At 40.1% G+C, this 144,179-nt stretch overlaps 2 protein-coding genes and 1 pseudogene across 8 annotated transcripts; 2 read left to right on the top strand and 1 right to left on the bottom strand.

Annotated features, from left to right (window-relative positions):
* The first annotated feature begins 67,887 nt into the window (after positions 1-67,887).
* LOC128627514 (40S ribosomal protein S24-like) lies at positions 67,888-68,268 on the top strand (annotated as a pseudogene).
* A 5,575-nt stretch (positions 68,269-73,843) lies between these two features.
* On the top strand, positions 73,844-134,189 carry PTER (phosphotriesterase related). 7 transcript variants are annotated; one of them, XM_053665774.1, is made up of 7 exons: positions 73,844-73,946; positions 96,553-96,684; positions 98,269-98,422; positions 112,802-113,272; positions 114,574-114,839; positions 128,604-128,744; positions 133,190-134,189. In XM_053665774.1, the coding sequence occupies exons 4-7, from the start codon at positions 112,841-112,843 to the stop codon at positions 133,398-133,400; spliced, it is 1,050 nt and encodes a 349-aa protein (XP_053521749.1). In that variant the 5' UTR covers positions 73,844-73,946; positions 96,553-96,684; positions 98,269-98,422; positions 112,802-112,840; the 3' UTR covers positions 133,401-134,189. The 7 variants fall into 7 exon arrangements, with proteins under 7 accessions (XP_053521749.1, XP_053521747.1, XP_037017598.2 ...); XM_053665772.1 differs by having other exon boundaries at positions 96,553-96,735; XM_037161703.2 differs by having other exon boundaries at positions 96,553-96,881.
* A 27-nt stretch (positions 134,190-134,216) lies between these two features.
* On the bottom strand, positions 134,217-143,938 carry C1QL3 (complement C1q like 3). Its single transcript, XM_037161708.2, has 2 exons — positions 142,440-143,938; positions 134,217-136,831 (listed from the first exon to the last, which is right to left on the bottom strand). The coding sequence occupies exons 1-2, from the start codon at positions 143,025-143,027 to the stop codon at positions 136,652-136,654; spliced, it is 768 nt and encodes a 255-aa protein (XP_037017603.1). The 5' UTR covers positions 143,028-143,938; the 3' UTR covers positions 134,217-136,651.
* Between the last annotated feature and the right edge of the window lie 241 nt (positions 143,939-144,179).

Raw genomic sequence — 144,179 nt, 5'->3', positions numbered from 1 at the left:
TTTCACTCTTTTCTGCTGATATCACATTTAAATAACAGTGATTCTTGCCCTCTTCTAAAGTACTATAATTTAAAATATTTTTCTTACATATTAAGCAATCACTGTTAGAGTTAAAAGAAGCTTTATAGTTTCCCTGCTACAACCCTTGTTTTCAGCGTGTCTCATGACTAGTTGGTGGCAGAGTAGCTCTCAGAATCCATGTGCTCTCTCTAATTTAAAGCCCCTGGACTCCTAGAAATACTCTCCATCCCTCCTCTGTGTTTGTGTGTGATAGAAGCATAATTGCTGGTTTTATAGAGTTGCATTCCTTTCTAGAGTCAAGTTCTATCTGGTAGGCAGAATAATGCCCTCTCCTCCAAAGATATGAGAATCTTAGTCCTCAGAACCTGTAAATCTGTTATGTTACATGTCAAAGGAAAATGAAGGTTGTAGATGGAATTAAGGTTGCTCATCAACTGACTTTGAGATGGGGAGATTACCCTGGATTATCTAGGTGAGCCCAATGTCATCATAAGCATCTTTGTAAGTGAAAGAAGGAAGCAGAGGGGCTAGAGTGAGGGTGATGCAGTGTGAGAAAAATTCAACCTGCTGTTACTGATTTTGAAGATGTAAGGGGGCCATTAATCAAGGAGTACATCCCCCTCTAAGGATAGAACAGCCTGGGAAATGTTTTTTTTCTACAAACCCCAAAGGATTTCAGACATGCTGTCATGATAATTTTAGTTCAGTGGGACACATTTTGAATTTTTGACTTCTAGAACTACAAAATAATAAATTTATGTTGTTTTTAGTCACTGAGCTATGTTCATTTCAATTTCTTCTTTGGCATGTAGGAAGGTAACAAATATGCTTTCTTCTATTAGGCACAGAAGAGAAAACCCCCCCATCAATTATTCCCACCAGAAAATTCTCTGTACAGCTCAACAAAATCAGTCCTTAGGATATGAGTCCCATCTAGCTCCATCACAGTCGCCCAGTCTCTCTGCACCCACCCTTTGCATCATAGAACCCAGACAAGAGTTACAAACCTATCCTGCATCAGTCAGTGGCTGAGCAGGGGACAAGCGACTCATTCAAACATGGCAGCTCAAGAGAGGATTCCAAAGTGGTTGGGTGCAAAAAGGTAGGCAGGATTAACAAGAGCAACAAGAAAGGCTGATAATGCACCAGGGACAAGCGACAGAGAAATTGATCCTAGGACTAAAGGGCAAAATGGGAGAGCTGTTCCTGGAACTTAGCGATGCTGATGCTGTAGAGAGAGCCGTCTATCAGGAGCTGCCCACTTTGATAGAGAAATGAAGCCTCTGCGGACATCAATCAGTGAAGAGAGGAAAGCAGGGGAATAAACACCCTGACCTTTCTCCCTTCTTACACTGTAATTTCCTGCCAGTCCCTCTCAGTTGGCTGAGACCTAATGGAAGCCAGAGGGCAAGCAAACGTGGCTAATGTAGTCTACAAAGGTAAGCTTCCCTGAGCAAAAAAACAAGGAGAGAAGAGGGAGGTGTGAAACTGGAGAACAAAACTGAGAAAATATAATACCTACTTTCCAACTCACTAGACCCTCCTCTAATTTTCTAAGTGTGTTACATATCAAATTGCCTTGCTGGTTACCTTATATAGTGGAAAGATAATGTGATGGTAAATGAAGAAAATATTTCAGGAGAATTTGAAGATAAAGCTCTTTCTACTTTTATAAATTTATAAAATGATTTCAGAAAAATAGATAGTAATTAAACCCTCCTAAGTTAAGATTTGTTGGCACATTTGAGATTGGTCTAAAGAAGGGGCACTACCCTGCGCTACTCACAAAAATAATGGTTAGAATCACAGCCAAAATAAGATGCTGGCTGGATGCTCCATTGGTCTGACCTAGAATGGCATTTCTAATGGTGATATGATTTATGGGATTATGGTTTGGGGACCAAGAAATAACTGAAAATCTACTAAAATTTGTTCATTTTGCCTCTAATGGTGAGATAGATTTCAATGGACTTATTCCTTTTACATTTACAGAAAATAAAAGATAATGAAATTACCTAAGAACCAAAAATAAATCCAAGCAGTAAGCTTAACTCACTTACTAGAAGTCTTGAGCTGATCAGAAGACATTTATCCTTCCTAAAAGAAATTTAGACAACTTCTTAGTCAAAAGTAGCATTGATCTAAAGAGACTTCACAACTTCTGACCAGCACTTCTGGGTCCACATCCATCTTAGGCTACATACTGTGCCACAGTATAGGGATCCAGACAAAATAACATTGGAATCACCTTAACTTGCCCTCCTTGAATACTGGATCCTGTTAGCATTACTAATCTGTACAAGAGAAGCTCAAGGCATGGGAATGTAAAATCAGTGTGCACAACACCATCATGCTAAAACATGAAGAACACTGAAATGTACTCTTTTGTTTTTCAGATCCTGGATGATGGCAGGAAGCTCTGCTGCCTTCAAGCCCCCCGCTCATCCCCTCATAGCTTTTGTTTTATCAGACACCAGTGAGGAGCAGCATCAAGCTTAGCATGATCCCTGAACTCTTGGAAGCCTTTAATCAACCAATGGCCATGGTGATGACTGAAGCCATGTCTCATAGCATACACCCAGACCCTGCGTGTTGCAGCCAGTTTTCTATCAATCACTAATGTCCTTGGGTTGAAAGGATACATCATTGGGTGCATTTACACATAGGACCCAAAGGACCCAGTTCTAGTGGTGAAAATTATGTAAGGGTCATTGAGGACAGGATTTGTCTTTGTATGAAATGCATGCAAAGAGCCAACTTTAACAATATTCAATCTCCTAATTACCATTAGTTTCCAAATTGGCTATGTTACTTGCATGCTCTCTTCCAAAGTAGAAAAACTAGCAATATTTATTGTCATATAAATACTACTTCTAACCATACTAAATTTTGTTTAAATCATGATTTGACAATTTTACCAGATATTAAGTGATATACAATATTTTGTAGAATGCCTCTATTTGCCATTGCCAAAATGTTTGGAGAAGGTACTCCCTAACTAAATATACAATAGAGTGAATGCCAGAAAACAATGTTCTGGTAATAAGTACATAAATTGATATTAACATTAGTATGTTCTGAAGGCGTCATGGACCTCCGCTTTCTCCCACACACATATTGGCATAATTTCAGATATGAAAACTCTGACATTTAATCTGCTTAGCAAAAATTTTAATTTTTCTATTAAAATCTTGGTATTTGTTAGTGCTATTCACTTATATTTATAGCTCTCTTCATTCTGGGTACATAGCAGGCTACATGTCTCCTTGAAGTCCCATAAAACCATCTAATTTATTTTTGCCAATGAAGGGTGAGTAGAATAATGCATATCAATTCTGCGTAGAGGCCTATAAAATATATTCATGACCTGCTTTATTCCCCTCTTCTGCCACAGGTATCAGTGACATTCCAGTGGTTGAGGTCTTTCTCAGTCTGAGCCTCAGAGTGAGAACAGTATGAAACAGGGTCCCTCTGGGTTGAGGTGAACACAAAGCATGAGTGAAAGCCACCCTGCCTGCATTCAGCCTACTCTCTCTGCTTTCTCTGGAGAATGATTAAACCCTTCTCAGAATTATAATATGTAGATATATCAACATGGCCTAAGATCTAAATGTCCTTCCACAGAAGTGCTCTATTTCATAAGCCTACACTGGCACTTAATATACTTGGGATAAGTGGGGTTATTACCACAGCAGAGCCATTTCTCTTGTGATGGATAAAAAGACAACTTTAAACTTGCCAGAACGTACATCTCTCACAACAAAGGATCAATTTAGAGTGAACTGGAGACAGTGCATTTTAGTGAAGGAAGCAAGAGTTTTGTTGTCACCTTGATCTGGTTGAAGTCAAGGGTTCATCACTTATTACTTAACATGATCTTAAAAAGCCACTCGAATAGTTTAAACAATTTACTTTCTCATCCATAAAATGGGATAATACTATATATTTTGCAGACTGCCCAGAGGAGTAAATTAGATAACTATTCTCAAGTAAGCTCAGGGGATGTGACAACCACCAGTGTCTGTTTTCTTGTTCCCATCTGATGCCTTCTGAAAACAAAGTAGTAAAAGCTCTGACTAGATAAGCAATGGACAAGTTACCATCTATAGGTCCACTGCCTGTTTTTGTAAATAAAGTTTTATTGGAATACTACCATATTCATTCACTTATGAATTGTCTCTGGTTTCTTTTGCACTACAAATGCTGAGTGGCTGCACCAGAGACTACATGGCCCCCAAACTCTAAAATATTTACTATCTGGACTACCTCAGAAAAAGTTTGCTGACCTCTGGACTAGATTGATTTCATAATCTGGACAGTTCAATTTTCTTATATGAATCTAGCCTTGGACTTATTTTCCCAGAACAGGTCAATATGGTGTTATGTATAGTCATAGATTACATTTCCCCTGCAAAGTGCTAATTGGAAACTTGAGGTCAACAGATCATTGCCTTGGTGTGACATTGCCCAAGATTTTCCAATGAATTATGCAGCAAATGAAAGGACAATGAAAAAGGATTCTATAAATCTACTCTGGTATGTCCTAAATAAGCAGTTGTGCATTTAGTTAATTCATTTCACAAACATTTGCTCAAATGCTAGCTGTATGCCAATGAATTTTGCTAGGCACTGAGGATATAAAGATAATAAGATATAGTCTTGTACCAGAAGCTCACAGTCTAGCAGAGTGGGGAAATATGGCAAAAAGTAAGTAATTACAATACAATGAGTTAACAGCTAATAAATATGTAAGCATACACACTGAGGAAACTGTAGGAAGAAGATAAGAGAAGGCAATATATGAACAGAACATATGTGAGTCTTTGACATTAAGCATTTCAGACTGAGAAGCTCAGTATATGAACATATGGAAGCAAAAACCAACTGGAGCACCAATAAAGCATCTAACAGACCTCAGTATAAGGGAAGTGTACAGTTTCCCAGCTATCGTTTGAGATGCCAGGTAGTATCTTGGTCTGGATCCTATTTGGTTTCCCAGCCCTTATTACTGGGAGACAGCCTATGGCATCTCCCTTGACTTTGAAGGTTGATTCTCAAAAATACCACAACTTGTTTTTCAGTAGACAGGACTTGCTTCTTGTTTCTCAGATCCAGAGCCATGCCTGCTTGTGCCTCATCCCAAGCTTTTAAACTTTCTCTTATCCTGTGTAGATGTGCTTATCATCATACTCACTTCTGACTCAGATGTGACAATAAGCTTTGCCCTGCCTCTCTTACCCAATCCCAACTTGATTGTGTTGAGTAGAGTATTATAGAAAAGAGGGATTTTTCCAAGGAGCAAATGATGACAGTTACAGTTACATAAAATAGAATGTTTGAAGCTGCAGAGGTCTCAAAAAGTAAGGTGTGTTTAGTAACCCAAATAAAACTGATGTGGACTGTATATAGAATATAGAGTAGAGAGTGACAGATTAAACTGAGAAGATTAAATAGAGAAGGGTCAGATTGTGTAGAACCTAAAAAAACACGCAAAGGAAGATATACTTCATTCTGTGGCTAGAGGAGAGCAATGTCAGACTTTAACCACATGATGTACTACATTACTTATGTTTGCTGTGATGTGATTAACTGGGTCAAATTTACTGAAGAATCACAGGGGTTGGGCAAGTTGTTTTGACTTCTATATATTGTATTACTTTTTATTTGTAGCCCATATTCTTCTAGGAGAAGAAAAATGAATCTGCCTTTTTACCCAAAGTTGCACCTCAATAGCTAAGGTCTTACAGTGTTGCTGGCATGGTGTGGGCTTGTCTGATTGTTGGTCCTCCCAGCTCTACACTCGGCTCTACACTCAGTTATCCTAGTGACCCTCATTCCTCAGGTCTCAGTCACTCACACACAGTGTTTGTGCTGTAGTACCCCTTGTTCTGGTCTTGTGATCTCTCTGATTGAACCTTTTTCCAGACAGTTCTGAGCCTGCCTGCACGCCTACCCTGGTCAGGGAACCCCATGGACGAAGACCTTCCACTACATTTTGTTACTTATAAGTACTCGAGAAATCATTGTACTGCTTCCTGCACTATACTGTAGTGAAGTCATTTGTTCAACAATCCCAACCAGCAAATATCTTCTTTGTACCTATTATATTCCAGGCCCTCTTCTAGACTCTTGGAAAACCTCAGTGCACAAAACTGACAAAAATCCTGGCTTCATAAAGCATGCATTGTGGAATGAGGAAATAAATGATAAAAAGTAAACATAAAAATAAGCTTGCCATATTTTCCCATGTACACTGTGCACTTTTTACCCAAAATTTTTAGGGAAAATAAGGAGGTGCATTATACATGGGTATAATGATTACATACAATGGGTATAATAATCTTATGTATAATGTGCACAAAACATCAGTAAGCATTATACAGGACAAAATATGGTAATTACATAGTATGCTAAAAATTTATAAGCGCTATGGACTAAAGTAAAGCAGGGTAAAGAGGATTAGGAGTGCAGGCTAGAGGTGGTGGTTTGAAATTTTGAATAGGCTTTTCAGAATACAGTTCACTGAGAAGATAATATTTGAGCAAAGAGTTGAGAAAGGTGAAGAAGTTTGTCAAGTAGGTAGTTGGAAGAAGGATATTCCAGGCACAGGAAACAACATACATATGCAAAGGACTGAGGGCAGGAGTGACACTGCTTAAGGAGCAGCAGAAATCACTGAGGCAGAGAGTAGAGTGAACAAGGGTGAAAAAAGCAAGAGATGCCTTTAAATCTTGGCTATTGTAAATAACACTGCGATGAACATGGGGGTGCTTATGCAACCGTTATGTAACCCTTTGCAACAACATATGGGCCTAGAGAGTATTATGCTAAGTGAAATAAGCCAATCAAAAAAAGAGAAGAACCATATGATTTCACTCATGTATGGGGTCTAGTGAACAAAATAAACAAACAAAATAGAGATAGACTCATAGATAGAGAATGGACTGACAGCTGTTGAAGAAGAGAGGGCTTGTGGGCTACCTGAAAAAGATGAAGGGATTAAGAAAACAAACCCTCATAAACACAGACAACGGCATGATGATTACCAGAGGGGGAGGGGTAGGGAGAAGTAGAAGAGGGTAAAGGGAGATAAAAGGCAACAGAAGGAGACTGGACTTGGAGTGGTGAACACAGAATACAATATACAATTGATGTTATAGAACTGTACAGCTGAAACCTATACAATTTTATTAACCAAGTTCAGCGCAATAAATTCCATTAAAAAATAAATCTTTAAAAACAAGAGAAGTTTTCAGAAAGGGAATGGAAAGGGTCAGGTTGGTTTGGGCTTTTACTCAGTGAAATGGGGAATTCATGGCAAGTTTGAGCAGAGTGGTGATATAATCTGACTCGGATGGTAAAGAGACTGCTCTGCTTGTTGAGAACACACTCTAGGAGGAAGACTGGGGCAGGGAGCTCCCGTTGGGAGCTATTTTGGTAACAGTGGAAGTGGGGAGAAGTATTTGAATCTGGATATATTTTGAAGGTAGAGCTAACAAACTCTCTTGTCAGATCGGATGCAAGGTGTGAAAAAAATATGAGTTGAAGATGATCACAAGGTTTTGTCCTGAACACTAGCGGGATGGAGCATCATCAGTTAGACTGTGGACTAAGAGGTTTATTGAACTACCACTTTTGCTCCTAGGCCAATGTTTCCACACATTGGTATTCCCAATTCCTGACACTAGGTAGGCAGAAAACATATGCTGAGTGGACAATTGAGTATATGGATGACTAAATACAACCCCCACAGGGCAGGCAACCTGAGGTCTTGATACTTTCTTGGGTTCTAACCAAGAAGCAGAGAGCAACATTCCTCTTTCTTCACAAATTCCTTAAAATATTCTAATGATTTTTCATCCCATTTCATCCCCATCCAGGGAAGTTCAGTCTGGCCTAGGTTAGAGTAATGGCCCCACCTCAGAGACACATACCTGCTCTTTCGCTTCCATTCCAACTATCCTTTTCTATCCCTCAGCCCAGACAACACTGACTATTTCTAGGAATAAGAAAAACTGACTAAATGTGTCTTCTTCCAAATCCAAAGATTTTATGCTTTTAAAATCCCCAAGGTAAGAAATATACTCTTAATCTATGAGTTTAGATCAACTGACGCAAATGTGACAGGGTAATATTTTAACTTGTTAACCAGACACATAGCACTTACTGAACCAGGGAAAGGTGAGAGATACAAGGGAATGCCAGGGATGAAATGCACAAGTTAATATGTCAAATATTATGCTACTACTTTTTAATTGCTTAGATGAAACCCCTATAATAGGCTTTGTCTACACGATCATCTTCTAATTGTTATCAGCTTGCCCATTGATCCAGAGTAAATTAATCTGATAGAATTTAATTAAAACACATTCTGTCCATAAAATTATGCAAACTGGAACAATGTTGACACTGGTCATACTGTGCAAGCTAATAATTAGACATTGTGTCATTTTCTGAACTTTCAGAGAGAACATTAAATACTAAGACATTTATTAATGGAAACATTTCCAGGGGAAAATGGCTGGCAGAAGAATTGAGAGGAAAGGACCAAGGGTACACGGTGGTGAGAATGAAATGCGAAGGAGATTTTTGGGGGAAGGGTGGAGAAATGGGTGCTTCAAAAGTAGAACAGGGTGTCCTCTCCATTACAATTCTGCCAGTGTTAATATACTACCTAATTAATTCTTTTTTACAGGTTGATATCCATCTCTTGTTTGTGAAGATGCTAAATCTTTGTGAGTTCAATAAATAACAATAGATTCTTTAATTCATGAAAGAGAATTACTGAAACCCTTGAAAATCCTATAAAGGCCATTATAATATATCATTTTCCCTTACAATGTAGCTACACATCACTGCAAAATTACATGTAGGGGCTCTAACTCTCACTTGATGAGTAGCTCTGTCCTGGCTGAGACACTTATTCAGTCCATTTCACAAATTTTGCTTTTACTCATTTTTATAAAGAACACATAGCTGGCTTGCTTATGTCATAGATTCTAATCACCATTTAATTTAAATTTCACTTTTTATCCAAAAGGCCTATTTTCTGGCTAAGAACTAATACTTTTTAGTTTCCTCCACTTACCTCATCATTCTACAGTAGAAGTTGTCTTCATTTCATGCATCATTTATCTATTTTCTGGCAAAAGAAAACATTCTTCACACACATACAAGATCATAGGTTGAGCCCCATCCCATCCCCAAATGCTCAAATCCAGGGCTGCGCACTGGCTCTTGGCTGCAGCAGTCTCTTAGAGTCGGCATCCTGCTCGCCAGCCTCTAGGATTCAAATTAATCTCTGAGCAAAACTACAAATAACCTCATATCATGAATGCTTGCATCATCAGCAAAGAGACAACCACAAAAGTTATATTCATGAGGACAAACATTCTATTCTTCTTTCCTTTGAAAATACAGCAATTTATTTGAAGTGAGTATACACAAAATCATATCAACACAGGCTAAATTTGAAGAACTCTTTCATTCATTGAACGAAAATTCAAGATAATCTTCTAGGTACTAGGAATCATGCAGAGATGATTCTCTAATAGCTCCTGTCCTCAAGAAGCATATAGTCTGTCTTGATTTAACCATTCATTCAACAAATATTTATTGAGCAACTGTGGCGTGCCAACCACACCCACAGGTACCAGGAATGTAGCAGTGCACAAGATAGGCAATGCTCCTGCTTAACTTCAGGCAAACAATAAACAAACAAATGAATAAAAATAGTTGGTAGTGACAAGTATTATGGAAAAAAATGTAGCAGTGGATTGTAATAAAGAATGACCATTGTGTGTAAAGAATACATAATACAAAATGCAGATGTGTTATAGAATTGTGTGCCTGAAACCTATATAATTTTATTAATAAATGTCACCCCAATAAATTCCACTTAAATAAAATTTTAAAATGATATATAATCCCTCTTGTTAACTTTCTAGTAATAATTGAAATTTTAAAAATGAACGTCCAAAATTTTCTTTTTAAAGTCCAAAAGGGCTAAAGTGTAAAAAAAAATCCTGCTGTCCTTGGGCATTAATAATCCAAAAAGATTAAAGTCCAAAATTAAAAAAAAAGAATGACCAGAGAATCTTTCCTGAATTAAATCAGAAATTGGGCAAACTATGGTCTATGCCAAATCCCGCCAGCCATCATGTTTTTATATGGCCCATGAGCTAAAAATGATTTCTACATTTTTAAATGTAAAAAGGATCATGAGCTTTCCATGAGAACAGTTGCTCAAAGCATTAAAGCCATTGCCTCTTGGACTACAAAGTCTAAATTCTTTGCTGTCTGGCCCTTTACCAGAAAAGCTTGCAGCCCCCTGGCTCAGGTGGCTGGCTGGGACAGGACTTTCTGTGGAGGAGACGCTCAAACAGCACTGAATGTCAAGAAAGATTCAGCCATGGAGAGATCTGGGGAGAAACCTTGCCAGTACAAAACCCCATCATGGAAATAGGATTGACATATTCAAAGAAGGAAGAAGAAGTCTGATGTAATTGGAGGGTAGACAGAGGAAGAATTCAGAGATGCAGTAGGGCTAGAGAGAGGAACGAAACAGTGCAAACCAGATCTCAGTGAGATAAAACAATTCAATTCAAAATAGGCAAAGGGAGAAAATGGAAATCCGTGATGGCTACACGGTATTGCATCATGTTGATGTTCCCTAGTTTATTTTAAAAGTCTTCGATGAATGGTACTTCAGTTGTTTTCATATTTTTAAACTTTACAAACAATGCTTCTATAATACCCCCATGTAAGTATCTTGACAAAATTCTAGAAGTAAATCTGTAAGGTAAATTATTGGTAGTGGGTCAAATACTGTTGATATTTTTAAGTTTGATAATAAAGTGGGTATTATGGAACAGATTGGGAGAAGGGAAAGAGGAGGGCATCTCTGGCAAAAATGATGAGAGCAAAGGGAGTAGGAACTTCATTGACATGCACAGGACAGTGTCGACACTGAGTGGGCTGGAGCAAAGAAGGGGTAACCTAGGTAACACTGGTTTATAGAACATAGAGACAGTCCTGATACCTATGGAGCCAATTCAGAGAGAGTGAAGTATATAGTCATAGTGTTTACATGTTCCCTGCTTCTGTGCCTGACCTGAAATTAGAAGGGGAGAAGTAATTATTCTTTTGAATTTGATGATGATTTAATTTTCTTATGATTTGATGATGATTTTATTTTTTATTTAATTATTGTTCAAGTAGTTTTCTGTCTTTTACTCCCATCCCAGCCACCCCCCCACTGTGCTCCTCACCTCCCTCCCATCACCCCCCTCCTGCCTTAGTTTTTTGTCCATGTGTCCTTTATACTTGTTCCTATGAATCCTTCCCCTTTTCCCCTGAAATTCTCTCCCCTCTCCCCTCTGGTCCCTGTCAGCCTGTCTTTTTTTAAGGTGGTTTTTTTTTTCAATTTTTTATTTTAGAGAGAGGAAGAAAGAAAGGAAAACATCAATTCGTTGTTCCACTCATTTACATATTCATTAGTTGCTTCTTGTAGGTGCCCTGACTGGGGATCAAACCCGAAACCTTGTCACACTGGAACAGCGCTCTAACCAACTAGGGAACCAGGCCAAGGGCCCCTGATGCTTTTCTGCATTATGCTGAGTGAAATAGGCCAGGCATTGAAGGACAAATACCATATGATCTCACCTTTAACAGGAAGCTAAATAACAAAATAAACAAGCAAATAGAATAAAAACAAAGACACTAAAATAGAGAACAAGTGGGCAGCGACCAGAGGGGAGAGGGAAGGGAATTTAAGGGGAAAAACGGGGAGGGATTTTGAAGAACAAGTATGAAAGACACAGGGATGAGGACTGTGGTGGGGGGGGGAATGGGAGGGAGGTGGGGAGACGGGGCGGAGGGGGGGCTGGGATGGGAGAAATTGACAAAAGAAAACTGTACTTGAAAAATAACTAAATAAATTTTTAAAAAAAGAGTGATCTTATCTTCAGAAGCTATGGTAGTGGAGAAAACTGAGAACCGTTCTGAGTAGAAGACAAGGTAAAAATACTTAGATTAATTATGTAAATGTAAATGATGACCTTTCCTTCTCCTGAATTCCTCCACTTCAGTAGTTTAACACAAGTAAACCAATTTTCTGCTGTGATATGAAACCGTAGTTCCGAAAGTAGGGGAAAAAAATAAATAAACTGAGCTGCTGTCCTGGATTAGTTTACAGTCTGTCAGTTTTCCCAGGAAGTGTCAGTGGCTTCCTTCTTGGTAGAGTCTCAGCCCATTTGCACCCTTCTGTTACAGCACTTCTCACACACATTTTCTAACCAATTGTTCAAAGATCCCTCCCACCATCAGCACCTAGAGGGTATTAATTCCACTTTACATATATCCTCTCCCCAGTGCCAAACCTAATTGTTGCTACCTACAAGGTGGAAAGTACATACATACTCAATGCATAAATAGGCAAGCAAGTGATTAAATATGATCCACAGTCAATCTATGGGCACCATGGAGGAAATATACACACTCACTTGTTTCCTATCTACCTCTGGCTTTGAGGTGATAATATAATAACCTGTCAACTCAGTTCATTCTGTGGGGTCCAGTTTGGTAGGGGGAAATCAGTTTATCACACTTGTCAAAGTTGATCAATCTCTACATTTAAACTGCTAGTCTACTTTCACCAGAAGATAAATCTCTCTGGGCTTCAGTTTCTCATCCTGAGAAGCCACAGGAGCAGTTTGAATAGCAGGCGCTTCGGAGCCAGGGACCAGTACTGGGAATGCTGCCCACCTTTATACCCCAGGCTTCCTCTCTGCACCCCATTCTTAGGTAACCTGAGAGTAATAACATCAACCTCACAAAATGGGGTCCTGATTTTAAAAGAGTATGGTTAACATAAAACTTAGAACATAGGAGCCATTGAATATACACTTAGAACCTATCATTTACATGCTCAATATGTATGCCCTTCTCCATTTCTTAACAAGATGGGCAGCCCCTTGAAGGCCGAGCCCGCGCACCACAACTTGTATCTTGTTTCCATTCTGAACACATGACAGATGATGGGTATTCAGTAAATGTTTGCTGAGGGTTAGAAGAAAGGGCTTCAATAGGCTAAAGAGTTTCATTTATACATTTTTTTTCAGAAAATAAAATTTACCATCTTCTAGTTTAAAACATGTGATCATTGTAGACAATGGAAAAACAGATAAGTTTACAGAAGAGAATTGAAATCACTGATTATCCCAAATTATAAAATAGAAATAATATCTGAAAACATCTTGGTCTATTTCCAGTCTTGTTTTTTTCTTTATACATTTTTGGGTGTATATATTTTTCTCTTTATAAATATAGTCCTATTTTTTCTATTGCCTTGTAATGGGATTTTACTTCTCTACTTGGCATTACATTCTAAGTACACTTGAATGGCTCTGGTTTTTGAAAACATGATTTTTAATGGTGGAATAATATATTGTACTATAAATTATTTACCATTTTTCAGATGTTGGACATTTACTCTGTTGCACTAACTTTCACTACATATTTGAAATAATGCTAAGCTGGCTAACCTCATATATAAATATTTAACCACATCTTTGATTATTCTGTGATATTTGTACATTCCTGAGGGCCCTCTCATAGAGTGGTAAAATAAACATTCCAGATTCTGAAGATACCTCATCCTAAGTTAAAAGCCAGGCTTTACTAGGAGCTACATCCGTGTCCTTAGATAGTTACTTAACCTTTGTGAGCCTCAGACAGTGTGAAAGGAGAGGACATTTCTGTGGGTGCCTATTTATGAGTATAAGCTTACCATTGGATGATATAATTAAATAAAACAAAAACAAATGAATGGATCGGATTTATATATGCGCACAAGGCCAGTCCTTGTTTTAAATACCAGAACACCTATTCTTAATGTAGTTGAAACATAAATAAGCATGCATTTCAGAAGTTTTAAACATTTTCTTCAAGGTGACAATTGCTTATGTGTTCAAATTAATGAAGACAGGTGAGACACAAGTAGTATATTTCAGTGCTGTGAATGGAATGATTTTGCTAATTAACATACTACATCTTCACTGTGGATAGAGATGTTGATTGTCTTTGGTACAAGATGGGGTTAATGCCAACAATTTGAGACAAATAGCACTTAACCCCCTGAACTCTGGGTAAGGAGGGAGATGGATGTTTGCTTTTGATCACTCCAGCCTTTTCCTGATCTGAATCAGTAAGTACTCCTTATAGCTTTGAGTCATGGTTCTAATTAGTACTTCTCCTGGCCCTGGCTTACAAAGCAAAATATAATTCAAATTATATTTGTAAATTCCAACAAGCTTTCTGGGCTCATGCCATCTCGATAAAATAGTTTAAATGTCACTGCTTGTTAAAAATGCTTTCCATATGCCAAAATATTTATACTAGCAAATTTAAATTACATTTGAAAGAAAAGAGTAATTTTAATCTATGAATATATTATATAATGCTATTATAAATTATGAGGGTATATGATAAGTAGGTTCATAACTAAATAGACAAAACACACCCATATATGTTAGGAGTTTCAAAATAAAAACTAATGGCAGAGTGTGGTGATTAGGAAAGGACAGTGAGGTAACATGTTGAATCCAAAAATAACATATTCAGAAGAAAAATGACCCACAAATTCCCCTGCTTTGCCAAAGTACTGAAATCAAAATACAGCAAAGTGAACACTGGCTCTGACTTTCACCCAGACATCCAAGAGAACTGCACAGTATTAGAGAGGACTTTTACCCCTAAAATGGTGAACTCTGGTATGTGAAATAGAAGAGTCTCTGTAAGGGGACGGTTAGTGAGGAATCCTCTCTTTTGCTTGTGAAAGGCCGGAGGGATACTCAAATTGGTAACGCTTTAGTTTAGGAGTAGCCAATCCTTGGCTCTGGGGATAACCACAGCACCTCCTTTACTTGTCGCTTGAATGAGGCATGCGCAACTCTTGATCGGTTATTTGCTGTGCTGCAGTGACTGCCCCACTGGACTGTGACTGCCGAGGAAGCAAGGACAGGTCATCCACCTCACCTCTGTAATGCCACCATCTAGAGCAGAGTAGGTGTACCGTGTACACGTGCTGCCAAATGAATGAATGAATGAATGAATGAATTAGTGTGTGTTCCCCTTCACCCTCCCCCCTGTGTATGCTAGTGAGAAGATAACTTTTATTTGTCTCTTGAAGGTTCCTATCAAATTTAGATTCCTGTTTTCTGAAACTGTCTCCTGAGTTGGCCTGTATCACCCCGTCCAGTAATGGGCCTGCAGTCTGCTTCTGAATGGAAGTCACCACTGGGATCAAAACGACTGGTCAGCGTTTGGTAAAGTTTTTTTGGTTTTTAAAATAATATTGGGTATTATAGTACAATGAACTGTGTGTAGCCCTTTATATAGAATTGCAATATTGTATTATATGTAAATACACACATATCAAACTGAACACATATAAGCTAACAACTCATTAACACAAACAATGAGTATCTTACGTGTGTTTGCTATCCACGATGAGGCCTCTAGGCTCCTGTGGGGTCCTAAGACCCACGGATTACTAAGCGCCGCCTCCTCCCCAGGTGAGGGAGCGCATGGAAGCAGGCAGTACCATGCAGGCTCCTGCGTGATGTGTGACTCTGGAAGCACAGAGGCATCGGCTGCATGGATGTGCAGGTCCGCAGGACTGGCACTGTGGCATCCCCAGAGCTGCACAAGCAGAGGAAAACCCCAGACTCCTCTTTTAAAAAAATCGTCTCCACCATTCCAGTAGCAATGTGTTTGCTTTCAGTTCTTCACAGTCTTTACCCTCTTGTACTGAATAAGCAGAATAATTAATGTGAATCCCAGCACAACAAAAATCATTAACTAATCCCAGACATTGTGTTTCTCCTTTTCTCTTGTGCCACAGAGACCCACTTGCTAGAGGTGGTTTCTTTCTTTTTGATGTAACTTCATTGGCCAAAACTTCACTGTTACTTCATAAATATGCACTGTGTTAGAGATAGAGTTTTAACTTTATCTGTAAATAAAAACCCATAATCTCCTGTTTGTTTGTGGTAAAACCCCGTTAGGAGTTGGGGGGGGGGCGTTGGAAGAAGAGTGTCCTGGACTGGGGATGGTAAAGAGCCATCTCTGGTTTCGTTCTGATTTCCTCAGTTCCCTGTCACCATGAAATATCCCAAAATCACTGGACTCCTTTGTATCTCAGTCTCCCTACTTCTCAAATGAAAATAATGTTATTTCTATTTCACAAACATAGGAGGGAGCCGAAGAAGACCCACCACAGAGCCTGAAGGAAAAGCTTCCCAAAGGGGCTACTTTGTGCCTCCCTTTGGGACACGCAAAGGGAAGAGGGGCGCACCACGACTGTACGGACAGCCCGGCTAACCCACGGGATGAGTGCGAAACCATCCCACCTCCACCACCACAGGCTTTCAAGTTTCTGAACACTCTGGCTGTTTGTCTCTGCCTCATTCTGACATTTAAGCTCTCGGTTCCAGTTTATTTCTATAGGGGGCTGTATAGCCTAGGTTTTAGAGTTAACCAACCCATATGCAAATTCTTATTTCTCATCACATATTTGTTAAGTGATGTTAGACACATAACTAATCAAAACTTAAGTTTCCTCATCTGTTAAATGAAGCTACTAATACCCCATAGGAGCGTAGAAATTACATAATAAGTGATGATTCCATACTATTGTCTCTTAGCTAAGTGACACAGGTATAAATGATCTAAATACTATTGGGATAATGAAGGTAAGTTGAAGATATTTTTTTACTACCTGGGCACATGTACCTATAGGTGTTTCTGGGTGAGTGAAACAATTATATGCTCCATGATTACAGGTAAAAGTCAGCAACAATGGAAAAATTAAAATTGCAACTTATAATTGGAAGTAGTTTTCCTTTTTTCTCTCTACTTTTCAAATAGTTTAGTCCACTACCAGTTACATAATTAAAGTCTATGCTATATTCTGATATCATGCCAGCTGTAATTGGGAAATCCCAAATGGCATAAGATAGAGTTTTCCAAAAAGAGAAGGCGGATACACAAACTATTAGAAAAAATAGTAGCCACGATAAGATGCTAAGAGTTTAGAACGAATTATAGTAGTTGGAAAGGCAAGTTGGCCCCAAATGGGACCAGAGCCTTTTAACAAGAGAGACAGAGTATCTTTAGCAAAAGGAACATTACGACCATAAACTTAGACAGAAACACCAACATGGGGTATTTTGGGACTGAGAGGCAGGGGAGTCTGACTACACAGGTTGAAAGCTGTTGTGAGTTTGGGGACGGCACTGAGACACGTGGGCTAAGCCAGTGTCAGAGGACTGAATGCCTACCTTTGGTGCACCATATATTAAGAAAAGGGAGTCACCCAAGTTGCCTGGGTGGAACAAGAGTATTATCAAAATATTTTAAGAATCATTTAATATACAGAATGGGGTAGTAGCAGAAGAGGCAGAAAGTGGGAAGATTCAGTAGTGGAGCTATAATCTTTTAGCTTACATCATAACTCATTAATGCAGAGAATATGTACTTCTAAATTTGGTCTTACTTAATTTGGCCTTTCTCCTGCACCCACAAGTTAGTGAAGAAAAGAAAAATTAAAAGCCTAATCTGGTTTAAACATAGTGCCATCCAATCATCTGAACAGTTCTTACTAAACAGTTCTTACAGCTACTGCTCAGTATTTCCAGCACAGTGGCACTGTCTTTGAGACAGTCTCCCTCTCCCCTGCTTTTCTAAGATGATGTTGAGATGCATGAAGAGAGGAGGGTGATTTATGTGTCCTCATGGCATTAGAAAAGAGGGGAAGGGCTTTGTGTTGGTTCTTGCGTGGGCACTGGCCCACCTACTGATCTCAGCCCCAAAGTCTTTTGTCTACCATCTGTATGTCATTTGCTAGCTAAATTTGCAGCTGATGTTTGCCTCTAGTGTGTCTTGTGATCTGATCTCTCTCAGCTTGCTCAAAAACTAGGAGGACATTCCAGCTGACTTAGCATCATCTCTGACTAGCTGCAGACTTCTGAATGTCAGGTACACCATCTATCAATCGACTTGCCTGGTGATCTGCCTGAAACCTCTGCTGCCCGGTTCCTTCTCCCTGTCCTGGTCAGCCCAGGAGTGGCTTGTGGTTTAACAAAGCAGACACTGAAAATGCTCTGGAAGAACTATGAGAAGGCAGGAAAGCACTAACAGATCTGCCTTCTGTCCAATGCATCATGCCACCTTGTTTAATTTCTGTGGCTGCCCTCCAGGCTTACACAGAGCTGCTCAGTCCAGACTTAAGTGTCATAGCCTAAACTAGACAATAAAGTATATGGACCTCAATTATGTTTTTAATGGGGAAACTTATAAACTTTATTGACTGACATTAGAGAAGACTAAATAAATGGCATAAGTACCAGTCCATATTCATGGATATTAGAAAGCAACAGCATAAAGATATTACTTGTTGCCAAACTGGTTTATAAACCAGTTTGTAAAATGTAAATAAAAATAAAACAAAAACCCAAATACAGCAGTTATTTGGAAAACTTGAAAGCTCATTCTAAAATTAAACCATCAATGAAATAATACCTCAATCACTGGATTAAAAGTCCTGATCAGTACTAAGTGTTGAAGAGGGCACGGAGAAATGAGGTCTCTCAAACCACCGGTGCAGTGTTAACTGGCACACCATTTGGGAAAATGTTTTGGCACTTTCTAATAATGCTAGATGAATGAGTATTGTGGGCTGAACCATGTTCTGGGGAAAAATATATGTTCAAGTCTTAACCTAGGTATCTGTGAGTATGCTCTGACTTGGAAATAGGGTCTTTGCAGAGATAACCAAGTTAAAATGAGGCCATACAGGATTAAAGTAGGCCCTAACCAGTGACTGGTATCCTTATGAGAGAAAGGAGAAGGAGAGATGTGGAGACAGGGAGTCAGAGACACCAACATGCAGGGAAGAAGGCCCTGAGAAGACAGAAGCAGAGGCTAGGGTTAAGCCGCTGTACGCCAAGGAATGCGAGGATTTCCAGTAAATGCTGGAAGTTAGGAATAGGCAAGGAGGGATGCTTCCCTGGTGTTCTCAGAGGGATCATGGTCCTGATAACATTTTATTTCAGTCTTTAAGCCTTCAGACCATGAGATAAATTTCTGTTAAGTCATCCAGTTTGTGGAAGTTGGTTACAAAAGCCCTGGAACACTAATACAATTCATGTACCCTATGGCCCAGCAATTCTACTTCTTGGGAAAACTGTATGGAATAAACTGATGCACATGTATGCCAGGATATATCTAAAATAATATTCATGACACATTCTTTATAATACCATCAAACTAGAAATAACCCATATGTTTATTAACAGGAAATGGCTAAATTAATTTCACTAATTCGTTCAACACAATGTATGGAATGCTTACCAGGTATTATACTAAGCACTGCACTTGACCCTAATAGAACATTCCTCCCATATATTCCAGTGGAGGGAGACAGACCACAATTATATACATATAATTTTATACTATGATAGTTGATCAGAACTATAGAAATAAAATGTAGCACAAGAAGATAGGGATTGGAAATGCCATGTTGGTGTGAATTTTGGCATTATATTAAGTGGTCAGATGCTATAAACTTAACAGTGTCCCCTCGAAGTTCATATGTTGAAGTCTTAACCCTCAGTTATCTCAGAGTGTGACTGTATTTACAGATAGAACCACCAAAGAGGTGAATTAGACAAAACTCTTCTGACTGGTGTCTTTTAAGGAAAGAAGATCGGGTCACACATAGGACACACCCAGAGAGACATCAAGGATACAAGACCTCTGGGATGTGCCCACATGGAGAAGAGGCTATGTGAGGGTCCAACGAGAAGGTGGCCATTCACAAGAAAAAACGAAACCTGCTGACTCCTCGATCCTGATGCCTGGCCCCTAGAACTGTGAGAAGATAAATTTCTGTTGTTAAAAATACCCAGGCTGTTTCATTTTTGCTATGGCAGCCTGAGCAAACTAATGCATTAGGTTAGGCCTCACTAGGAAGATGAGATTTGCACAGATATTTGAAGGAGAATCTGAAGAAGGAATGTTTGAAGCAGAGAACAGAACTATAACAAAAAAAACCCTGAGTCAGGAGCTTGCATTACATAATTCTATTGTTTTTTAGGCTTTATTTCTATTGTTAACACTATTACAGATGTCCCCATTTCTCCCTTTTCCTTTGCACACCTTCACCCAGCCCTCAACACCCCTGCCACTTCTGTCACCACACTGTTGTCTGTGTCTGTGGGCTATGCATACATGTTCTCTGGCTAATCCTTTCAGCTTTTCATCCAGTCCCCCCATCTCCTCCCCTCTGACAACTGTCAGTCTATTCCATGTATCCATGCCTATGTTTCTATTTTGTTCATCAGTTTACTTTGCTTACATTGCATTTTGAGGGGCAGCAAGAACGTCAGGCATCTGAAGGAGAGTCAGAGTATGAGCTGAGGGGGAAGATCATAAGAGTTGAGGAAACAGGATAACAGGCAACCTTCAAGTAAGTCCTAGACTATTGTTGTGAAGACCTAGGCTTTTGCTCTGGTTGAGGTACAGACCCATTTCAGGAGGCTATGAAGGAATGAGATGCCTTATCAACTGATAATGGCAGTGCAAATTGTATAACCATTTTGATATAATTTAGGATTCAAAAAAATGATTCTGTGTCTTCCCCTTCTTTCCTTTTCTACCTGAACAATTTGGTCCAAAAGCCATCAGGTCGCACAAGGCAAGGTGGCATTCATGACAGCAGAATAAAGAGGTGGAGCCATGGTGACCCAGAATGAGTATCAGAGCCCAAGTGAGGTAAAGAGGGCATCGGGGTAGAAGCCCACCCAGCACAGGGTATCAGAGACCAAGCAGAGTGAGGAGGGCATTTATGAGCAGCATTGCCTTGATAGGAGTTATCAGAGCCTGGGCAGGATGAGGAGGAACATCTAGTGTGTGGCCCAGTATGAGGAATCAGAGTCTAAGGGTCTATAGAAAGCACCTCCACAGAGGGGTGGTCTGCGGGGGGGAATCAGAGCCCGAGCTGGGTGAGGAGAGCATCTGTGTGTGGGAGGCGTGGGGTGCAGCTCAGAGACAAGTTGGGTGAGCAGGGTGTCTCTGCAAGGGAGAGAGTGGTGGTGCAGATGGAAAAGTGGTTACAAATACTGAAATATATTAGAGATAATGGGAGCCAAGTTTCTCATGGTTACAGAACAAAGTTATAAATATAAAAGAGAAAATTAGAATAAACCCTGTCGTATTGGAAGATAATTGGTTAAAAATGCTTTGTTTTCAATATATATAGTTATGAAAATAATCTATATATGGATATGTATCTATGGATATACACATACACACACATATATGCACACACTAATATATTCCCTAATGCTGTCCACTGAGAGAGCTGGGAACAGTGACACCCCCAAAGCAGTGAACACTCCTAGCACCCACCCATCGTGGCTTCAGATATTATTCACTATCAGGAACTAGGCCTCCTTGAAGAAATGGCTGATTCCAAAGCTAGTGTAAGGAATGTATGAGATGAGCCCAGAATATCTTATACTAGGAACCACAGAAATGTTAAAAGAATGACCTGTTAAAAGGACACACAAGGCAGCTTGAAGGAGTTCACATTGGCCAAACACGGGGGCGATTTGAGGATCACAGTAAGTAATAGGAACCAATTATGACTCATTGAATAAAGTAGAAATTTGCAAATTAATAGAGATATACATAATGGGAATTTTCATGGTAAACAGGACATTTACACTTTCAAAGTACCTCCTCCCTGCAGAGACCTTGTTGATTACACGTGCAAGTGGAGTGCACAGGGCCAGCTATTGAAACCGTGTGTCATCTGAAATGACCCAACACTGTGGTATCCTTGACCATCACGAAGAAACACCAGATGCTCCAAACTGAGGAACATTCTAGAAAATCTCCTGCCTATAATCTTTCAGAGTGTTAATGATATATGAGTCAAAAACCAAAGAAATTGTTTTAGACTGAAGGAACCTGAAAAAGATGTAACAAGAACTTGCAACACATGATTCTGTGCTGAATCTGTTAGCTATAAGAGATGTTATTGGAAAAATTGGCAAAATTTGAATATGGCCTGAGGGCTCAATAATAGTAATAGATGGAGTCTAATGATTTTGTTATGGTTACTTAGGAGAACATCCTTCTTTGTCAGAAATACACGCTAAAGTACTAGACAAAGTTGGATCACAACAATAGCATACTCTCAAATGATTCAGAAAAATAAATGCCCTTTGTACTTTTCTGCAAGTTCATAATTTTTATCAAAATTTAAAAATCATTTTTAGAACAATTTTTATTTATATTATTATTATTATTATTATTTAGAAAGTGGGGAAGGGATGGAGAGAAACGCCAATGTGGGTTGCCTCTTGAATGTCCCCACTACTGGGGAACTGGCCTGAAATCCAGGTAAGTGCCCTGACTAGGAATTAAACTGATGATCCTTTCATTTGCAGGCTGGCACCTAATCCACTGAGCCACACCAGCCAGGGCAAAATTTAAAAATTATTAAACATAAGCATCAAAAACAGGGACTCAGAGACTTCTGGACAAGATAGAAGTATAGGTAAATATGGCTTGCCTTTTCACACAACCACAGACAAAATTACAACTAAACCACAAAACTACTATCACCTAGACCATCAGAAAATTGAGCTCTGAGAACCAAGAAATTAAAGAAGTCATGTTCATGAAGATGGGTAGGAGAGGTGGAGATGTGAAAATATGGTCAGGCTCGTCCCATACCTATGTGTGATAGATAAATATTGGGAAGGATATCTCAGGAGTGAGGGATCCCAGCACCACACCAGACCACTCAATCCAGGGTTCTAGTGCCAGAAAGATAAGACCCCATAACTTCTGTCTGTAAAAACCAGTGGGGGTTGGGGCGGTGGAAGAAACTGCTGGATACTCAGGTGTCTCCTCTTTAAGGATGCTCAACAGACTTAGGACTTACTCGGACTCACTCCCTCTGGGCTCCAGCACTGGGACAATAGTTTGAAGGGCACCAGTGGCATATAGGGAGAAACTGAACTGTCTGGCATCAGAGAGAATGCTGAGGGACAGCTTACTCCCAAACAAAACTCCAGAGGACAGGCAGCAGCCATTGTTCCTTTTTTGATCTCTGCCCCCCACACAGACACAGAATAGGGGGATCATATCTGAGACTCCATCAACCTGGTTCACATGGGTTGCCCTGCCCAAGGGATTACCTAAGGCTCTGTCCCATTCAATTTACTGATGTGCTTTTCCACATTCAGCCACACTACTAAGACAAAGCAGCTCTACCTAAAACAGAGAAACAAACAGAGGGAGGTTGCCAAAGTGAGGAGACAAAGAAACATGGCCTAAATGAATGAAGAGAACAAAACTCCAAAGGAAGGACTAAACAAAATGGACATAAGCAATCTATCAGATGCCCAGTTCAAAATATTGGTTATCAGGATGCTCAGGGAACTCATTGTGTACTTCAACAGCATAAAAAAGACCCAGACAGAAATGAAGGTAACACTAAGTGAAAGAAAGAAAAATGTACAGAAAATCAACAGTGGAGTAGATGAAGCTGAGAATCAATGATTTGGAACATAAGAAAGAAAAAAACATTTAATCAGAAGAGCAAGGAGAAAAAATAATTAAAAAATATGAGGATAGGGTAAATAGCCCCTGGGACAACTTCAAACATACCAACGTTTGAATCATAGGGGTGCCAGAAGGAGAAAAGAGCAAGAAATTGAAAAACTTATTTGAAAAAAATAATGAAAGAAAACTTCCCTAATTTGGTGAAGGGAATAGACTTAAAACTTCAGGAAGCACAGAGTCCCAAACAAGATGGATACATGAGGATCACACCAAGATACATCATAATTAAAATGCCAACAATTAAAGATAAAGAGAGAGTCTTAAAAGCAGCAAGAGAAAAGGAGACAGTTACCTATAAAGGAGTTCCCGTCAGCTGATTTTACAAAAGAAACTTTGCAGGCTACAGGGGACTGGCAAGAAGTATTCCAAGTGATGGAAAGCAAGGACGTATAACCTAGATTACTCTATCCAGCAAAGCTATCATTTAGAATCCAAGGACAGATAAAGTGCTTCCCAGGCAAGGTAAAGCTAAGGGAATTCATCATCGCCAAGCCATTATTATATGAAATATTAAAGGGACTTATTTAAGAAAAAGATCAAAACCAGGAACACTGAAATGGCAATAAATTCACAACTATCAGTAATTGAATCTAAAAAATAAACTAAGCAAACGAGCAGAACAGAACAGAACAGAATCATAGATATGGAGAACATTTGGAGAGTTACCAGTTAGGAGGGGGAGAATCATGGAAAAGGTACAGGGATTAAGAAGTAAAATCTGGTAGTTACAGAATAGGCAGGGGGTGTTAAGAACAGTATAGGAAATGCAGTTGCCAAAGAACTTATATGCATGCCCCATGGATGTGAATTAAGCGGGGGCATTGCTGGAGGGAATGGAAATACTGAGTGGAGGGAGACAAAGGAGGAAAATGGGACAACTCTAATAACCTAATGAATATTTTTTAAAAAATTTAAAACATGGACTCAAATAAAAACTTGTACACAAATGTTAACATCAGCACTTTTCACAATAGGCAAAAGCTGGAAACAAACCAAATGTCCATCACTGGATAAACAGATAAATACAATGTAATAAATACAAATAATGGGATGTTCAGCCACAAACAGAAAGGAAGTACTGATACATGCTGCAAAATAGATGGACCTTTTAATGTTGTGGTATGTAGAAGAAACATCCAAAAAGGGTGACTTATTGCATGATTCCACTTCTATGAAATATCCAGAATAAATAGATAAGTCCAGAGACAAAAGAAATTGGGGGTTGCCGGGGGTGGAGCAGGGAATAGTGATTGCTTAATGGGTATTGGGGTTTCTTTGGGGATGGAACTTATTTCTTTGTTTTGGAACTTATAGAAGTGGTAGTTCAAGAACATTATGAATGCACTAAATGGCACTGAATCATGAAGTTTAAAATGGTTAGTTTTAGGTTATGTTAATTTCATCCCAATTTTTTAAAATATTAAAAATAAACAAATATATAAGTATTCAGTCTTGGCGGGGAAGATCATTCCAGCTGCTAGAGTGGAAAGAATTCTGTGCGTGGATGTAAGTGTTGACCTCAACCAGAACCCCACTGTGGATAGCCAGTTCAAGCTCATGGTATATTGGACCAGAGTGCTAGCAAAAGATGTGATAAGAAGTAGTTGGATTCTGAATATATTTTGGTGACAGTGCCAACAAATTCCTTAAGGCCTCGATGTGAGGTATGAAAGAGACAAATGCATTACTAATAATTCTGAGGATTTTGGAAATAGCAACTGAAAGAATATAGTTGCCTTTAATTAATATGGAAAGATTTCAGCAGAAGCTGAATAATCCAAGTTTGATTTTGGCCAAGTGGATTTTAAGACGATTAGAAGATAACTAAGTGGAGATATGAATAGGCGTTTGGATATACAAGTCTAGAATCAGAGAAGAAATCTGGGCTGCAGATACAAGATTCAGAAGTTGTTACTAGATACATCACATTTAAGGGTGTTGTTGGATTTTTTAAGTAAAATTGCCATTTTATTTTGAAATGTTCTTTATTTCTGATGTTTTCTTGAAGTATATCATCTGATATTAATATGGTCACATCAGCTTTATATAGTAAGTATTTGCATAGCACAATCTTTTTAATCCTTTTACTTTTAACCTACTGCTGCCCTTATATTTAGAGTGTCTCTTATAAACAGCTCATAGGTTCTGTTTCGTTATTCTAATAACATCTGGCAATGGAGTACCTTTTGCACATACTGTAATTACTATTAGGATTTAAGTCCATCACTTTACTCTTTATCTAATGTCCCTTCTGTTCTCTGTGTCATTGTTCAAACTTCTTTGTCTTATTTTAAACAAATGTTTTATTTCTTTCATTTTACATTTTCTTTTTAGCTCTGCATTTCCATATTTTGTTCAATGGTAATTCTTGACATCACTATATAACCACTTAACAGTGCAAGATTCTCGCCCAGGGCCTCCAGAAAAAAAAAAAAAAACCCTGCCAAGTCCTTGATTTTGCACTTCCAGGCTCTAGAACTGTTAATAGAATAAATTTCTGTTGTTTTAATCCCCCATGTTATGGTAAATTGTTAAGGTAGTCTTAGGAATCTTTTTTTTTTCTTTCTTTCTTTCTCTGATACTAACAATAGTTTGCAGCATGGGCAAATGATTTTCTGCTTGTTTGTTTGTATTGGGTTGGCCAAAATGTCTGTTTAGTTTTCCATAAAATAACAGACACAGTTTTCATTGTCACCAATGACTTTCTTGAATTGGATATTTTGAGGATGTTGGCTATCTTCTGCAATTGGCTACCAGTAGGTTGAGGCCAGGGGTGCTGCTAAACATCTTTCAATGCATAAGACAGACCCAGAGCAAAGAATTATTCGCCCAAAATGTAATAGTATCAAGAAACTTCACAAACCACTTTTGACACATTTAATCAGTCATAGCACCTTCTCCTTATACTGCACAAATCTTTTTTTTTTTTTGCATTTTGGTTCCATTTTTAGCTTTCTTGAAACAATAAAGAATAATACACCAAAATGTTATATATGTGTTTCCATGTTCAATATTAAAATGGCTGCCCCCAAATTCACCAATTTTGATAAGGTTTTTTAAATGCATGCTGACATGACAGCTGTCACAATACAATCTAACAAATTGTATCAAATTATGTTAAAGGCAACTAACCTCTACTAGAGCCATCCCATAGAAAAAACTAAACATTTTGGCCAACCCAATATATTTAGTTATCATATGTATCTATAAAGGATAATAAAATGTCTAACTATGTTAACAAAATTAAACAAGCAATAAAGGGTTAAAGGTGACCAAAATGCTTTGGTAGAAAGTTGTGACACTAAGAAAAAGTTCCAAAATATTAGGTCAAGGAGACTGACCAAGAGATTGGCTGGTTAATGAATGTGTCAAGCTAGAAAGGGCAACAAGATGTCAAGAAATTGTACATGTAGTTAGAATAATACAAATCCAAATTGCTACCAATTATGCAGATACCATTTATTAAAAACTATCCAGCACTTTGTTAATTGCTTTACATCATCAAATTTGAAACTTTATGCAGTAGGTATTATCCCGATATTGAAAAGAGAAACACTGAAGCCCTGAAAATTGAATTTCATGCATATCACACAGGCAAAGGGCACAACAAGGATTTAAATTCCATGTCTGTACATTGTCAGATCTGTGATCTCAGTCTGAGTTTCAATGCCCCACTGTCTCATTTCAGTGGACGGGGGAGAACTGGATTATTGGTTTAGATGGAAATGTAGGATTTTTCTAACTTTCTTTGGAGAATGTTAAGATTATTTATATGATTTTCCCTAAATCTTTCTTGAAGTGATATTTGACCTGATGTTTACTTTTTAACTTCTAATTCTCTTATAGAAATGGGAATCTTTGGTTATTATGGGATATACCCAAAGTGCTTGATGGATCCATCCTTCAGGATGAGTGAGGCAGAGTGTAACTTCTTTGGAAAAGTTAAGTGAGTAATGACAAATTGATAAAATTAACCATTGACAACCATATTTTTGCATCAGAGAAAAGAAAGTCTTTGCAAGAAAAAACTACAATACTTGAAGTCAAGAAAAGGCATTAATTAAAACTTTGAAAGCAGCAAGAAGCTATAAAGCAGCAAGTTTAAAAACATTATTTTGAAAATCAGATATTCTTGCTAGTAGACTTTTTTCCCTTGGTCTGAAAAAGCAAAATATGGAGCTTAGTTTGGAATTTTTTAAAAATCTTTACCTTTTTCAAGGGAGGGGGATTATCTGTTAAAGTTGTACAAATTACTAAATACAATTGTATATCCTTCCACTGAGTGTGAGATTTCCTAAAGTCTGCTGAGGATCTCCCCCAGATGGCTATCTTCACTGCTTGTGGGTCACACATCTTGGTGTTTCACTGATTCAGCACCTTGATTGACCAGACGTTGACATCTGCCACCATCCAGCTCTGACAAAGACAGAGAAATAGCTGAGTGTCATCAGTGAGCTGATGAGTCCATTGCCAACAATGTCACATTTCTTGAGTGGTGTCATAGCACCTCTAACAGGAGAGACAGCTGGAAATAGATCCCCAAAGCACTCACTGAGACAGAGGCCACTAGACCGGAATTTTCATCGCTAAATGTTATCATGTCCAATTATCTCTGGCAATTTCTCCATGGCTGCTATTGCCATGATACCTAAGCGATTAAGCAATTCTATTGGCATGAAGTTCTATCATTCCCCTTGCACTCAAAGAGATGACAGAATTGATTGTCTGAGGTCACATGTAAGGTCAACACTCAACAATCACTCCACAAATATTCACTCATATTTGGGGTGAAGTCAGATGAGGAGTAAATTGAAAAGTACTCATCTCTGTTAGTCAAAGGTGATACTCAGGCTTTGAAACACACTGCTAATGTTACCCTTCTCCCAGGAAGCACAGAATGAGAAATATACCTCCAGACAATTAAACGATAATAGCCAGTGAATCTACAGTCATTCAAAATTAAAAATTAATTTAAACAGATCATTTTGAGGCCCCATTTGTACCAGTGCTTGTTATATTGTAGTTTTGGTCATTTGAAGTAGCTAATCAAGACTTTATTTTTCTTTCTGAATTCTTTCTGCTCATTTGATACTTACTGTTGTTGATACAAATAATGTTTGAACCATAGTACATGCCTGGTCTGGTTTATGGTTATTTATATTTCTAAGAATTTATTGTATGATAAGAGCAGAGAGTAGCCCTATAAAATGATAATTAAAATATATCATTTATATTATCAAAATGATAATATAAAATATGACTGGTTATGAATTATTTATTCTCATTAAATGAATTTTAGTTAAGTACCCGCGAATTAGTCAATGACTGTCTGAAAGGTTTAGAATTAAGAAGAGCACATTTAAAAGTCCCTATCTGCCCTGGCCAGTGTGGCTCAGTGCATGGAGTGCCTGCCTGCAAATTGAGAGGTTGCTGGTTTGATTCCCAGTTAGGACACATGCTTGTGTTGTGGGCCAGGTCCTCAGCTGGGGGCACGTGAGAGGCAACTGATCAAGATATCTCTCGCGTGTTTCTCTCCCTCTCTTTTTCACTCCCTTCCCCTCTCTCTAAAAGTAAATAAATAAAATCTTTATTTTAAAAAGGCCCAATCTTCCTATTACTGTAGCACTAGTCATTTCTGTTGGGTCTTATTTAGAATAAAATCCCTTGCTTATTGGTCATTTAGAGGACTTTAAGGTTCCTGAAACACAACACACCTCAGAATGGCATAAACAATAATGACATTTATTACAATGATTCAGGTACAGATGTAAGCCTTTTGCAGAGCTGGTTAACTGAACAGCTTAATGATTTTGCCCAAGACACAGCTTTTCTTTCCTGAGGTGACCAACTCATCCTGGTTTGCCCAGGACTTTCCGGATTTTAGTGCTTAAAGTTCAAAGACCTGGAAACACCCTTGGTCCCAGACAAACTGGGATGGTAAGTCACCCTATTGCTACTTCCATCCTCAGAGTGTTAGCTTTAATCCTCAGGATGTGCTAAACATGATTATGTTACCTCTAATTCTCATTCTAATACATTCAGAGACAGAAAATGTTTTTGTATTTTGTGCCTTTATACAAGAGCCAATAAACTACTCTAGAACGTGTCCAACAGATTTCTCCAGTGTCCCATTGGTCAGAACAGGAGTACATCCCCTTTCCGTAACCCATCATTGGCAAAGGAAATGGGACTGACATGACAGGCTTAACCCCATCAAAATCCAGCCCCGGGGGCTGGTCAGTCATCTCCCCTCAGCACAGTAGTGAGGACAGGTAAGATACAGGGTGCTGATGAATTTGGATGGTGTCTGTGTTGTAGATATAGTTGGATTCCTCTGGGTTTTATTTTATAGCTATGCTTATGTCTTCTCCCCTGTTGATTCCTTGAGGTGAAGGGATCTCTTCCCAATCTGCATTTGAGGATGTCTGGTGTGGGGAGGATTCAGACCATCCCAGGTGATTCTGAGACTCCTTCTCTCCTCTCTGCCTTTTGATCAGAAGCAACAGCAACACAAGCCAGACTTCCATGACTCGAACAAGAGGTGCACGTATTCCTAAAGCTTCTGCTTTCTGGGAAATTCAGACTCCAGCTTTGCAGACCTGAGATTCTTTATAAATCAAGTCTTGTTTGCTTCCTTCCATTGCATCCCTCATATTTCCTTAGTCAGCAACATCGTTACCTCTGTCTATATCAAGGAGTTAAAATGTCACCATTTAACACGGTCTCAGACGCGGAGAAACCAAGTGAAGTGGGAGAAACAAGTGAAGTGGGTGTGTGTGGAGCAGGGGTCTCCCACGTGGTCTGGTGCTTATTGATAAGTGACCTCAACCTCTGTATTAGAGAGAGGTAGCAATAAAAAGCTCACAAGAAGAACCACCAATTTATGTATAAAATATCCCTCAGGTGGAAGAAAAGTTCTGCCTTGTCTTCCAGAGCCAGCAAGACTCAAAAATATGGAATTTATTTTCCATTTTTTCCCAGATTTGCAATAGCCAAAATGTTGCATTTAAGCTTCTATGCCCTTGAGCTGTAGTGTTGAAAAGACAGACTGAAGTAGCATCTCAGTTAAAGGTTAAAAAAATTTTATACCAAAGGTGTTAAACATTAAACTGAGCCATTTTTCTACCTGAACTGGTAGATAACTGTGTGAAACTTAAAAATGAGTGAAGTAACACCTTTGATATTTTCAATGAACTACAATACAGTGACCCTATTAGTTGCTTTCTTCAGAATGTCTGTGTTGAAGATTTTTACAAGCATTTACCCTGCCATTCATAGAGGACCTATACCACATCTGCCAAATCACACCAATAGCAGTGAATGTCCTTTGCAATTGCAAATATTTGCAAAATAGTCTTAAAGTAGGTGGGGACAGAGTTTGCAGACAGTTTAGAATAATGAAAGAAGCTCCATGTGCAAATGTCAAAATAGAAAAATATTTAGCAGGAAATGGGGCAGAGTGACAATGCAAGTGGCCAGATCTTCCTATTATCACTTGCTGTACATCTCACAAGACAGCTGACTCCCCACTCTGTATGGGTTCCAGCATCCAGTGATTTATTGGGTAATTCAGCATTTGCCAGTATGTCTTGTGCTAATTAAATGCATCGCACTCTATTCAGAAATGTCACAATTGATTTGTCTTCTGCAAGCACTGACTTTATTTCAATCTTCTGAAAAAGATTTTATGAGCCTCAGATAACTTATCCTGGCACATTCATCTCCCGGGGTAGCGGCTGTGTGTGAGGGCAGTAAGAGAGGAAGCCCTCAGTGAACATTTGCTATAACTACCTTTATGAACATCTTATTTATCCGTCATGTGCCATATATCTGAGAACTAGCATAGGTGTAACAAAATTACGAACTGCCCCATTAACCTATAAAAGCATTTAAACGTGATAGAAGTTAATGTGAAATGATATTGACAGATCTTATTGGATGATGTTAGAGCAATTGGAAATACATGTAATTTGAGAGTGTTATTTATTATAAGGTATTTACTTATTTGCAAATTGATTTTGACTGAATCTTAGCTATTAACTAACTTGCATACAAGAAGACATTGTACAATGTCATTTCAGACACAGAGAAGAATAGAAAATGCAGCCACGTGGAGTTTTTAGGAAATGTTAGCACATCTCAAACTTGTGTGGAATAACAAAGGTGACAAATGGATTACTAGCCATTATTTAATTCCCAGTAGGTTTTCCCACCACACTTCACCCTCTGAACCCAGTTACAGCTTCCATGTTCAATGTCTTCATTAAGGATGAGCCACAAGAAAGTACCTAGCTTAGTCTAAGGAAAATCAAAATTCAGCCCCAAACAGCCACCGCTTATGAATTGGTAATCAGAGCCAGCAAGAGAAGGCAGACCATATAAGTCCCATTGAAAAGAACGATCACTGCTCCTACGTGACTAGGAAAAGATTACTTAAACAGGAGCCATTATGCAGCTTCAGCAGGGAAATTTGAGAGGGCATTTTTCTGGAAATTAGTAACTTGCTAGCCTGTATTATTTCACTTTTCTCCTTGTTTATATTAATATTTGTGTTTGGGAGCAAAAACACATGACTGAATAGTAATAATAACTTGCAGAACCCATTCGTTCTTTTGGTAAAGACACACATTTCTGTTGGAACTAAATGTAAGGCTAATCATAAGGGCAGAGCTCTTTATAAAGTTCAAGTAGGTGTTCTACCGAAATGGCTATTGCCCATTAGCCTCTATTTCGGGGAAAGTCAAGTCTATGTAAGACTAATTAATTTATTCAGAGGTCCTCAGAATCAGCCACTTTACCCTGCTTCTAAAACAGTGCAATCAAATATTTTTTAAAGTCATTCCATAGGATTTGGTTTGTGGATAGCTAAAGTAAATCTGAAAATGATTATAGAAATTCTTTAGCACATAGTATATAAAGACTATGTAAGGTAACAACTTACAATTTAACTTCTTATGCCTTTAAACTTTAAGACACATGATTTTTTTTTCATTGAATAGAAGAGGAAACTGAGATGCAGATTCATTAAGTGACCTCACTGACAAGTGCACCAATTACTGGAAATGGCAGAACTGAAACTCAAAAACAGACTCCCGTCTCCAAATCCCTTCTCTTTCTGTCAGAGCACAGTTGACACCTTGGTAGGGCACTAGATAAACAAAAACAAAACATTATCAGGAAAGATGGATGAACCCAGTTTTAAATCATTTGGTTTAATAACATACCTTCTTTTTTCATTTAACACACTTTCTATATTAGAACAGTCTTAGATTTACAGAATTATTATGAAGATAGTACAAGAGTTCTCATACACCTGGCACTCAGGTTTACCTGCCTGTTATCAACATCTTCCATTAGTATGGTACGTTTGTCACAACTAGTGAACCAATACCAATACATTATTATTAACTAAACTGAATACTTTATGCAGATTTCCTCATTTTTTCCCACAATGTCCTTGTTCTGTTCTAGGACCCCACTCAGGACACATTTAGTTGTTAGGTCTCCGTAGACCCCATTTGGTTGTGACCGCTTGTCAGACCCTGCTTGCTTCTGATGACTTTGCAAGTTCTGGTGAGGACTATTCAGGTATTTTACAGAATTTTCCTCAACTGGGATTTCTGTGATATTTGTCTCAAGATTAGACATATTCAAATTAGATAATTTGAGGAGAGTTTCTTAAGGATTTTTTAAATAAAAGAATTTATTGAAAAGACATGGGCAGATTATTTTTTAAAAAAGAAAAAGAAAAAGAAGAAAACTTAAGAGAAAGTGCTGTATTCTGAGAGCACAGGGACAAGAAAGGAGTGGTTACCTGGTTGTAGAAGAAAATCCCATGGACAGATTTGCATTAATAAGATTTTAAGAGGAAAGTCTCCAGCTAGAGACAGCCTGCAGAAAGTGGTGAGGGTGAGGGGAATAAAGACCCAGACTCACCCTCTTCCTTCCCTCCCGTCTTCCGCTCAGGTTCCCCTTTGCTGATGCAACTGGAAGCCAGGAGGCAAGGATGTTCAGTAGTATTGTTTGTATAGATCAGTCTCCTAGGTACAAAGCAGATTGGAGAAGACTGAAGCATGGATGAGGACAGGCAAGGGGAATGTCTTATAGCATGACTTCCAACTCTACCAAATACTTCCACTGCCCTCCAATTTTTATTTGGTAGGTCAACAGTGGACCAAGAAATTTAAATTTTTAAAAGCTATACAGGTGATTTTGATGACCAGTAAGTCCTTGGATCATTGCACAAAACTACCTCTCTGCACTGATCATCACCATGTAGAATGTATGCTATGGACACACAGACACAAATTTCATTAGGTTCCATCCCTAATTATACTTACTTCTTAATACTTATTTGCAGGTTCCATTTACCTAAGGATGTGAAAAGTCAAGAATATTTACAATGCATGTTTTGTAAGAGTCTGAGGGAGCTAATACACAGGGAAAAGGTGCTTCAGGGACTATTAGAAAATTAAAGGCTTGCAACTGGGATACCTGGAAAGGTGGAATTAGGCTCCTTCCTCTCTGGGAGCTAAAAAGCTTAGCTCTTTATCCTTGAAACTTCCCGAAGAACAGCCCTAAAGTTCACAAGAAACATGAGAAATCAGCAATGTCAAGCTCCTCAATTGTTCAAGAGATAAAAGGATAGAGTCATCAGAGTCAGGGGCAGGGACATCTTCCCAATAAAGGCAGTGACCATTGGGTTTAAAGGATTAGTTTTGCTCAGGATCATCCTTTATCTTTTTTTTTTTTTTTTTTTTTTTTGCTGGGGAATGAGGGAGGATCTAGGAATAACTAGGAGGCATCCGCTTGCTTCCAAGAGTTGTTCCAAGGCTCCCTTCCCTCCTAGCACTTTCAAGGAATGAGGAAAGCAGAAGAGGAGAGAAGGGCAACTTGCTTTCAGGTGCTAGGCAGAAAAGTTGAAGACATTTCCCTAAGGGCAAGTCACATGACCTGCTTTAGGACTCTCCAGATTAATGTCACTGACAACAGAGGAGTAAAATGAGAATTCAGCAAACCTCACAATCAGCACAGATGCAGCCACATTTTCACAGACGTGTTTTTTCTGTAGTACCAAAAGCCCTGTTTTTACTTTTAAAGTACTTAAAAGGGAAAAAATAGAACTGAAATTATAATATGAATTTTGCAAAGAATGCACTCTGAATGTATTTTTATCTTGAATTTCTGTAGTAACATTATGATGCATATCTCACAGGAGAAGACAGTTACTAACGCATCTGTACCCTCAATGATTCCTTTTTTTCATTTGAATACCACTGTAGGTAAGTGCCTCATGTCTTTGTGGAGAAATAGTACATAAATACGTCCATTCCCAAAATGACACAAAATGTAAGCACAGTTTTAGGTAAAATGACATGTTTTAAATGTCTCCTACAATATGACATCAATTCTACTTTTTCCTGTTTAGAATAGTGGGTATTATTAATTCTACCCTCTGATTCCTTTTTGTTCTCTAGATCAGTATTTGACAGTCTGCTAGCAAGGGTTCTGTTTCTATGGACAAGTGTTTCCAGATAAAAGGGCAGCTACAAAAATTTCTAAGGTCAAGGAATCTGGAAGTGAGATCACAATTAACTGACAGAGGTGAATGGGTAAACTTCTATGAGGTCAGTATAGAGAAAATGTCTGTCGTGTGGCCATGAAGGACTTTTCTATAGTCCTCTCTCGAACTCAGGAGGGACATGAAAGTAATTGTTTCCTGTGGATGCACAACTCCGCCCTTAACCATTGAGGTGTTAGTGCTTAAGATGACAAATGAGACATGAAATGTTATATTTGTCTAATTATTTACACATTAACAGGCTAAAACTCTGGAATGGGTTCTTCCACCTTAACAAATATACCTTCACAATAACAAAATGGAAAGATGTATGTAAAGTTATAGCTTCTGTAACCCTAAAAATCAGTAAAACAGAAAATGACTAAATTTATTTTTGTATATGTCGATATTTTGATGATAAAGACACACATAACTTGAAATAGAAGTAACTCTAAAAAGTTAGTTTCCTTATTTTACTTTCTACAAAGTCCATAATTATGTTGTTATAATGAAGATATGTATGTAATTTTTGTTCAAATATCAGTAATCACCTAAAGTTTTATTTACTGTAGAGATTTTAATTGACAACATTTAAATATATTTTATCCAAAATATATGTAAATGTAAATAATTTAAAACCATTATCATGTGATTATTTAAAGATAGTTTCTTTTATAGGATTAACTAACATAAAGAGAAAATACTAATTACATTTAATGTATAGCCAAAGTTTTAATTTGATCAATTTAACTAAAGTTATTAAGCAAAATTATTTAAACATTGACAACTGAATTAAATCTCATTAAATATTTTTTAAAATAAAACTATTCATAATCCAGGGTTCAAAGATCATCTAACTGCCATTGTGAAGAATTGATATTATGTTTCACATACCTAGACCTGCATGTCTGTAAATTTAAGGGTGGGAGGAAATATTTAGTATTTTTCTCCTGCCAACACCTGTAAGTGCTGCACATATTACAAAACTTTGTGAGTAATTCCAAATTGCAAAAGGACAGAAAGTTGAAAACTGGACTGTAGTTACTACTGGAAATTACACTTGTTATTCAAGAATGTATTGTATTCATGGCACCTTACAGGAGAGATTTGGTAAGTTAATTAGCCTTTCCCTCAAGAGCTTCCACTATTCAAAGCTCACCTCATGCCCCAACTTTTTCTCCAACCCAGCACTCCAAAGCCCACTTCACAGTCCACTCCAAAGTGGAAAACCCACAAACCTCCAGGGCATGCAGTGCAACGGCTTTTGTTTCAAGGTGAGAAATCAGGGAGTGTAGATAAATTTCCCCTGAGGTGTTAGCTGTTGTAGACTGCTGTGCCTGATTTTAGGAATTGTATCTCTACCCCTTGTGGCTGAGGGCGAGGGATGACCTTTGGAATGCCAGCCACAGGAGACAAAGCCTGTCTCTGGTAGCAAACGCTGCCTCAATTCCTCTCCCTGCCCCCAAAGTTTGGTCAGAAGTCAATGACAGGTAAGACTCCTCACAGCAGGGGGCAACCTAAGCCAGATTCCTGGGAGGCCTTCACGGGAGGACTCGGTGGCTGCAACGGAGAACAATGGACTCTTGCCGCTGCCCCCCTCTGGCTTTGACAAAGCCTGAGTCCCCATGTTCTCTGGGAGAAGCTCTTCCTGGCTCTAATCCCCTTAAGCCTGAATACCTGTTGGGGAGAAGTGCAGCTCCTTGCCTTGCTAGGGCGTGTCCTGGGGGAAAATCTGGCATCACTAAGACTTGCTGATAAACCTATGAAACCTGCTCTGCTAAGAGTGCTTTCATTAATATGATAAGGGTCCTAGAGGAAATGAGTATGTCTCCCAAAGGTTCTGCAACTCTCTTCCTGACAGACACTGACTCAGACCCTGAAGCCCTCAGATCTCTTTGTTATGTTATCTACTGTTTGATCCTTGCCGCCCTGTATTCCTGTGTATTACAACCCAATAAAAGGCTATGGAAGAGGGTGCTCGGGGCCTTTTTCTCCTCAGAGAAACTGGCTGCTGCTGGCCTTTGTATCCCCTGAGAAACTGGCCACAGCCCACTCTTCCTCCCCTAAACGGATCCAGCATCTCTCAGCCATATTTACTCATTCACGCGTGTCCATGGCACCGGGTGGGGGGGGCTTGAGAGAGAAGTCGCCCCCACAGTTAGCCACCACTGCAAATATTTAGGATTTTATGGATTTAGCCTTGTAGAGATTGAGCACCAGCCTTTACCTGTGGTGGGTATCTGTAATTATATGGGGCACCCTAAAGTCCAGGGATGCAATTTAGACCAAAGAACCCCACCCCTCTACCTACCTGCCACCACCACCACCACCACCACAAAAGGTGAAAGTGATGTGTTTCACGAAATTCACAACTTCTTTTTGTATGAGTAGATCAGAGATTGGAGAAACAGGGAAAATGGCTGAAGGGTAACACGATGGGAATGGTGGGACCTGTGACAAGCTAAAAGGATCATGCCTTCCTAAAGGTTTTAAAACTGAAAAATGACTTGTCATCACTTTAGAATTAATCTTGAGCATTCTTACCACACACACAAATAACTATTCTCAGTGACGGATGCGTAATGAACTTGGTTGTGGTGTCCATTTAGTAAATCAACATATTGTACACCTTGTTAAAAAATCACATTGCACAACCTAGTTTATACATAATTTTATTTGTTAATCATGTCTTAGTATGGCCAGAAAAATAAATTTCTTGGCCAAATTGTACTGTTGGCAGCGGGTTTGAGACCACTGCAGGATCCATCCAATGAGACTATTACAAAATTATACAACCTAATTTGTTCCACAATAACAGATATAAATGCTACAGATGTAATGCTCACAGGTGCTACTCAACTCCCAGTCTCAACTGAAAAACACAATTCAATGAAATTGCAAAGCTTGCATTATGAGTATAGTGTTTTCTTGTTGAATTCAACAGGTCTCTTGTAAAAAAGAAAATAAATGCTAAAAAATACACATGCACACTTCTATATCAATTTCTGCTTATTTTGAACTGCTTATATTTTCAGACATGGGAGAGGGGGCAATGCCTACACTGATTTACTCTAAAATTTCTTCATTTGAGGCTAATCCAGGTTGAGCTTAGGTTAAATTTCACATAGAGTCAATGAAGATGGTTCTTCCTGTATAATTCAGGACTGAGTTGTATCTGACTCTTTCTTAAGTTGTATCCTTGACTCCTATGAGCATTCTAAACAAATTAGAAAGCTCTTATCTAAACATAAATAAAGCATAGAGTGAATAATAACCCCTCAAAATGAAATACTAGTAATGTTATATTCCAAGCATACTGCTAAACACTCTATTCATTTATTTCTCAGAAAGCACCCTATAAAATTATTAAGTATTACTATCACCTTCACTGCAAAAGTGAGTAGGACAGGATAGAGTGTTAATGTACCTGCCCAAGGTCACACAGATAATGCAGTTTAACCAAGACTCAAAAATATGTCTGCTAGATTTCAGAGATCATTCTCATGTTTTTCTTTTTGCCTGGTGGTCTACCTGATGCTTCCAATTTTCTATTGAAATAGCTCCCCTCCCTTCATCTCTATTTCAACTCTGTTTATTCAAGTTATTCTTTTTGTACATTTTAAGTATAAATATTATGCCTATATATTAAAACCAGTATGGCCTCATCTCTGATAGATTGGTTAAAAAGAAGGGTGATAAACTTTTTTCCACATCCTAACATTTTAAGCATATTTCAATAGAAATTATGAAGGAATTTAAAAAGAGATATAAACATATTTCTCTACAGAGAAGAGCTCATAATAATAGTCTGTATCTCCTAAGAAGATCAAGGAATGACTTGGAAGATTAATGGAATTAACTTTAAAAAGTGATGAAATTTTCATAAAGTGGAGATTCTCATAAGGTCTAAAACAAGCTTAAATGTGATTTAATAAATTTTTAGAAGTGAAACTTGAGGGCTATCTGAAACTACGCTTAGTCCAAAGACTCTTTTGACAAAGAAAAATAAAGGTACATTTAAAGAAAAAACTTACTGAGGAACACAAAGGTCCAGGACTACAAAAAACTAGTTTTTACTACATTGCTGACCCATTTTTGCCTTGTCCCTGATTTTCTGCAACTTGACTCAACCAAAGTTTTAACCCAGACCAAGTGGTTGACCTTTGCTTGAAAAGTAAATAATCATCTACAGAAATTCGTGATTCAGAAATGAGTCATTGGTGACCATAGTCCATGAGCACTGTCCCATATGGATGGACACCTGCTTCATGATTAACCTCTGCTACAGGCTCAGTTGACTTGGAAACTGAGCAATTGATTAATGAGTGTAGAATGTTTTTTTTTCTTCCTCTGCTACTTATAGTGTCTGCACCAGGAGAGAATGCTATGGCAACCAGAACAGAAAGAAGTGATGCAAGGACGTTGCAGGGTGATGACAAAAGCATTTTTCAGGAAGTACTGAAACTATAAAAAATAAATATAAAACATAAGTCTTGGGAAAAAAACAGAAAATAAAAGAAAAGGAAAAATTCAAGAAAGCTGAATCTTCAGGAGAAAGAATAAAACTCCACGGACATTAGTCTTGGTTGGTGTGGTTCAGTGGATTGAGCACTGACCTGCAAATGGAAGGGCCGCCAAATTGATTCCAAATCAGGGCACATGCCTAGGTTGTGAGCCAGGTCCTCGGTTGGAGGCACGTGATAGGCAACCAATAGATGTTTCTCTTGCCCGTTAATGTTTCTCTCCCTCCCTACCCACTCTCTAGAAATAAACAAATAAAATCTTCTTTAAAAACTTTACAGATGTTAAATAAAACTTTCTGTCATTAAATAAAATGACAGAAATTTGTAGAAAGAAGCAGTAATAGTAGCAGTGTCCACTATTTAGAGTGTTAAGGCCATCAAATAAAAATAGATAATTTTTTTATCACATTTGAGCAGGTGTAATTTGCTTACCAAATGTCATAAACCATCACAAACATCTTCCAGAAGCATCTAGTAATGTCAATTGTGCATGACTGGGGATGTTCTCTTCGCTGTTTTTCTTTTGCAAGAAAATTGTATATTCTAAGTTTTACCAAGTACATCACTTTGGTACACATAAGTGCACAATAGTTTGCTAGCTGTTTTGTTAGGCTGACAAATGTTATCATGTACAGGAATATAGTATAAGGAAAAATGATCAGACATGGTCCAGAGTATGTCACTGAGTCACTATTCAAATGAATGCATCATGGAAAGTAGCCACTGAGTTCAACATGCTCACTAGAAAGGAAATGGTGAGTTCTATCTTCATCTCTGGGATGAGGGGAGGAGGAAATTGAAAAGCATTTCTAGTGATGGATGAGAGGGAAACAGCTCAGTGTCCTGGGGGAGAAGAGGACTCTAGGCAGGGCCTCAACTGCCAGCTTAAGTAGCTGTGGATGCCTGACACTCATATGTGCCAGAGGTAAGAGGAAGCCATGGCTGAAGTATAGGAAGACACCAGGGACGATGGAAGTAAGATGACTATAAAAGTTCACTTGCGGGGTGGGGCTTTGGCTCCATGGGTTAGAATTTTCCAGAATGTGGTACTCTTCTTTCATAACAATCTTACTTTTTGGGGGTGGTCATGAAAAGCTAAATGTGGGGGGGAAAGCATTTAAACATAGAAGCCAGCAGAGTTGGAATTGTGTATTACTAGACCAATTCACATTGAAGTTGGAAATCTCAACAGAAAAAAATAGCAACCAGGGTAAGTGCAATCCTGTGGCCACCATGTGCACCTGATTTAAAGCAAAAAACTTTTAATATCAGTCCTACTCCCCCCTCTAATTGGGGTCCTGCTCTGGAACAGTCTGGGAGAACCAGATTCTTGACTCATGAAGGAAAGATTTCAAGGATGAATCCAGGTGAAAAGTAAAGGTAAGTATTGAAGCTGAGGATAGTGAGGGAAAGGAAGGGCCCTTGGAGACAGGATTGGACGTAAGCCTGGGACAAGCCGCCACTGTCGACTGCTCCCCTGGTTGCAAGTCTTGTTGGAACCCCTACAGGTTAGGACAGAGGAAGCAAAAGTACATGTTTGAGAAAGGGGCACTGGTGTGCTCAAAGTGTACACCGATGTTCCTTGTCCTGATAGTTTTTATCTATTTTCTATAGGTGGGATTTTTAGGGGATATCTCAGGGGAAGATCTTATAAGACTATTCATTATATTTCCCAGAAAGGAGTGGAGGTTTCCCAGAAGCTCTCTGTCAGCCATCTTGTGACTTTTCATGGATCTTCCATTCAATCATGGTACATGGGTGTGGTGTTTAGTGTGCATTAAAATGAGTGTACAGCAGAGTTGGGGTCCTTTTCTCGTCAGCTTCACCTCCATCTTGAATTAGTCTGAGTCTAACTTGTTTTTGTTGTTTACCTCCCTGACTTTGGTGATTTAAATCATCTGCTCTTAGGCAAGTGTGGTTAGGGAGTAGAGGGTCTCGTGAATTATTAGCTAGCTGTTGGTCGCTCAGCCATTCTGGCCATTTGTGCACTCATCTGTTTCAGTATCCTCATTCCCCTTGCCAGGGGATTTCCCCCAGTTCCTTCCGAACCTTCCTCAGAAGTCAAGTCACTGCTGACTTTTCCTTCAGAGCCCACAGATAGAGCATAAAACAGCATGCACCCGTGGTAGAGAAAATAATCAACTCATCGAACCTATGAACCCACCTAAACTCTCATTAACAGATTAAGTATTCACCCTAAAATCAGTGTTTGAAGACAGAGGGCTGTGGAGCTCAAACCCACAGTGAGCTTTCTGGTATCAGAACAGGGTTGATTTGGTAATGTCTGCAAAGATAGGGGTGAGATTCCTAAGGTTCGCAATGGTGTTCATGAATACTGAGTTCTCCATGGCCGGAGCTCAGCCAGAGCTGAGCAGGGAGGCAATGTGATCTCCAGCCAGGCTGATGTCTAGTAATTGGTCTCAAAGAAGCAACAATTACTTTTCAGGTGTCCTGTCAGTGAAGACCTAAATACACACTGTACTCGAAAAATGCCCCAACTATTTGTTATCTGCAAATCCATTACTTGCAAGTAGCCTATAGCTTTTGGCCTTAAAACACTGAGATTTACCTCATTCTTGTTAAATATCTTAAAAGAGAGGAAAAGGACAATGGAGCAGAATATGACTAATCCATCAGTCAGGTCGCTTCCATGACTATTTCCAAAGACCCTTTGTCCCCTCTCAGTCAGCATTAACTATACAATCCAATTAAACCTAGCACTGGTCATCCACAGGGATTCCTTTCATACAAAAATGCAATTCTCTCCAAGGTTCTCAGCATTACCTAATGGCCTGCATAGAATCAGTTTGATGGTCTCTGGCTGGTTCCTGGGGGACAAATTGATCACCATGGCAATAATCAGAGCCTCTCACCCTATAGAGGGGCAAGGTAAAATTCACAGCACCATGGAGGAAGCTTATCTGATTATCTCCAAAGGGCTGGCTCCTTGGAGCAGGCTGCCATTGCTATTAGGCTGTACACACACACACACACACACACACACCACACCACACCACACCACACCACACCACACCACACCACACCACCACCCCACCCCCGTGCCAGAGCATGGAAAGAGGCATATGGTTGGATACTGAGAGGGGAGAACATGCCAACTTCTGACTTGGGCCAGCTGCCTCTGCTCAGGCGGTCTGGGTCAGTGCTCCACAAACAAGACCTGCTTGGCCCCAGGAAATGATACTAATGATGATCCTTGTAGAAATACAACTGGCCTGAAATCACTAAAGCACTTTGTTAGCAATACAGTAGGATGGAAAGCCAAGAAATGTGATCCTCTGAAATTGTTAGAAAGTGAGTGAGCCTAACTAGAAATGCTACTATAATTATAATTGCTAGATTTTGTTAGATTTTACAATACTTGATACAGGTTATAGCTACTAAAGGATGAACTATATCCATGTAAATATTTTCTGCTATATTGCCCCAAAATAGACTTGTAACTTTTGTTTGAGACATTCTAAAAGAGAATAACTAAAATATGGATGAGGGAGAAATACAGAAGAAAATATACACCTGTATTGCATAATCTCTATGTTATAATTTAAATGCCCAGTGGGCCAAACAAGATTAAAAAATCTACTTTCCTACTTTTGTGTGAAGTCAGCCTGTTTATGCTGCACAGAGTTGGGATCAAGTTTATCCAGGAGGAAGTTAATGTTTTCATTTTCACATTACCTATTTTTTTTATTACTCTGTGCCTCCAAAGGCCTTCAGACTGTGCATTCACAGCCTTTTCTTCCCTTTAGTGTTGAGACTGATATAGAGAGAGTATTTCCTGAGGCCTCATGGGAAGTTCCCACTGCTGTGCGGTCCGAGGCTGACATGCAGTCCCATGTGACAGCATCCTGACTGCTTCTTGGGGGACTACAGCGCGGTGAGTTCTGGGTAGAGACATGATGCCTCACAGGACTTTAATGAGCTTTCTGAAAATCACGCTGACCCCAAACATGGAATGATTTCACAATTAGAAGCTGGATTGTCTGTTCTCTTACTATTTTGTCACTTTTTTTTTGCACTGGGTGTTAATAGGCCCTTCCAACTCTTTTAAGCTAACCCCTTAAATAGACTGCAATTAATTTCAATGGTGCTATACCATATATGATAAATCATAGCTCATATCTGTGAAAATAAAACTCTAGTTTTTTTTTTCAGAAAGCCACTGTTCTGTGTGAATTTGTGTTCAAATAAATATGGATTCAACATACTGTTTTGCAGAAATTCTTTTTATTTTAAACTTCTGCCACTTAAAATAAATGAAGGCCTCTTCTTTGATGTGATGCTGAAATAGATTTGTCCTGTTTACTTACTCTCTGAGTCTCGGTTTCCTCAATCATCTCAGAGAAACTGAGATGTGTGCCTCTAGCCTGTGGTCTGCTGTGAGGCCTGTGTGCTAGGAATGTCAGTTTCTCAGAAAATGTGAGCCACCTACCTCTTCTGTTCACTAACAATCTTTCTGTTAAATACTCTTAAATAATATGATTCTATTTTAATTATACTTGCTATTTCATAAAAATAAAATGCAATAAAAGTAGTTTTTAAATTCTTGGACCCATAATTTACTGAATCTCTGGGAAACTGGTTCAAGGGACAGAGGCAGAAAGCAAACTTCTATGAACCGCATCAGCAACATCTCCCGAGTCAACTCAGTGTCCTTTCCCACTTCAATTTTTTCATTCCTCCTTGTCCTCAATCCAAGGCATACAGGGCCACCAAAGCCAAGAGCAGCCAGGAGCCATAGGCACCTTTTACTGGAAGAGGCCCACTGTGACTTGGGGAAGTGCGACCACCAGTGTGGGGCAGATCTGGGTTCAAATCCCGCTTCCACCACACTTGGCTGTGTGACACCCAGCAAGGTGCCCAAGCTTGCTCAGTCTCGGTTTTCTCCACTGTGCCCTGAGTCACAGGCAACTATGTCTTAGCATTACTGAAGACCCGAGTGCATTCTCAGTGGAGCTAGTGAAGCTTCAAAGCCCTGCATTTGTACTGTGTATTCCTTTTCTGAAACAGAGCTTCCCAATTGGAATAAAATCCAGGCCCCACAAATTGTGGATCTACCATTGTATGACAATCAAACAAGATAATACATATAAGATAACTGGCCCATGGCATTTGTCAAATAAACAGTATTATTGTCACCAGACTTATAGGCTTTGTCTTGGGCCTGGCATTAAGTCAATGCAGAGACGTCTACCATTTAATGGTATTACATATAGAGTATACAAAGTTTTTACTATCCTAAAATATGCCACACCAAACCCTACTGAGATGCCTGACCCAATCTCTAGTAACCCATCTGGTGTCCACCTTGATATCCAATGTGTAACTATATTTGGGTGTATCATGAAGGGAATTGCAAGATGGGTCAACGTAAATGTTGAGGAAGAAAGGTAGACGTCAACAGCGATGATGCCATTTGCAAGGGCGCCAGGAGGAGACATCATTGTGGAGGGAGTGGGGAGCTAATGAAGAAGAGCCATGACTGATGCTCCCCCATGGATTCAGTGGACACCATCTGTCCACACATATTCTGTCATCCATCAACACTGAACCACTTAAAGAACCTCAAGGAAAACACAAACTCTTCCCATAACCTACCTAGTCTACCATAGCAGGATCTCTGGAGGTGGGGTCCAGGGTACCTGACAAGCTACCCACTCAGGTGATTCTGAATCTCAGTTTGTTGAAGAACCCTTGCAGCCCTGGCTGGTGTAGCTCAGTGGATTGAGCGAGGGCCTGCGAACCACATGATTGCGGTTCGATTCCCAGTCAGGGCACATGCCTGGGTTGCAGGCCAGTTCCCAGCAGGGGACTCACGAGAGGCAACCATACATTGGTATTTCTCTCCCTCTCTTCCCTTCCCCTCTAAAGATAAATAAATAAAATCTTTAAAAAAAAAAAAAAAAAGAACCCTTGCTTACAGATTGAACCTGAAATAAGCAACTGATTCCATACAGGGTGGGGCAAAAGTGGTTCTACGGTTGTTAGTATGGCAACTAATAGAATAATTAATAAATAATAATACAAGAATAAACTCTGTGTTTCATATACTCAAAGCTGTAAACCTACTTTTGTCTCACCCTGTACTGCTCCTGCCTGACTCAGAAGACAACCAATTTTCTACCGACACTATAACTCTTCTCTTCCACAATAAGAGGCGAGTGTCTGATTTGTGCATTTTCTGTTTTGACAGGTCTGCTACCTCTGTAGATGAAGAGCATGCCATTCTGGCATGCATCACAATTCCAGCGAGATCAGACATTTCTTTACATACTGTGGATAAATTGGTTTAATGGTAGCTGAAACGTGGAGCTACTGAACAGAAGGATACAATTCTTCTGAAGAAAGTGGATTACCAGCCATGAAAACCTGAAACAAGCTTTCTAGGACAAGGTCAAAATGTTTGCTCTCTGGCTCCGACACATTCAATCTTGTGGTCAATAATTTAGACAAAGACCTAGGAAGCATGCTTACAATTATGCAGATGATGTAAACCATGGGAGAAATAAATGTCTAAAAAGGGTAAAAATCATGCTACCAAGGAATTCCAACAGGCTGGGATGAGAAACAAAACCAAGTAAGTTCTTGGCAATGATGGAAATCAGGGCTGTTTCAGGTGCATATCATGGATGCAAGTTTTATGTGAGGCAATGGTAAAATACTGTTAATACTGTTCCTGTTACTCTAACACTAGTATTTTTTTTTTTTTTACAGTTCTTGGAAGAGAATAGTTCTACTCTATTCTGTGATGGTCAAACCATATTTTCTGGAGCATGTTCATTTCTGAGCTTGACATTTTAAGAGGAGACTCCTCAACTACCATGTGGCCAAAAGAGGATTCCTAACGTAGTGAGGAGGCCAGAAACTACTGTCAATTCCCTATGATTCCCTATGACTTGTCCTTTTTCAAAGAATGAATTGTCTGTAGGTGTGTACTAGTGCTAGAAAAAACCATGAGTATGTAATAGTTGTAAGTTAACTATGGCATATTAAGTTAACTATAAAAAACACAAAACAATAAAAGAGCTAAATCTTCAAAAATGCAATGGAAAAATCCACAATGGATGTGAGCTCACCATTGTGAAGGTAATCAAGAACGTAATTCTCTCTACTAATGTTATCTAGAGAGGGGAGTGGATAAATCTGCTGTGCTTTGAACTCCATAGAAAAGTTTCTATGATTCATTTTATTTTAGCTAGCTCTGGGTTTTGGCAGCAAATTGAAGAGGGACCAAGAGCAGAAAGCAACTAGGAGGGTAAAGAAAAAGCCAAAAGGGGAATATAGACATTCAGGAAGTGTGTATGAAGCACTTAGTAGTACCAGGTCCTATTCCAGGCACTGGGGTTACAGCAAAGAAACAAACCCAGTCCCTCCCCTCGCAGAGCTTCTGTTCGAGTAAGAGACAATGTCTCAGGTGATTTGTCAGTTTCCTCCTGCTATGACAATGCAGAATAAAGTAAAGAAAATATGGGAAGTAAAATGGAAGTATAACTGTGCCAAGGAGGACTTTTTCAAATGAATATTTTTCAGTCTAAATAAGTCTCAAATTGCATATTAATGAAACCTAGCCCATATTAAGCTTTCACTGGCTTCTCCAAAGCACTGCTGTCTATTCCTTTCAAGAGGACGCATTTTCTGGCCACATCCACTTTTTGAACATTCCCAAATGACTATCTGACTCTATCAATATTGACTTCCTACCAGGAGGTCAGCACCTACCAGATGTTACATCCATCACTGCAAACAAGTTCCCTTTGACATATTGATTATTTCATTTTTCTTGTCTTTTGGCCTGAACCTCCTTTCCAGTTAATGTATTCTTGGTTCTATCAGTGCGTACCTGTTTGATGCTCCCAAGACCATACTGTCCCCCTGAATCACATGTTCAGCTGCCCATCTCTCACAGCTGCTGTTTCCTATCTCTGACTAAATAATTTTCTTGAATCCTGGCTTTGTTTATCTTGCTTTAGGAGAACTTCAAACATCTGCCAGATCCCAGTTTTAGTATTATGTCAATTTCCTTTTGTATCTTTTAAGGTGGACTGTTCATTGTCCACAGGCACCTCTAGCAGGGAATGGCTCTAGCTCTAAGAGTCTGACATAATCAGATAAGCTGCCTACTTTCTCTCTGCTTTTTTTTTTCTGGTTTCTGTGCAATTCTGTTCACCTCCAGAAATCAAGTCGCTGGGCTCTGAAGGTCAACTGTGAGGGTGTTTGAGTTAACAACCCCAGCAAGCAAGCCACTGTACATTGATCTCGTCTGCTAGTACACTCATATTTCTCCCCCTGGAATTAGATGCTCAGCTATCTGCCAGGGGACCTCTTCCCAGACAGGCCCTGATTTGAGCTCTCTAACAGCTCCTCACCAAGCTGTTATAGAAGACTAACAACCCACATAGCTCATGCTATGTCCGCCACTCTTGGTCGCACTCTTGTCGACCAATCAAACCAATATCTCAATCACAGAAGATTAATGTCCCTTTGCTTCTATCCTTGAGAGGGAAAAATAGCTAATCTGATTCTCTCTTTCATAAAGGCTTCTATGCAGTAAGTGGCTGGGATTAAATTATACAATCACGTCATCTATCTGTTTGAAAGCCTGTCACTCTTCTGCTGCATTTGCCAACTTGTCCCTTTCGCAGAAGGGCTCAATACTATGGAAAGTGGAATGGGAGCATCATGGCACAGGGTGATATAACTCTAAATACCATCAAGGCCATGAAATGGGACATAGGTGATAAATAATTTATATTTATCAGAATGACTGACTCTTATTGCAAGTTCAGCAATATGCATCCTCCCATGCAGCACAGACACAGACTGGGAACGAGATCTGAATTTCAGTAATTCGCTAGGGTTGGATTGAATTCTTGTTGGAAGCCCTATGAACCTGGTATGAACCTTGTGACATTCTTTTCACTGGTCCTGAGAAAAGAGAGTGCTAGGATTCTAACAAGGGTGTGAGCAAGCGGAAAGAGGAATCCTCTATTATACAGGCTAATTCGGAAAAGATAAAATAATGGCAATAAGCAACAGGGTGAAAATGCTATCATTGCTTCCATTCTCTTCACCATCCCAACTCCACCAGCATAAAGCAGAGAAATCCCTTCATCCCTTTATTAATTCATTTCTTCATTCATTCATTCATTCATTCATACTGTTTTGAATGCTGATGGTGTGGGCAAGATACTGCCTTAGGAATTGTGGAAGATGCAACAATGGAGGACAGATAGGATTCTCACCCTCCAGTACTTTATCCTCAGTTACGACACCCTGGACTAAACTCAGGGGAGCATAACTCCAGCTTCGCAGAGGAAAAGTAAGCATATGTCTGAGCTTAACACAAATAAATTCTTTTTATTTTTAATCCTTCTCTTTCCATGGTGTCTGCCTAAATCAGAGCTGGTCCCCCTGGAATGTGTTTTCCTGGAATCAGGTTCATGATTTGAAATGCTAAAATTCAAGCCTGTTTTCATTTAAGTAGTATAATCAGAGCAAAGTCATTTCTCCTGTGATCAATTAAACTTTAACACACCATTTATCACAGATGCAGAAATACCCAAGGGTCAGGCAGGCATATCTCTCTGAAAAGAAACTTGTCTCCACATACATGACCAAAACTCCAGATTGCCTTTTTTTTCACCTGTCATATCTCATATATGAGTACAGTGTAAGAAACAGTTATTTTTAGTGCAGGCATACCTAAAGATATTGCTGGTGTGGTTCCAGACTGCCGTGATAAAGTGAGTTCTAATTGTTTTGCTGGTGGAGGGTCAGGCATTTGTAAACCATACAACATTTGTGAAGTGCAATAAAGCAAAGCTAAGGAGGCATGCCTGTAAATGCCTGCTAATGTATGTTCTTGAAAACACCAACCTTTTTGCTTTTTCTGCCTAGAGTGTGGCGATCTGCTTTGAGCTGTGTACACACTTTCCTGCCTCCTGGCTGTCTTTTCATTTCTGGTAGGCTCCCAAAGTGTCGCGTCCAAAACAGTTGATTCAATAAAGTAACACTACCATCAGAATACATTTTTTGCAACATTTCTCCCCATACCTGCTGCTCCAAGGTGCACCTGACAGGCAACCAAGATGGGAAGGCACAGACTCTGGCAACAGAATTCCAGTGACAGTGAGCAGACATGCTGGGTTGGTGCCCTTCTTTTAGGCAGGACACTGAGGACTTTGGGGCACATGAGGGAAGAAAGTAGCACTTTACCACCAGAGTGACTTACAAATGTATCCCTTGCTCCTTCATATCCATCCTACCTCATTCTCTCTCTGTAGCCCCACTGGAACAGAGTCCTGATGTCGAATTAACAAGCACATTACCAAATTTCTCAAAATTTCCCAAACACACCAAGCTCTTTAGCATCTCCGAGTCTGTCCTTGCACTGCCTGGAGCAGCGCCTCCTTCCCCAACCTTTCCCTGACTCCAGATACTGACTTATCCTTCAAAAAGCAGTCCAGGAACCACTCCCCACGATCCTCTCCACACCCCAATTCACACCACAGAAGAATGAACTCGTCCGCAGTTGCTTCCTGCTGCAGCTGTAACAACACAGACTTACTATCTCACAGTTCTGGAGGCCGAAGTCCTCAGGTCCTGCTGGTAAGACTGCCTTCCTTCTGCAGGTGGTGGAGGAGAATCTGATTCCTTCTGTCTCCTTTTCCATTTAGTCGGGTCTGCAGGCATTTCCTGGTGCAGGGCCTCTCCCTGTGAGCACTCCGATCAGCGCGGCCCTCACATCTCCCTCCCCAGCACTGGCACTGAATCCCCTGCCTTCTTCCCTTGTTAGGACCTTTCTGATTACATTGGCCCCACCTGGGTATCCCAAGCTGCTCTCCCCATATCAGAATTCCTTCAGGCAACCCCATCTCCAAAGTCCCTTTTGAAGGTAAAGTAACAACTCACGGGATCTGAGGATGAGGCTGTGCACCTCTTCTCAGGCCACTGTTGCATCTACCACACCTTATTTTGAGGCTGTGCTCCCCTGTGTCGCACACCCATTAGCCACACAACACTGGGATACATGTTGTTTGTAACAGGCTATTTTCTCCCAGAAGGAGCGACCTTGGGTCTTTACATTTTTTCTCCAGTGCCTGGAGTTTTGCTTCTTACTTTGCGGTTGTTCAAAAAATCTAACTAAATGTTTGTGGAAAACAAAGTCAGAAAAAGAACAGTAGGGATTACTTAGCGGTAACGCTATTATCTGACTATAAAATAGAATAAATAGATTTTGCATGTACATGGACATCAGAACAAGAAGTTGGAAAACTGTAATCAAATTCAGCATGTTGGCATAATGTTTCACAGCTAATTACAGAACAGCAGAACTTGGTCTCGGTCAGGGATCCGCACATCTCGGCCTGTGGCCACCCGCTTTGTTTATTTACTTTTATTTTTTTAAATTTGCACCGAGGATATATCTACTGATTTTAGAGAGAAAGGAAGGGAGGGAGAGAGAGAGGACATCGATGTGAGAGGGAGAAACCAATCGATCAGCTGACCCTGATCAAACCCACAGCCTTTTGGTGCACGAGGACAATGCTCCAACCGACTGAGCCACCGGCAGGGGCCAGGGCCACCGGTTCTTGTAAATAAAATTTTACTGGAACAATTTTGTCCACTTGTTACTTTTTGGGATGCTTTTGTGAGTCAGTGGCAAAGCTGAGTTCTTGCAATAGAGACAGTATGTCCTGCAAGTGTGAAATATTTACTATTTGGCTCTTTACACAAAACATTTAGCTGACTCCTGGACTAGCAAATAAAAAAAGATGAAACTAGAATTTTGTCCCAGGCAGGTGGGATTAAAGCATTTTGAAAGCTGAATTCTCATATTCAACCATCATGGCAGTTGAATGCCTATCCGTGTAACTGGGCTCCCTTTGACCTATTAGATTAATAGGATGATATTCTAAACTAGCCATGAAATTATAAAGCTCTCAACCGATTTCTTTGGAATCTATCCATGAGAGCAGAGATAAGCTGGGGTTGTATCCAATTCCTAAGGAAGACCAAACATCAAATTTCTGAACTCCTGCCTTGTGAACGTGGACTGAAGCATCCGGTCACTTCAAGAGTGGCCCCTAAAAAAGGACTGCCGCATTCAGAAAACATCATTTCCACTTCCTTCTGAAGGTGTTCGCAGGTGTTGGAGAGAATTCACTTGATTCTCTTCGGTAGGAGTTAACCTGTTTGTAAGAGGAAATAAAATGAGGCTAAGAACAAAAGTCAGGAAATCAAAAAAAAAAGTTGTTTCCCAAAATATCACCTTTTAACAAAGATGGTTTTGTAGTTTATTCTTTAAAACCATTATTGTTGGTGTTGGAATAAAGGTAGAACTTTCAGAATATGTAGTTGGACAGAAAATAGTCATTGGTCAAATTATTTTTGCTGTATCACTTTAAAAAAATACCCCTTTAAATTTTTTTAAATATAAGATTTAATTTCACAAACCACTTATAAAACTGCTAACATTTAACCTAGTTCCAAATTCCCAGGAATTAAGAGCCCTGGGCTATAATTTCAATTCTGTCATTTGTGTGAACTAAAAGTCCTGTGAATTTCCGTGGCCTCAGTTCCCCCAAATATGAAGTTGTAACTCCCTCTTACTTGCCCAATGCATAGTACTGCTGTCATGACAAAATGAGGTTATGTTTGTGGATTTGTGCAAACACTATAGAAGTAAAAGATGCTATTATTTGATTGTTGCCTTAATGTCTACACATTGTCCATGGTATTAAAACGCTGTGGTCATAAATATCTATAATAAGGCTCCATAGTTGACTATGAAATTCTCCTTGTGAATTTACTTTGATGTGATAAACAGGCATAATTAACTTTTACTGCATGCACTATTTGTGGGAACGTCTTAACACATTAAGCATAGCCATCTTTCTCAGCAATACACAAGGATTACCAAACCGAGAAGTGCTATCTTTAAAAATGGAATGATTTCATTCGGAGATTTGAGTTTGGCTTTATTGCTGAGATTAACAAAATGTTGCTGTTCAAAATGAAACTGTTTTCTTTTAAGCACTTCATATTTTTTCTTGGTTAAAGAAACAGCAGTAACATGATTAGATATCAGTAATTAAATATCTTTGTAGGACAGTGTCTTGATAGCTTATATTTAGAACACAGCCATTCCAAAAACATTCAATTACATAGATGCAGCTTTAATATTTAACAGCTTGTTTCTTGACTACCAGCCTTCTGGTGAGCTGATGTTGACTATGTATAAAGGCAAGCAAGCAGCTTAGTGTCAAATTAGGAGAAGTGGAATATATTATAATGGTACTTTTTATGTTTTGCCATTCTCACATTCAGCCAAGTATAATTTTTTCTTTAATAAATTTAAATATCGATTCATCTCTCTTATTTTTAGCAAGAGGAGCCTTCAATTTTCTCTAAGCAAAATGAAGGTTTATCTAGGAAACAGAGAAGCCAAAAAAGTCATTTCACTTAAGCACCATGGGAAAACAAACATGTCTAAGGAGCAGCAGACAGTAAACCAGGCCACCCCCCCAAAAAAATTCCCAGAAAATAAAATGTTGATCCCCCTGGAAAGCCACCTCAGGCGTGGAGAAGAAAGCCACATATTCCTCTCCACTAGAGACAAGAACAGCAAGGAAGCCAGGCCAGGAGCCACTGGGTCTCCCTTTTACCCAACACTAAGTAGGAAGTTGTCATAAACAAAATTACCCTGACTTTATTTATGGTGCACTTTGCTTTTGAAGAAATAAAACATTTCTCCCAAATTTTTATTTTGATCCCAGTTCTTCAACTTCTTACTATAAATCAGGGCTCAGTCCTTTTTACTTTTCAATAAAAAGAAGAAGGAAGGAAGGAAGGGAGGAAGGAAGGAAGGGGGGAGGGAAGGAAGGAAGGAAGGAGGGGAGGGAGGGAGGGAGGGAGGGAGGGAGGGAGGGAGGGAGGAAGAGGGGGAAGGGAAGGGAGGAAAGGAAAGGAAAGGAAAAGAAATAAAGAATTACCCATTCACTGAAGTAAGCAGGCTGATCTTTAGTAGTCATGAGTGTAATTGGCTCACACTATAGCGACCAGGGTGGTTCAGAGAGTAAGTCGACCAACTAATACAGCTTCATTTCCCTGGTTGGGTAGAACAAGCCTGCCTGTCATATAGTGTGGGCATAACTGCGCCTAAAGTTAAAACCACAGGGGTTCAAAGTTGAGTGCCACCATTTACTCCCTGTGCACCTCTGGGAAAGTTGCTGACTACCCAAACCACAGTCTCTTACCTCCTAAATGAGAGCTAGTAATAGTAGCTTCCTAGAAATGTCAGAATGCCTAATCCTAGAATGCAATTAATGCCCAATAAATATTAGAAGAAAAAAGGTGAAACATTGCTAGAGAAAAATCAGACAAGGAGAAAACTTTATATGGAAAGAGAGTGCCTGCTGGGATTAGAGCAAATCATTTGGGGGAGGTGGGTAGGAGGGAGATGAAGAGAGAGCAAATGAGACAACACCTCACCAGCAGACCCTGCCTCTCTCATATTGTTTCAGCTCAGGGGGGTTACCTGGAAACCGAGAAGGTTTGAATTTAAGTGCTTCCTCTTGACCTTTGATCCTTAAAATAGTGTTCCTAGCCTCTGGCCTTTGTACTTAATTATGACAACAATAGCGATGGCCGTAGGTCTGGAGCAGACCACATCCTTTGCATGGGAACAACCGGGCACGATCCTCATGGATCTGGTTATAAGTGAGCGCGGTGAAAATAGATGCTGAATAGCTGATCTTCCTGATCATCCCCCTCTATTATCTTAGAGCACCAAGCACCTTGTCTAGGGATGGGGAAGGCCAGAGGAGCGGGTCATGTTGCTTGTAGCAAGGGAGGGCACTGTGAGGCCCCAGTGACGTAAGGCTGAGTGACTCTGCTTTGTGAAGGCATCAGCTTGGCAGAGGAAAATGAGCAATGCAGCCAACTGCTTCCCTCTGTCTTGCTCTATTCTCTACCCAAGATGATAATCAATATCCTTTAGCACTGAATGGCATATCAATGGCTGAAATGGAAAAAAAAAACACTTTATTTCTGATTTGTCTTTCAAGATCTCCAGAGGAGGGGATTTGGATAAAGAAGACTGTGAACATGCTCCCCGTGATGGAGCCGATAGAGGGCAAACACCGCTCCCGGTTCAAGCTGTTAGGGGGAGAACGAAAGCTGTGCTGGAGAAGCAATATTTCTATGAAATCCTCCCTGATCGTTTCCACCAGGGGCTGCCCAGCTTAAAAGCCACACTATTGAAAAAGAAAGAGGCGTGGGCATTGCTGTGAATAATGTGGGCATATACAAGGAAGAGTGCGGGAGAATGTCAGAGAGATAGCATTAAAATGCCTTTTCATATTCGACACAGAAGAAGCCTTATCTTCAATAAAAATGTCTGATGAATATATGAGCTGCTAATATGTTACTATATCTAAGATTCCATCTTGGAGGGAAAAGGGATGATTTCATTATGTTGTTTTGAAAAGAAACCTACAAAGAGTAAAGAGGAAGTGTCTCCACTTAAAGACTGGAGATGTGATACCACATTCTGAGAAGTTGTTTTCTGCCACCAGCCATAACAGCATCCCAGATATCTTTAGGATTTGACACAAACAGAGGATGGGCTTGCAGAAGAAGTGCTTTTTTTTTTCACCTCTGGTTTAAAAACAATGGAAACAGTGAGATGTTCCTTCTATCACAGACAAAGTGGGGTGTTATTTTTAGGTAGTAGTAACTTCAAAGTCATTAGGGTCAAAGAACATCCAGAGAAGATAGATTATTGAAGACTTTGCATCTGTAGTGTAACAGAGAATCAGCTATCAACCTGTCAGAAACAAACAGCTGAAAATTGCTTCATTCATTTAAAAATCATTTAAATCCAACTCACTGGAAATAATTAAGTAAAAATAGTTGGCCTCACAAAGAAAAATCAGTGGAGTGAAAAGGACTATATTGAGCAATATTCTCCCACCCTAATACCTTCAAGTCACCCTAGCGCAGGGCTCCTTACTATTGACATTTTGGGCCAGATAATTCTTTGTGGTAGGGGGCTGCCCTTGGCATTGCAGGATGTTTAGAAGCCTACCTGGCCTCTAACCACTAGAGGCCAGGAGCACCAACCCCCTCCCTTAAAGTTGTAACAACCAAAAAAGTTTCTGGACATTGTCAAATGTTCCCAGAGAGGGGGGAGGGGGAAATCCCAAATCAGCCCAAGTCAAAAACCACTGCCCTAAACCCTGGCCTGCTCTTCATGGATACGTAGTCTACTGTCCACTCGGATACCCAGTAAGACTCATCTGACATCATCACCAACTTCTCAAAGTATCTCAGGCCTCACCTCCAAATGTGCTAATCCAGCCTATCCTTACAGCTATTTCTTCTTAGATGAGTCTTGCACAGACCATGTTGCTTTCTTCGGTACTAGGCTGACAACTTCGCCACATTGCTTTAAGGCCTCTAACAAATATAACAAAGTTGCTGAGCCCTTGGTTCAAATTCTGCCTCTGACATTTAGACACTGTGAGACATTTAGGCAACTCATTTTTTTCTGGGTGTTTACTTTTTATATATGTGTATAAAAAGGGGAACTATTATAGCTACCCTATAGCAATGTTGCTCATTAAATGATATTATATGTAAAATCCCTACCAACATCTGGAGGCACTTATTTTAGGATAGCTTACAAAATTGGAAACATATTGCTTAGAAATATGGAACAATTTGGAAGAAATATAGAAGGAATAATTTGAGGGTGTAACAGGAAGCCAGTGGAGCTGAAGTAGTATTTGATCAGCAGCAGGGTGAAGGCATGGTCAGGGGAACCAGGCAGGAGCTCAGTGGGTGCAGATCCCCTGCGCAGCTGCAGGCAGCTCCGTGGCTGTGATGAGCAGGGTCAGGAAACAGAACATCTGGTGAACGAAGATGGAAATGAAAGTAGCCAGTGTTGAGAGAATCAAGGGATGTAATGGCGATCGAGCCTTTTTTTTCTGTTTTCTTGTGTTTCGCTAGCCAACTCTTTTCATCTCAGTGGTTTTGTAGCTAATGTGGAAGTGGTCACCTGTTGGTAAAAGAACTATTTCCCTCAAGTTCATGTTTACCTGATCTGTGTTTCTCTGATTGGTTCATCAGTGCAACATCAAAACAAAATCTTAACGAAATGTAACATTTCCATTGTAACATTACCTATTTTTGTAACAGTGCAAAAATAAGGTGCCTGAAAATGTTTTAGTTGCATATAAAGATCCTCTAGTCCACAAGGGGCAAACACAAGGCCCGCAGGCTGAATCCGGCCCTTCACCTGATTTTATCCAGCCCAGCAGCTTGTTTCTACCTGGCGGCAGCGCCAACCTCTCACTTCAAAGTTAAGGAATAGTTACATGTGTACAGCCCTAAAATTATACTCGGCCCTTTGAAGGCAACCTCAAGGCTGATGTGGCCCCCGGTGAGAATGTATTTGACACCCCTGCTGTAGTCTATATTTTTAAAGGGAAGGTAAGTATTAAAAACCCAACGAGTTTAGAGAATTAGGATTTCAGAAAAATATAAAATGCACTGCACTGTTAAGTCCATTTGTAAAGTAGGTTTATGTCTAGAATACTACACAAACAGTAATTAGGTAAGGTTTAAAAATAAATGCATTTTCAGTCTTCTCTTTAATTCTAATATTTGTACAAATTTCACTGTTGCTTGGTGAGGGGCTTGAGCTGGTGGGCCAATATTTTCATATATGTAACAACAGTCAGGAGAGAAATTATTATATGGCATCAAAATAATCGAGCAGAAGCTGGCAAATGAATTTTTCTATCAGATGCAATTCTAGTAGCTCTATGCAGTCACGATTAGACCAAGTCTCAGTGAGGAGAGTCAGGAAAATTAAAACAGACAGCACCTCTTTAAGGCACTTGGTACAATTTAGTTGGACTTAACAGGCTCTTTCTCTGAGACTCTGAATAGGGGTACAAGCAGTTCCACCCAAATTTTCAGATCTTACTTCTACTAGAAATGTCAGCTGCTTTTGATCGTATTGGTCACAGGGGCTTTCAATTTGACTTGTACAGAAGGTTGGGCTCCTGCAAGAAATTATCTTGTTTCTCTGCACACTTAAATGTTTCTCTGCTTTCATTGCTGTTGCAACAAATGTGCATCTGGTAATAACCCACTGAACTGTGAGGTTCCCCGAGTCAGCGCCCTGCACACCTCTTTTCAGTCCTGCCTCTGGCCACTGTGCACAGCCCTCCTCGCATCCATTTTTAGGTGTCATATGTGTTATTTCTGTTCTACCCCATTTTATCACTCTGTTTCTGAACAACCAGAGGGATCTTGCCTCTATAAAAATTACAAATGGAGACAACTTGTTTTCCATCTTAATAGAACAGAAATCCTATAAATTTTATGATCAAATGCTACCTCTACTTTAAATGTTAAAGCGATGAATTTCACTTTTATTACATTGTCTGTTTCATTTTTGAAAATGGTTCAGGGTGCACATCCAGACTGCAAAACTTCCCATAGCAACACGATAGAAGAAGGGATATGGCTTTCTTTTGCGTTTTCTAGGATGAATGGCTGTGAACTGTTTTGATTTTCGCCTTTTAAATGCATTCCGGCAACATTCACAGATAGGACTGGCCCCTAAATTTACTGTGTGTGCCTCAAAGAGGCACCAACTGAGTCAATTATTTCTATTTTCTATCTCTATGTTTAATTATGACCAGTATTCCATACACAATTTCAGGGAAGCAAAATTCCTGTACTAAGTACTCATATAAGACATAAGATTATTTTCTTTTTATAGAATTTGGAATCTTGGGGATAGAGAAGTTAGATTTGGGCTTAAGAAAACTGATACCACTGTGGCTGGTGTAGTTCGGTGCACTGAGTGTGGGCCTGGGAACCAAAGGGTTGCTGGTTTGATTCCCAGTCAGGGCACATGCCTGGGTGGGGGCATGTGAGAGACAACCACACATTGATGTTTCTCTCCTTCTCTTTCTCCTTTTTTTCCCCGCTCTCTAAAAAATAAATAAAATCTTTGAAAAAGCTGATACCTCTTTCATTCTCTTACACACACACACACACACACACACACACAGCCATGTGACCTCGAGGATCTCAACCATGGCTGGCATTTGGTGAAGGAAGGAGTGAGGAGCGGCGTGTTTGTATACTGGGGAGCATGGTGGCAATTACAGTCTTTAGACTTGAGGAAAATTTCACAAATTCTAAAATCTCAGCTCTCACTGTTGTTTTCCCTACCCCACTAAACACTTTATCTCCCATGAGCTGAGAAGCCTGGCCAACTTCAGTAAGGGGGCATGATGACTCATTTAACATTTTCTAAAGCCTCGAAAGCCACTCATCTACTAGTGGGAGACTCCTGGATTTAAGAGTGTAGCTGGGAAGTACAGACTCAACAGTCACACAACCTGGCGTTGTTTTGAAGAACAGTGGTGCCTGGATAATGGTATTTAAAAATGTGTAATTGCACTTGTGATCGAGGAGACAGGAGGAATTTGTGTTATTCAATGGTACGGAGCCAGTAATGGCTCTAGAGGCTGATGCTTTGGAAATCTGGCGTCACACTTTTCTGTTTGCAGCGATGCACAGCTCACAGTCTGTGTTTACACAGTTCTGGTTTACTTTAGCAAAGGTACCGGCTACATATTTGTTGATGTTCTCTTACCTTGTGTTGTTGATGCCGTGTTGCTTTTATATGAAGAACTACCAAAGTACAAGGTTCTGTTTCATGTTCCTCATAAAACATCTATTTACTTCAACATGCAAATCTGTAAAGAAATAGAGAACGCGTAGGGCAACACACACAATACTGGAGAAAAATCTGCTGACTGTATATCAAGATATGTATGTTCTCGACTTATTTTTAGTTTCCATTTATTGTAAATTGAACAGATACTAAAGAATAAGTATGCCGTGTATGAGGTCTGATGAATTACAACAGAACTGACAGCGTGTGCCCCCCACCCAGGATAAGAGACCCTGGGTGGCACCTGTGAGGTCTCCTAGGTAGCACTCTGTGATGTCATCTTCTTCCTCCTGGGGGGGCACCTCTGCCCCAAATTGTGGGTTATTGTTCCCACGCTTTTCCATGTAGTTTGCTGCCTATGTCAGTATCTTCAATCTATAGTTTAGTTTTGAATGTTTTGAGTTGATATAAACAAAATCACTGTCTGAATTCTTCTGCATCTTGATGCTTTCAATATTATTTCCTGAGATGCATCCAATTTGATGTGTATAGCTACATTTTATTCTTTTCTGCTGCCATACAGCACTGTTTCATGATTTTTTTAAAAAATCATAAGAAGAAGACTGGGCTATAAAAAGGCATACATCTCAGTATTTGTTTTTTAAGAGAATTCCTGTCTTCAGACATCCTGATTTTTAAGAGAAATGCAAGGGCTTGATTGTGTAATGCATATTCATGCTCTTAACTACAGTAGCCCCCACTCACCTGTGGTTTCTCTTTTCCTGGTTTCAGTTACCCATGGTCAACCACAGTCCAAAAACATAAAATGGAAAATTCCAGAAATGAACAATTCATAAGTTTTAAATAGCGCACCCATCTGAGGAGCGTGATGAAATCTAGAGCCATTTCACTCTGACTCAGCCAGGACCTGAATCATCCCTGCATCCCAGGTCTGTGCCCAGTAGACAATCCCTTGTCTGTTAGTCACTTAGTAGCTATCTCGGCTCTGTGTGTGTGTGTGTGTGTGTGTGTGTGTGTGATAGGGGAGGGAGATGGGGTCACACATAACTTTAATTACAGTATATTGTCATAATTATTCTATTGTTATTTATTGTTAATGTCTTACTGTGACTCATGTATAAATTAAACTTATCTTTGTATGTATGTATTTGGAAAAAAGCATAGTATATATGTATAGAGTTCAGGACCCTCTGTGTTTTCAGGCATCCGCTGGGGGTCGTGGAGTGCATCCCCCATAAGAGGGAATCCTGTACTTGTTTCATCCTCTGTCATCTAGAAAATAAGGTCTTTGTGGGTTGCAAAGTTTTCTTTTCCCATTTGCAACATAAGAAACTAGTGAGAAAAGTATATTTTAAAAACTTAAGTATTTGAAACTTCAGTATACATGAGAGTTTCATATACACTCGGTTTTGGAAGGCACACTCTGAGAAACACTCAGGTAAGGAAGGACTTTGGAGGAGTCCAGGAATCTTCCCCTTTAACAAGCCCCCAGATGATTGACGCAGTCATCCAGTAACCTCCTCGAGAAAATGTGTGAAGGAAATGAGCTTGTACATTGTACTGGGAAACACAGAACTTCTTTTTTGAAAAGAAAAGCAAAAAACAACAAAAAAAATAGGAGTGATTACATTTCAGCAAACCTGTGAGGAGGTAGAGAGTAGCAACAATGTAAAAGCTATTATTTTCTTTTTCATTGAGATCTAGTTAACATATAATCTTATATCAGTTATACAATGTATCAATTCAATATTTGTACATATTGAAAAATAATAGTGACAATATGTCTCATTAACATCCATCATTATATTTGCCCACCTCCCCCACACCTCTGGCAACCATTAATCCATCCTCTGTATGTGTGAGCTTGTGTTTTATGAGTTTTTGTTTTGTTTTATTTTTAGATTCCACATATGTGAGATTACATAGTATTTGTCATTCTTATTTTATTTAGAATAATGCCCTCGAGGTCCATCCATGTTGTTGCAAATGGCAAGATTTCCATATATTTTATATGGAAGACTTATGTATATATAAGTTTTTAATGCATTCATTCGCCCATGAACACTTAGTTTCCATGTGTTGGCTATTTGTAAAACTAGAATTGAGCATCTATTAAAGTAAACTGAATAAGAAAATCAACTGCTCACAGACTGAGAAGATAGCCAGTCACACAGTGTGACTTTGGAAGTATTGAAAGGCTCTCTAACTCCAACATACTTACCCAAGGTGCCACCATGGTATCTAAATTCACACCATCAGACAAATCACAAGATTGGATTAAAGAAATATATTTTTAAGTGCACTTGCCATGGAGCATAGGTGTTATACTAAGAAAAAAACATACACACAGATAATGTTCATTAGTGTTTCTAAATTTTAGAAAAATCTCAGGTTTAAACAAAGAGTTGTCTTCACCGTAGAACCTACCACGCTTGAGAAAACTACAAAGTGTTATAAATCTCCAGTAGTGGACATAAATAGGCAGTATCTTCCACATGTGGGTGGCCATGGGACACTTTTCCTTCTTTTTTTATACCTTCTTAGATGGGGTTTTCTGGAATCAGAAAATGCGTCTTTCCCAGAAGGCCCTTAATAGTATGCACATGTCCTAACTGGATGGACAACTCATGAGCCCATTAGCATACATCACTACTTGAGCAAGGACTTCTTTTCTACCAAAATAATGTGCTTCAGAGAAGAGAAACTTTCAGGAAAAAGGGACTTACACTTTGGTGGGACTGAAAGACAATGGGGACGCCGGGGGGTGGGGCTGCCGGTGGCAGGTGGGGAGTGGGACGGGCTGCCTCAGTGCGGCACTGCCCAGTGGGGCCTCCCGCAGATCTCAGAGCCCGAGCAGAGGGCACACGGGGGCAGAGAGCATGGGTGCCAATCCCCAGACACACTAAAATGGAAGCAAACATGGAAAATGGTGGGAGGCATTATAGGCAGTTTTTGATCACGGCAATCTTTGCCTAAGACCACCCTTACTGGGGAAGAAATTCACTGTTTCTTATTTCCAGAGGCAGCCGACCGTTATAGACCTCCCTGCTTCTAAGTCTTCTGACGAGATCGGCGTGTTCAGGGTGGTATGGCCGTAGACTGCTTCTAAGTCTTCTGAATGTAATTCTTTCTGCAGTCAAATACCAATGAGTAAATTACAGTGTGCAGAATAGTGGAGACTTTCAGGTATACGCTGTTAATGCCTAATATTTACTATATTATGATTCTCCAATGCTCTGAGGTTTAACATCAATCACATTTGAACTTCTCATTTCTATGAAAAATGGGTTCATTTCGTTATTTTAAAACTATTGCAGTAAGTCCTTACTTAACATTGTCCATAGGTTCTTGGAAACTGCTACAAGAAAGAAAGAAAGGAAGGAAGGAAGGAAGGAAGGAAGGAAGGAAGGAAGGAAGGAAGGAAGGAAGGAAGGAAGGAAGGAAGGAAGGAAGGAAGGAAGGAAGGAAAGAAGGAAGGAAGGAAGAAAGAAAGAAGGAAAGAAAGAAAGAAGGAAAGAAAGAAAGAAGGAAAGAAAGAAAGAAGGAAAGAAGGAAAGAAAGAAGGAAAGAAAGAAAGAAGGAAAGAAAGAAAGAAGGAAAGAAAGAAAGAAGGAAAGAAAGAAAGAAGGAAAGAAAGAAAGAAAGAAAGAAAGAAAGAAAGAAAGAAAGAAAGAAAGAAACTGCTACTTACATGAAACAACATATAGTAAAATCAATTTTAACAGGCTAATTGATAAAAACAAGAGTTAAACTTCTAGGGCATGTTGCTGGTCATGAAAACAGCACCAAAGTTCTAAATGAAGAACCCAAAACACTTTAAATATTAAAACATTGAAATAAATGTGAACTATCCATACACTTACAGATTAATTTTATTTATATTTTTTGTATGCTGCAGCATAGTTTATTATTTTAAATTTATTTAATTGTTGTTCAAGTACAGATCAATTTTTAAAAAGTAAGAATGATATTCTAATCCACTCATTTCGATCCAGGGTCATGGGTGGGTAGTGCCTGTCCCGGCAGCGTGGGGAAGGAGGCAGGACCGGCCCTAGACTGGTGGTTGCAGGCCACGCACCCCCACCCTCGGACTGAGGCAGCGCAGACACCGGTGACTCCCTCACGCACACCTTTGGGTGAGGACGGACAGCCCGCAGCCTTTGAGAGTCCTTTGAGAAAACCCGCACCAGGTACAGGGAGACTGTACCAACTCCACACAGACAGTGGGCCAGTCAGAAACAGGTGTTTTTTTTTTTTCCCCACATCAACATTATAACAAAACAACTTTGAAAGAAACAACATTATTCGAGTAATCAAAATGACACCAATTTTAACTTTGGTATTTCGAATGTATTCTTACAACGAGGGTTTAAGTTTCACTTCCTAGGAAGATCACCATAGTAGTTTTGCGTGGGATATTAATTTCTACTGTAAAGTGAGGTTTTATTCAAGACTTGAACTAACATGCAGTCACCATTCTAATTGGAAAATCAAAGTTCTCAAATATTTTAAATAATTAGGGATTCGCTTGAATTTAAAAGTGACTTTTGTACATTGCCTGTCATTGTAACTAAACGCAGTTCGGAAGAAAGTGGTGGGGGAGGTTTTATTTTGGGAGATGAGCCCATCACCGCGGCACCGTCACCCAGTGGAAATGGGAGGCATGTGTGCGCTCTGAACTATGTCCTTTTTCCACTGGAGATAAAATGTGTCTTGCTGTAGCAAGAGACTTTTTTTCTTCTTCTTCTTCTTCCCAACTGAAGTCAGGCCTTCTACCCTAATGCACACATTCTATGAACTGTTTTCACGTGGAGTTTCTACAGCCTGTCAAGAGGCGCAATCTGCCTGTTATATGATATGCTGAGATATTTGTACCCTATCAACAGTTAATTAGCATGACAGCCTGCAGCCTTTTTTTCCAGTTTTTCAGTTGAGTGCAGCTCTTGGTGTCTAGGCTTAGGTTAAGAGAGTAGGCTGACATAACCGCTCTCCTTTAACACTTCCTCCGTGTTCTTTGGATGCTGACAGAAATATGTTTGATGCTGATAAGCCAGGATGTCCTGTTACTTAAAAGAGGAGAGAAGGCAAGCGCAAAGTTTTCCCTAAGTAAACATTTCTATGATTTCACCCATGCCAGAAGGAAAGCAAGAATCCCATCTTCGAGAGGTCTAAGTGATATCTTGTTCCTATGTGGTTCATTTTAAAATATTGTACTTGCCAAAAGTTTGAAAGCTTGCATTGTTTTCTATATCAGTGATGAGGAGTAGCTTTTCTTTTAAATAGGTCCCTGATTAATCTCAACTTCTGTCTTCTCTACCCTTTTTTCCTTTTTGCCTTTCTGTTTGTCCCCCATTGGTTAGGAAGCCATCCTCAAATCGTGAATCAGAGCAGAACCGCAGGAATTGCTCCGGCAGGTGCATCCGCAGGGGCAGGTGTGAGCAATGAAGAACCAAGCTGGGGTTTTGGGCAATTTATCAATGAGAGAGGACTTCCAACCAAGGAAAAGGGGCTTCAATCCAATCTGTGGATCAGACCGAGGAATTTTATGGCGCATGCTCAGTGGCACATGGCTTCCTAGACATAGAGCACCGCGTAAACGTCTGTCTCAGAGCGAGCGCGCGTCAACCCCCAGCCTCTTCACCTCAAAAGCTCTGCCAGTGTCATCTCTGGCACATCATTTCCAGAGTCAGGACCAAAGGCACAGAGAAATGCACCAAAACTGGCTGCAAAATAAGACGCAACCAGTATTACCTTTCAGGCCACTGATGTCAAAACACTGCTCCAATTAAAATAATGAAACCAGTTATTTAATTCCGTTGCCTCTTCTGGAACTCGACATCCAGTATATGGTAGTGGCAGAGATGCCTGAAATATGGGGTGTGTCTAAGATTAGTAAGAAAACAATGAACATAAAACTTAGGAGAGTGTCCGCCCTGCAAAGGGTGGGGAGGGCTGGGTAAGTAGAGAGGTAAGAAGACTAGAAAGTGTGCAGGAGGCATCTGTGATATTAGTAATGTTGGCCTGAGGGTTCACAGATGTTTATGTTACTACTAGGCTTTATATATTTCATGATATTCATTAAATAGGTTCTTCTGCATCAATTAAAACACCATGTGCCTGATGCTCCAATAAAACTGTCTATTGAAACACTATACATTTATGCTCCTTTTGTTAGAAAAGATAGTTCTTTATTAAAATGGCCCCACCATCCTACATTTTATTACCATCTAAATACCAGAATAATGACCTAAACTATTTTGAGATAACTTAAGAAAGAATGACAACACCTAACACAGAAGTTTTCCTGTCGCACCGTTTACCATTAGGGACATATTCTGTCCTTAACCTCACACATGTCCCATGACGATGGAGAGCTTTCTGACTCACTCTGCCTCTGTACAGCTCGAACCTTTCTCTGGGGCTTCAGATCCTTTGAGTTAAAAGCTTTTTAGAGTTGGCTTATTTCTCAGCAGTGGGTGCTTTTAAAAAAAATCCCAGTGACTGTCCTTTACCTCCTTCCAAGAGGAGAGGGTTAGATACTAGATTGTTTTTCAGATCTTTTGGCTCTAAAAGTCTCTGCTTCTGTGACAATCAAGGAATGGGGTAGCTTGTCTTTACAGCTTGTCTGTTCTCAATGCATCCAGTTCCTCCTTCAAACAACTAAAGAAAAGAGAAGAATGGGTGGAATTAGGAACTACAGCTCCCTGACTCCTCACTTCTTTGCTCTCTAATGCGAGTCAGCTTTTTTTACTCAGTGTCCTTACTTCTCCCTAGTGCCCCCTCCCCCACACACACATATGAACAGACACACACACAGCACGTAGGAAGCCTGACCTCACAGGTAATGTAGCTCTAATCTTGCTTCTGCTGATCTGTGCCAAACACTCTTTCCCTTATCTAGACAATAACAGTGGACAGTTATTGATCCCTTTGGCTATGTACTATGCTAAGTACTTGAATTGCTGGGTAGTCAGTTTTTAGCCTTTAGGTTTTGGAGTCAGCTCATCCTAGATTTAAATCTCAGCTATGAGACTTTGAGCAAAAAGTCTTCACATGTCTAAGTCTCAGTTTCCACGTTTATAAAACGGGGACAATTTAAGTATAAAAATCTTAAAAATGTTTACAAGGGGCTATTAGAATAGGGACAGGCACATAGACCATCACTAAATGATAGTTACTTTGTTACTATTATTAGCATTATTGCCAGTGCCACTTATACAGGCTGATATTCCAAACCCTTACTCCTACACTCCTTCTAAAACTCTCAAAGTTGATTTTGTTGCCCCAGCCTGGGTGTCAAGTGCCCACTCCTGACTCCCTGGCTCCTGGGCTTTTCTGTCTGATGCCCTTTATTTGGGTGACCTCTTAGAGTGCTGCTCCCTGAGGCCCACCTACTCTCTTGTCTAAAAGAACACTATTTACCTCACTCTATTTGCTGTTTCTGAGTTCCCTGTACTTAAATTCTAATTACCCCTTCTGTCTAGCCAACCTCCCAGTATTATTGTTCTGAGGACTTAGGATAAGACACTTTTACATAGCATAACGCTTAATCCCCACACAAACCCTACAAAAGTACGAGGTCTCTGCCATCCTCAACATGTAAACTCCAAAGAGGTCTCTTTAATTTTCACCATCTCCCAGAAGGATGGGGCCTGTATCAAATCTGCTAAGTCACATGGCCGTACCTAGCTGCAAGAGAGGCTGCAAAGTGTAATCTTTAACTGGGTGACCACAAACCCAGCTAAATTATTAGTGTCAACGAGGAGGAGAATGGATTGAAGCATAGCCAGCAAGCTGCCGGAGGGTGATAATAGTATTGTCATTTTCTATGAGGACACTGTAGCCCAGGGGAAATGAAGCAGTCCCACACCAATAAAGTAGAGGGGACAGGAATTGTCATCAAGTCTGTTAGGCTCAGGAGCTCTTCTTTCTCCTTTTCTTCTCCCTCTTCTTCCTCCTCTTCTTCTTTTTCAGATTTTTTAAAATTTTATTTTCATTGTTGGAGCTACTTCTGGTCAGTACTGTCTGACTCCCCATGTTCACTGAGAATACAGCTGCTCCTGTCAGGAGACTTGTTATAATAGAAGACCCTGGGCCCTGGGCCCCGCCCCGCTGCTCCACCCCTGCACCCCGTTTTAGCTGGAAGAATGAAGCAAACCCCACTCTTCAGTTATTCTAGCTACCACATAACATTTATATATTTTACTATATTGTTACTTCTCAGCAATATTTACTAAGTAAGCAATACAATTTTCCCAACGATTCGCACAGGCGAATGATGGTTTCAAAGGAGTATTCCTTACATAGTACCAAAAGTTTTAGGTGGGCTGTCATCATGAATGACAGTGACTATCTGGACCAGGAAGTTCAAGACCAGCAGACTACTTCTGAGGAAATAAGTGGTCATTGACGCCCTTCATCCTGGGAAGGCAGCAGTACCCAAGACAGAAATTCAGAAAAAACTAGCCAAAATGCATAAGACCACACCAGACGTTGCCTTTGTGTTTGGATTCAGAACCCATTTGGGTGCCTTTGCTATGATTTAGGATTCCTTGGATTACATAAAGAAAAATGAACCCAAATCTAGACTTGCAAGACACAGCCTATATGAGAAAAGGAAGATCTCAAACAACAACAACCAGAAAGAAATGCAAGGACAGAATGAAGAAAGTCAGGGGACTGCAAGGGCCAATGTTAGTGCTCGTGAAAAGGAGGAGTAAGGGTTCTTCAGTGACTTTATCTGAGATGATTGTGCCGATTTTTTTTCATGGGAGGCTTAGTAAACTAAGTGCGTACTGTAACCCAAAGCAGGTCTGGCTGCCTGCAGCTATGAAATCCAATACTCAAGAGAAAGGTGCCGAAGCAAAGGAAAGTATTTTCAGGTGCTGGCCACCTGGAAGATGGGGGACTCTTGTCTCAAAGCCCATGTCTACACCTCAGTGGAAGCAGGAACTTTTATAAGGAGGGAGAGGGGAGCTGAACCAAGAGATGAAAGGAGGAGGGTGGACAAGTTCTCTGCGTGTGGGGACGGGCACAGTTTATTCTGACAAGTGAGGGCCTGGCATGCGTCATCCTGGTTTAGTCATCCCGGCCTCACCTCGTCCTGTCTCCACAGATGAAGGTCGCACATCTCCCAGAGCTGGGCTGCCTGAAGGTCAGAGTCTGTGTCTTCTGAAGTTAGTCCCTAGGACTCTTATACAAACCCACTGTTCATCTACAAGCTACGTATTACTCAGACTCAGCACTTACAGAAACAGTGTCAAAAGAACAGTCAGGTGGTTTATGACTTCCCACTGTTTCAACTTTCCACTGTTACAAGGACTTTAAAAAACATTTTAAACAAGGTTCATGAATAGGAATTCAAACTAATGCCACAGCAAACCTGTCCCCTTCACACACACAATTTTAAAAGATCCTGAAATGAAAACAGATAAATTATCCATATTACTTACAGAAAAAATAATTAAGTTACTTGAATTTTAAATTCAAGGCATCCTTTTAATGTTTGCTTCGAGTCCACACCATTTTGTTTTTCAACACGGACAAAACTACACTTCGGTATTCTTCAGACGCACAGACCTAGACTTACAGTCAGTGAATAACTTCCCTGCTGACTTTTTGGGATTTAATTTTATTCTTTTTAACTTCACTCTCAACACTGGTTTTTATCAGAGATCAATAATCCCATTATTATGTGCTAATAGTTGCCGCTAACACGTCAATAGTTCTCTCAAGGATCTGGAAGCCATGTGGCGGGGGGAGCCCTTTAATGTCGTTGTCAATGACTGGAAGGGGAGGGTGGTTTTCAATCTGCATATCGAGCCCCCTGATTTTCTCACCAGGACAGTACTCTCTATCAGTCAGGGTAAGCTATCTGCTAGAACAAATAATCCCCACGTCTCAGTGGTTTAGGGTGATAAAAGTAAAAATTTCACTCCCATTTTCTCCTAGTCAGGATTGGTAGGAGGGCTGTGTTCTATGTGGCCATTCAGGTACAGCCCCCTTCTCTCCTGTGACTCTATTCTCTAGGTTCTAGGGATTTTCTCCATCACGCCCTTGAATGGAGAGACAGTGAAGATGGTGGATGGGGGGGCAGGTTTTTAATGGGCCAGTTCTGGAAGGTACATGTCATTTCTACCACAGGCCATTGGCTAGCACTTGCGGACCCCACCTAACTGCCAGGGAGGCTGGGACTGCAGTGCGGCTATGTGCCCAGGAGGAGGAGAAAAGGGCTTAGTGAGCATCTAGCCACCACACACCTTTGATTCTGTCACAGTGCCGAAGGAAATTGCTTGGTCATGAAAAAAAAGGCAATTTAATTTAAAAGTCTTTAAAATGAATACTGATACAATTTCAGTTTTAAAAATTAATAACAGTTTAAAATGATGACTTATTATTTACACTAGCAAATCTAGTGAGAGAAATAATTTTACAAGCTATTTACAAACAGCTATCTGAAGTCAAAGTATTTTTATTCTGATAAAATATACATAACCTAAAATTTACCATTTTATCCATTTTTAAGTGTACGGTTCGGTGGCACTAAGGACACTCAGGTTGTTGGGTGAGTGTCATCACCATCCACCTTCACAATGTTTTCATCTTCCCAGATTAAAACTCAGTGCCCACGAAGCACTAACTCCCCATCCCCTGCCTCCAGCCCCCGGTAACCACTAGTCTGTTTTCTGTATCCGTGAATTGGACTAATCTAGGCACCTCACCTAAGTGAAAAAATATAATATTTGTCCTCATGTGTCCAGCTTATTTCACTTAGCATAATGTCTTTAAGGTTTATTTAAATTGTAGCATTATCAGAATCTCAGTCCTTTTTAATGGGCTAACTGATTTTCCATTGCATGGACCTACTACATTTATTTACCTACTCGTCCATCAGTGGACACTTGGGCTGTTTCCACTTTTTGGCTGTTGTTAATAATGCTTCTGTGAACAAGAGTGCACACATATCTATCTGAGTCCCTGCTTTCACTTCTATTGGATACATATACTCAGAAGCAGTGTTGCTGGTTCATTCGGTAATTCTGTGTTTAGTTTTTCAGGAACTGCCATATTGTTTTCCACAGCAGCTGTAGAGTCAGAACAGTCTCAAAGATAAGCTTGTAACCATCTTCTACAAAAGCTTGTAGTGACTCACCTGTAACAGTGTAACCCCCGCTATAGGATTCCTTGAATTGGGGGATTATGTGTTTCAATATTGCTCTTTAAGAACTACAATAGTTTAATTTCATTTTTCCTTTGCCTCTTAGTGAAGTAATAAAATATATTGAGTAGGTCCTAGTATTCTCTGGGTGGTATAAAAAAATAGAAATTTAATAGAAAGAAAAAAAAAGTGTGTTGAAAGCTCCAGGCCGGACCTCTTGTGACATTGGTATCTAATCAATTGCCTAGAAATGATGGGAATGGTTTATCACACCCCACTGAGAGTTAAAGCAGGAAGCTGTCTATAGCCTTGGAAATTTTAACTCCCAATGAACAATTAAAACCTGACAGTGAAGCGATAGCATCATCATGCTTTTTTTCCTGCTGTTTATGTGACAAATTATCTGGATTACTTTATGTTTTGCGCTCTCCGGGTTTTTTGTACAGACTTTTTGTGCAGACATTTAAAACAACTAACTAGGTGATGAGAACCTGATGCTTTTCCAAAGTGTAACCCAGACGGTGAGGGGTTTTGGAAGTTTGGTTTTGATTTCCTTCTCTCTGCCAATTTAGTGTGTCTGAGTCCAGGTACTGTCAGGATTCAAAGACAAGATGAAAATAAAAAGCAGGTGCTGTGGAAATGAGAGTGTGTTGGAACTGAACCCTTAACTGAGAGATTCATTTGGAAACCTTTGGTTCCTCAATAGCGTGATTTCTAACTTGGTTATTTCATCAGACATTGATATTTTAGGGTTCAAAAACCTCTCCAAGTCAAGCTTTTCCAGGGAGAAAGGCTGAAAAATGAAGTTGGGCACAAGGCTTGAGGCCAGATTATCATTTCTGACAGCAGAACATCATGAAGGAACACCTTTACCTGTTCGTGTCTACCATCCTCAGGGTGAGTAGACTGGGGGCCAGTACTGCACAATATTGATGTTTATTTATTTTAATTTTTATTGTTTTTAGAGAAAGAGAGGAAGGGAGGGAGAAATCTAGGCATGTGCCCTGACCAGGAATCAAACCTGTGACCCTTCGGTATGTGGGACAATGCCCAACCTTCTGAGCCACTTGGGCCATGGCAGAATATTATTTAAAATTATTTTTAAATAGGATAGCAGTTGATAGTTAGCTAACAGCAATGTTTAAATCACTTATGACATGAAATGAAATTGTAGTATATACTCGAATGCTATACGCTACGCAATTTTTCACTGTTGTACATTAGATTTGCATAAATTGCTCTCCACTTGTTTGAAAACACATGTTCACAATAGTTCCTAAAATAAAACTCCTGCATATTAATTTGATGTTTTTTTGAAGCTAATTCTGTCCAAGAGAAATGAAATCTAGACTAGTTCCTCTTTAGCACTATGTTTTTAAAGAGTAAAAGCTACCGAAATAAGAGCCTGAATGAGAAATCCATCACAAATCTTGCACAATGGGTGTGATTCGGGCAGTGTAGAATTTAGTAACTTTCATTTAAAAAAAAAACTGAAGTCATTTTTTAGCACGAATCTTGTGTATAATTTCATGGCTGGCAGCAAGGACTAGTAAAATACATCACATTATAAATAATGGACTTTTAGGCCTCTCTTAACAACCATTGTCAGGCACACATTCGTCTGGCTTCATGGCTGCGGTGCATGTGATCCGAGTGGTAGCCAGCACTGAAATCACTCTAGAAGGCTTCCTCAATCCATCTATTCATTACACAATCTCAGTATGAGCCTCAGTCGTTCCTAGTAATACTCAACTCCTCAATGCTCATCCCTCTGGAGTTCTTAACCTCTACATTTTTTCTTGTCTCTCCCACCTCTGGGCCCTATTTTATCCCTTTCCCTGTCCCTGGGATTTAAGCAGCCACCATCCTTTTAGGATGATTGCTCTCCCTCAATATTTTCTCCCTGCCTAGCCATTACCAGCCAACTTCTCCATAACTTCTCATGTTTTTACTTTCCTTAAAAAACCAAATTAAAAAACCCCACAAAACATTTATATTCTTTTATGTCCTTTCCTGACTTAAATATATTAATGTATTTCCCAGCCTGCTATTGAAGTGCCCGTTCTACTAAGAAAAGTGTGGTGTAGTGACAGCAATTGGCTGGGGCTCCAGCCCTGGCCTTGCCCAGGCTGGTCTCTCTCTGAGACTGTTTTCTTGTCTGTAATTGGAGGAAACAGAGATCCTGTGACATGTAGGTTGTTCTAAAGATTAAGCAAGATACCATATTCAAAGTACCTTTTACAAAGCCTGGCAGAGTTGGCCTAATGAAACACCATTTGTTTTTTTATTATTATCATCATCATCATCATTATCAGTCTACCAACCTTTCAAATGACAACAGAAGGTTCTTCCCATGTTCGTACTTATCCACTTGTTTCTCAGGATTCAGGATAAAATTAATTGAATATACTGTAACACTTAAAACTACTACCCCACATTGTGTGGTAAATGCTCCTAGTACTATGTTTTGTAGACAGACTCACCCATGTTCACTAAACCTACTTCAGCTGCATGAAGTGCTGGGGCCAGTTCAAGTGCTCTGCTACAGACTCCGGACAGTCTGAGACACCTCAGGCCCAGAGACAAGAGACAATGGCAGGATAAGCCCGAAGCTGTCTATATTCAGAATGGTGATCCATATTCCTTCCTGACATCAAATTGCCAGGGCAGCCCCTCTAACTTGTGATCCTTGGAGAAAATTCGAAGGGTTTTTGTAACTACTAAAATCTCCACCACGTTCCAAGCTCCTCTACAGAGAATTGGGATCTGGAGGAAATATAGCTGCTTCTTTTCCCCTTAGAGATCTATCCTGATTCGATTCAGCAGAACTAGACAGATATGAAAAACATCTCCTTCCAGGATATTTCAGGACTATCTGCGACAGACTCATGCATTTGGAAGTGGCTTCCCAGTGCAGCCATTTAGAGGAGTCTGCAGCTACAAACTAGCAGTTCCCTTTTAGATTAGGACACACCCACAGCTCCCTGGGCGTGGCCTAGGGTCAGATTAGGGTGTGGCTGGGGCCGCAGGGCGTGGGCTAGGGCTGGAGGGCGTGGCCAGGCTTACTGCAGGGCGCCCCGTGGGCGGGGAGACTAGAAAAGACAGGGAGGTGGGAGGGAGTAGGGAGAGGGTCACGGTCCAGGAAGTTGGCCCTTCAGAGTGTATCGGTGGAGAAGGTCGTGCTTGTGGCGAGGAGGGAAGGCTCCAGGAGCCAGAGCCGGTGCAGGAGCTGCGGGCCTGGTAGGAAGAGGGGGTGTCCCATGCCTGGAGTCCCAGCGGCGGGGGTCGCTGCCCAGCTCTGCAGAAGGACTCTTAACTTAAAGCAGGCCGGGCCTGGGCGTGCTGCTGCCTTTGCCCCAGAGCTCTCAGGAAGCTGCAAAGCCCAAGTCCAGGGGTTGTGAAGCTGAGGGAGGCTTAGGAGGCTGGTCTTGGCTTGGAGGTGACTGTTTGCCTCTAAATCTATGGTTTGCTCGCGAAGCCTGGCCTGAAACCCGGGGCCAAGTGGTGCAGAGTCAGGCCCAAGGACCCTGCATGGTGTGTAATCATGTTGCTCCCCAGAAATGCTTCTGGTCGCTCTCGGGCAGGGCAGCTGTGCTGGGGCAAAGGGTTCTTCTTCCATTCTCCTTCTTTAACAAGCTTCGAAATCATACCTCTAAACCTCAGGCCTCAGCATCGCCCTGTGTTTTATCAGTATCGTGGTTCTTCTATCATAAAGTATTCCAAACACACTTGGGTACACTTTGTTGAGATACTTGTGAGGACACCTCAGGTGCAGTGACACCTCTGAGCATGTTTACAGATAAAAATGTCTGCCTTGTGTACAAACACGAGTCCATTTGACCTTATGTCATGCTACAGGGGAGGAAACTGACAAGTGTTTACTTCTATCCTAAAGGATAATGGCATTCATTCTCATACAGAAGGAACGTCAGTAAGAAAAGAGCCGGAAGACTTATGGCACCCACTTGTCCTGTTACATTTTTATGTTACATCGCCAGGAGCAGGGCACAGCAGTTATCCCATGGGCCTGATGTAATTCCAGAAACAACCAGCCCCCTTCCAAAGGAAACCCCCCTGCACGCTGCAAAGGTCAGACAACTTGCCGACTGCCCATAGCAAGGCAGCAACTTAATTATACAAAAGATAATTTGAACACAAAATTCACAACATGCTACTTTATGAAATTATGTTAGTTTTTGTGGAGGTTTGAGGTTGCTTTATTCTTATACAATTTACTAAGACATGTGTAATGTAGATCTTTGGAATAAAATAGCAAAATACCTCTTACCGTCCTCCCTTGACCTTAGAATAGTAATAGGGATATCCAGGCCTGTGTTTGTTTGTTTTCTTTTTTCTTCTTTGACAGTTATAATCACCAGGGTTCTCTGTGAACTCCGTGCGCTCTAATTTAATCCTTCTCACAGCCCCATGAGATACTCTCACATTAGGAGGGAAGGTAAGGCACAGACAAATGTGGCCACACTGCTGGAAAGTGTAGAGAAGAAAAGTCTATGTCTCTCTAATCTAAAACCTGTGCTCTTACCCTTTAGCCACCTGTACTTAGTTTTTTCACAAGCAGGCAGAGCAGTAAGGTTGTTTGTTAAAAGGACTCTGGACCCGTGTCCTAACCTTGCCAAGTTCTTGTTCCAGATCCTGACTTTGTACAAATTACTTATCTTTCCTAAGTACACGAAGGTACTTAGGAAGTGCCTTCGATAAGTAACGGATGTCTAGATATCACCTAGATCTAAAAAGCTACAGACTCATTAAAATAAGATTCTGTGTTTACCAATTGATGATGCTGCTGAAATTACAAAGTGGTCAGAACACGGGGTTCTGTCGGTCCATTCAGTGATCGCGCATCCTGTACCTGGTAGCATTGGGCCTCCAATAGAGAATGGGGCAAATGAGGGTTAATATTCTGGTTGGAGGCAGAGGGGCCCAGGAAACAACAAACAAGTTAATTAACAAATCGGTGCAAATTGCAAACAAAAGGTGTGATAAACAAGAATGAGGTAGGGGGGTGGGCACACTGGTTAGAGTGTTAAGAAGGAGACCTCACCAGGACCTTCTGATTTAGAAGGATGAGATGGATCTAGTGATGTTTCTTTCTGCACTGGGACCTGCAAGGGCAAAGGAGGTGATAAAGAAGGGGGCATGTTATAGACATTGCCAGAAGGTCTTTGTGGGTAGAGCTTGTGTGACTTGTTCCAGATGAAGTTGGAGACACAGGGTAGGACCATGTCATGCAGGACTAGTTGCAGAAGTGGCGGGGAGGTGGGGTGGTGGTAAAGATCCTAGATTGTCATCTAATAGCATTGGGAAACCACTGGAGGGTGGTAGGCAGGGCAGTGACATGAAGATGGCTGTGATGAAGCCCAAACAAAAGGTGAAGGTGGCTCAGCTAGGGCAATGGCAGTGGTGACAGAATGTGGAGTTTTTAAGTGTCACTTTATCAGTGGGGCCTTCCTGGCAACCCTACTTAAACTAACATTCTAACACTCCTCGCACACCCTGGCATTCCCCATCCTTTTATTCACTGTAGCTTTCCTGTCCACACTACTTATTCCCATAGGACACAATATGTATTTTGTTTGCAGGTTATTATTTACTCCCTCCCATGAGAATGACAGCTACACAGGGGCAGGGTTTCATGCTTTGTGTTCTTTTGTTTCTGCAGCATCCGATGTGGGCTCTTCAGACATTTTTTTGTGTGAATGGATTTTATCAATGGTTTGGGGTTGGATTCCATAGAACTGGCTGATGAATTGGATGTGCTGGTGAAAGAAAAGGAGAAAACAAGGGTGATTCTGAAATTGGGTAGATGTTGATACCAATAAAGAAGAGGCAGGCTAGGAATTGGGGAAGGAGATGGAAAGTTCTACTTAGTACGTATTACGTTGTGGTGTGCAGATTAGCTACCTATTATTTCATTAAAACAATTGACCCCGCAATTTAGCAGATTAAAACAACAAACGTGTATTATCTCACAGTTTCTGTAGGTCTGAAATTTGGGTGCAGTGTGGTTGGATGCTTCTGGCTCAGTGTCTCCCATGAGGTGACAGTCTAGCTGTCGGCCAGAGCTGCAGTTATCTCAAGGCTTGACTGGGGTTGTAAGCTCTGCTTTTGGCCTTTTGGTGTGGCTATTGACAGACCAGCTGGCTGTTGGCCAGAGACTTCAGTTCCTTGCTATATGGACCTCTCCATAGGACTGCTTCCCCCAAGCAAGAGAAGCCAAGGTAGAAGCCACCCTTTTGTTTAGAGCCTCATCTCCAGAGGAGGCATCCAGTCGGTTCTGTGGGTTTGGGTCACACAGACCACCCTGGTGCGCCCTGGGAGGGTGTGAGTCCCAGGAGGGGTGGAGTTGTTCGGGGCTACTGCAGAGGCTGCCGCCCACAGGTGCATGAGATGTCTGAGGGGACATGCCATGTAGGCTGTTGGGTATAATCTACTGTAGCTCCCAGGAGAGATGTGGGCCATGGATAGTTATTTCAAAGTCATACATTATGCTAGATGAAGCTGTTGGAAATGTATATGAGGACCCAGGGGGAGAAATAGAGAAGGGAGGAGGCCCCTGGACCAGTGTGGACAAGCCCAACATTTAGCCGTCCACAGAGGAGAAGCCAGCAAAGGAAGATGGCCAGGGAGGAGGGTGGGGAACCAGGACAGTGTGTATTCTGTGGTAACTTAACTGGAAGACGAGTTTCACTGGACAAGTTTAAAGGGCAAGAAATACATGGAGTGTGGCTGAACAGAAAAGATTTTTCTGAAAAAAGTGCGATTTAATGTAACTTGAAGTGTGAATAGTTCAATTTTGATCCAGACAGGAGCAAAGAACAATCGAATACATACACAGATAGAACATATAAAGTCTTGGAAAGCCTATGCCCATGGATTCAGTGACCCCTGGGCCTGAGGCTTGGCCTTGTCTCCCTGGAATTGTAGCAGGAGGTAGAAAATCCCCTTATAAGGCCTTTAGATGACGCGTGCACTGGCCTGCGGCGCCCGCGGCAGGGCAGTTATGGATGGAAAATCAAGACAAATTCACATGGACTACTGAGTCCTGTGGAGGAAAAGGGACAGCACAGCTACTCCCTCAAGGGGGGAGAGCCTCAGAACAGCCTGGCCACCCTCTCAAGGGGAAAGTGCCCCAACCCTTGCCTAGACAGGCTTTTACTGGGGTTTTTTTTGCACAGAAGTTCAGGTACAACTTACTAATCATTGTCAGGCAGTAAACAGTAGATAGCATACAGAGAACTATTAGGGCTTCTTCTGAGTCAGGGTTTATTAGCTAAAGGGCTACAAGACTTTGGGAAAACAAACTCATTTTCTGCTCGGGCTTTTATCAGTTAAGTAAAAGCATTCTTAGTGAAGCAGCTTTCACAGGATTGTTAGGAATTCTTTCTTATGCCAGATCACCCTGGATCCCACTCTAGCTGGCAAGGGGCTGCACTGCCTCCTCATCACAGGTTTTCAGGCTTAAGTGGATTAGATCCAAGAAGTACTTCTCCCAGAGGACATGGGGACTGGACTATGTCAGAATAGCCGGGCGGTGAGGGTCCATCACTCCCTCTTTGTTGTAGCCCCCCAGTCCTTCCATGATGGCCTCTCAAGTGATCGTGTCTGGCTTGGGTTGCCCCTCCTCTGAGGGGTCTTACCTGTCATGGACTATCTGACCATGCACTGGGGGCAGGGGAGGAAGCAGAAGCAGTGTTTGCTGCCAGAGACAAGATTTGTCTCCTTGTGGCTCGTATCCCAGAGGTTGCTCACTCAGCTTTATCTATGGGGGAGTTTACAGCTCCTGAAACAAGGCAGGGTGGTTCCCAACATTAAGAGGTTGCTCTTGGAAATTAAGCTTAAAGACAAAATAATGAACTGCATAGCATGGGAGGAGTAGCTGATCTTGGAAAATATCCATCCTTCTTCCCATATGCATTAAGTTTTATTGTAGGAAAAACCTCTCTCCAAATGCCTTAAACACCCTAGAAACCATATAGTAACAATGCTGAGAATTCCTGATTAAGCTATGTCCTGCTCAGTGGTCCCATGAACTTCACTGTTAATAAGAGGACCTGAGATGGTTGCTGAATATGTTTTTCATACACCAAGTGTGGCTTCCTTTCTCTGTTTTCTTTAGGTGCTCCTTAGAGGGTATTTTCAATGGTCCATGTTTTTCTAAAGACTTTCATAAAAAACAAACAAACAAAAACCCTTCCCATTCATAGATATCCCTCCCTCATTTAAAAAAAAAAGAATAAAAATAAAATACCTCTTTCTATCTGGCCACCTGGCACAAACTGGCTCTGTGGTTCTGACTACCCGTTTCATGAAAACAATATTGGTCTGAGTAGAAATGCCTCTGTCCACTCAGAATGGGATCCATGACTGTGAACCATTTCTCTGCCCCCTCCCAATTAGGTATGGCCATGTGTCTTGCTTTGGTCAGTAAAATACAAGAGGAGTGATGTGTGTTACTTGCAGGTAGAAGCTTTAAAACCCAGTGAGAGATTTGTCACACACTCTTCCCCTCTGCCGGGATAACCACCAATTTCTAGATTGTGGCTGTTCTGATACCTTGGATCATGGGATACAGACAGTGAGCAGAGTTCCCTTGTCATTCTATGTTAGACACACAGTGTGAGCTAGAAATAAGCTGTTATTGTCTTCAGTTCCTACAATTTGGAGATTTGCTTGTTACTGCAGTATACCCCATCCTATCCTGACTAATATACTCAGGTGAGATCTGAGCCAGATGCTAGTTTGCCAGACACCTCAGGGGCCTAAGAGGGAAGATGTTGTATGAAGATTGCTCTTATGCCTAATATTTCTCTTACTGTTGGTAAGCTGGCAGGTGCACTTGTTTCCGTAATGCTCAAGTCAGCTTCATGATTATAATCAAAGGTGGCAAAAATGACATCTAGTTGTTTAATACATTCTGTAAGGGCAGCTAATGTTAAAGTGAAAATATATAAAGGTTCAATGCCCAGAAGGGATAGGATAGTAACTAAGGCTCTGATTTTTATTTTGAGAAACCATATCTGTGTATCTATATATCTACTTCTAGATATATAGAAATCTAGATATTTATATATATATTTAGAAATATAGAAATCTAGATATTTATAGATATAGATATAGATATCTAGAAATAGATATATAGCTATATGAGTGTGTGTTTGTATATATAGTGGAGCTTTGGTTCTCAGACTTAATTTGTTCCAGAAAACTGTTTGAAAAGTGATTTGTTTAAAAACTGAATCTTTTTTGTTTGTTGCCTGAGAGATTCATGACTGATCATATAGGTATCAGTATGAAAAGGTTGTTGGGTATGGAATCAAGACCCAAAGTTTTGTTAGACAATCGAGACATTTTTTGCATAACAACTTGGCCAAAAACCAAACTGTTTGAGAACCGAACTTTATACATATATACTGTATGTATATATACATACATATTTAATCTTCAGCATCCTTCCAAGTTTTCTAATATGGAGGGGAATATTCACAGGCTCATTGTTAAGAGACAATTCTTCCCAGATGTAGTTATCAGTGGATCCATTTCAGAAATTGTTTTGTCATTAAAGGACATTTGAAATGTATCATCCATAGTTATCATTTACTAATTTTTTTTTTAAAGCAGCCGCAAAGAGTATTTTTAAATGCTATTTCCTAGCTATCTAATTTCCAATCTAAGAGCATCAGACTTAGGTTTTGCTCTCAATGTCCTGGTAGCAATACATTCACTCTTTTAGTCTGACTTAAACAGAAGTGAAGCAGGGATCATTTAGCTGTGGGCAGAGATGTGCTGCCTTAAGGATGTTAGCTATAAATCTACTCTCCCTAGAGGTTCACAATCAAAGTTCTCCCCCTCTCTCAGTCACATGAGTGATATGATGATGATAAATTGCTTGGACATGACTGCTCCAAGCACTAGTGTGATGAATTACGTTGTTCAGGGCATGGCCAAGATTCTCCATTGTCAGTGTGCAACCCTGGGTACTGGCAGTATTCATAAATAGCCTTGTGCCAATTGTGGTCTCCGTTATGCATATTAAATTCTCTGTTTTCACCCATCGTGGTTCTTAGTTCTTAATCATCTCCTGTCTTTCCTTGAATTCACTTTCTTAAACAACCTTTTGTTTTTATCTGTTCCCTACTCACCAAAAAGGTGGCATGTTCTCACAGTTGTGATCAGTAGACACTGAATCTTTTTTCACGGAAATTGCTAAAGTAATAATTATTAGTCCTTTTCATTAAACCCAGAGTAATAATAGCTTATCTTAATTGGATATTTATTTACTGTTTGAAAGGCATTTTGAAGAGAATATTGATAAATACTGTTGTTAACTTAAGGCTCCTTTGTATAAATGAATGTCCACTGCAAGCACAAAGTCCTCAGTCTTATTGTGTGCCAACAATGACTTTTTAAAATACAGCTTATTTTCAAAATTATATATGTACTGATTTCTGTAATATTTAAAATATTTTCATAAACCCTGAAGGTCATCATGTTCATAAACTCTCAGGGGTCACATCTGTGTGTCCCATGACTACTGCCTGCCTTACATACCTGAAAAGTTCAATGTTATGTCTTGGTCTCTGAAAGTTTGGAGGAAATATAAAGTGGGAGCCCCAGTTCAGGAGTCCCTCACATTACTCAGCTTCCACATGTGTCCTTTGTGGAATATGCTCAACTGTTCAGCACGCTTTCCTATGAGGCCCCGACAAACAACAGCAGTAGTGATTTATTTATACTCTGAGTCCATACACTGAGCTACCACCTCACTGTCATCAAAATTTGTCAAAAAGGGCTACACTATATTGCATATGCCTCGCCAGCCCTTTTGACAAGTTTTGTACTCACTTTATGAACCCAGATCGTCCAGGTGTAGCTTAAAGGCCACTCTGTAGCTTACATTAGACAACCTCTATTATTGACTGTATTCGTTTGTTAGGGCTGTCATAACAAAATGTCATAGGTTGGGTGACTTAAACAATAGAAATGAACCTTTTCATAATTCTGGAGGCTACAAGTCCAAGATCAAGGTGTTGGTAGATTGAGTTTCTAATGCAGTCCCTCTTTTTGGCTTGCAAATGGCCTCCTCCTCCCTGTGTCCTCACATAGTCTCTCTGCCTGTTTGCCTGCATCCTAATCCCTTTCCATAACTGTACAAGATGGCCCTATTGCATTAGGATCTACACTAACAACCCCATTTTAATGTAATAACCTCTTTAAAGACTGAATCTCCAAATACAGTCACATTCTGAGGGATTGGGTGTTAGAGCTTCAACACAGGAATTTGTGGGGGTGTCACATTTCAGTCCTTAATCATGGCCTCAGCAAAGTACCCTTTTTAAGAGTTGTTTTCTTTAACTATCAAATTTGAGCAAGAAAGTGATAACCACAGATCTCTGAAGGGTCTAAGCAGTTTAGGAACTTAACATCACTTAGATGAGAGCTGTATGTTTGTGACTTAAAACACTGACATAATTAGATAAAAATTGAAGAAACTATTAAATGAATTCTATATAGTTTATCAAGCTGTTAATCATAAAACATTCATAGTCAAGTATACCTTGCCATCTGAACAACTATTAAAATATTTGTTGTAACAACTCACAAATATCTTGTCCCAACATTTCTGCTCTGAATCAAAAACTTGCTATGACTTATTCATATACTGGGTCATCAAAATGGGCAACAGGATAGAGTACACTGTGGTCCTATCTCCAATGTCCCCAAGAAGGTGACATCTTGTCTCATGGTCTTTAAGTGTGTAGTACATTATTGCCTCCTCATTATCAAAAGGTCAAAAAAAAAAAAAAAGCACAGAAGAATCTCTGAAGAGAGATGAGAAACCTAAAAAGCTGGAAAAGCTCTTACATTTAAAGACACATTGGGAGTGAACACATCAGAGACTTCAGTTCCACCATCACCTGTCTACATTTATCATGCACACTATAGTTGATTCTGTAAAGCATTCAGTGTTCTTTCAGACTAGAAGCATAGTGTTTTTTTAATAATCAAAAATATCTTTCATATGGCCATGGCTGGTGTGCCTCGTAGGATTGAGTACCAGCCTGTAAACCAAAGGGTCATCAGTTCAGTCCCCACTCAGGGCACATGCCTGGGTTGTGGGCCAGGTTCCCAGTCAGGGGACATGCAAGAGGCAACCACTCATTGATATTTCTCTCTTTCTTCTCTCTAAAAATAAATAAAATTTTTAAAAAGTCTTTTGTAGTAAATTAATATGCAGAAATCCTTAGAGGATTGTCATGTGGATATATAAGAGTAGGTTGGTAATATTTGAGATAATTGGTTGACAGTTTGGAATGAGCTACAAAACATTATTTTCCCCTTGTAAAACTTTTTAAAAAGATTTTATTTGTTTATTTTTTGGAGAGATGGGAAGGGAAGGAGAAAGAGAGGGAGAGAAACATCAGTGTGTGGTTGCCTCTCGTATGCCCCCAATTGGGGGCATGGGCACAACCCAGGCATGTGCCCTGACTGGGAATCAAACTGGCCACCCTTTGGTTCACAGGCCCGCGCGTAATCCACTGAGCTATACCAGCCAAGGCCTCTTGTAAAAACTATTTAATTGGAATTTGTTGTTGAAGCTGGGTGATGGAGACAGGGGTTCACTACACTACTCTCTCTACATTTGTAAACTTTTGAAAATACCCATATTAAAAAGTTTAATAAAATAAAATTTCAGAAAAGAAGAAATGAGTGAAATACTTAGCCTCCTTCCATGCATATATTAGAGAAGACACATGTATGTAGAATAATGAGGTTTTTGCTGTCAGTCACTCTATAGAAAAGTTTTGAGGAAGCCCTCATCCAGGAAAGGCTGTAAGAGCATCTTTGCCAGTTTTGACCTAGATTATTTGGCATGCTTTTATCTCTCCCTGGCGTATGGCACTTCATGAGTCAGTGCCTTTGTACCAGTTCCTGAGCTTCCCAGGCTGCATTTTCTCCATGTTCAGTATTGAACCTCAGAGATTTTTCCATTTGCCACTGCAGAAATCCATTTAACACAGGAATTCATGAAGAGGCCACTTGCTTCCAAGGCACCATGCCCAGCTCACAGCTCTTGCCTAATACTTTTTGCACCAATATTCTCCACTGTTTCAAACAGATCTTTACAGGCGGACACTTATCAAGAAAAGATTGCTGAGTGTACCTTACAGGAAGGTTACCGAAAGCCCAGTCCCTGCCTGTCACTGCCAGTGCCTATCCAAGTTCTCCCAGTTTCCACATGTAGGATTAGGAACTTCCTTAGGCCTCACCTATGAGTCTCACATTTCTGCATCTATTCCCTTAAGCTTGTGTTGCTTTGAACTTGCCATATTATTGTTCAGAAAAGTACATCTTGAAGGTGGCCCTCTTGCTTCCATATAACTAAATATTTTGGAGCAGCTCTGTGAATAAATAGTCAATAATCTGCACTTTTTGGTACTGACATTACTGAGACTTTGACTTTACAGCCATAGTTCACCTGTGGAGGGAGAAGGTTCTTGAAAATCCAGTTGCAGGGCCCCTTTCTGGCCTTCTTCATTCCTCCCAGGCCCTGCCGTTTCACTTTTTGTCTGTGAGTATACAAAGGTCAAAATATTTTAAGCTAAGAGATCCAAGTTAAAAATGATCTCCATGAAGATTCGCTATAATTCTGTATATTCTTGCCTACTGAATTTCACTTAACTGTTAGATGTAAAATACTTACAAGAACAGATAGTTTCTAGTATTCAGGCTACTTCATGGACCTTTGCTGCTACTTATTTTTGCTACAGTGAGGTCAAAAGGATTAATTTCTAAATTGCTTTGCTTTTTGATAGACAAATCAGTATAGTAAAAGATTTTTTATGTGGAATTTTAACAGTGTGTTGTATAGAGATACATAGTTTTTTTGTGAACCAGTTTCCACTCCTTCATTTTTATTTTTGTGTTAGTAATTACATAACTGAAATATGCCTTCAGTAATTATTGTGTATAATGTAGTAATTTTACAACGTTAATATTAAAGGAGAGGTTCTTTATATGTTGTTTCTGTATACAGAATGATGTATTAAACTTTAGAGTTTTATTCCAGAAAAACTAGAAAGTTTACTAAGTGGCCGTTCTATGTCTGAACATTTTCTTTGCAGCTTATATTTAAATCTATATCATTTAAGATTTGCATCAATTATAAGATCAATAAAAAAGTCTGAGAGTTAAAATTAGATAATAGCTTTCTCTGACTAATCAGAAGTCAAGATTATATTTCTGATGTACTGGGGGTGTTATCCCCCAGTAGTTAGTTCTTTAGCTGACCATAGATAAATAAATGTGTTTCAGGACATTATAGAGACATGAAATACCCTTTAATTTTCACTAACTCAGTATATTCAGAATGAATGTATAACTTCATTATTATTAATAGCCATCAAACATCAAATTTGATTCACTCCCATTTCATCTTTAAGAGCATTTGCTATGCCTACATACTGCCTTTATTACTACTAATCACTTAATATTTTTCTTCAGATCTACCCATTGTTTTACCTCAGCCTCATCCTAGGCAGTAATATCCATGAAATCACATTCTTATAATATTTTTTACTTTTTTCATAAAATACATTAAAATAAACAAACACTTGTTTAGAGCACTTTTAAATGTCCATATATCACTTAAAATTAGTGTGAACCACCAGTGGGCTGTATAATACACCATCTGAAAACACTGACAAAAACCAAGCAGATTATTGACTTTTTATGTGTCTTGCCTTCCACAAAGAAACAAAATAATTCTTGGTTGTAAAATTGGAACAAAACAATTTTAAGAATAGTTTCTGTACTTGCACTGTGATGACTAGGAGCTATTAAAACATCCTATGTGTCTGTAAATGCACACACACGTATGCATAGGTAGACAATAGATTGTTTTAGCTGTTACTGGGGACATAGCCAAGACTTTTCAGTTCCTCACACAGTTTGAGGAACTCATCATTTATTTGAGGGTTAATCAAGTTACCCTTATTTTATGCTATTTTTATTCTTACTCATAAGTAGTATAAAGAGTGATAATAAATAAGTAAAAGCCTAGAACTTCTGATAATTTTTATTTTATTCATCTGTTATTAGTAATCAGAAGTTTAAAGTAAATATTACGATATGGTTTGTTGGAGTTTGGTTTGTCCTAATGGGAAATTAGAAGAAGAATTAGTGTAAAGATATCAATAGGTTTCACAATCCTTATAGAGAAATGTTCTGCCTGATTTTCTATGACATAACAAGGTCTGTCCAGAACAAATCCAGCCATTATTGACATAAAGAGAACTGCACGTCATTGATGTAACCTGGCAGCCATGGAGCATGGACTGGAATGCACATGTGTGAACAATGACCACTTCACTTTACTAGTTAGTGGGGGAGGTAGATGTTGTTGAGTGAGCAGGTGTGCTGTGTGGCATAGCATTCAAAATGACTGGCCGTGTAGAGCAATGAATCTGCATCAAATTTGGAATTACCTACACAAAGCAATCTAGAGATTCAATGCAATTCCTATCAAGATTCCAATAATATACTTCACAGAAGGAGAACAAATATTTCAAACATTTATATGGAAACACAAAAGTCCCACTATAGTAACAGCAATCCTGAGAAAGAACAAAGTTGGAAGAATCACATTGCCTAATATCAAACTATACTGTAAGTCCACTGTAATCAAAACAGCATGATACTAGCATAAAAATGGAAATATAAATCAGTGGGACTGAACAGAAAGCCCAGAAATAAACCCACACCTTTATAGTTAATTAATATTTGACAGCAGAGACTGCTGGCCAAGATGGAGGTGTAGGTAGACACACTGCACCTCCTTGCACAACCAAAGTAAGGACAACAATTTAAAAACAAAAAACAACCAGAACTGACAGAAAACTGAACCCTATGGAAGTCCAACAAACAAAGAGTTAAAGAAGACACATTCATCCAGATCCATAGGAGGGGTGGAGTTGGGCAGCCTGTCAGAAAGGACTCACAGCAAAGCAGCAGCTGGCAGAGTGGGTGGTCCCACATTCACATGCAGATAAACCAGGTGAAACTGGGGAGCAAGACAGACCTCACAACCCAGGGTCCCAGTGCAGGGAAATAAAGCTTCAAAACACCAACTGAAAACACCTGTGGGGTTGAGGAGCTGGGAGAGACTCCTAGCCTCATGGGAAAGTTCGTTGGAGAGACCCACGGGGTCCTAGAATGTAAACAAACCCACCCTTTGGGAATCAGTACCAGAAGGGCACAGTTTGCTTGTGGGAAGTAGGGGAAGTGACTGAAATCTGGCAAAGAGTTGAGCAAGCACCATTGTTCCCTCTCAGACCCCTATCCCACACTTAGCATCACAACCCAGAGACTGGGTTGCCCTGCCCTGGTGAACACTTAAGGCTCCGCCCCTCACTATGTAACAGGTGCATCAAGACAAAAAAAAAAAAAATGGCCCAAATAAAAGAACAGATCAAAGCTCCAGAACAAATACAACTAAGCGACAAAGAGGTAGCCAACCTATCAGATGCACAGTTCAAAGCACTGGTGATCAGGATGCTCACAGAACTGGTTGATTTTGGTTGCAAATTAGATGAAAAAATGAAGGCTATGCTAAGTGAAATAAAGGAAAATTACAGGGAACCAATAGTGATGGGAAGGAATATGGGATTCAAATCAATGGGGTGGACCAGAAGGAAGAAAGAAACATCCAGTCAGAAAAGAATGAAGAAACAATAATTCAAAAAAATGAGGAGAGGCTTAGGAACCTCCAGGACATCTTTAAATGTTCCAACATCCAAAATATAGGGGTACCAGAAGGAGAAGAGGAAGAGCAACAAGTGGAAAACTATTTGAACAAATAGTAAAGGAGAACTTCCCCATTCTGGGAAAGGAAATAGACTTCCAGGAAGTCCAGGAAGCTCAGAGAGTCCCAAAGAGGTTGGACTCAAAGAGGAACACACCAAGGCATATCATAATTACATTACCCAAGATTAAATATAAGGAGAGAATCTTAAAAGCAGCAAGAGAAAATGAGAGTTACCTACAAAGGAGTGCCCCTAAGATTGTCAGATGATTTCTCAGAAGAGACCTTGTAAGCAAGAAGGGACTGGAAAGAAGTATTACAAGCCATGAAAGGCAAGGACCTACATCTAAGATTGCCTTATCCAGCAAAGCTTTCATTTAGAATGGAAGGGCAGATAAAGTGCTTGTCAGATTAGGTCAAGTTAAAGGAGTTCATCATCACCAAGCCCTTATTACGTGAAATGTTAAATAATTTATCTAAGAAAAAGAAGATGAAAAACATGTACAGCAAATTGACAGCAAACTCACAATTATTAACAACCAGACCTAAAACAAAAACAAACCAAGCAGACAGCTAGAACAGGAACAGAACAACAGAAATGGAGATCACATGGAGGGTTATCAACAGAAGAGTGGGAGGGGGGAAAAGGGAGAAAAGGTACAGAGAATAAGTAGCATAGATGGTAGGTAGAAAATAGACAGGGGGAGGGTAAGAATAGTATGGGAAATGTAGAAGCCCAAGAACTTATAAGTATGACACATGGTCATGAACTAAAAGGGGGGAATGTGGGTGGGAGCGGGTGTGCAGGGTGGAGGGGATTGAAGGGGGGGACATGGGACAACTGTAATAGCATAATCAATAAAATATTTAAAAAACATTTAATGGGTAGGAATGAAATATTAAAATAAAAGTATATGCATGCTCCATTATTTACATTGAATTAGCAAAGTGAAAATTTTTAAATAAAAACTTGAAAAAAAAAATTTGACAGAGGAAACAAGCACATACAATGGGCTAAAGGTAATTTATTGAATAAGTGGTGTTGGGAAAATTGGACAGATATGTGCAGAAAGATGAAGCTAGATCACCTTTTTATACCACATATGAGAATGAAAATCAAAATGGATCAGACTTATATGTTAGACCTGAAACCACAGAAATCCTAGATGAAAAATAGACAGCAACATCTCAGACATTGCTCATAGAATTTTTATCAGATATATCACCCCAGGCAAGGAAAGCAAAAGAAAAACATAAACAAATGGGACTTCATTAAACTAAAGAGTTTGTGCACACCAAAGGAAATCATCAAAAAAGAAAAAGACGACCCACCACATGGAAGAACATATTTGCTGATACATCTGATAAAAGGTTAATATCCAAAATTTACAAAGTACTTACAAAACTCAACACCAAAAAACCAAAAAAAACAGTTAAAAAATGGGCAAAGAACCTGAATAGATACTTCTCCAAAGAAGACATGCAGATGGCCAATAGACACATGAAAAGATGCTCAAGATAACTAATCATCAGAGAAATGCAAATAAAAATGACAATAAGATGTTCTCTTATACCTGTTAGAATGGCTATCATCAATAAATCAATAACAACAAGTGCCGGTTAGGATGTGGAGAAAGGGGGACCCTTTTGCACTGTTGGTGGGAATGCAGACTGGTGCAGTCACTGTGGAAAGTTGTATGGAGATGCCTCAAAAAATCAACAGGGGACCTACCTTTTGACCCAGTGATCCCACTTCTGGGAATATACCCAAAGGAACCCAAAGCACTAATTCAAAAGAACATAAGCACCTCTATGTTCATTGAAGCATTATTTACAATTGCCAAGACATAGAAGCAGCCCAAGTGTCTGTTAGTAGATGAGTGGATAAAACAACTATGGGACATGGATAAAACAACTGTGGGACATTTACACAACGGAATTCTACTCAGCTGTAAAAAAGAAGAAAATTTTACCCTTTGCAACAGTATGGATGGACCTGGAGAACATTATGCTAAGTGAAATAAGCCAGTGAGAGAAAGACAAATACCCTACATATTCAATCATATGTGGAATCTAAGGAACAAAGTGAACTAACAAGGAAAACAGAGACAGACTCATAGTTGGAGAGTAGATGACAGCTAAGGGGTGAATGGAAGTTAAGAGTTAGAGGGGTTAAGCAAAAAAGAAAAAGAACTCATGGACATGGACTGTGGTGATGGCTGGGGGAGGGGGTATAAGCAGGTTAAATGGTAATGGAAAAATATAATAAAGATTATATATTAAAAACAATTTTTGCATTACACTTGAACATTCCTCTGGCAAAACTATTCAGATGACTTAGAAGGCTTTTGGGGACAGTGCAGTGAGTGCAGTGCAAACAAAAGTGTGGCACACAGGCTTCAAAGGTGGCCGAGAATCTGTTGAAAGTGGTCCACATTCTGGAAGGCCTGCAGAGTTTTTTGGTGTAACATCAAATCACCCAGGTGACTCAGCCCCCCTCCAGCCCAGATTTGGCACCCTGGGACTTCTGGCTTTTTCCAAAAGTAAAATCACCTTTGAAAGGAAAGAGATTTCAGACCGTTAATGAGATTCAGGAAAATACAACAGGGCAGCCGATGGCCATTGGGAGAACTGTGTGAGGTCCCAAGGTGGCTGCCTTGAAGGGGACTGAGCCGTCATGGTCCTGTGTACAATGTTTCTTGTGTTTTCTTCAGTAAATGTCTATTTTCCATAATACAGGGCTGGATGTGTTTTGGACAGACCTTGTATATGTCCCCATTCATTTAACATCTAAACATGGTGAACTAATCAGTGGTGGAGCAACTGCTGAGGTGGACTTAGTGGTCATTTAATGCCTCTTCAGGTGGAAGGATAGAATTTGCATTCGGAAGGAACTTAAAAGATACCACTTTGTTTAAATCCTTTGTTTTGTTGGTGAGAAGACAGGCTCACCGAATAGTTGATGTGCCCAAAGACACGCTGTTAGCAAATTAACTTTTTGGAGATGTATTGAAAGTTCTAGCTTTTCCTCCTCTTGGGAGAATAATGATATGTTGTTCATAAGAGCTTTGTTTAGGTTGGCCCCTCTGTGTGCATTCTTTAATTTTTGAAATTTGGTAAGTTAACATTAATTTTTGGTGGCACTCAGATATTTTATAGCTACTATTATTTGTAGCAAATAAAAGATTAACCTACTGAATATTGTTAGGAATGATGTCTGTTGCCTTTAATATGTTTGAATAAAAGAGGAAAATTAGTATTTTTGAAGCAGTGTCAAGACATATTTTATAAAATAAATAAAATTTCTGTTCATATGGTTAGTATACTTGGATTCAAACATTCCAACTTTTTATTTTTAACCTCTATTCTAATAAAAGAGAAAATAATAATAAACCTAATAATCACATGTAATAAAAGTAAGTTTCAATAGGAATTCATAATGGAAAATGTATGAAATGAGTTACTGTGAAGGATAAGCTAAGAAGTGAGATTTTAATTTCATGAGATTTCTAAACAAGAATTCAAGGAAGAAGTGGGTAGTGTGTGCTGCAGACTTTACCTATAAAATTAAAAATAACTTCTAAAGGAAGGACAGCTCGTTCTACGTAATAAGTTTGTATTGCTCCACAGCTTGTTGGTGAGAGTAGCTCTGAGCACTTAGAGGGCATATCTTTCTCCTTGTTGTATTCCAGTTTAAAAAGTGTTACTCCTTTTAGGAAACTGCGCCACGGAGCAGTTCTGAGATCTCCAGACACCCACAAGACGAGAAAGGGAAGTGTAGCCGCTGTTACCCTTCAGAGCCAGTGATTTGCCATAACCAAGAAGACAAGCAAGTCTTTAATAATTCCAGAGACATTGCCAGTTGTTAATTCCTCTGTTGTTAGTGCCTTGAGAGTTAGGATAATCCCTTTGCAATTCTCCTGTGGTGTCTCCAGAGAGAACCAGAGGATTAGAGGCCCTTCGATGAACACAATGCCCTGTCAGCCTCTGCAGTGTGTGTAATTCGTCATGGGCACAACATACTCATTTTACGCCATGGTGACGAACCAGAGAGGGTTTTAAGGTCCAGGCAGTGCTTTTCTGAGCTGGAGTTTCCTTGTTCCCAGCCCTCAATCGGATGCTTCCAGAGAACACCCCAGCTCATGCTTTGAGCAATGAGGAGCCAGGTACAGCTCCCACTCTGCACTGAAGCAGCGGAGACCGTGCAGAGAGGTGTCCTGCCATAGCCTATCGTCTTGCTTTCTCCTCAGGGTGGGCTGGGGCAGTGTCCACTACCAGAGTGTTTGGTGGCCCTCCTTCTTCCCAGAGTCAGTGAATGAACCCTGGTAACACACACTCCATTTCTGCTCCTCAGTCTTTATGTTTAACATGTTTAACGCTTTAGTTGTTCATCAAACATTCTGTCTTCAGGAAAAGCTTACTTGGTTACTCATACATCCATGAAATATTCCTTCATAGGACTTTTTTTTTCCCTGAGTCTGTTTTTTAATTGATTGTTAGAGAGAGATAGGAATGGGGAGGGAGAGAGAGACAAAGAGAGAAACATTGATTTGCTCTTCACCCATTTATGCATCCGCTGACCAGGGATCACACCCACGACCTTGGTTTATCAGGATGACACTCTGGCCAACTGAGCTACTAGACCAGGGCATACCCTAAGAGCCTTAATTGTGTTTATGTATATGATGTATATCGTTTACTGCAATCTTGATTAAATTGTAAACTCCCTGCAGACGGGGCCAAGTCTGCTTTTTGTTTCAGCACCGCACTGGGCCTGACCTAATTTATCCACGTTGCAAGTCCTAAACCAACAAAGGAAAACCAACCCAAACAAAAAAACCTAACATCATGTGAAAGGACATCTCTTCAATTAGGGGTTGCATGGTGAATCTGCTTTTTAGAAGTGAAATGCTTTATTGCCGAGTACCACTTTTCTTTTAAGCTTTCATATCATAACAACACGGCTCCATCACAATTAATCTTATACGATAATGCAGTGACAATGAGATGATTTCTCTGGAGAATCTATGCTAATACTATTAAAATGCTCTTACAATGTCAAAATGATTGCAATGGAAGCATGTGGGGACTGTACTATGTGATTATGATATTATAGTGATGGGCGATTACCATAGGAAACTACTAATTCAACCCTGCAGGGACTTGCATTATGAAACCATTATAACACGAGATTATAATGACACAATAACTTGGATGCACTTTCATGATGTGAAAACTAAAAGCTAATTGGAATGCAAGTAGTGTTACCATTAAATTGTAATTAAACACTGAAAGCAATACTTGGTTAAATTTAAGATGGAGACACACAGTACAGAAACAAAAACTGTGGGGAAAGAATTCATGCCAGTTGTAAGCTCAAGAATGGATAGAGACCATTTACCACTGTGCCCATTAGTACTGGGTGTGAAAGCTCAGTCATGGTGGCCTCCCCAGGCTTTGCCCCTCTCTGCTAGCCCTCTGTGTAACCAAAGCCAGGAGCAGGACACAGACCCTTGGACCCAACTCTCATCTCTAGCACTACCGCCACTTAACATTTCAGTCTCCTTGTTTCATTTTCAGTGCGGGCATAATTGTATCTTACCTCCCACAACCCTAAAGCAAATAAATAAGAGTAACCTTTTCAAAAATATAGCAAAATTAATTCATGTCCAAATCACACAAAACGTAAGCACAAAGCAGGAAAAAAACTTTAAAAAAATTTTATCACCTAGAGATGACCTGAATGAGCAAGCATATATGGATATTTTTTCAGACGCTTCACTATGTGTGGTATGTATTATTTTTTCTTCTAAGATTTGTATTATACAGTATTTTAAAAGCTTACTTATTAATTCCTCCCATCTCTCCCCATTGCAATGTCTATCTCTTATTCAAGAGAATCCAGTTGATATGTTTTTGTTTGTTTTTTAAAGGTCAGCTCAAACTGGGAGATTTTTTCATATCACTCAGGACACTATATTTTCCTACTAGCAAATAACATTTGACAGGGTTTATGCCCTGCATATATCAGTTTTAAGATGGCTCCATATTATATTTTCCAGAATCCGTTGGCAACACCACAGGTAGTTCATTAACACTTCTCTCTGTTTAGGAATGAATAGCAGATCTGTGAAGTCATAGAGTTCCTGTTTGTCCTCAGCTGATGGCTTAGGTGGACATAAACACAGGTTATGAAAAACTAGGAAAATTTAAGTCCCTAAGCTTATTAGATACACTTCTGTGTTCGCTCATTCCGATGATATAAGGACACACAGTGGCTAACATATACTCCCTCCTAATTATGAGTCGGAGTGGTTATTACTCCTTGTTCTAAATATGGTGAAGATCAGCTTTTTGTTATTAAGTATTTAGTTCTTACTTAGATATGCTGTGTGCTTCAGAGTTATTTTTATCCTCTTCTTGAAACAGCCAATTTAAGTAGAGAAGTCTCAATTACTCGAGTCCTTATTTTTGTAATTAGGAAAAGGAAAGCACAGTGCAATTAAGTAGCTTGCTTTGTTTGCCCAGTCAACAGTGGAGCTGGCATAAGCTCTTTTGGACGTACAGAATCGTAGCTTCTTTCTCCAGCCAGTGAGTGGTGCCACCTCTGACTGGTAGCTCCACATTGATTGACAGCAGGATAGCTTATGTGATGTTTGCAGTAAATATCTCCATTATTTTACATTAACTATCTCAACTTGCCTGACAAGTTGGGAGGCTGGGTTGTATTCTGGACTTTCTGGCCCTCACAGGATCAGGGGCCATTTACATCTAAAAATGAAGTTATGGAATTATATGATCTATCTCCATAGTCCCTTTCAGCTCAAAAATCCTGAGATCAAATAGCGCTTAACATATATTGAAACTTACATACTTTAATGATATATTATTGATCGTGTTAGTACTTAATAATACATTTATTTCACCTACTTTAAAACCATTCATTTAAGTTCAAAATCATATCTTATGTAGATGCATCTATATTTTGATGTGTTCTAGCAGATTTGTAATTTGATTTAAAAATGCCCTTTTTTATATAGGGAATTTATTGAAATTAGTAAAGTTGCAGATGTAAATCTAATCCAAAGAAGAGATTAAAATTATAGTTCTCCCCTGGCTGGGTGGCTCAGCTGGTTGGAACACTGTCCTGTACACCAAAAGGTTGTGGGTTCAATCCCCCAGTCAGGGCACATACTAAGGGCAACTGGCTGATGTTTCTCTCTCACATTGATTTCTCTGTCTTTCTCTGTCTCTCTGTCTCACTTCCTGCTTCCCTAACATCAACGAACATACCTTAAGTAATGATTAAAATACCCATATTATAGTCCTTTTGTGTACCTGCAATATTGTTAAAATACAGTTAGAACTACAATGAAAAGAAACTTTTGCATAATTATACAAGTATACAGATCAGTAGTTATGTTGAATAATATTTAAAATATGTACTTTCTGTGAATTCTTAAAAAGCAGGGCATAGCAATGATTAAGATAGCAAATTAAAGTGTAGTGCCAGGCAAATCTTTCTAAATCTTCTAGGGCACCTTACTTTTCATGGGGAAACATATAAGCAATCAAACCCCCTTTATATTTAAATGCATATGTGTGACAAAGTATTAGTTAAAAATGTATTTGGTCATAGGGAATTTTCCCAATTTTATAAGGCTTTTTAATCTAGAGAATTTAGAATTCCATTAGAGCATTCTTATTTTTTTATTTTTTTTGGCCGCCTCAGACAGGGAAAGAGTGATGATTACTCTATGCCACAAGTAGTTATTACAAATTTGCCCTTGATCCCACTGTAGTAAATCTGTTTTTAGGAGTAGCTGTTTGCTGCTTTATTTTTAGTACATCACTTCGTAGCTTTCCTAAGAAGAGGTTCTGTGTCAGGTACCCCATTCTTTCTCTAAGGACTAGTCAAAACTTGTTATCTTGCCTTCTTTTGGAGACCCAGTAGTAAAGGTGACCTTAAAACAAATTTTCTCAAACCTGAGGATCCACAAAATATCAGCGCAATTTTCATTTTGTGTTTTCATTTTTATGATGATCTAAATAATTTTAAGCATATTTCGCATCTCTGCGACCACCTGACAATCAAATATTGCCATAGGATTTCATTATTTGTATATTAATTTGTTTTTTAGACTTAAGTGATACAAAATTATTACTTAAAATAACAGCATTTCTTTTTCTCTGATGTTTTCATACCGGGATCTCTGTTTCCCTGGGAGCCATGAATGCATTCTCCACCCTGCGAGGAGGCGTTTGGATTGAGAGAGTGGTGTCACAGTCCTGTGAAGTGGTTTGGGCCCTTTCACTTCCTGTATCAGAGGTGCAGTTGGTTTACCAACTAGATCATGTATGATAACTGCATGTATGTTTGTTTTTCATAGGCTGACTTTAGAGTCTATATCACTATCCTCAGGGTAAAACCAAGGGTCCAGACAGGTTCAGTTTTCTACTTTTTTGGATTTTGTTTCACCCTGCAATTTGCATTGTGTCTTCAACATAACCAACTGCACCCCCAAGATGACCTCCTCAGACCAGTGCCCACTCATAGCCTTGAGCAGACAGGAGCATGGGGATATAGGGAAGGAAGCCGTGGAGAGGTCAGCTGGGACCTGAGGAACCAATCAAAATAAGAGATTATGCATCACACAAACTGAGATTCTTGTCCTGTGTTCTTTCCCAAGAAAAGGGTGATGTCTATTTTCTCGGTTGTATATTTTGGGTGCTAATTAATAAGCATTGGTAGGGCCCTGGCCAGTTGGCTCAGTTGGTTGGAGCATTGTCCCATATACACCGAAAGGTTGTGGGTTTGATCCCTGATCAGGGCACACACCTAGATTGTGGGTTCAATCCTTGGTCAGGGGCCCATATGGGATTGCTTCTCTCTCACATCAGTGTTTCTCTCTCCCTTCCTTTCTCTCTCAAAACATATCGTTGGGTGAGGATTAAAGGAAATAAGTGTTGGTTGACTCTCCGTCCACAGAGAAACCTACAGATTTTATACCATTTTTTTTACAGTCTCCAAAGGGATGCTTACATAGCTGATAGCAGTGTATTCTGCCTTCAGTGGAAATGGAAGACAGCCCACCATCCTTGTCTGAGTAATGACACCATGTCCTCATTGGTGAAACGAGACCAATAACACTGAAAGTGGGTTTCGTCCTGTGTCCTGCAGCCCATCTTCTACTCGGATACTTTTTGGTGACTCATCTTCTGCTGATCCCTTGCTTACTTCACAGGGACATTAGGAGATTTAATTAAAGTCTGTAGAATGCCTGAAGCCCATCAGAGAAACATGCAGCATTCTTAGTGTAGATGATACTTTTAAGTTCTATAATCTCTTGAAGGTAATGAAACCAGCAATGTAGGAACCGAGGGCCTCAGTGGGGCTGGCATTTTATGAAGACACATTCACAGGATGTTGTAACAGCAGTCATCACTGTGAGCTTGAGAGTTCAGAGTTCAATTACTGGGAATTTTCTTCATTGTAACTATTTCAACTTAATTTTCCCATCAATAAGTAACATGTTTAAGAGGTCAATAAGTATTACAGTCAAGCAGATTTTAGTTGACTTTTAAGACCTTTCATTTTATTTTCAAACTTTGATTATGAAAAGTACTTTCCAGAGCTATCATTGTAATACTTTCGTAAGTTTGGGGAGACAAAAAGAGAGAGCATGTCTCGGTCCTCCATTGCCCTGAAATGTGGTCTTTAAATCCCTGAATAACAATGAAAACGCTTTACTTTCCTACCTCATTTCATGGCCTTCTGTCTCCAGCATTCGGCCTGGACTTATGCTATATGCATTTAACTGCTATCATCCTGATTCCGAGCTCATCCTCTGGGGTCCGCCCATGCGTCCATATTTTCTGCTGTAGATGGACAGTGCAGTCTGTGTATGAGCCTCCACAGACTGCAAATTCTGAAACACGCCCTTCATTGTTCATGCCACCAGAATGCCTTCTTGCAAAAATCCTCTGAATATTTGGTGGCTTCACCAGAACACCATCTTTTCCAGAAAGCCTTCCCAGTCCCTCCAGTATCGGTGAATCTTGTCCTGATGCAGTTCTTCCAAGCACTTGCTTTACCTCTTTTCTAACATTTCCTGCACTGTTTTATATAATAGGTGTCCCACTAACATATAAAAAGCATCAATCTTGCACCAAACACTCACCACATGCCGAGCAGTGTGTTGGGGGCTTTTCTGCTTCCTGTGGCAAGACTTTCTTTTCCATCTTTGTTTCCCATGGTGTTGTCCTGTAAACACAGTAGATCCCCAGCAAACATCTGCCACACTGAATTGAAATGTATTCAGGTGAAACCTGTGGGTGCCTGGAAAGCAGAGTTCTTCACGTTGTCCTACTATGCCCTAAGAATGTAAGGCTCACACTATCCCCCCTCAAACCTATAAATCAAAGCAGCTTTTCGAGTAGAGTAACGATAGCTGGTCACAAGCCTATAAAGAGGCCATGAGGCTTGTGGAAACATCAGATGGCTCTTGGTGGGAAGTACATTTCATCAGTGTGGAACTGAAGGGTGGGTAGAACAAAAACTGTTCCTTGGTTGAACAGGTCACTATGGAAGATGTGCTTCCTCATTGATGGCTCACATAGCTCAGAGTTGGTACCTATTTCTCCATGAGTGGAATGGAATTGAAGTGGTTATTAGAACAAAAGCTGGTTATGCACTGAGGCTTCCCTTTTCATCAAGCATGGGTGACATTTCTCCTTCAGGTGTCCGAGTGGCAGCTGTCATACTTGGAAGTCACTAGAAGGCGACAAGGAGAGCTAGAATTGCACTGGAAGAGATCTCATCGCAGCGACTGTCAGCCTTTTTTCTGCATGATTACCATTTTCACACCAAGAAGGGTGGCCTGAGAATTCAGAAGTATGCATGTGGCACTGAATATTTTTACTGAATATTTTTACATGAATTAGTTAAGCAGGGTAGTAAAAGTCAGGACATTTCCAAGAGAGTCATGTGCTCTTCAAAATAAGGAACTTGAGATGATTTTGTGGGAAATACCTTCAGATATGTAGTTATCCATGCAACTGAAAGTCCTCTGTGATTTCAAGGGAGATGGTTTAATAGTGAAACTGCCTTAAAAAGAAATTAGTGTGAATGTTCCCTACATTTAAAAAAATTATCTAAGATCTATTTTCCAGTGTTACTCCTATAAAGGCATGACTCCAGACACAAATCACCTGTGGTAATTTTCCTAAGTATTTTTAGTTTTCTGATTTATAATTGGCTTCTACCAGTTCAGATAGGAAATGTCCTTGAAGATAGTCACGTACCATTGTTTTCATATGAGCAGGAGCCTTGCTCTTATTTAAGTTTAAAAAGTAAAGTAAAAGTCATGGGTATTTCTATGTGGTATGGTGTTGGGTACAGAATAATAATCTACAATGGCATGCCCACCATCATTGGAAAGCTTGGAGTGTGAAAATACAATAAAGTGCTAAAAACAAACATGGCCTCAAAATTCATAGCCCAGAAACTTTTCAGAAAACAATGTCCATGGATTTTAATAATTCTCAGCTATTTCGACTTTGGTAAATACTGTGATAAGCCATAAAAGGAGTATGCCATGATTTCAGCATTATGCATTATCAAAAATATATCAAATAGCCCTGGCTGGTGTGGCTCAGTGGATCGAGTGCTGGCCTGCGTATCAAAGGGTTGCCAGTTCATTTCACAGTCAGAGTGCATGCCTGAGTTGCAGGCCAGCTCCCCAGTAGGGGGCATGTGAGATGCAACCACACATTGATGTTTCTCTCCCTCTCTTTCTCCCTCCCTCACCCTCTCTCAAAAAATGAATAAAATCTTAAAAAAAAAAAAAGAAATATATTGAATAAATATTCCATGACAATTTTTTAGCTGTTTGCTAGCAACTGTTAAACTATTTTTCTTTTCTGGTCTTGATTCTACTTCCATTTATTTCACTAATTTCCTTGCTCTTGCTTTAATATTTGTTTTCTTCACTGTTACGTATCTTTCCTATGAGTTACCTCAAATCCTTAGTGGAATAGGCTAGATGGAAACAAGCAAACACAGAAATGTTAATTAAGTACTGACTGCATGCCAGGCACTGCAGAGGCTGAGGACTGAGGGAGGAGACAGGGACTCTGCCCTCAAGGACCTCAGTATCTGGTGGAGAGAGATATTAGCATAAGAGGTGTCTTTCAAGGTTAAACTTGGAGTGCTAAGAAAGAACCTAGAGTTAGCATTTTACCCAGATTGCTGGAACAATAAGGAAGAATATCAGGAAAATAATCTAATTAGAAATGGTGCCAAAGCCCCACCCCGAAGTTCCAGTAGAAGTCAACAGGGAGAAGAACAGGGTTGAAAGGCAGAGTGGGAGTGGGTTGGGTTTGTAAAGCTCAGAAAAAAAAAAAACAGGCAGAAACACATTCAAAGGCATGAGACCAGTGCAGACATGTTGAGTCCAGAGAAGAATGGGCACTTCAGCACGGCCAGAACCCATAGTGGGTCCAGAGTGGGTACCACCAAGCTCTAGGTTCAGATTTATTTCTTAATGTTGGCAGGAGGACCACAGAAGAGACACATCTGGATCTGTGTTTTAGAAGGCTCCCTCTGTAGGCATGCTGCAGGCAGATTGGAAAGGCAGGGGATGAGTTTAAAAGCTCTTACTGCAATGCACATAGGAGATAATGGTGGTTCCAACTAAGGTAGTGGCTGTGAGGATGAAGAGGGACAGATAAACTAAAGAGTTACGAATGTGGCGGGATTTAGGCCATTTAGAAATCAAGTACTTGTTTTAAGCTGTGCGTTTGAGAGTTTTGCTATTTCTTCATCGCTTAGATCTATAGGCTCTGGGGCTTTGAGATCTTCTTGCGCCATTTTTGGTCTAAACGGCACCTTGGACTCCCAGGTCGCTGGGTTGTGACGCTGTATGTGGGGCGTGGTCAGAAAGGGGGGTAATGGTGGGGATGGGGGGGTAGGGTGGAGGGGAATGAAAGGGGGAATAGAACAACTGTAACAGCATAATCAATAAAAAAAATTTAAAAAAAAAGAAATCAAGTACTTGTGACTGAGGCAGGAGTCTTCAGTGAAATTTGGGTTTGTTTGTTTGTTTGTTTGTTTTAACATGGGCCATTGGGTAGAAGTAGTATCAGAAAAAAAGAGAATGAAGACATCTAAATTCTGAGGACTAAATATGGTGACTCATGTAAATTGCCACAGGGTTTTACTTGCTTGGCACAAAGTAATTATCCAATAAGGTTTCTATTGATGTCGCAATCATAGGCTAACCTGGTCTGATTAATCCTAACAGAACTCTCTATGAAGTGCTGATCATAATCAATATTTGGCATTCTCTAAGCAGACCCAGGTTCAAATTTCAACCTTCCAGCTCTCTGATGCTAGACAAGTTTCTCCATTTTTCTTAGCCTCAATTTCTTTATATAATATCAACCCAGCAGCATTTTCGTGAGAAATTGAGATACGAAATATAAAGTGCTTTTGTAGCAGCTGATACAGAGTAGGAAGGAGCTCAGTAAGTGGTAGCTTAGTAAGTGAATAAAAGGCATTATTCTTGGTTCCAACCCTTGAAATGAGGGTGGGGGTTCTCTCTTATTTATCTTTGCATCTCCCTTAGGCTCCACCTGCCTAGTACTGGGTTTTACACCTAAGGGGTGCCCCTAAATATCTGGGGAATCTATGATAACTGGTTTTATTTGGTTTTCTTATTGTTTTTCTGCTAACCTGCCAAAGACTGTTAACCCTCCTTAAAAAGGATTCTTTTTATATGATGTCCTTATATGGTTTATCTTTACTTAAAATTTATTTTATTTGATTCCTTTTTCTTTCCCTTATAAGTAATGACCCGCACTTTATAATCTCTGATACTCTCCTGTGAAACATCTTCTTGACAACCCCCGTCTGCATGCCTACCCCACACAGGACTGTACCCAACAGTGGAATATTGATCCTTATGTGGCTTGACTGTGATAAAAATTACTCAGGCTGCTGAACCTTCACCAGAACTCTTAGTGGGCACCAGGATTTCCATAGAGCCTGGATCAGTCCACAAAGGACTCCGCCGAGCAGCTTGAATTTAATCAAAGTGAACCACAGCCACCGCAAAGGCATGTAATTTGAAGAGAAATATTTGCACACGAACAATATAAAGTCTCAGGCATGACTGGCAAATTAGCAATTTTGTGGTAATAGAAAAGAATATGAAGTAGCTCTTGAGTTCATACATCTTTGCCTGCCTGTGTGTCTTAGAGAATTCAAAATCTATATTCTATGATTTTACATGTGGCATTAGCATAAGCATCAGATAGGTTTACAGTGGTAAAACTGATCTTTTCCCAATTTATTCTATTTTATTCATTATAGATGAAATAGAGAAACATAAAAAAACTGGTAAATACATTAAATTGTAATGAAGGAAAAAAGTATTTATCTTTGCTCCTTCTACCACCAAAAGATACAAGTAACATTTTAATATTTCTACTTAAGCTCTATATAAATTTATAATATTTTAAATGGTTTTGTATTTTGATTTTTCACATGCTATAATACAGGCATTCCCCTCCATCATTAAATAGTCTTTGAAAATATAACTTGAATGTTTGCATAATACTCCATCATATATGTAAACAGTTCCATATTGTACGGTATTTTGCTCTCTATTCTAAATAATGCCATAATGAAATCTTTGCACATAAATAATTTTTACATGCATCTAAATGTTTCCTTAAGATTGATTCCCAGTGACAAAATAACATTTCAGGACTTCAGACACATGTTGCTAAACTGCTTTTGAGAAAAGTTGGGCAAATTTACATTTTGCCAGTACTGTGTGTAAGAAGGGCGTCCTATCAATACACTCTCTGGTGTTGGTTATCTTTCACAAACCAATCAGTGAACCAAGTTTTTTAGGTATAATTAACAATATTCTATTAGTTTGAAGTGTCTCCCACGTGATGCCTTTTGTTGGATACCTACAGCATAACCACGGCTGTTAACTTTGGGGACTAAGTTGCCATTTAAATGGACAGCCCTCTTCCTGAAGGGTGAAGCTGGATTTGTCTTCATGAAAAATTCCAAGTGGTCAGTTGATGTTTCCTGTGTTTCAGGTGTAACCTGAAATATGTTATAAATTTTAAATGTTTTTACTGCTTAGTACTGTTACACAAAACTCAAGTCAGCGCCCCTCTCCCCCATGTTTGGGGTTTATGTGGCAGTAGTAATTCCAAATAAATATCTTAGTTATTTGATATGCAGGCACTTGGGCAGTATTCCATTATGTTGTATCCTGTGGAAATTATTTTAAAAAAATACATCATGATTCAGGTTTTATTTGTAGGCTTGAGAATTTTATGTATGTAGCCACTGTTCCCGTCATTTATCAGTGAGAACATGTAATTTCAACTAGACAGTGACATTTGTTTGTGTATAAAAGAGGAAGTAATTATTTGTGGATATTTTAATCTAGTGGGATTTGGAATCTTGTTTTACATATTATGTCCCTGTTTTACTTGCTTCACCCCCAAAAAAGAAAAAATTAAATATTATTGCAATTTCATGTGTCCAGTGCATTTTACTTGGTTCACTTTAGAACAAAAATGTTGGCACTCTCACTCATTCTTTAACTGGGGCATAAACTGAATACAGTTGGCCCTTGTACCACACCAGCTTTGAAACATGTGGGTCCACTTACACGAGGATCTGTTTTCCATAAATACACAGTCGGCCCTGTTCATCCAGTTTGCATCCTCCCGTTCCCAAAGCTGGGTCCAACACACTTTTCTTTCCCAGTTGGTTGAATCTGAGGGTGTGGAGGGCCAACTACACATTGTTCTACCTCATTTCATGTGAGGGACTGGCATCTGCAGGGGTCATGGAAGCAACCCCCTGTAGTACCCAGGGACAACTTAGTTACGTTTTGGGGGAGTCAGAAGTTTATGTAGATTTTCAACTGTGCGGGAGTCTGCACCCCTAACCCTCACATTGTTCAAAGGTAAACTATACTTTCTCTCTACTCGGTTTAGTTCAGTTTCACAGATGAAAACCTAATAGTAGATACTATATATAAGTATAGAGAATAAAAGAGAGACCCCCCATTCCCCTCCTACACACACACAGCACATAGCACAAATTCCTTAATAGGTCATCAATTGACATGTGCTGTGACAGACTGTTCAATGGCATTACATGATACCTTCAATGTGAGTGCCCCCAGCCCCAGGCAACAGGCTCCTTAGATAAGCCAAATCTGTGCACTAATAGACTGACCACTCAAAAGTGAAGTCCCATTCAAGCATTTCTAGTTCCTCAGTGCTGATTTCCATTCCTGCCTAGCATCTCAGCATCTCTTTGTGCACCTCTGGCCAGCTGCTACAGATATTCAAAAATAGCAAGTAATAGAATGCAAGTAGATTAAGTAAAACTGAAACTTCTTTTTAAGCACAGTTTGTCATGAAGTTAGTGAAAGTGGTATTGGAGAAGTCTAAACCACAGAGAAAGCCCAATGAGAAGGTGACAGAATTAAACCCCCATAACCCAGGAGGAAACCATGGCCTGGAAAGTATCAGAAATGTGCATGCAGAGAGAGTAAGTGGTGTAACAACTGGTTAATAGAGGACCTTGGTAAAAATACATATATGTGTGTATATTTTTTCAATAACCTTTTTCATCACTGAGGTATAAAAGTCAGATAAAGGGTGCCATATCATATAATTTTGTCCCACCTGCATCCAAATCCAACATTCAGTTAATTCTTTGTTCTAAAAGTCAGGAAGTATTTATAATTATGTCCTAATTTTATTGTGTTCATCTTATTTTTGTAATCTGAAATCTTAATCAAGTCCTTTAAATGTGACTGATTATTCAATGTTGTTCTCCATATCTCTTGGTCGTCTCTTGCTGTGTAACAAACCATCCCCAAAACACTAGTTTCAGACAACAACTATCGATAGTTTATTACCATATTTTTAGGACTAGAAGACTCACCAAACCATAAGACACACCCAGGTTTTAGAGGAAGAAAACAGGAAAAAAGTTTTTGAAGGAAAAAATATGGTAAAATATTTAATAACCTGTGACCCCACTCCATCTCCCACCCCCACAGTGAGCCAAGCAAGCTACATTCAGACTATAGGATATACCCACAACCCCCCCCAAAATTTGGGGGTGCATCTTATAGTCCAAAAACATGGTATCCCCATAGTTCTGCGGGCTGGCCAGACTCTGCTGGGTTGACTTGCAGCTGAGCCTGCAGTCATGTGATAGTTCGCCTACGTTGGGGTGTTCAGGATAGCTCACTCAGTTTTCTGATATCATCATGCAGCTAGCCGTGGGCTGAGCTCAGTGGGGACTCTGGAGTGACTGGGGGCTCTCTGTCTCCATGAGGTCTCAGGGTCCCTCCTTTTCCACATGAGAGGGTAACCAGACTTCCTACATTTACAGATTAAGTTTCCCCAAAGCACAGAAGCAGAAGATTTGGGTTCCAAACTGATATATAGCTTCACTTCTGCTACATATTATATTGGATAAAGCAAGTCACAGGCCAGCCCAGGTTCAGCGTGGAAGGGAACTACATAAGGATTTGAATATTGGAAGGCAGAGTTCGCCAAAAAACATCAATGGAGACCAGCTAACACACTGTATTAAGCACATTCAATTCAAAAGGCATTTCCAGTATCAATTATTCATGGATAACAAGGACCTCCTACAGTTTTAATCACTTGGGGTACATCATGTCCAAAGGCCTAATGGGTTCTGATGTCAATCACAACAGTCAGTCTGCTTTTAATAATCACAGGCCTCAACTGAAGGAATTCCTTTATAAGCAAAATTAGAGCCTCAGTTCCATTCATAAACTTCAGTCACTTATTGATAGTTTTTTAAAAGAACCAGTTTAGGTTCATTTGCCTATATTTTCCAAATATTTGCTCAGCAAATATTTGGAAAATAATTCAAAGTTTGGAGTATAGTAATTTTGAACATTTATAATTTAGATAGTGCTTTTACATATTATATTTACTTATTTTTCATTCCAAATCTTATGCAGTAGATATTATTCCAGTTTAGGTAAGGAAACTAATTCATCACAAGCTTTTAAGTTTTCTATAGACACACAGCTAGAAAACTTCGGAGTCAGGACTCCAAGTTTAAGGTCACCTGTCCCTCCTAGAGTTTTCTTTTAAACTTAGAAGAATCTGCAACTTAAGTTCTTTCTTATAATCTTTCTGTCTCTTTCCATGTATACATATATATGTATCCACAGGCATATAAATATGTATATTTATATGCATATAAATATGTATATTTATGTACATATAAATATGTACATTTAAGAATGGTTTAAAAAACTATTCTTAAAGTACAGCCTTCATTGAGACTTATAGCTGATGAATGAAATTTACTCTTTCTCTCATTACATGGATATATATGTAAGTACAATATACATTATAAAAACTATACTTAAAATGTAGCCTTCATTGATAATCAGTGGTTTATATAGAAAGTCAATATTGCCCTTTCAAATGAAAGGATATCCCTGAAGCAATGGATGCATGGATGTCATCTGGTCTAACCCCTTCATTTCTCAAAATGAGAAAACAGACTCAGAGCGGTTAAGTGACTTGCCCAAAATCACACAGCTATTGAGTGGAAGAGCCAAGAGCTCCTGACTCTGAATCTACCATTCTTCCAACTAAACAAAGCCACATTAAGAATAGCCTTTCAAATGAAATTGCATGAGAAATACGGATATTTTAGATGTTTAAAACATTAACTTGTAATTTGCCAAGAATGAAAAGTAACAGCTCTTTAACGACTAAATACAGTTAAGGACCAGCTGTGCAGTTTGCTCAAAATAGGAGACAACCAACCCATTGCAAGGAATCAATGGAAGAAAAAATTCCTTCTATACAAAGCTGAGAATTAACTTTAATGTGAATAGTTCTTTGTGGAGGAAAAGAAACTGTTGTATTGAGTAACTTGGTATAATGTTTTGCTCCCAGGGTTATTATATGTGAATATCAAATTAAGAATTTTACATCAAATGTCCTAGCAGCACTGAGTGTGGAACCTTCTTCTGAAAATGAGAAAGGCTTAGCTGTGCTAGACCTGAGTTTTCCAAAGGAAGAGAACACGAAGGTCAGTCCTGCAGACGGTGATCTGGCAAGGCTGCACTTCTTCCAACTCGTGGAAGCCGCGGTGGGAAGCAGTGAGGAATGCTGTGTTTGGACCTGAGTCCAAATAGTGGGTTTTTCCTCCCTTCCCATCCCCCCACTCTCCCTCCTCCTTTTCTCCCTCCACCTCCCTCTCACCATTTCTTTTATTAAGGAAAAATAGTTTCGATTTGTTGACCAAACAGATAACAAATTGGAGAAGCCAGTACAGTTATGTACCACTAAGTGACAAGGACACATCCTGAGAAAGGCATCGTCAGGTGATTGTGTCATGGGGACGTTGTTGGGTGCACCTTACAGAACACTAGATGGTGTGGCTGACACACACCCAGGTTATGTGGTTGAGCCTCCTGCTCCTGGGCTATAAGCCCATGCAATGTGTTACTGCACAAATATTCGGGAGATTAAATCAAGCACACGAGAAAAGGATGCAATCGAAAAACTCGGTAACCACAAAATGCATGAGACTGCTACCAGCACAATGGCCTCTTGGGTTACAGCAACCTTTTTTCAATATGAGTAGAAATAGTAGACTCTAAATTACTTATTAAAACTACAGAACTATAGTAGAGCAAATACCTAAACCAGTAACACTGTCATCTGTTATCAGTATAAAGTATTATTTACTGTGTATAATTGTGTGTGCTGTACTTTTCCATGGCTGGCAGTGCAGTGAGTTTGCTTACACTCGGGTAACAGGTTGCACGACCACATTAGGACAGCTCTGCTGTCACTAGGCAATAGGGATTGCTCAGCTCCATTCTGGGACCACCGTGGAGCGTGCGGTCCCTCACTGATGACACGCCGTCACGCAGCACATGATGGCAGTGCTAGTTTCCAAGGTCAAAGTGCATGTGAGGCAGAGGGCTGCCCGCTGGCGTGCTGTTAACTAGAGCGACCACTGAGCCACAAGCCCAGTGCCTTTTGCTGAGCATCCTGATGTGACTTCTGACTTTAATAATCACAACTGATTGTTTATACCAGGGAGTGCAGGACAGGGGTCCTGTGAATGTCTTTTCCCAGGTGTGTCATTTCCTGGGTACATCTCTGCCCCCATCTTTCTGTTATCTGGAATTTGGAAATATGCCTAGGTTTTCTCTCCTACTTCTTTCATCAAGTAGAAAAAAGAAACTTAGGAATAAAACCTACCACTTCCCTCTGAATACAAGATACAAGCTGCTCCTTTGTATTTCTCCGTGGTTTTGCTTTATTTATGTCTAAGTTTGAAGAACTGGCTGGGTCCCATTACTGCTGTGTCCAGAAGTGGTTGGATTCCTTTCTCTTTATTCAGGCATGGTTATTGATTCTTTGACAATGTTTAATATGAAAAGTTACAGATCTCTGTGCATCTACCATAAATACCTCAAAAGTGGGCACATGGTAATGGACGTGAGGAGGAAGTCCTTGTGTCACTGTGGCTCAGCCACCAGACCATTGCTGTTTGAGAGAAGACATGTCGCAGGTTTGAACCTGTACACCATGGATTCAAACAAGCCTTAAAAAATACTTTGTGGTTTTAAAAAGATCTTGGTCAACAGTCAAATGTCTCCTTTAAGTGCCGTGTTCACAGAGTACTGCCGCTCCTGGTGATGTAACCCATACAACAAAATAGAAGTGCCCACACATTTGTACCAGCCGGCACTTATTTTTGTAGGAGTCCACTTATTTGGGGGAACTGTTATAGCACCGGCGAGTCCAGTTGGAAATTTCCATCTGCTTACCTCTCTGCTCCTGTGTCCCCGCCATCGCACTGGTGTCCTCTCAGACCAGCCTCCCTATTCCTTCTGCATCCTAGCAGCGCCCACTGAAACCCCTTCCTCGCATGCTCCCCACAGCTGCCAGGTTCATCAGTTCATACTTTCTGCATAAAACTCTGAAATGCTTTTTTTTCCCATCAGTTAGGGTTTGATCAGGGAAGGAAAACAACTAAGCAAAACGGACTGAGGGATTTGTTATAGGATTAGAGCTTGCACAGTTGTTGTGGAAGAGAGCTGAAAACTGTCACTGCATAGAAACTTCCTTTCTTTAATATGATCATTTCTCCTTGCTTTCCTTCTGATTCTAACTGGCCTCAGCACCCTGGCTCACCTGCCTCCTTCTCCCTTCCATGTCCACTCCTTTATAATCACTAAGCCCTCAGGACAATGAGGTTCCGATCAGCTATTTATGTCTTAGGGACAAAGCCTCAGGTCTGCTGACTCCAGAGACAGAGCTAGAGATGACATCCAGGCCTCAGCTGTGTTTCAGCTCCAGGCCCAGAGAAGCTATGAAAGCAGACAAACAATGCCATGGCTGACATTAGGACCATACGCACCAATCAACTACCTGTACCCTAGTGCTGACCAATCAGTACAGACTGTGACCCTAACTCCCTAGTCGCCATGATTAATGATTTTCTCCTGTAGAACCCATCCACTGGAGGCCATCGGGGACCCAGGCTTTTGAGCAGTAGCTCACCTGTGTCTCTGGGGTGGGCCACTTCATAAAAATAAACCCTTACTTTCTTTGCTGTGAACTCCTGTCTCGTTGAGTTAATGCTCTCAGGCAACCAGACCCCTTTAATCCAGTAACAAAACCAATTTACCAAACATCAACTTGCTAATTTGACCACTGCATCTGAAACTGTGAAGCGGGGTCCTCTAACCCAGTCTTGGGCTGGATGCAGCAGAGTTGGGGGCAGGAAAGGAGCGCATGTCAGTGACACAGGGAGGGCAGCAGACTGCACTGGAGAGAAACCCCACTCATTCCAATGTAAAACATTCAGGAAGTCCTTCCTGCACCCCCTCCAAAAATGTAAAATGTAATTGAAATGGGTATTCAACCCAAATAGACATAAAAATCTTCAGCATAATGGCCAGGATGAAATCTCAGTAAAACTATAGTTGCCCCAAGCTACCACACCCACCAGCAAATCTCCAAGATTTGGCAAATTGGTTATGTATTTTATAAAAGTGAATTTATGCACATAGTCTCAGAAATAACAGATCCTACATATTGTCTCTGGTTTTCAGCTCCATGCTGTTGTACTGTTTTCTGATTCTCTTCTCTTCTTTTTTTTGGTTCTTTTTTTCTTTAAAGTTGTGTGCTCTTTTTCGATGGTATGCCCACTTGAATTAGAAGGGCTATTTCATTTCACCAGGCTGTACTAGTAATTGCAGCCTATCCTCAGTCTCTCCATCTGCTCAGATTTCATATTTGAAGTAAAACCGTGGCAAACGTGTTTATAGTTCCAGTTACCCCTTTTCTACCACCGTCTGTGTGTGCTAATGCTGAACAAAGCTTCCCACGGATTTCCCACAGAATGCCCGAAGCCCGCTTTTTTAGCTGGGGGGGGTGGGGGGGGGGGCAGACCTGTCTGCACAGCTGGGCCCTGCAGCTCTCATTGACCATTACTGTTCCTGTTCTGGGAGATGCATCCCTGCAACCAGAGGCCATCAGCAGCCCTTGGCCTGTGCCCTGAGAAGAGAACCAGTTCTGGGCTGCATGTGGTACAAAGGGTGCTTCCTAGCAGCACAGTAGCTGGGAGTTCTACCAACATATCCCATTAAAAGACACATTCCAGTTTAGAGCTGTGGTGCCTGCAGTTTGTTTTCTGATCTTTTCCTGTCTTTTAAGTATAGGTTACATTGTGTCTTATCACAGAGCACCTACTAGTCCTGTCTGAGAGTGTTTGGAGGAACTTCCCAGAAGAGATGGCATTTCTTAAGTGATTTTTTTTTCTCACAAAGACTCACAGCTTGTGAGCATGATCCTTACCAAAATTACTCTTTCAAATTTGTATCGATTAAATATGTAGTACTCTTCTAATAAAAGTGATGGTGTTTTATCAATTTGTCCAAGTTTCTGGCCTCCTGTTACTCTCTAGGAACACATACATGTGTTAGACCATCACCCAGATGGAAGGGAAGAGCAAATGAACCTCCATGGAAGACTGAATTGATTATTAATGGTACCGTGTAGCTAACTGAATGAACTAGCTACACAGTCTTTGCTCTCAGGCACAGGGAGTAGGACATTATTGAACAGCGAGTTCCTAGACACCATCAATGGAATATACGGCCAGTGTGGTGACTGGCAGCTACCCAGTAATTGTCTAAACAGAATGCCATCATCTTTCATCATGGCTCCATGAGAATTATTTAGATACTGGAAGCTCAGCTTGCTGAAGACCAGTGTCAACCAAAAACAAATGGCCATGCTTTAGACCCACAAGTTCTAAAGTTCTCTGTCAAATGGTCTAAATCAATCATTTACAGATTGTAGGCTGATAGGTACCAAGCACCTGAGTTCCAGATAGTTGCAGAGGCTGGATGTAAATCGGGCTCTGGCTCAGTCCTCCCTTTTCTCCAACCCTGACTTGTCTTCACCTTGCCTTATGTATGCACTGTGCCCATTACAAATTTATCCTATACTCATTGTGCACCCAAATGATCCCCTCTCTAATCAGTCACTCTCTGAAAAGAAACAACCTAGGAGACCTGTAATTGTTCCTAGAACTAGCAAAACAAAGCTACTCTTTGCCAAATGTGTGCTGTGTGCCAAACACTTATAGGCCTTTCTGCCTGTGGTATCAAATTTAATACTTTTTTACAAGACTTTATTTATTTATTTTTAGAGAGAAGGGAAGAGAGGGAGAAAAAAGGGAGAGAAACATTGATCAGTTGCCTCGTGAACATGCCCCAACCCCAACTGGGACCAAACCCACCACCCAGGCATATGCTCTGACCGGCTACCTTTCGCTTTGTGGGACGATGCCCAACCAACTGAGCTACACTGTTCAGGGCTCTACTTCAGTTCTTAGGAAAGCCTCTGAAATGTGTATTGTTCTTTTAATTTACAGATGAAAAAACTGATGCTCAGAAAGTCAGAGAAGGCCTTAAGAAGGATGTGGTGAAAGTTTTTTAACTTTCAGAATTAAAGTTTTTTAATTTTCAGAATTTCAGAATGTCTTTTAAATACACAGTTTGAGAGCTTCCAAAGGCTGTCTTTGGAAGCTCTCTTTGCTCCGGTTCCCAGCTGGCATTTTCACTGTTCCCTGAATGTGTCTGGTTGGTGTCCATGTGCAAGGAGCACCGTGTCTGGCACAGTCCATTGGCTTTGCTCTTGGCCTCCACTTTCGGTACTACCTTTTCCTTTCCTAGTGAAATCCCTCCTTTTAGGAAAGGTACTTTCAAATGGAAGTGCTGGGACAGAGGTCCCTGCTGTTGCTGACAGAAACTTGGTGAAAACTTGATTTATGTTACAATAAGTAAATAGAGGATAAATGAAGAGGCGTTTACTCGGTCTAGAGAGAGCACACTTCAGTTTCGGTAAATCATAGTGACTTTCATTATGACTAAGGCCTTTGAATTTCATTTTGGAAATGTATTTCTGATTGTATGCCTTAGACAAAACAAAACATCAAGAGTGACGAGGTTTGTTTGCTTTTCCTTTTTTTTTTCCATTATTGAACCTACATGTGCTCCCCACAGTTGTCTTTTGGGGAAGAATCTGTGAAATGGTCAATATCAGAGATTTTATCTTATTCCTCTTTCTAGCTTCAGTTTCTGGCATGTGGTGGACCTTTAATGTGAGTTTGTTCTGTTGGACAGTGAGTGAATAATAGACTGATCAGTAGCCCCAGAATATTTAATTTAGCTGAAAAATGACAAATTAAACAGTTCTGATACATGATGGCTTGTTTTGATATAACTTATTGATTATGAAGATTTTTTAAATGGAGATTATCATTAAATTATCCAAGCAAGCAGAACTATGACTAACGAGATAAAATTAAACAAAAGAAAAATGTGAATTGAATATCATGAAATATTTCCAGTAGATGAGGTCAGGATTTAATCAAGCAGAAGGGTCCCAGTGGAAGTGGTCAGGGGACATTTAACACCATGCATGTCACTTAGAGCTGCAGTGAACTTACACAATTTACAAGGGACTGACCCTGACTTTGGCAGGATGATGAGTGAGATCATATTTCTAGTTTCACTGATTTCTTACACAGGTATATATTCACAGCCTCCCATCCCCTATGGAAAGAATTTGTCTATGTGTTAAATTAAACTTTCTGATTATAGCTTGCTTGCTTTCTTTCTTCCAGAAAACACTCTTTTTAGAGCATCTCCTGGCGCCCTCGGAAATGTCTTCCTTAAGTGGCAAAGTCCAAACTGTTTTGGGCCCAGTGGAGCCAAACAAACTGGGCCGCACCCTGACCCATGAACATTTGACAATGGCATTTGATTGCTGTTACTATCCACCTCCTCCATCTCACGAAGCTATCTCTAAGGAAACTATTATGCTGAAAAATTTGTTCTGGATTCAGAAAAACCCTTATTCCCATAAAGAGAATCTTCAGTTGAATCAGGAGACGGAAGCAATCAAAGAAGAACTGTTGTACTTTAAAGCTAAAGGTGGGGGGGCTTTGGTGGAAAACACGACCACTGGGATCAGCCGCGATGTGCAGACTTTGAAGTGGCTGGCAGAAGAGACTGGCGTCCATATCATATCAGGAGCTGGGTTTTATGTGGATGCAACTCACTCTTCAGAGACCAAAGCCATGTCAGTGGAGCAGGTAAAAAGCCCTAGGTTTTCTGACAATGTTTGCATGTGCACCTGAATAGCCAGATTTCAGGCATTGGATTATTCCCATGTGTCCTCTACATTTGGAAATGTCATTGGCTCACAGGTAGCTGGGAATTCTACAGAAATTTGCTAGCTAGCAAAGACATTGTCCAACTGAGACCCAAACTGGGAACATTTCATTTAATAAAGAAAAAGCATCACTGGTCACTGCAGAATCCAACGTGTTAACACTTAGACTCATACACACTGTTTCCATACTCCAAAGTGGTGTCCCAGTCTGTTTGTAAACCTCGGCTTTTCAAGATAAGCTTCAGTTATGTGGCGTTGCTGCATTTTATAATAACCAAATAACCAGCCATAGCAATTCACCGCAGGGTGAAATGTGGCAGGAGAGATAGCCTCATTCAGAAATATGTTTCCTTTGCCTTATACCAAATAGGAGCCGGGAGAAAATCCATTCTCTTGTTGTTATTATAAGATCTTAAGTAAGAATGAGCAGAAGGAAGTAAATCTTTCAGGGACAAAAAGACTTTGGGGCATGTGTATGTGCTGTCTTTCTAGACAAACATGTATGTTTATACATGTTTACATGTTTATGTTATACACTCATTTGTATATTCCATTGCCTACTTGATAGTCCTAGTGTGTCAGCTAGAGTTTTTGCAAAGAATCAGTTAATCTTTAAAATACTTTGTATTTCTAAATTTTATCTTCATTATTTTTAATAAGGCCTTTCTTTTTTATATATTTACATTATATGAGGACTGACATGATGTCAACTACTACACAGTTTTCTAACCACTCTTAGCAGTAACTATGCATCTGACCAGAAAGTGTAATATTGATATTATGTGCTGTGAATTTGCTATGCTGTCTAGGATAACAGAATACATAAAAAGGGGGGGGATTAAAGAATTACTTGGTACAGGTGATGTAGATTTGAGGATAATCTTTTTACATCTAAATGCTCCTCAAATTAAATCACAGATATTTTCCTCATCTGAATGTACTTTCATTAATTCATGTTTTTTTCCTCTGTAGCTTCCTAAAGCCATAAATTTCTTGTTAAATAGTCACAGTAAGATATTACCAAATCTTTGATTTAGAAAAATGTGTTGAATTTGAGATTTAGCCAGCGAATGCCTTTTTCCTTGACTAATATTGAATGAATGATGAATACATTCTTAAAGAATGACTGACTGAATGGATAAGTTCATTAACACACTGTGATGACACTACGTTGAGGAATTCCACGTTCTATGACATATTTTCATTCCCACCCTTCCTTAGCTCACTGATGTCCTTGTTAATGAAATTCTCCACGGGGCTGATGGAACCAGCATCAAGTGCGGCGTTATTGGGGAAATCGGTTGCTCCTGGCCTCTGACTGAGAGTGAAAGAAAGGTCCTCCAGGCAACAGCCCACGCCCAGGCTCAGCTTGGCTGTCCTGTTATCATTCACCCTGGAAGGCATGCAAGTGCACCCTTTCAGATTACCCGAATATTGCAAGAAGCAGGTATAGACATCTCCAAAACAGTTATGTCGCACCTTGATAGGTAAGCAGATTATGTACAAATGAGAGCAAAGCACCAGATAATTATGGATGATTAGATGGGTAGGGGACAGCAAAAAACATCTGTTGCTGACTCTACACACAGATGTTGTCTGGAGTTAATGTTATGAAAAGCCTAACAATGCTGCAAAGGCTACACATGAGCCTTTACCTGGATTGAATCGATTAGGGAATTAGCACAGTCACAGTGTGGCTAATAATACACTGCAGTTACTTCCAAATTGGGATTCCTGGGTATGAGGATGTGTGTTTCATTGTTTCTGGAAAACCTCAGTCCTTGTCTCTTCAAACATTGCTTCATCCATATTTTCCTGTATATTTGTATCATAAACACCCACTTGCTGTATGTAGGGTCTCATTAGCTGTCCTCCCTGTCTCATAACATCTTCTTCCTATTTCTGTCCATTTACATCTTTGAACTGTAGTTTCTTCAATTCTATCTTCCTATTTAATACTTCTCTCTCCAGTGAAAGCAGTCTGTTGCTTAGACTATCAATTTGGTTTATAATACTAAGAACTATGATTTTTTCTTTATTTCTCTAAGTTCTCTAATTTCTTGAAAAGTAAGAAATTACTTTTCAAGTCTGCTTTGTTAATTTTGAGATTTTTTTCCTTTAATATGTTTTCAACTTGTGTTAAAAAATATTATGCATAGAATGTTTACCTTATCATTAATAAACCAAATTTCTATTTTATTTTTTAAACTCTAGTTTTATAGGTTGTTGATTCTTCTGGCTCTTATTCATATGCGGTTATTTTCCTGTATTTAAAACAATTTACATTAATTTTTAGGTTCCTTGGAAATTATTTGGAGTCTTGAGTTGATTATAGGTAGTTAGGGGGCTCTGCTAACCTGGTATTACTTTAATTTTTTTATGTATAAATTGTGGTAAAATACACATAACAAAATCTACCCCCTAGCCACTTAGAAGCAGGAAGCTCGGTAGTGTTGTGTACATTCACGCTATGGTGCGGCCAATCTCCGGGACTCTTCGCCTTGCAAAACCGGAACCCTACACCTGGTACACAGCAGCTCCCTAGTCCCTCTGCCCCAGGCCAGGGCAACTGCTATTCTCTCGTCTGTCTTCAACTACTATAGGTACCCATCCAGTAGAATGAGATGGTATTTGTCTCCTCTGTGGCTTTTAAAACTAAACTTTTGGCTTGGAGAGTTTAGAGCCTCATAGATGCTATGAATTCTGGCCCCTAAACTCAGCGAGTGCAGGCTTGTGGCTCTAGATTCTCAGAGGAGATGTTTTTCTCAACCTGCCTCCCTTTTACCTGAAGTCTAAGAAAGACATAACCTCATAAGACTCCCTCTGTGGGCCAGTTTTTAACTAGTCCTTCCACGTGGGTGGTTTAGATGAGAGGAACACTTCCTGTATGTGCTGGCTGAGAGGCTGCGTCTCCCATTTGCCTCCTGCAGGACTCTGGCCCGTTAAACTCCCCAGACAGTGGTAGCTCTGGGCTCCCCTCACTTCTCATTTTGTCTGCTCTATTGTTTCTGCCCCTGAGCAAGTCCTTCACTTTCCCCCCAGCTGAACCAAGCATTTAAAAGTATCTTTCCCCCTTTCATTGTTGAGTATTTTACTTATACTATCATGAAAGGTTTTCTGTGGACGTTTAGTCTGCCGTGATGTCCGAAACTGGTTCACAGTGATTCCTAAGGAAGAGTCTTACTAGCCTATGTGTTCATAATTAGACAGGTAGGTAAGGTAGAAAGTCATGGTTAGCACTAAGAGAAAATGAGTTTCCACTGGAAATTGTGAAACAACCTTAACTCCTAGCACAGTAGAATTTCCTTGCTCATAGAATCAAACAATAAATGTTTATTCCTTGCCATAAAATCAATACAAAATCAATATATATATGTATATCCCTTGCTCATAAAACCAAACAACATATATATGTATCCATATGTGCATATATACATGTACATACATTTTCTTTTAAATAATGCTCAGGACACATTGAGATGGAGAAATTGATCTGACATCAGACAAGCTCTGAGCATCCTAGAAAGCCCTGAGGACATTTCTAGAACAGCCACTCATTCTGTGTCTATACTAGGGATTATTCAGGGTTCCAGTGCCTGGCAAAGAAATATATAGAAGGATGAACATTTCAGAGGAGAGGCAACTGGTGCAAATGGCTTTAGAAAAAGTAGCACACTTGGAAAAACAAATTAAATAACGTAACAGAAAAAATTAATCAGGGAGGCAGATGCTGGCAACTTTAGCCTTTTGATGTGACTGTTCACAGCAAGACAGTTGCTGGGCCGAAGCTGGACCAGGTCAGCCTTTCACAGACGCGCCGAGGTCTGTGGGCTGCACGCACAACCTGATCTTTACTGAAAGGGCAAGGGCTTCAGCTTTACAATGGCGAAGAATCACAAAAGGGCATGTATTTCATGCAGCAAATGCACAGATGACACACAAAAAGAAAAGCATCCTGAAAACAAGGCCCCCAGAAAAAAAATCATTTTGTTCCTCCCACCATGTTTTTTCAGGCACAAAGGAGAAGGTTCCGAAGCCACAGGCTGTTGTTACTGTGACGTAGAAGTCCAGGCGCTGGCTCTGCCCTGCAGCCCCTTTCTAACGCCCAGCTTTCCAGCAGGGCTGACCTGGACTACCTGTAAAATTGTTCGGTTCCTGTCATTTGAGAATATGAAATAAAGTATTCTGGGATGTCCACATCACATTGAAGCAATTAAATGTTTTTTGAAAATATGTAAATCTTCCCCAGCATTCATGCCTAAGACATTTTGCCTTAAAAATGCATGCACGGACACGCCCCACCCAGGAACACACACACACACACACAAGAGCAACAACAACAAACTGCTGTACGCCTGTCAGAAAGGAGCACTTGGGGCTGTGAGAGGGAAGAGTTAACTTCCCTTAGGACACCTCTGAACCACACTGTTGTCATGTGACCATGTGTGACCTGCTTAAGGTCATTTACCTGGAGATAACAGCCTGACAAGACAAATCGGCTTCTGCGTCTGGGCCCTCCCCTCACCATCTGTTCTCCCTGAGAAATATGGGCCCGTGGCAGTGCCCGTGGACTGCTGCAGATTTAACCCTAGGGAACCTCGGAGGGGGCTGCCCTTGACAGGTTTAGCCACCCAAAGTCAACATTTATCGGAAAATAACACCAGTATATCTATTCCTGTTTGGGCTCTTAATCTACGAAGGCTTTATGCCTTTTAATCCTTTACTATAATTTTACTACCTGTTAAAACCCTACCCACATTTCCAGGTGGCATGTGATCACAGCAGGGCCTCTGCCCTGGCCTAATAGGGGCTCTCTGTGATCTGAGAATATACCCCAGAGATAGTCTTTTTGTGATTCATCTCCAAGGAAGTTTTATCCTTAATATTCTATCCAGTCGCTGTAGGTGTTGTATCACAATACAATTCTTTCATATCCGAGGAAAGTTGGGTAAAGCCACAGGGCTGGCAGGTATTTGGTTACTAACCATTTACTGATTACACACTGAGCCCTGGACAAGGCGCCAGGCAGATGTTGTGCCTCAATCTGTTTTCTACTTGGTTATCTATTTAATAAACTAAAGGGCGTCCATGGAAGTCTAAGGCCTAGCATTTGAGGAGGGACACAATGATAATGAACTTCAGGAATATACCACATCTTTTGTCTTTGAAAATTGCTCCCTGTGGAATTTGACCCAAGGGTTTCTTGACAAAGGAGAAGGGGAGACACAGATGATGGCCTAATAACACATTTTATTCTCTTTACACTTGATTACCCATGCCAAATCCACCCAGCTCCTAAAGGATACAATTTTGACACATTCTTCATGCTCTCAATTAGATGAAGTGAGTGGGAAATCCCTTCCTCCCTCCCTCCCTTCCTAACCTCCTTCCTTCCTTCTTTCCTTGCACAAATATTTATTGAATGCCTAATCACCATAAACCAGACAATGGGAGTTAGCAGGGAGCAAGTCCCATTCTCTGCCTTCAAAATGATCATTTAATTATAATTATGGTGACTCTTAACCTTAAGTTTTTCTTTGAAAAGTCACAAAAAATGATTATCTGGTATCCTTGGAACTGTATACTTTTAATTCCTATGAGTACTAGTAAAATAACAGGAAATACTTAAAAAAAACAATTCTAGGCAAATATTTGACAAACTTAAATTGAGCAAAACATCTTTATATATCTAAATAGTATGGTAGCACTAAAAAACAATTGGACTATTATGCATGTGGCATGGTTTAAACATTTAGAATTCTGTGCATATGGCGCTGTACTTCTTGGCGGTTTATTATTGGGACCGTGTATATGCATGCATTGTGTGTATAGTGTATAGTGTGTAATGAAAGAGGTGATGTGCATTGTACAGTATGTACACTGTGCACAATAAGTACAGTAAAGGCAGCGTGTCTAGTCATATCCGCTCAGATGCAATCACAGAATGAGAAATTAAAGAAATTAATTCAGGCAACAAAGCAGGGAGGGACCTGAGAAGAAAGTGAATTGTTTTCAAAGAAAATATTTACTAATAACCCTTCCCTTTTCCCATGTACCAATGTCCACAGGCGTTTCTTCTTTTATCATGCTGGTGGATGGTCAGAAAATATTAAAGTGGATTATTTTAAACATGTAATTGTGGCTACTTGTATATGTAGTTGGGTATGACTGTGGCCACATTTCACACAAAAACCTACACTGGTTTGCACAGCGCTCACGGACACAGAAAGGCAAACCCCTAATGCATTGCAGGTTGAAGCGTGTGAAGACATGGGCAGCAGCTATGCTTTCATTAATGCAATGGCCAGTCTATGTCAGAAGGGGACAGTGAGACGCAGGGGGGTGTTGGGGTCACGATGCCTAATTCTAGTTCTTACTTGCTGCGTGACCTTGAGCAGGGCACTTAATCCTCCCAGTCTTTTGCTCATCTGTCAATGCAGGTGAAGAAAAATTAATTTTAACCGTTTAACTGTTATGCATATTTCTCCCCATGATTACTAATCTTGGACTTCCTTTCAAGACAGGGCCTATTTAAAAAGAAAATCCAGACAAATGTTTGACAAACTTAAATGCAGCAAAGCTCTGCGATGTCTATGAAAGTGCCGATTGAAGGCAATTAAGTCATGCTTGTAATTGACATTTGCTGACTGTCCCAAACTGTGCTCTCTAACGGGGACAGTTGAGCAGGCCAGCCCTGTGCCAGTGCCAGCACACGCACCGGCCGTGTGTTCTCTCCGGCACATTATACCCATCACGCCCTTCCCTAGCAATTTTTTTCTTCAAAGGCAATATTTCATGACTCTGACGCCATTCCCATGAAATGTGACATTTTAACAAATAGGATTGCCATGTCTATGAGATTTATCTTCACTCTCCTCAATACCGTCATCCCTTGAACTGTGTGTCGCCTTACATGAAAAACACAGCCTCTTTGCGCGGTGTGGCAGTTGAGTAGTTTGTATAGTAAAGAGGTCTTCCTGGGGTGTACGAACCACAAAATGCATTTTAATACAAAGTTTTAATTACATTTCACAACTCAGAGCCAACTTTTAGTCTTATTCGGTTTTTCTCTCTCTTTCAGCCATCTGTTCCTTTAGCATAAGCCTGCACTGAAGTCATAATATTGAGTGTGACATCATTCCTTCCTATGATGTCATTAGACATCTCTATATGGCACAGACCCAAGCTGCCAGAAAACTGAAAACTGAACAAGCTTGTTCAGATAGAGATAAAGGAAAATAAATGATGGCGATCTAAATTATTTTTCTGTAGTTTTTCATTCCCAGTTATTCTATAATATTGAAAAGACTGCTCTATAGAAGTAATGCCTTAGCACAAAAAGATAAATAAATCTTTAAAGCACCTACAGAAATGGGGATCAATTAGTGTATAATATGAATGTGCCACTTTAAGCATTTTGAGTGTGTGTGAAACCAAAGTTTCTGGTAACATTTCATTGAAGTAGCAAATTATACTTTTAACCATAGTCAATATTTAGGTCATCATTAAACATGTATATGATTCTATATAGTAGTATTTATTTTGACATTAAAATACTTAATTAAAATTTATCAATTAAGAATTTTTCCGGTTTTATACTAAAGATGGAACTGCCATTTGCAATATAAGCATATACATGAGGAGTGTTTTAGAATTATATTAACATTTAATTTATTAGTTATAATAGGCTATATATTAATTTCTTTTAGACATTGCATTATAAATATTTTAAAATTTATTTTAGATTATTACATGAATAGTATTAGGTGAGTTTAATAATGCTTTTGAGTAGTTGTTGAAAAACTCTTAAATAACAAAGAATCCCTTATAACGCTATGTGTACAAATATCCATTGGTTTTAAATTGAGGATTTCAGCCCCAGCTGGGTGGCTCATTGGGTTGGAGTGGTGTCTAGAACACCAACATGTTGCAGGTTCGACCCCAGATGCAGCCCCTACCGACTGCTTCTCTCTCACATCCATGTTTCTCTCTCCCTAAAAAACAGTGAACGTGCCCTTGGGTGAGGATTAAAAAAACATCAAAGAATTCAGTGGGGAGAGGTGGTAAATAATTTTTACATTAATAAGTCATTATAATTCAATGCTGTGTTTAATAAACCAGTTGTATATAAGCGTTCATTTATTATTATATTTGTATGCCAATTACAAAAATTCTTTGGTCAAGTTCATAACTTTTAGTGTTACATGTGTTCTGTGCTTCCACTCATGTCAGGCGCTGAGCTAGTCTGGTCTCCAGTAGCTGCCCTCCTGAGACTCACCCTCCAGGCTCAGGAATTCACAGATCGGTACGGCTGATGAATGACAAAGTGACAACACGGTCACAGTGCAGTAGGGAGAGGGCACAGACTAGGAGCTGGAATACCTGAGTTCTGATCACTGAGAAGATTCAAGCTTCAGTTTCTTTGTTTATACAATAAGGTTAATATGTGGCATAATAATTATCTCACCAGTTCATTATGAGTTTCAGAATATGGTCCTCCCCTATTCTTGGTACCATTTAAGGATGCCAGTATCTCATCTGCCCAAGACATGCCCTTGATTCTCCTTCTCCATCTCTGTCACAATGGGGACAGTGCTTCATCGCTTACTCTTCCTCTTGCCTGCCCTATTCTGTTTAATGACAGCATTATTCACCCAGACGTCAGCTTAGATTCCTCCCTGCCCTGTACCTCCATGTGATAAGACCTGTCAGTCTCACTAAGACCTGAAAATATAGCCCCTCCTGTCCATCCTCTGTCGCTAATTTAATTCAGGCCCTTGTTTGTCACCTGAACAGGAATCACTTCAAAAGGGAACCACATCCTTAGCCTTGCTCCCTGGCCTAGCCTGCCACCATTCTGCCATGTTCAAACACAAATCTGATTACTAACTTCCACCCTGACTTAAAACTCTTTAATGGTTCCCCTTCATCCTCAGCACAATATCCAAACATCTTGGTCATCTGGTCCCCACCCATCTCTCCAGCTCATCTCCCATTATGTCTAGTGGAGATATGGAATTCGGGCTACAGCCACACTGACCATGACCTTGAGTGTGCTGCACTGACTGTTCTTACATGCTTCTCACACAAAGCTAGTTAGTCTCTTGGCTGTGAATACACCATTCTCCTTATCCACTCAGCAATCTGTCTTCAAAATGAAGCTCATCAGAGGTTTCCTTCTCTACAAAGCTTTCCCTGAACAAACCAGGCAGTGTTTGCTGTCCTCCCACTTCCTAGAATGACTTTTATTCCTAAATTCAGTATGGTCTGTAAAGCAATATTTGGTTCTATTTCTCTTCCCTATAGACACTGAACTTATTTTTTTAAGGTTTTTTAAAAAGATTTTATTTATTTATCTTTAATGGGGAAGGGAAGGAGAGAGGGAGAGAAATATCAATGTGTGGTTGCCTCTCAAGGGTCCCCTGCTGGGAACTGGCCTGCAACCCAGGCATGTGCCCTGACTGGGAATGGAACCACCATCCTTTGCTTCGAAGGCCCGCGCTCAATCCACTGAGCTACACCAGCCAGGGTGACACTGAACTTCTTAAAGAGATGGGACTGTGTGTTGTCAATGCTTTACTAGCTCATATCTCATAGTAAGTAGATGACCAACAGTTTTTTACTGGATGGAGGAATGGATGGATGCTTCTTCTCTCATGTACTTTAGCTCCAATAATTACATCCTTATCTTCAGGAACATCAAGCTTCCCCCACCCTCAACAGTTTTCTTCTGTATCATCCACTCCTTACCCAACACCTGAATCCCATCCACTTTTATCTGAATAGTCTTCTTCAAGATGCAACTCAAGTGAGTCACCCCTTTAGTTATTCTCTCATAACACTTTGTATTTATTTGTACTATAAAAAATTTCAGCACACTTAATTGTAATGATTAGTTTAAATATCTTTCTTTAGACTTCCAGTTCCTTCCTTAAGACAGCAGCTTAAATTTCTCATTCATACCTGTATTCCCAGTACAGAGGCTGGCACAAAGTAGGTGATGGTGCAAGCCAGCAGATGTTTGGTGAGTTAATTCAGGAAGGTGTGTGTGAATATATGAGAGTTTTTTGAAACCATAAAGCCCAAGACAAATGTTAGGCATTAGTGTCATTTTGATCACGCCCATGCATCACATCCTTTCTTCTGCTCCTTAGTTCTTTCAGCCTAGATGGTCTGCAAACCCTGATCTAAATTGTCACTTCGCACGGACTTCCTTGCTCCCACTCAGAATACCTGTTGACATTAAACTAAACCCCTCAGCACTTGGATAAGATCTAGAATATAGATCTTATGAGTAAGAGAATCAACTGTCCCGCATTTTAGTACCAACTATAAACCACTAATAAATGATGACCAGATTCTGAAAACAGAGATAGTGAAATCAGTTTAGTAATCATTTTCTTAGTTAACAGCAATGTGATTGTTGTAAATTTATGCCTGGTTCTTTATATAGACAGAATGTATTTATTAGTTGAGCAAAAGTGCAAAACGTGAAACAGAAGAAATAATATAATATGAATGACAAGAATAAACATTTGATACAAAAATCTCATTTGCTACCTGGGAAATCCCATGATATTGAATGCAGTCACCACATGTACCTGAAGAAGGTAGAAATGCAACAGTTCTGCATCTCACAAACCACCTCACTGACTGGTAAGGCAAGAGGTACTTGTCTTAAAGACTGGGGAGGATTGGAATAAGAAACAACATAATTATTCACAGGTAGAGAATATGGAATGAGCAGGACTGGCTGAGGTTGACACCTACACTTACACGAGAAGACTTTGAGATCACTGATGCCTGAGAGGGCCAGGACCTCTGTTTAATCCTTATCTAAAAGATGTCCAGCAGAATGCATTTTCCCATGATATCATTCAGACATCTGGGGTTGATCCTTTCTCCAAGTTAAAAAAAAAAAAAAGACACTTGTGTAAATGCAACTTCAGTAGCACCTCGACAGTCCCTGAAAGTCATCCAACTGAGTGTCAGTTTAATGTGGTTAAGTCACCTTGTTAGAAATTCCTGGTGCGGGATGCTCTGAGTCATCTTTGTGATGGGGTGGATTTCTCCACAGGTGAGTGCTGGTGAGAAGGAAGGGAGCTGCTGTGGATGGGCAATGCGCTCATCACAGAAGGGGCAGTGTGGTCTAAGGACATGGCTTTGGAAGATAAACGCAATCTGGATTTATTCACACTCCTGAGTTACTTAACTTTTCTGAGACTTAGTTTCTTCATCATTAAAATGGACCATCATACCTTCCTCATATAGTGTTTGTAAAGATTAAATGAGACACGGCTGCTTTGAATACCTGATGATGATTGTTTATTAATCTTGTTTTACCCACTTCTCCCTTCCTACCCCTCATTATCATATAATTCCAAATTCCGTTTCTTCTCAGAACTTTTCCTATGAAAAATATGCATGATCACTGACACAATCTGCCCCCCACCCCAACACTGTGGGTTTTGAACCTCAGTAAGGAGAAGTTAAATAAATAAATTTCTTAATTTCTACACACTAATGTTCAGTTATCTAGAAGGTGTCTTACCATTAAATGTCAGTAAAAATAATATATATTTACATATACGAGCTTGTATATATTGGATTTTTAATGACAGCAAATTTGTCTGCCTCCCTTTTTAACTGCATTTTCCTAATGTCCAAAACATTAGCATAATTGCTTTTCTTCTGAGGAAATCTGCCCTACACGGGGCTGTAATATTTAAGTGTTTTACTATGGGACCATTTCCTTCAAAGTCCCTCCCTCTCTTTTCTATATGCTGCTCCACAGGATAATAATTCCCAGGGGTTATTCTTGCAGCTTACATGTTTATATGAATCTAATTGAACATGTTAGTCTTCTTCTAGAAAGGTATCACTACCTACAGTGATATTCTTCAGACAACACTGATAATATAAGTAGCATTTACATATAATTGACATCTGGAGATCTGGATACTTCCATTCCCCATTCCTCCCTTGGATGAGGCTATTGTAAGGCCACATCCAAAGAGATCACACAGGGCCTCACAGCCACTGAAAGGCCCTGGCTCTTCCTCCGAGGGAAATGGCAAGCCACCGGTGGCTTCCGAGTGGAGGAGAGACCGGATCAAACTTAGGTGTGGACGTAGACTCTGGTTGCTGTAGTTGAAGAGACTGTAATAGAACAAAGGCAGAACTGAAGAGAGCAGTTGAGAATCTATTGCAGAGATCCTGCAAGAGATGATGGGATTGGACTAGGAGGGTAGCAGGGAGGTGGGGACCTGTCTGGATTCCCATCATACTTTGAAAGTTGAGCCAAAAGTCTACCCTAATGGGCTAGATGTGGACAAGGTCGTCAAGGATAATCACAAGGTTTCTGGCCTGGATAGATGGACTTGCCATCAACTGAAACAGGGAAGGGTGTTAGAGCAGCTAGTTTAGGGTGGTAGACCAGGGGTTTAGTTTGAGACATGTTAAACTTGAGATGTCTATTAGACATCAAAATAGATATGACAAACATAATCAGACATGAAAGTCTGGACTTCAGGAGAAAGATGCGCCCTTAATATTCATAAGAGGCTTAGAGCAATCAGGCTCCTAGAATGAAAGTAAGCAGTGGTCATGATTAGTATAGTTCCTACTCCTTTGATCATGCCATTCAAATATCTGAAGTAACTGCAGTGGTCAAGTCCTATGTATTATATGCAGTTACTCTCTGAACTAGCAATTAAGTACCTCCAGAAAGTAATCCTTTTTACTTTGGGAAGTTTATCACCCACTTTGATAATAGAGTCTCCATTTTCAAGTATAATTTGAAGGTACTGTGGGGAGGTAATTAAACTTCAAAGTAAAAGTTAAAACACATGATGTGCACAGTCAATGCAATTTTGCAACATGTTCTTTGAGTACAGAATACTCAGCCATAGGCAAATTCATATAGCAAGTGTGATAGTTAAGAGTGTAGATTCCAGCCTTGAAGTGAATTTATACTTTAGCATATCACCTTGAATATTTAATATCTCAAGTCCCAGTCTTCTCATCTGTAAAATTGGGACCTGATAGGATTGTAGGGAATATTGAATGAAATAATACATATAAAGCACTTTGCACAATGCTAGACACAGTAAGTTCTTCTAACTCCTAGCTATGATGATGATGATAACTTTATTTCAGTTTTCAGTTGGACCTAAGACTAAAGATTTTTCTATGACTTGTTATTTACTATGAACTTTTCATTGAATATATTTCTCAATATACCACTTAAATTTTAGAAAACTTACTCTCAAGGCATTATGCCAATAGAAGGAAAAAGATATGAGGAATAAGAATCAGAGTCCGATCCAACCTGTTATTGGTACTTCCATTCTCCTTCTTGACTCCAGATGACCTCTCCCCCCACCCCCCCTTCCCCATGTTGGTAATTATGAACTGAATAAACTGACTAAAAAGGAACAATACTAAACTTACCTACTCCCCTTATGTTGTTTTAATTGTGTATAATTTGTTTTTAGGCATGGTTCTTTGGGGAGGAAACCAGAATATGTTTACTCCACCAAAACATGTATTCTTTTAACCCGGTAATTTTGAAAGCAAAAGATGGTCTCCATGGTAAGAAGATGGAAAAGGAGTGGTATTAATAGAAAATAGCACAGATCTAATGCACATTTTAAAGTATGAAAGGAGGATATGTTAGCTCCCCTGCCTAAAACAACACTGTGGACTCTAAGTTACACTAAACAGGTGAATAAGATAAAGAGGACGCAGCTCCAATGTTATTGCTTAGAGTGAAAGTCAATAGTGAACCCCTGGAAAGCATCTCAGCATCTCCTCGCAGCAGAAACCTCCTGCTCTCGTGACACACTGAGGCTTGCTTAATTGGTCCTCCTATACTTTAGAAGGAAGAAAGGCTTCGAAAATACTTCTGACCTTTTAGAAGATTTATAGGCATATAATAGTGCTTTAATCCTTGCATACTGGAGTTGCCAAAGTAATAGTGTATATTAGAGTAGATCAAAGCCTAATGATACAATGATGGTCTGACATTCCAACTCTTCTCCAAGCCAGTCTTGGATCCCAAGCAATCATCCTATTTCTAGGTCTGTAATTACCTTTACACAGTATTTAATGTGTATTTGTATTTTCCCTGTCATTTTTCCCCTGTATTCATTGTCTTTTGGTAAAAAGCATGTTCTTCCTTTCTCTCGTTCTCCCTTTCTTTCTCTCTTTCTCTTCTTTCACTCTCTTTCTTTTCTCTGTGTTTGAATTTCTACCACAGTATTTTTGGGTCTAACTTAATGCATCCCTTTTTACTTGTTATAATGTGAATTTCTTGAGATCATCTATTCTTGCTCCAGACTCCACTCCTCTGCACTGTTTACATTTTTCTCCTTCCCCACTCATTTGCATAGTCTTGCAACATAAAGCAGCAATATTCTTACTAAGATATGTATTGAATGAGAAGATATTCACAAAAATATGCATAAAATTATAAGTTGTGTTTAAAAGATAAGCACACCAAAACATAAATGTATACAGCATTGCCCCCTTTTTAAAAATTTGCAGTGATATTCACGTAATTTTCTTTAATCTGTACCTGAGGATATGTTTTTATTGACTTTAGAGAGAGAGGAATGTGGAGGAGAGAGAGAAACATCCGTGTGAGAGGGAAACATGGATCAGTTGCCTCCTTTTTGTGCCCTGACCAGGGATCAAACCCACAACTTCTCGATGTACAGAACAATGCTCCAACCAACAGAGACACCCAGTGAGAGCCACATAAGCTTTGAGATTAATTTTAGAACCATGTCATGATCTTCATAAGAAACTGATCCTATTATTTTACCTTAGCTTCGAGTTTTACCAAGGTTCGATTTACTCACCTAGCTTACGGCGCCTGAGGCCAGGTTTCCTTCGATGGTTTCCGCAGTCCGCAGCTCTCCCACTGAGGACTTGCAAACATACACGGACCTTATTCTGAAGGCAATTCTGTAGGAGAATTACAGAACTGTGTTTGAGTATTGGCAATGGAATTAAAATGTCCATAGTTTCAAAGTACTTTAAAAGGGAAAAGTCCCTTTTAGATGGGTAAATTCTCTTATTTCTGGTAACAAAGTGAACTTACTGTTTTATAGTCACATCATAAGAGCCAATTCAAAAGCTCTGTTACTTTACTTAAACTATGTTCCAGTACATAATATGCTTAAAACTTTTACTCTATGTAGAAAATAGGCTCTTGATAATAAAATATATGTCTTATTTTTTTCTAGGACTATACTTGATAAGAAGGAACTACTAGAGTTTGCTCAAGTTGGCTGTTACTTGGAATATGATCTCTTTGGTAATGAACTCCTTCATTACCAATTCAACCCAGATATTGACATGCCTGATGATAATAAAAGAATTAGAAGGTAAATATGATCAAATCTCTTAGAGTGTTCCCTGTTACCAGCCCTTTCGATTTTCATACCTGGGTAGGTATTAGCAAAGATTCAGAAGACAGGAAACAGGAGAAACCAGAGAATTGCAAAGAAAAATATATCAGTGCTGTTTCAGAAAGAAAATCTCTATATATTATTGCAAGAAGAGAATGAGTCATCCTAAGTAGGCAGAAGCTTAGCAGAGCCTTAGCAGTTCAGTGCAGATGGGCAGCTGACAAGAAACATAAATAACACTCTGCCCATCATGACAATAAGAGAACAAACCATGTTTTCCTTTTTTTATCTCTCATGAAGTAAGATGTTTCTTTCCCAGGTTGAATGCACTCAAGTAATAATTCCATACAATATATTTTTAAGTGCTTTATTAAAAGTATTCACTAAAATGTTGACTACAAATTAAATGCTGCAAGTATAATGTCTAAAGACCAAACATCACATAAACTCTAACTTTTCAAAATTGTCTAATATGCGGTGATAGCAAATAACTGTGTGAGTCATTCTATGCCACCAAGTGGAAAATTCTGGAGTCAAGGATGAGGGGCTACCTGGTTTATCTTGGTTACATGGTGATATGAATGCTGAATGCAGCAAGTAAGGAACCTGGGAAAAGAAACAGATTGGAGATTGAAAAGGATGGCTTTTGCTTGGGAATATCTAAGAGTTGCTGTCCAGTGGGGTCCTTGGATAAAAGTGTGGAGCTCAGGCTAGAAGTTTGAACTGAGACATAAATAGAGACACTATTGGTTTTTATATGATAGTTGGAGACCAGTAAGACACTCAGAGAAGAGCATGAGGACAGAGCCTCAGGCAACACACTCATTTAAGGGACAGACTCAGGAGCAGTCACTCAAGGACAAGTTGAGAAGCCTTCAAAGTGACAAGAATATCAGGAAAACACATCATTTTGGAAGCTGATGGAGAAGAATGCTGAAAGCAGAAGGGCTTGCACACGAGTAATAGGCAGCAGATACCAATTGAAGTAAAGGCTGAAAAGTATCCATTGGATTTTAGTCAGAAGGTTCTCATTTCACAATGAGTAAGTACAGTCTTGTAGAAAAGGCTTGAGGAATGAGAAGGGGGTGAGTAAGAGAGAGGATGTGGAGGTTATTCTTTCAAGAAGTTCAGTAGTGAATGGAAGCAGGGCTGTAGGGCTAAAGCTAGAAGACAAGGCAAAATCGAGGGAAGGTTTATTTTATTCTATGCTTTTAATTTACTGGCCGAAGAGCATCATTCAGGACTCAAGAACAGGTGTCTCTAGGGCCCTACTAGCTTGTGCCATAGTCAGAGGTGACTATTGTCTGGAATTTTAAATGGAGTGGTATGGTAGGTCTTTGCCATCTTTCATGATCTGAAAACCATGATTCTTGATGAATATTGTCAACCCATATTTTACAATTCATCTTGGAAATAGGAAGTTAGGTCCTGGGACCTGCCTCCCTTGTGGCAGTGAGGTGTATCTTTTGCACCCCTGTGTCTTCCTTGAGTTTCCTAGACCTTCAGGACTAAAAGACAGGAGATTTGCAGAGGGACTCTCTGAAGGAGACAGGGGAAAGGATGATGGCCAACTCTCCCAGTACGCCTTCTTAGCTCCCAAATTTCATCTATTAAATCAAGAACAAGAACTTAATTTGGTCAGCTTTCATTGTGCTAATGTAAACACTCTAGATGTATGAACATACACACAAAATTATGTGTGTGTACGTTTATGCATCTCTATGTATATGTGTATGTATGTACACTTATCTTCCTTAAATTAAAACCATACACGAGGTCACTGACTTGAGCACAGCCCACGGTCATTACTGAATGAAATTTGGACTGTGTCAGCCCCAGTACCCTTGCCCCCACCTCCTGGGCTCTTGACTTTCATCATTCATTTGCAGGCCTTTTCTGAGGCTCAGTAGTCAAAAGCTCTGAAATGCAAGACAGAGAAGCACGCTTCTGCCTACCTCTGGCTTTCAGCACCAGAAATTCTGTGCCTAACACCTGTTTCCAATCTTGTGCTCCATTTCTCAAATCTTATTATATCTCTGCCTTTTCACACGTTGTAGTCTCTCTCTAATATTTGTTTGCAAAACACTAACTCATTTGTATTTCCATAATTACTGTGATTTTTTGTCTTCTCATGTGTAGTGGTTCATTCCTTCTGGCAGCATCTCTGGAACTACCATTCTTCTGTACCATGCACAGTGTGAGAGATGATCTCATCTCATGCGGTGGCCAGGCAGTTTTCTTCATGGGATGCGATTGTGTTTCTAGTGCCATAATGTTATCTTTCTCATGAGATAAACAGTCTCCAGAATCTTGACTTAATGAGTTCTAAGGGTTCCCATTTTCAAATGTGTCTCTTATCCATTATATTCTTACCTTACTACTTCACAATTCAGTAAGTCTGTGTTTCAAGGTATCACACAAGGCCTCTTACAGGAATTTGTTTATCTGTACAATATGCCTCTGTAATAATGAGATACCACCTTTTTTCTTAAAGAAAAGGAACAAAAATGTGGGGAAATGCTCAGAAAATATAAGGGAGGAAGTGTACCCTAAAAAATTTCTTGTGACATGATGCTCCCTTTAGTTGTGGATCAAAGTTCGTCGCACTGTGTTTCAAGGTTGTGTATCGTTTCTGTCAAATCTTTCTCTTTTTCATAAATAATCAAGGCTCTCTTAGATATTCCTTTAAAGAGAGTTTTTGCCAAAAGTAACTTGAGAACTTTTGGACATTACACAGATTTTAAAAAGGCAAAGAACTGTGGTGGCACAATGGGTGTTCCGTGTACTTGTGGGACATTCGTGATGGGGACGGGTGACTTGGATGCAGGGCTCGAAACAAAATGTGCAGATGGGCTCCCTGTGACCTGCAAACACAAGATCTAATCTTCAATGGTAATTTAGTGATTGATTTTATTTTTATTTTTATTGATTTTTAGAGAGAGTAAGAGGGAGTTGTTGTTTCATTTATTTGTGTAGTCATTGGTTAGTTCTTACATGTGCCCTGACTGGGGATGGAAGCTGCAACCTTGGCATATTGGGGCAATACTTTAACCAACTGAGCTACTTGGCCTTGGCTAATTTATTTAAAAATGTATGTTTTCAGAGGACAGGGCTTTGAACTTGAGTTTTCCATGTAGTGCCCCACATTTTGCTTACCATAATAGTAATTATTTAATACGACTCATGCATTAAAACAGTGATTTTCGACCTCTTTCACCTCATGGCACACATAAAATAATTACTAAAATTCTGCAGCACACCAAATAAATGTATTGTATTTTTGGCTGATCTGACAAAAAATGGATATAATTTTCATTTATTCACACCAGATTGCTACTGTTGTGTTGGCCACTGTCATTTTTTTACTTGACAATCTAAGGCAGAGGTCCCTGACCCCCGGGCCACAGACCTGTATTGGTCAGTGAGTGATAGATGAGCAAGTGAAGCTTCATCCTGCTCCCCACTGCTCACATTATCTGCTGAGCTCCATGCCCATAAAACCGGCTGGGGACCACTGATCTAGGGGAAAAGAGGTCAGTGACTGAGTGAACAGTCGGGTTTTAAAAATTCTTGCTTCAGTGTGCCGCGGCACAACAGTTGAAAATCACTGCACTAGAATGCCAAGAAATGTTATTGAAACAAAAAGAAAACCTCGATCCATTTGGGAATCTAGAGACTGATGAGACTATATAGCGAATGCCAGAAAAGAGCCACTATCTCCAAGTTGCATTTCCTGTCATCTGAGACCTATGAAAGTCACTTCAGACACTGCCCAGAGTCCAAACACACACAGATGGTGGCTGTCAGGAGGTGACTCACACTGCAGATGACAGCATTTAACAAAGCAAAGAGGATTAGATATTTAGACAATAGCCAGGAAGCCCTTCTTTAGTGGACTAACTATAAATTTAAAGAAACAGCTGATTATCTAGAGCAATCTTGAGGAAAGGGAAGGAAAGTAGAGTAAATCTTTATTGGTCAACTTCACCCAGTGCTCCAAGACTAAGTCAAAACTCCCATGGACTTCGAGGGACAAATGCTCATAAGACAAACATACCATTGCTGACCTTCTCAAAATGACTCTCTAGCTGTATCATATGCCCTTCACTGCCAAACCAACCAAACTGCCATCTCTTGTCAGGAGCTATCTTTAATGTAGTATCGTCAGGCATTGTCATAAACACCACAGGCTAGAAATTCTGGTGTTCATAGAATAAGGATCCTGTTCCTACTAAAATGCAGCAGTATCTTTATCATCACCACACAGTATTTATTAAGGGTCTCCCGGTACACATGCCATGGTGGAAGGCGGGATCTCTACAACAAACATAACAGATTGTAAAGAAAAAGTTTAAAACACCCTGAAAATGTGCTTTAAATGTGAGGCAGATGCCATATAATGAGTTAACGTTTTTTCACAGGGTGCGTCTTCTGGTGGATGAAGGCTATGGAGATCGAATTCTGATGGCACATGACATACACACAAAGCATCGGCTGATGAAATACGGAGGTCACGGCTATTCTCACATACTCACCAACATTGTTCCTAAAATGTTGCTTAGAGGTATAGCTGAGAATGCACTTGATAAGATACTGATAGACAACCCTCAGCGATGGCTAACTTTCAAATAGGATGGTTATAAATTCACACCTTGACAACAGAGCTTACAGAGAACATTCAGTGATTTTAGACGTGCTGCGAGATATTAATTAATCAGAGATACAAAAGAGTAGTGATGGATCATTTCCCTTTTATGAGAATTAGAAGCATTCTGCCTTCTCAGAGACCAGCCCTCATCTCTGCACCTTGGGGAGCCAGGGTGCCTCATGGAGCCCTACTGCCTGGCTTTAGCAAAATAACACCAAACTACCAACTTTCGAACAATGACTTATAGTTTGAAATCCTTCAGTGAAGTTAAGTTTTGTTTTCTTAATTTATCAGCTGCTCTACTTGAGAATTTAAAATGTTTTTAGTTAAATCAGCCCCTTCTGGAGCAGTCCAATGTTTCTCATAATATTGATGATCCAACTAATTATCCTGCTGTTCTTTAATTAATGCTTAATGAATGATATGGCACTTTAAAATAGCTTCTTCAGCAAGGGAAGTGGAATTCTGAGATTTTTTTCAATAGATACTGTAAGACAATTACCAATTTACAATGGTAAAAATAGTGTGGAAGGTTAATTATGTGATGTCCATCTATCTATATATGCATATAATAAATCAATTTGTGTTGCATGTGGCTTTCTGAAATACAGTTTTACTATATATTTTGTTACATTTTGAAAAATTTCGATAAGGAGGCATGAACTCATAACATAATACTGAATTATAAAAATTCAATCATAAAAGTCAGAATATATTACATAATATAGTTTAATGAATCATTACATTTATAATAACAAAGGCCACAATTTAAGTAATTAATAATGTATAATGCAAAAAAAGTTTGCCATATATATATATATGTATTCCCTTTATTTCCTTTACCTTTTCTTTGTGTTCCTTGGGCTTAAATAGAGAAAATAATGCTTATTTATCTGAAGAAAAGGTCGGGTCCACTAGAAATGACAGTCTGATTCTACAGCCTACTCTCTAAAAGGTTCCCAGCCCTGATGAATTATGTAAATAAAGCCTTTTTAAAAACTCTTAGTTAAAACTCTTAGCTGATGTGCAGTGTTTATAAATTAATCTTTTGGTTGAATCCTCAGTATGCTATCTGTTACCTAAAAAAAAAGAAGAAAAAAAAGAATTCTCCAAACCCTGTTGCCAATTCCTCTTTAACGGTATATATGGTTAAACTGAAATAAAATCCACTGCAACTCTTTTATAAGTTATCTTATATATTAGGAAGGCCAGATAGAATTAGTCATTATTCTTAAAGAATGGGGCTATGTGCTTTAAATCATGTAACCATGACAGTTACCCAGACTAAGGCATTTAAACCGAGCACACAGCACCTGCGGATGGGAACACCATGCATAACTCTTTGGGAAAGGTGAGGTTTGCTAAATAAAAGATGTTTCTGTGGATCAAAGATGATCAAGTTTTCTGTGTTAGAACATAAAGTACCCAAGAGGAAAGAGCCAGAAGAACAAATTAATTCCTTTAAATGAAAAAAATGCAAATGTCCTTTACCAGAAAAACAAGTAGGCTTTTAAATCTGTTTTTGAGTCTACTTGTTAAAGAGTCTTCAAAGGCAGCTGAGAGGGGAACAGATTTTTCATTGTAACAGTGGAAGTTGTCTGATAGTCAGGATCTATCAACATGCATTGTTGATCTTTTTCTTAGTTTTAAGGAGATGGCTTTTGGCAGTGTGTTTTAAATAGAAAGGATTTGCACCACTTTCAAAATCTACTTTACTGTCAGCTTCAATCCACCTGAGGAAAAAAAAAAAAGAAAAACTGATAATTCGAATGCGTATAATTCATAAGCACTACAAAAGAGAGCCACTTTGTTCCAGCAATCCTAATGGTAACAGTCTGCCACAGAACACAGGGAAAAGGATTGATTGGCAGGGGACAGCAGAGCAGCCATAGGCTTAGTTTACAGACATGTGATGCGTAGGACCTCATACGATTCAATATTCTGGATAAACTCTTAAAAGAGAAGTCATTTAAATTATTTTGCTATTCCATATATTTTTGTCATCCAAAATATATTTCCATCCAAATTAAGTCAGATAATTTTTATGTTTGTGTGTGTATGCATACACATATATATTTTTAATTAAAAATTTGGGGCTATACCAGCCATTGTGCCTATGGTCTGAAGCCATATATATATCTGTTCATCTATATATGTGTATACCATATATATGTCTGGTATATGTGTATACACACATGTGGCAAGTATTTCTATAAAATATATACACTCTGTTGCCATACTGGTTATATGTGAAATTGCTCATTTTGAAATAACCTCAGGCCATGACTTACAGTAACTCTTTGAAGGCCCTCCTTAGCGTCCCCTCGGTGATGCATGCAGTAGCTCAAATTAAAGTTTTGTGTATTGGGTTATGAATAATCTTTTGTTCCAAAGAAGGCAAAAAACCTCAGTCTGATTTAACACCAAAGAATACATTTCTCTGACTTTCCTAGTAAATCTAAACACAATTCTATTGACAAAATGGACACTTAGGGGATTTTCTAATACCATACATATTACACATTTTCACACTTATAGGGTCAACCTATGATACAATTTCAATCTCTATTTTTAAAGACTATCACCAGAAAATGGAAAAGAAAATTCATAAGAAAACGAAAATGGGAAAATGACCATAGGCTTGGGAATTTGCTCAAATCCAGAAAATTCCAGGTTAAGGCTTGAAGTTGAATCATTCCCAGGTCTATCTCTAAAGTTCACAAGAGTACAAGGCAAACAATTTCTTTGGGGACAAGCAGCATTGTTTCAATTAGACCTTCTCCTGCAGGGTAAAATCATTCCTCCCCACACTGGGAATGGGCTCCGAGAATCATAATAAGCAGGTACACTCACAAGAACCAAAGCTGACATGGGTAAGAGCAGCAGGATCACGGTACACCAAAGTATCATATATATTGAAGAAATAATTCGTGTCTTAGATTTCTCTATAAAAATTTGTTATCTATATAGGACTTCATTCACACGGACACTAACAATAAGGAGTATTTGCTTTGGCGGTAGTGGATCACACATCTGCTTATCTTGCTTTTAATATTTTTTTTTTTACATAGTGTTTCTGAGAATACAGATGTGAGTCAGGTAGCATTTGAATCCCCCACTTAAATACATCTGAGGGGCCCCACAACTGGCATTGCCCTGGGATCCGTGATTCACTGATGTCAGCCGTACGAATCCAGCGTCCGAACTCAGAACAGTAAGCTCAGTTTCTACACGATCAGTCAGCGTAAATGATAAATCCAGAAAATGTGCTGTATTTGTTGTTGTTCCCTCCATGGGCTTTCCCGCCATCTAATTTGATGTAGACTTCGTCTCCGGGCTCCAAATGAAGGACCACACTGTTACTGGCATAGTCGTAATTCTGATCGGCATCCTGGGCGATGGCACTAGCACGCACCTGTGTGAAACAAACAAGGGTTAGAGTTTGTCAGAGAGGATCTTCAGGTTTTCTTTTAGGCCATTGGCAAGCGATATGCTGCCATAACACAGAATTGACACAGAAATGTCCACCTTGGCCTTTGGAGCTTTATGAGATATTTTAGGCATCGTTTCAGCCATGTTACTGGAAAGAGAGGAATGAAAAGGAGAAAACTGTTTTTGTGAGTCATCCTAGCAGTCTTTCCTTACTACGTTTGATAAAAAGTACAAGCCAATTTATTCTCTTCCTAAATCACTACTTTTTCTAAAACTTAGAACCTCTGTGTCCAATCACTTTTTGAAGTGGGAAGAATACAGTAACATCTTGCATTTTAATTTATCCAAATAACCATATTGTAACCAGCTGTTGAGGAGCACAGAAATCCAGTCCAAACTTCAGCTGGTCCTCACAGTTATTAAAACATTGGTGAGGTACCCAGTAGGTAACAGCTCAGAGAAATACCACTACTCTAACTCTACTATATAGGAAGAAAAAAGGGGGAAATCCATTTGATGTGGGGCTTTCAAAATTTAATTCAAGCAAAGCCCCCTTTACCAGAAGTTTAATTCACTTAAACATTTGTGACTATATCACCCAACCTTTCAGGGTTTTTTTTTTTTTCTATTTGTACCTTTTTATCACTTAATTCTGATGTCTGCAAATAAATAAATTTCAACACCTAAAATAATAGAAGGAACTAAATTTCCATGATTTGAAGTCAAATTGCTAGGATTTTTGAATGATCTCATTAAATGTGTGGTTTGCTTTTAAGATGGAGCTTGCTTATAAATCTACTCTGTGATCTCATTAGTGAGCTGACAGACATTTGCAAACAGTCAAACTGCCTATCATATCAAGTAACATGGACATTCTGTCATATCCTAAACTCAAATTGGGCTTCATGTCCACTTCGCTAGATTTTGATACTGCCTTGGGAAAAAAAATTTCAATAAACAGTCTTGTGTTTTATTTATTTCAGTAAAACATCTACTTTGTGGCTTGTTTCTATTCCAGTATAATGATATTTCCCTGGAAAACACAGCAAGTGATTTAGTGGTTTTGTAAACCCGCACTATGGGATAATGCATGACTCGGGGTACAATATACAAGATTTCATCACTTGGTAAAATGAGGGAAATGAGACATAAGTCAAGAATTTCCATGCATGTCTTTCAAAATGTAAATGATAGGTTTTCAAATTAAATTTTTATGTGATATGTTCTCACATTAATGCTGAAATGTTAAAAAAAAAAGAAGGCTCTTTGACACTGCTGAACTTGTAAAATAATTTAAGTAGTATTTTAAAATTTTCTTTTGGAATATCATATAGCAAAAGGAGAAAAGGGCTCACAGGGTTTTGAATTCGTTAACACCTTGCTAACTGGCACTGGTGCCATAACAGCAACACACCACGCGGTTATGCGCTGAAGCCCTGGCTGAAATGTACACCCCAGTTTAGTCAGTGGTCCGCGTTGACCACTAAGTGATAATACAGCTGAATGTCATGATATTTCCTAGGAATTAATCATAAGTTTGTAGGAGTTGAGTGCTTTGATTTATTGATTTCATCTAGTCATTAATTCCCAGGGAAAACAATCTACTATGAGGATAGCACTATTATGACCTGATCTCTCGTATGTGTGGATTTTTAATGTGGGAGGAAAAGTAAAACACAAAATAGCAATTAGCCATATTAGTAATATATTCATAATTATCCATCCATAGCATACTTCTCAGCTGTTGATAACCCGACACATTTTATCTACTGCTTAGGCATTTACTGCGTGTGCTGTGGGCACCGTGCCTTAATACTTTTCTGTATCAATGCATTTGGGAACCAGGACTCAGTAAAATCACTTGATTCAGAGGCACTAATCTTAAAAATACTATAATGCATTTTTTATTTATAGGGTAGAATCACAAACCCATGTAATTATTACCAGTTTTATTCAGTAGGGATAACCACAAAAAAGTATGATCTCCTAGACTGAAGTTACCCTATGGTTTCACTTCCTTTGTGAAAAAAAGCCAGTGTGATTGCTTTTTAATGACAGTGATCCTCTAAGATTCTAACCTGTACTGTACCATGAGACTTTCCCAATTAAATAACTGCCACGTTCAAGGGTACTCTGCATGATCTGATCATACTCTAAAGGTATAATGGCACTCAAAACTTCAAGCTCTCGTCTCTAGCTCAGTGACTTCCAACAATTCCCCCTTTAAGCCATCAAACTATTGAGGAAGGTAATGCATCCACCCTGGAGGCTATTTTCTGCTTCCTAAATGTACACTGATTTCAGCATTTTCCCTGGGAACGGGATGCATCCTTTCTTTGGCTCTCCATATCCATTTTCATCTAAATGTGCTCTAATATCTTTTCATGTTATAAGTTAAGTATTTAGATTCAGCTTGATCTTTAGTGCATGTTTCATGGCTCCTAAAAAGATAATTAATTTGACATTATATTAATCTTGATAATAAATGAATATCAACCCACAAACTATTCACTGTTCCAAATATACCTCTTGCTCACAGGCGTCATAACAAATTGTTAAAGCAAAAATTGGTCTTTAATTATCTTATAGTTCTAATCTTGAGCCTGCTTAAATTGTTATCATAGTGGCTTATAGTAGTATCATAATGATTGCATTCAAACAGCAATATTTTTATTCGGGTGTTCTGCTAACAGTATAGAAACATATTAAAAATATTTTCTGTTTCTATGTAAAGCTATTTGCATCTAATTTTTACCTTTAATATGCACTATCATGGGCTCAGCAAATGGTAAGGTTAAATTTAGGTTGATGGTTTTATTGGGAATATGAGAAGTGGGCATGTTTGTGAGAATATAATAGGTTGGGTAGCTTTAGCATTATTATATTAGTGAGGGTTTATCATTAGAGACAATATTTATGGTAACATTTGCTAATTTAATTAATTGCTACTGATGTTCTCATAATTTCATTTTCATTGTACTTCTGTGGAATCATAAACAAAAGGTTAAGTGGAGCATCAGGTTAATTTACTGGCCTTTGATGTTTCCATCTGTGATCCTGCATTAACACAAAGCATAAATAAAATGTTTCTCTTCTGGCATTTCCCCATTGTACAGTGAACTGCATTTTTAGTGCAATTTTTGTATTTCTCTAACCCACTTAATCCACAGAACATGACACTGACATGGGTCTCTGAGCTGCTGTTTTATGAAAACAAATTAGGTCAGTTCAGAGAGGGAAACTGCCATTCTACAAAGTAATCAGACAAGAGCATAACTGAAAAGCAAGGTAAACTATTTATTCCATGTTAATAAACATATATAAGATTTCTCACTGTGTGCAGGCCAGACTGCAAAATAGTTTTATTCTACAGATAAAGGTCCTTAAAAATAATATCATCATAACCATTTTCCAAAATAGCCCACGCTGAACTCAAAAATGTATTGTTTGTTACTATATTTATTTTTCTGAATTACTTGTTGCACACTTTTAGAGTAGCAGACAAATGATGCCAATAAAAAGCCTTATACACTTAAGGTCAGCTGTTTTGCTTTGTTCTTTTTTCCTCACCCTTAAGAATGTACACACTAGGGTGGTACAAAGAAGCAGTCTACACCCCAAACAATGAAATAATTTAAAAACAAAATGCACATAGAATACCTATGTGGAACGGTTTTCTTGGAATCAGTGTAACATCCTGGACTCAGCAGTCTAGATGTAAACATTTAAAGTAATTTAAATATCTTGTTCCCTGGTTTTTCATGTAATTGCAATTTCCAAATTTTTAAAGAGGTGAGCATTTCTATACATTGGCTAGTTAAACTTGAATTTTATTCCATTTTAATGGATACCTCTAAGAAACAATCTCTTCAGTACCATAGTAATTTCCAGACTTAACCTGTGGGTCAGAAGATAGCCAATTGGTAAACAATGGTGCCTGGACAGCCTGTGGAGCAGCTGCCCCTGAGCCCTTTGGAAGGGTGACACCATGGCTCCATATGACACTGAGTCATGCCCTTTCACAGCCATTTACCTATTGCTCTGCAAACAATTTTTATTTATCTATTATTTTTGTGCAAAACGATAGTAAACAACCCTTTCAGTGCCTCCTGGTGGACATTATTTCTCTTTTCGTTCTACAGAGTCCTGATGAATCCTGATGGTCCCTTCAGCAATTTTCTAAATTCCTTTAGAGGTGAGGGGTGGTAGGAAAGGGGAAGGATAGGATTTTTTTTGTCCCTTCTATATCATACATTTAGGATAGTTTTCTTTTGCTTTTGGAACAATTCTGACACTGAATTAGGTTTTTTGAAGAAATCCAGCTTCAATGCTGCTTAATAGAAACTTATAGCTTAAAAGGTCTGAATTCAGGGGGCAAGTCACTAAGTCTCACAGACTTTGTGGAACCAAAGTTGGTCATGGCCAAGGCTCAGACCATTCACTTTGCCACCTCATAAACCAAATTACAACCCAAGAGCTCTGGATGGCAGGCTGCAAGGCCTTGCCTCCAGCGGCCACTGATTAGCATGTGCAGAGCGTCTAACTACACTTTCAGGCAGTTACAATTATTATTTTCCTCTTGTGACTAAGAGATAAACCACTTTGGTTTTGCAATGACTGCGAGTTTCTCAAGCAAACTGGAAAGTTGGCCCAGTATAAAATTGCAGCCTTGTGACCCTTGTGGCAGCGCCAATCAGCCCAGGAGACCAAGTCTTCCTAGCCCAGGGCTAATCTGAGGCTACTTCACAGTCAAGGCCAAAGCTGCTTCCTATGTGAACTAAACAGCTGGGGTTGGAAGGACCATCACACAGGTGCTCTGGGGCTTTCTGGCGGTGGGGCGCACAGCCTCAGGCTGAACGAACTAGGCTCCTGCCCTCCTTTCCACCTGCCTGTGCGTCCTAGCACCAACTCCAGGAAGTGGAGTTTGGAGTCTGTGTTTGGGAGTCTTTTTTACAGTATAAACTCATGACTCTCAACTTTTCCCTTCCCTTATCAGCACTCATTACCTCTCCCCCTTCTTCTCCTCGGCTGATAACTAAACCGGAGTTTGTGTCTAGAACTAGACTAGTCGACTTTCCCGGTCTGGGACGCGCTGGAACTTGTTCTTTCAGGACACTTTTTCTCCCCTGGGCCCTCGCCTTTCTCCCCCAGGTTTGGGCTTGTCGCCCTGACACACTCATTCTGAACTCCCCCAACCTTCCCATTCCCGCCAAAGTCTGCGAGCAATTACCCTACGGTGCTGAGAAGCTCACAGCCGGAGTCACTTACTGCTGCTCCCGGACTCCCCAGTGCACAAGCTGCCCTGGGAACGGAGCGCCCGGCTTCCCGCCCCTCGAGGGTCGCACTCAAACGCGTAAGCACCGAGCGCAGGTCCTGGGCTCGGAACGCTCTCTCGGGGCCCCGAAAGACCTCTTGGGTTTACGACCCCCGAATCCCCAGAGTGGAATAGCGTACTCCTCGCAGGGCTCCAGAAGCCCCAGCGGGAGCGACCTTTCTCCGCGGGCTCCCGCCCCATTTCCGGGGTCTCCTCCCTCTCGCCCGCACCTCGCCGCGCTCCTTCCCCGCCCTCCCCGCTGCCTGTCCGCACTCACCTGGTTGTTTTTGCAGAGATCAGCCCACATGCTGGTGCCGTCCCCACCGCGCATCAGAACGTGGTAGGTGAAGAAGTAGATGCCCGGGATAGAGCAGGTGAACTTGCCGGTGGTGGGATCGTAGTGGTTCCCGAGGTTGGTGACTACGTCGTCGAACTTGAGCACCTCGTAGCCTTCGTGCTGCCGTTTGAGGCCCGCGTAGAAGGCGATCTTGGGCACCGTGCTGTAGGTGGCCGCGCTGATGGCCCCGGCCGCGTTCAGACCCGGCGCCCCGGGCGGACCAGGCAGGCCTTGGCGGCCGGGCTCGCCCTTCTCGCCCGGCGGGCCCACGGGACCCGGTGGCCCAGGCTCACCGGGGGGCCCACGCGGGCCTGCCTTCCCGGGCCTGCCGGCCTCGCCTTTGGGGCCCTGGATGAAGGTGGGCAGGGACTGCATGAGGCCGCGGTCGGGCGTGGCGGCCGTGCTGGGTGCCTTGGTGCCCCCGTAGGGGTCGCAGACCATGCGGCAGGTGCCTAGCATCTCGTAGTGCGCCGACGTGCCGGCCGAGCTCACCAGCACCGGGATGAGGATGACCAGCAGCAGCACCATCACCACCCCCAGCGCCCCGGCGGCGATCAGGCGCCTCCTGCTGCCCACCAGCCGGCTCAGCGCGGGGCGATCCTCCTGTCTGCTTTTGGACAAAATTTTGAAGGTTGGGCGGGGACCTCTTCAGAGCCGAAAACGAGCCCCTTCGATCCCCAACTCCCCTGAGCGGGCGGGCGCCGGCCGCTCCTAGGCTGCTCCCGCTCCCCCGGCTGAGGCTGGGGAGGGAGCTCGGACGCCTAGTGACTTGAGCTGAGGTCCCGAGATGGGGGTGGGGGTAGGGGGAGGGGTGCGCAGTGCGCCCTCTCGCCTCCTCCGAGCCCCTTCGCACCTGTGGCTGCCGACGCTCCGGGAGGGCACCCGCCACTAGGACGGCAGAGCCAGCTGCTGCCTCTCTCTCTCGCCGGGGCGCTCACACTTTTATGCCACTGCCTGCGATCGACTTTTCCGTTTTTGCAGACTGCGCCAGTTCGCACCAACTTTCCCTCTGAAGTTGCCTTTTTCTGCCTCCTTCTTCTCTTCTTTCGCTCGCTCTGTTCACCCTTCCCCTGCCTTTTTTCCTTCCTCCTTTGCAACAACCACAACTCTACTGGGCACCCCCAAAGCCCCGCGCTGGGCGCGCGAGCTGGGGCCAGCGCTCCTCGGCGCGCAGAGGGGCGGGCACGGTCGCTCGGCGGCGAGGCTCCGGACTCGAGCGGAGGAGCAAAAGAGAAGCTAGAGAGCAGCAGCGGTGAGCTCCTCACCGCCGGGAGCCGAGCGAGAGAGACTGAACGTAGAATTCAGCCTGGGTACCACCTGCCAGCAGAAGAGGAGGCTGAAAACGCGCGCAGGAGCAATTTATAGGCACCCAAGGCACAGAGGAAGGGGAGCCGCTTTGGCATCTCACTGCAGCATCTGCTCTGCTCATCCCACTCAGGGAGAGTTTGGCATTACTCTGACAATGTGGGATTTTTTTTTCCACTCCCCCCACCCCTTCTGCACATGGATGAACAGCGAGATCCTGAATATTCCCTTGCTAACCCAGATGATGGCAGGGCTCTCGCTGGACATGGTGGAGGGCGGGGGCTGGAGACAGATGTGCAACAGCCTTCAGAACTCAAGGGTCACACCTAAGCCCCCTGTGTCACCACTGCCAAGCAGCCCCAGTTGGGGGGAGGA

This window comes from Artibeus jamaicensis, unplaced genomic scaffold, assembly GCF_021234435.1.
Source record: "Artibeus jamaicensis isolate MK-2021 breed Jamaican fruit bat unplaced genomic scaffold, CSHL_Jam_final contig_426, whole genome shotgun sequence".
NCBI classification, from domain to species: Eukaryota; Metazoa; Chordata; class Mammalia; order Chiroptera; family Phyllostomidae; genus Artibeus; species Artibeus jamaicensis.
This window is presented reverse-complemented; position numbering and strand designations above follow the sequence as displayed.

Bases quoted from the DNA above. Each gene is read 5' to 3' on its own strand.
- PTER (XM_037161706.2), top strand. From the start codon at position 74,661: ATGGCACCCACTTGTCCTGTTACATTTTTATGTTACATCGCCAGGAGC. The intron at 74,796-112,801 runs GTCAGACAACTT...TCTTTCTTCCAG, and splicing joins CCCCCCTGCACGCTGCAAAG to AAAACACTCTTTTTAGAGCA. The intron at 114,840-128,603 runs GTAAGCAGATTA...ATTTTTTTCTAG, and splicing joins GTTATGTCGCACCTTGATAG to GACTATACTTGATAAGAAGG.
- C1QL3 (XM_037161708.2), bottom strand. From the start codon at position 143,027: ATGGTGCTGCTGCTGGTCATCCTCATCCCGGTGCTGGTGAGCTCGGCC. The intron at 136,832-142,439 runs GTGAGTGCGGAC...TGTTTCACACAG, and splicing joins ATCTCTGCAAAAACAACCAG to GTGCGTGCTAGTGCCATCGC.